The sequence below is a fragment of the Pipistrellus kuhlii genome, unplaced genomic scaffold (assembly GCF_014108245.1).
Source record: "Pipistrellus kuhlii isolate mPipKuh1 unplaced genomic scaffold, mPipKuh1.p scaffold_m20_p_14, whole genome shotgun sequence".
Taxonomy (NCBI): Eukaryota; Metazoa; Chordata; class Mammalia; order Chiroptera; family Vespertilionidae; genus Pipistrellus; species Pipistrellus kuhlii.
Window position 1 is genome coordinate 36,713,077 of NW_023425449.1, and position 144,179 is coordinate 36,857,255.

A 144,179-nucleotide genomic window follows, 5' to 3' on the forward strand; every position below is an offset into this window, starting at 1 on the left:
GGTCATTCCCAGCCACATCCTGCTGGACATTGGAATGTGGCCCTATCTTGCAAAAGCGATAATACAGAAGCAGAGCTCAGTGGTTAGTCTCTAAAGGTTATCTACAGTTTCTACCCCTGAAGCTACTGAGTCAGTGGGATTCAATCTCCTCTAGTTCTAGTCCTAGGCACAGGAAAATTGCGTTAGCCTCCAGGTCTCCACCTGGAAGCTGAGGTAACCATCCTGTGTTTTAATCAGGTGCAGGAATCAGGCTAGAAGGGTTAAAATTCAAACAGCAGTTTTTACCAAAGTATGGTTGCTACTATATTTCAGTTACCTCATAATAAACCTCAAGCCTAGGGTGAAGGACAACATTTGAGACCTCGAAAAGATTCGAAGCTGTGTCTCAGACAGCAGGATGAAGGAGAGTTTTAGAGCCTTAAAGAGTCTAAACCTGTTTGGCTCAGTGGATAAAGCCTACACCTGCTGACTGAAAGATCCCAGGTTTGATTCTAGTCAAGGGCATGTACATTGGTTGCTGTCACATCCCCAGTAGTAGGTGAGCAAGAGGCAGCTGATCAATGTTTCTCTCCCATCTATGTTTCTAACTCTCTATCCCTCTCTCTTCCTCTCTGTAAAAAATAAAATGTTTAAAAACACACACACAAAAAACCTTAAAGATGTCCACAGCACCCTCAATCACAAGGTTTTTAAGAGAATTGTATTAGAGAATCACTGCCAGAATGGATTAAAAGTGTTGAGATAATTTTAAAAGAAAAAGAAAAAGGCTTATTCTGTGAAAAGGAATAAATCAGGTTGCAAAGGCTACTCAGTTACAAATATGGGCCATTTTTTTAAAATGAAAATAAGGAGGACACAGAGAGTAGACCCAAGATGACTGAGCAAAAACTACAGAACCAAAGAGATAAAACTGGGCCCCGAGCAAAGAGCTTGTGAGACAGGAAACAGCGGTGGTTTTAACAAGTTCTGTGGAGATTTTTTATGGTAGCAATAGAAAACTCATGTGCTCTGTTCTCCAGAGTCTGTTATCTGCTCCTGGCTTATTTTGGACACCATTTATGCATCCCTTCAGAACCTGTTGGCCTTATCTGTCTTTTATTTCATCCGCTAATGTAGCGACCACTTCTGCAAAGGCTCTGATAGAATTATCTTGACATTCTGCAGATCCACGCCATCATACTGGTTCATGGTATTGATGATATTATTTGAATTGGACCAGGGGGGCAAAATTGGACCATTGGGGAGTATGTGTGACGCCCTAGTAAATAAACCACCAGGCATGTGTGAAGGATGGGATATTAAACCTCAGGACAAAAGCAAGTGAACTTTTTAAGAGTTTAAAGGTGGTAGGCATCCATCCTGCCACATCCCCTTCCTCTTTGTTTTTTTTTTTCCTTTGTTTTTTTTTCTTTCAATGTCTTTAGCAATTCACAGTTGCCAGAAGGAGGCTCAGTGTTTGGTGGATTTCTGTGCGTGTTTTAACATTTCTTTATTGATTAAGGTATTATATATGAGTCCTCATCCCTCCATTAATTCCCCAACCCCCTCCCCCCTTTCACTCACGTCCTCACCCCCTTGGTGTTCGTGTCCATGGGTTAGGCTATATGCATGCATACAAGTCCATTTTGAAGACAACTTGTACTTCCCTTGGAACTACTAATCCAACCCATTTGTTATGTGACAAGAAAGCTGAAAATAGAGTTGTCAGTTTCAAATATCGCTCAAGCTAAAAGGAAGTCTTCCGGGCCTCCTGGGCTTCCTGATCAAGCCCAGGAGGCTTGATGTGTCGGAGTACCTGTATTAGGGCAGAGTGGCATATGTCAAGCTTCGTGACAGCATTGAAGTACGGACTGGGTTCCATCACAAGAATACTCCCTTCTGTAGTAAATGATACCTACATTACTAACCCTTATCCATTACCTTTTTGCAGAGATGGAATTTGGCCAATATCTGAACTCACCCTTGATAAACTGACTTGTTCTATGTAAATGTTCCATTCATAAAAAATAAAACACTTTCCCCACTAGCCTTATCGACTAATGATATTTAGTAATGGTTGCTCAGTAATTATTTTCTAATTCTAATTCCTTAATTCCTACTTAATGTATTACTTAGCATCCTAATGTAGGGAAACATTTTTTAATCTATCTATCTACCCTGTTTCCCCAAAAATAAGACAGTGTCTTATATTAATTTTTTCTCCCAAAGTTGCGCTAGGTCTTATTTTCAGGGGATGTCTTATCTTTCCAGGCGCTAGGTCTTATTTTCGGAGGATGTCTTATTTTCCGGGAAACACGGTATCTATCAATCATATATTTAATTACATCAGTACGTCCTCATGGATTCCCATTTTATTCAATGAATTATAATTCAGTAATATTAAGTATTTTAATGTTCAAATTATCCCAGATTTTGTAAGTGGGAGCCTCTTTAAGCTGACTTCTGTGTCTTTTTTTTTTTTTGTCATGTCTCATAATTTGTATTGCACTTCTTAAATTCTTGACACAACAAAATATTCCAAGATTATGTTGTACTTTTCCTAACTAAGGCTTGTTCACAAGAATTGCCACTTCCAGGATTTTCGTCAATCATCACGTTTAGGATTTGCACCGGCGTACTCCACTGTTCCAAGGGAGAAAGTTATACTTTTCCCACTGCAGATCCCTCACAGTTCTTCAAAACTAACGTGTGCTAAGTATATGTTATTCAGATTTTAAAATGTACATGCATTCAAATTCATACTGTTGAGGGAGTTGTTCATGCGTTTTGACTAAAGCATGTACTTAAACAATACAGTTTCATCCCTCCTTCTATTCAAACTCTGCTTTTACTCTTAAACCTGGCAACCTGTTCTGTCTTCTTATAATTTTGCAGTTTTTGTAATGTCCTATAAGAGGATCAGTAAAATTGGAGCCTTTTACCAGTTTTTAACACTTATCCTAAAATGTCTGTGATTCATTCACATTGTGCCTGCTTTAATAGTCAGTCCCTTTTCGTTGCTGAGTAATATTCCTTTATATGAATGCACCACATTTGGTTTTTTTGTTCCCCACCTGAGAGACATTTAGGTTGTTTTCGGTTTTGTGCTATTACAATAAAGCTGCTGTGAGCATGCACAGGAAGGCTTTATTTTGTAGCCATTCTATTACGTAAACATTTTTGGACTTGATCTGCAGTTTTATAAAGACATGATATAGTAGCATAATTTCAGGCAAAGAAACTCTCCCTGGGAATTATTCTGACCTGGTAACTTGACTGAGCTCTGAAACCTCAGCCTCCCCCTGATTATGTGGAGTGTTTAATAGTTCTGTTGATTCTGATCCGACTGCTTCCTACGGTAGTTCTCATGTTAGAAATTATTGGCCCCTCAAATCATCAAGAAAGGAGTAAAACTGGGTGAAAAAAATATATATGCTTAGAAGTAGAATAAAAGGGATTGCAAAAATTAAACTACTCTGACTTCATGTATTCACTCAAGTAAAAAGTGGGGTCATGTGTTCAAAATGAAGTGTTCCAGGATTTTACGACAACAGAAAGATTTTGTTTTATTATGGAAGCCCCAATAAATTCTTTGCCTTTTTTTTTTTTTTTAAGTGGGTAACAGTACAAACTAACATCAGAAAGAACTATTGTACAACCAATTTAAATCTTTAGTGCAATGTCATAATTCCAGGTTGCTTGCCCATCCACCCATACTGGTAGAGGCAAGCCAGTTTCAGTTCACAGCTTTTAAGTGGAAATTCACCAGTGAAGCATCTTTGAATGGCTTTGGCATTGGCACTGAACCTGCTGGCTAATCTAAGAAAAATACCTCTTAGGGAAACCTCAGAGGTATTTTTCTTAGATTCATACAATAGATCTAATGTGGCCAAGATTTTGAGGGACAAGGATGATCTCAGCAGCCTGTGTGATTTCTATTGGAGTGGTGAAGTATGGCCAAAGAGTTTGTTACCCAGGAGCAGAAAGTTCCAGAAGCACTTTATTCTTTGACTACATCTTTACATCCAGGAAAACAATAAAAAGAGTACACACTGGAAAGAATTACCAGTGGTCTGTACAGGCTTGCTGGAATGACTAATGGTTTTCAATAAGGGTCAATATTGTCTGTGTAGATGCTGGCTTTCCAGTTAATTTTAGTAATAGAATACCTTTGCATTGCAGTGCCTGGTTTCTCTCTCAAACAACTTGACCATTCTCATCAGACCTGATAGCCACAGTAGTTCTGTTTCTTTAGGAAAGCCAATTTTTAAATCCTTGTTCATTTCTTCTTCTTCTCATTTAAAAAAAGCACACACACACCTTTTTATTGATTTCAGAGAGGTAGGGAGAGGAAGAGAGAAAGATATAAACATCAATGATGAGAGAGAATCATTAATTGGTTGCCTCCTATATGCCCCACATTGTGGGTTGAGCACACAAGTATTGAACTCTGATCTCCCGGTTCATAGTTCAAAGCTCAACCACTGAGCAACAACAGCCAAGCTGTGGTTAAGTAAATACAACTGGTAATAACTTAACCACATAGATAGAGCTTTTGTTTCACTAGAAGGCAAATATTGCTAACATTTTAATATTCTTGTGTTAAATATAGTTTTTCTTAAATGATGTGCTAATTTTATAAAAATAAATAAAACCAGAAGTCTAATTAACATTTTACACCAAACAAATATAAGTCAGAAGAAAAAAAAAAAAAAAAAAAAAGGAATCACACCAGAGGAAGGTCAAACTCTGGGAAAGATACATTTAGTTTTATTGTCATGGATTTTTTTCATATTAAGAATCATGGAAGAATAGGGATTGGGCCAAGAATTGCTTCTTTTCTCCAAAAGTTATGCAAATTGCATAAATATAAATGGCAGCTGTGTGTATTGATTGACTAAAATATCCCTTTTAAGTATGCTCCAGTTTTTTTCCATTTACACAAAGGCTTATGGGGAAATTCACATAATATTAATGAAGTGAAACCATTCCTCAAGATATGAACCTTAAATGAAGGAGAAGGATGTTAGATAGGAACCCGGCATTTCCTGATTCAATAAGTACTTCTTAATTATGAATTATAAACCCAGCACCATGTTTATTTCTTTATCATTTCAAGCTCTGTCACTATCATACTTCCTGTCCAGGTTAATTCCTACACACACATTCTTTTTTTAAAAATTACTTATAAAGTGCTGTCATTATTTTGTCATGTGTAGTACTCCAGAAAGATTCAATGTCTAGAAAGTTTCATAAATCAACTTTCAACCGTGTCCCTTTTAAAAAGTTTGCAACATCTCAACTTTACACATAATTTTATAATGTGCAAATGATATACCTCCTTCTTTCTTATTTCAACATTAACATGATTAGTATTGATTATAGTGCTGTACTTGTCTTGCAAGTTTTGCTTTTCACCTATGCCAGCTGATTGTAAGAAGAATCATTTCTTAATGGAAGCCCAAAACTCAGTTTGTCAAAAAATGTCTTCCAGAGAACAGTAAATATAAATGCACTCTCATATGTGTTATTTTAAAATATTTTATATGCTATACCTAAATGAGCTATAGCAAAGTGATGCCTTTTGCTACTAAATTTAATATGGGATGCTGACCCTCAATAGTGGGAGACTACCTCTTCTGATGTATTATGCAATTACATTGATGGATGGTTAATTGAGTCACCGTGGCAGACCATATGTTTACTTATGACCTGAATGTCATTGGTCAGGTTATGGATTCACATTGAGGGCCTACAAATGGATACTGACTTGGAAAATATCTGTTTTAAATGTAAACTTCTGGTTTACAATGCCCATAGTAAAATAAATCATCAACTTTATTATCAGAAATTTGCACATAATTGCTTTTGTCATAAAGATGACACAATTTGTTGCACAGTTTGAAACCACCATTAAATGTAATAGGACTTTTACGTAAATGATGAAATCATTGACTCAGTTGAGGTGTTGTCTGATATTAACTGAAGCTTCACTTAAACTTATATTGTATATAGAGATGCAGCTATCTAGATAATACTTAGGGATTTTTTTGGTGTGTTTGTTTGTTTATTGGGAAAGAATGCTAACGAATATCAATCCAGGACTAACCCTTACCAAAATTTTATAGTTAATGAAGTTGATCTTTGTTGTTTGTTTGTTTTTTTCAAATTATTGCTGTTTTTGAGCAACATAACTTCTTTGTGTTCAATAGTGTAAGAGATTTCTCCTTTATATAATGTTCTCTGATTACCTGTCCCATTCAACCATTTTTAGTTTCTCTGATAATCAGGAAGTAAGCAGCTATCTATGCTTGAGGGTAGTTTAGTTACTTGCTGTGAATGGGCTCTTGTGGCTTTTAGTATAGCAGACGGGAATGCCCAGCAAGGGTAGGCCTGGGCTGGTGTCTTCATTCTGACTCCAAACAGTTCTGGGGTTTCTGAATGTCTTATAACAACCTTAGTTAGTTTCCTTACCTACACAATGGAGATAATATCTATGTCATTAAACGTTGTAAGGATCAGTTAAAATCCTTCATATAACATGGGTGTACCTTGAGAGTATTATGCTAAATGAAATGTCAGACATAAAATGTTAAGAACATATATTTCACTCATAGATGTGTGGAATATAAAACTGAAAGCAGCACATGAACAAACAAGAAAACCAACAAACAAAAACTGATAGACACAGACAACAATATGGTGGTTATCAGAGGGAAAAGGGTGGAGGTAGTAAAAAGTCAAATATAAGGTGACAGAAGAAGACTTAACTTTGGGTGGTGGGCACACAATGCAATGTGAAGGTCATGTATCAGAGAAATGTATACTTGCTACCTATATAATTTTATTAACCAATGTCACCCCATTATATTTAATTTTTTAAAAAGTTCATATATTGCACCCAACTATAGTTTACAGCAGGTATTCAATCAATATTAATAATTATTGATATTCTTGAACTTCTCACAGAAAGTCTTGGGTAATAATAAGAACAATGACAATAATAATACAAGCCCAGCCACCGGATGGTGGAACAACCAGAATAAGCAGAATATGTAGCTATGACATGCATCACAATAGCCAATGAGCCTGATCTGGCTTGATCAGCTGCCCCCCTCCTACCTCCCTGCCCCCAACGGGCCCCAAACACCCTGATTGGGCTGGCTAGCCAACCACACACGGCTCCTCCCTCCTGCCAGCCAGGCCCAATGGCCCCTATCAGGGTGGGTTGGCCAGACACCACCCATGCACAAATTTGTGTACTGGGCCTCTAGTAATAATAATGACTGCTGTTCATTTAGCACTTGGCTGTATGGAAGAACAAGACATGCTTTGTCCCAATTATCTTCATAGCAATTGACTGACATACTATTATCATTTCCATTTTACAGATAACAAAACTGAATATCAAAGAGTACGGGGTATATTAGCTTGTTCAGGATCACAAAGCTAATAAGTGACAGAGCATAAAATCAAATTCATGTTGTGTTACTCTAAAATTAATACATTGATGCTCATGACTTTTCCTAACTTGGTAATGAAAAAGCATTAACTTTCATATTCAACTCTTTTCTTGGCATGTCTATATTTTTATAGCCTGCTCAAAACCCTACCAATATAGAAAAAAAATTTTGGGGGGAAAACAGCTGAGTAAGAATTCTTGACTATAGAGCTTCTATAAACTACTTGAGTCATCCTTTATTGCCATTTGATTCTGGGTTATGATTATGATTTTCTAATATTGGCAATTTTGAAAAGGAAGAGAAGGCTTTAAGCACTTCCTGCCCATTAAATAAATACTGTGTGAACACTAATAATTTCCAACATCAATGGACTTTATCTTCTATTTTGGGAAGAAGTTACCAACTGATTTTTAAAATCAATTTCTTAGACTGTACTTATTATGTACAATCCATCTTGGGTCCATAAATAACAAACAAACAAATACCCCTTTTTCATAGAATAAACACATACATTTCTATAATGGAAGGATTCTAAGATAACCCCTAAAATATATACCCACTGAAATATATTCACCCTAGGACTGTGAATATGATGGATGGAATTTTCTCTCGTAATTAGATTAATGTACTTGCCACTGTTGAATGTAATAAAGGGAGATTGCCTGGGGTGGGTCTCACCTCAGCAGTGAGCCCTTACAATGGACTAGACTTTTCCTCTCATCACATATGCAGGGCATCAGAGGGCTTCCCCAAGAGAAAGCTTTCCCATCACTGGCTTTGAAGGTAGAAGGGGCCATGAGAGCAGAAACTCAGGCATCCTGTAGAGCAGAGTGGACCCCTTAAGGAAATATGTACTTCAGTACTATGATCACAGGGTATTAAATTCTTCCAATAACCCGAATGAACTTGAAAGTATTCTTACCTCCAGATGACAACTCAGTTTAGCCAGCATCTTGATTTGGGCCTTAGAATGGGTGAATTCCAACCAGTACCAGAAATCCTAAGCATATCATGCTGTGCGTGGACTCACTAAACAATGGGGGCTGTTTTAAGTCACTCAATTTGTGATAAGTAGTCACAAAACAATCGAAAACTAACATACACAACTTAGAATATAGCTTATTTGTAAGTAAGGGATTTTTTTTTTTTAGGGACTAATGAAAGTATAAAAGGACTAGTGGCCTGATGCATGACATTTGTGTACTGGAGGGTGGGTGTCTCTCAGCCCAGCCTGTGCCTTCTCACAGTCCAGGATGTTCAACTGCCAACTTAGCTGGGGAGCAGGCCTAAGCCATCAGTCGGACATCCCCTGAGGGATCCTTAGTGTTACTGTGGAGGCTCCTGCCACTGCTGCTGCATTCGCCAGCCATGAGCCTGGCTTCTGGCTGAGCGGTGCTCCCCTGTGGGAACTCGCTGACCACCAGGGTACAGCTCCTGTGTTGAGTGTCTGCTCTCTTGTGGTCAGTGTGCATCATAGTAACCAGACATTCCAATGTTTGGTCAATTTGCATATTAAGGTTTTATTATATAGGATGTGCCTACTTATGAAATAAAATACTCAAAGGTTCTAGCAACATTCAAGATGACTAGAAAGTGTGGTATTTTAGTCAAGAACTTCCTCTAACTTGTGATTGCTATGTTTAACCATTTGGATTTTGAGAGTCAGAATAACCATTTCTATTTATTTATCAAAATGACATAAAATGCCTTCTATTTTTATATAAGCTGTTGTGCCTAATTTCTCTCCGAACCAATAATTTTTAAAGCTATTTAAATCTCCCAAATGTTTTAAGGTAAATACTATAACTTTTTGACATCCATGTGATAGAACATGAATCTTAGCAATGATGCTCAATCTCTGACATGTCTTTGATGATTCGTCTACTTTGACAAGTAACTGCTTTTAAGCTCTGTAGTTTGCATCAACACTAAGATGAAGTAAGACTTGAACAATACATACCATTAAATCAAAATAACATACAAGCATTGCATTGTTAGAAAAATAAAGCTTGGTAATAGACAAAAATAGCTAATGGAGCAGTATCTTTGATTCAAACATTGATTTTTCTAAAAAAAATATCCAGAATTAACTTAAATATCCTTTGTTCAATGACTGTAATCTATAATAAAAAAGAGGGCTCATCTCTGCTTTATAATTTTTAGGGCTACATTGAGAAAGATTATGATAATGGACATATAATAAAATTGTCGACAGTGATTGAGTCCTGTAATTGTACTAAATTCAAGGAGGCTGCCTTGAAGATGAGAACTAACAGTGTTTTCATTTTGATTAGCTTACCTTTTCAAGTGTTCTGCTTGGAACCTCTATCATTCAAACAGAGGCAAGAACTTTATTATCATCACTATAGCAACTGCAGGGAAATTTATTTCAAAAACAGTTGGCTACCTGATATTTTTTTCAGGAGGGAAGGGAGAGCAGATAATATGTAACGTTTTTATTTTAAAAAAAATTGTTCTGTGATCTAAACTCGTGTACTTTCTTTTAAAAGAACAAGACAGACCAGTTGCTTTGTCATGTTTTTTTTTTAATTTAAGCAATAGAAGATCATATATATATATGTGTATATGCATAAGTTAATGTCAATTTTTTATGGATTAGTTTAGTGTCCAATATCTCCTGCATTTTTTAAAGCAGCTTATGAAACTCCTTTATGAGTAATATTTTTATATGGGTCATTTGAAATTTGAGTGTATAACAAACCAATACCATATCTACGAATTATAATATTTAAATAAAGTAATATTATACCAACTATTAATATACAGGACCAATTGGAAAATAATAGTATCTTCTTTGACTTGCACACAAACGATTACATTTTTAAAGCTCATGTACAGAACACTGCAAGAAAATGCTCTTGTTCTTTCTACCATATCTTTTCATTTCTCTACACTTTATCATGAACATGCATGGTTCAAAAGTGCTGACAATCTGCATTTAAAATAAGATGATCCTGGAGTAAGGCTGCCTAGGCAATTTTTAACCTTTATGTCTTCGCTGGAGCCAGAGTTCTGAGAACTTCATTTTTAATAGCCTTTTAAAAATGCCTTTCTGGACTGATAGGACTTACTTTTTAAGTACCCTCTCATACTGTAAGTGAAAAAGACATGACAAGATTTCAAGATTTCCTGAAATACGTTCCTATGCAAGAATTATGCACAGTCGTAGGATGACAAGGCTGTGTTTAGGCTTCTCCCATAAAGCATCCTACTGACAACCACAGGGACCAGTCTCCTGCAAAATTTAGAGATTTGGGTGTCTTACAAGACAATTGTGATATGCAGCCATTGTCTCAGCTTTCCTAATCTTTGTCTGAATGCTGATCTTGGAGTTAAATATTGTAAGTGTGTAAAATTAAACGTAAAATAACAATAAAAGAATAAGAATATGTTTGTAGCAAACCATTAAAATGATACATGGATTATTTTTGAAAGAGCTTATTGGAGTTTTAAAAACAAAAATTAATTTTACGTGTACATTACTTTCTTTTATTGTAGAATCACTCAAATAAAACATGGTTATGGCATTACAGGTATAAGTTCAATATTAAGTTTTAACTGTTTAAAAATAATAATTACATATTTGTAAATAATATGTTTTTAAAGCTTTTCCTCAACAAGTTTGATTAAGCAAATTAATTATATAACTAACTGTGGAAGAATTTTATTGTGCTTTTCCTGATTTTATCACGAAATCAGTTTTTAATAAAATTCTCAGAACTATGTACAATTTCCATCAATATTCTTTGGAAGTACATATTAAATTAAGGTAGGAAATAAATTGGTGGCCTAATGATATGTACAAATAAGCAATATTTTCAACTCTGAAAACATTTTGTTTATTTAAAAAAAAAACTTTACCTTTCAAATTAGCAACAACATTGGTATAAAAACTATTTGAGAATTATATTATTTATATTACTCTATAAAATGTTTTCCTATAGTGGTAATAACATGTAGTGGGTATGCAGAATATACCTCAACTTTTAAACATGTTAACATAGATATTTATTTCAAAATATAGATACTTCATAAAAGTATATATATATAATATATATATATATATTTAAAAATATATTTTATTGATTTTGTACAGAGAGGAAGGGAGAGAGATAGAGAATTAGAAACATCGATGAGAGAGAGTCATCGATCAGCTGCCTCTTGCACACCCCCCACTGGGGATATGCCCACAACCAAGGTACATGCCCTTGACTGGAATTGAACCCGGGTCCCTTCAATCCCCAAGCTGACGCTCTATCCATTGAGCCAAACCGGTTTCTGCCATAAAAGTATATATCTTATTTTAAATTTATTAAGCATAAATTATTGCCTTTGAAAGTTTACAAAAATGTGGAGGCTGCCAGTAGATGGCATTCTGGTTTCTGTAAGAGATGATTATGTAGAGATGGGCTCTCTTCTTTGGAAAAAAGAAATAGACACTGTGACAATAGGATTCAGATTGGAAAGGTCATTAGACCTTCTTGAGAAGACTGTAGTCATTCTAAAAACAATTAAGTCTCAGATCATGTTTCTTATGTTAATTTAGTTTACCAAGTCCTGCCATTTTGTTGACTCTCAAAGTTGTGATTTGGATAAAATTAATGTAATTTTATTCAATACAAATTGTTAAAATGTAATGTTAGACTGATTCTACATAAACCAGTGAAAATATTGTTTTAGCATTTTCAAAAGCAATCTAATCAATAATCAACATATGCCAAGAACTATTTTATTGCATACTGGCCTAAATTCATATATATTCACCTCATTTAGTCATGAATGACCAAATTATCTAATTTTCTTTTTGTTAAAATTTTTTTAGGCCTGGCCAGTGGTTAGAGTATCACCCTGCACACCAAAGGATTGTATGTCCAATTCCCAGTCAAGAGCACACTAGTATATCTGGGGTTTTGGGATCCCTCCCCAATCCTGGTCAGGGAGCATATGGGAGGCAACCCACACCTCTCTCTCTCTCTCTCTCTCTCTCTCTCTCTCTCTCTCTCTCTCTCTGTCTCTCTCTCTCTTTCTCTCTCTCTCTTTCTCTCTCTCTCCTTCTTCTCCTTCTTCTTCTCCTTCTCCCCTTCTCCTCCTCCTTCTCCTCCTTCTTCTTCTCCTTCTCCTCCTTCTCCTCCTCCTTCTCCTCCTTCTTCTTCTCCTTCTCCTCCTTCTCCTCCTCCTTCTCCTCCTTCTTCTTCTTCTTCTTCCCTCCTTCCTCTCTGAAAGGCAATGGAAAAAATATTCTAGGTTGAGAATTAACAAAAAAACTATTTGATCTCAAATGAACTTTTCCCATAATAAACATAATAAACATAATCTAATATTGTCTTCTATAAAGATACATGATTATTAGTATTTGTTAAATGAATAAATGAGAAAGTATATCCATAACTCACTGGGATACTATTTCTGAATTTATTTGTAAAAATACATATCTTGAAGGACTTCAAGAAACTCTTCATAAGAAATCAAATTTCCAACATGGAGATTGGACCACTGCTACTTCCTAAGAAGGCTTTCCTTAATTCTTATATGTCTTAGGAGATAATTAAGCTTATCCTATATAGACAGCTCCTTCTTATAACATCCTCCTTGGTAATTACGTGACTTAGTTCTGAGGAATAGGTTTACTTCATGATCACTAAATAAAAAATCAATTATTTATTTCCAACATGCTTACAAATACCTAATAAACCAAACATATTTAAAGCCCTTAAGGTAACCTTTCACATACCATGACAAAGTAATAAGAAATAATTTTCTCAACAAATTACATATGCTCACAAGATCAGAGTAAATGATCATTTAATTTCCAAATATTGTTTTCTTCACTGCTTTAGATTTCTAAATAAGTAATTAATGTAATAATTGCAGAAGTCATATACTTATTAAAGCAGTCCTCCTTAGGAATATGCAATAATTACTTTGATAGTTTATTTACATACTGAGACATTGAAAACGAATTAAACTCTTTTAAAAAAATTAGACTTTAATTAATTCTGAAACCTTTTCCTTTATTGGTCTAATAGAGTAAGCTCTAATAGAATAACACTGTAATGAATCACAAATGCTATTCCATATTAACAGAAAAAAAAACCTAATTAATCTCAATATCTTAGAATTTCCTATTTCTGGCACTGGTATAGAGTTTCCAAAGCTTTTGATTTTTCCAGGTCGCTTTTAGACTCTACCATTGCAGAAAGTTGAGAAGCATGGATGTTTCTGGCTCTTTGTACGATTCAAAATGGCAGGTACCTTGCTATCCTAAGCAATAATTTATTTAGAACATGATTATTGTAATCCACATAGTGTCAGTAAGTTTATCCATTCTTGGTGGTCTTGCTTAAAAGCCACCACCTCCAAAAATTCCTCCCTGATATCCTAAGTCTGGAGTTACATTTCTTCGTTCTCAATGTTCATAATATTTTATACCAATTTTGATATAGTTTTATTACTTAAAAATCTGTGCATTACATTCATGGATGTGTTTCCTATATCTTTGCAGTAAGTTCTTTAGAGGAATGTTCATGATTGTATCCCTCACAATGGCTACTACCCTGCCTTTTCTGTTCTGGACCTCAATAATTATTTTCATGTTTACAATAAAAACCACTACAATTAGTACCATAAGCCTCTTTTGAATGAGGAGTATGAAATCCACAGTATGAATCAGATGAATAAAAGAACACATAAATAAGGGATTGGGATTGCCTGTAAGGGAGCAACAAAGGCTAAACTTATTTCCAGGGAATGGTACGTTATAAATGATAAATTCATGCTTTGTTTTGTTTGGGGAGGTTCATCAGTTATTTTCCCAGTGGACCCTGCTTCATTTCAGATCAGACTCTCAACTGTGAATGCCCATTTAGAATCACCGGGAGCTTCAAAAATCAATACTGGTCCCTGGGATCCAACCTTAGAATATCTAATTTAATTTGTTTCACTTGAGCCTCTTCCATCAGGACTATTCAAAATTCCGCCCTATATGATTAAAATATTGAGTTGAACTGCAGCACCATGGATAGGAAAGAATTCCAGACCAACATCATTATTGGATCTAATTCTGTAGCTTCTTCCTCTAAATAGAGAACATGTTGAGGAGGATTTTGCAGAAGAATTACTTTACTATAAATGTTCATGTAATTTGCTATTTAAAAAAATCATCCACATGCTTCACAAGAGATGTTTGAACAGTAATATAGTCTCTGGAGGAAATATTGCTTGAGGTAGGTATCTCCTCCTGGAGAGAAATATAAGGTTTAGCAAACTTGATTTAGAAGTCCAAGTCGATATGGGGCCAAGATTGTTACTTTGGACCAGAGCACAATTCCTCATTCATTAAAAGAGGGTTATCATCTCTCTCTCAAGAATCTCTCTCTCAAAAGAGGGTTATCATCCAACCATTTCTCATGGGATAATTATGAGGTTTATGTTACAAGAAATTGTTTATCTAGTGATTAGTGTGCAAATAAGCCTTCTATTATAATTAGGCCCATCGGCATGTTGGCATGATAGTCATCGTTGTACCTTGAGTCCTTATGCCTGGGTCCTGCTATTTTAATTATTTTGGATCTTATTTAAACTTTATATCTCACCTTCAAAGATTCTTTCTTGAAAATGTCTTGAATTATTCCCCAATAAAATTAGAATTCTCTGACCTGTTGTTGTCTCTCTTTCAACATTCTTAGAATAGACGAGAGGCCTGGTACACAGATTCGTGCACCAGTGGGGTCCCACAGCCTGGCCTGCTGGGATTGGCTGAAACCCCGAAGTGGCAGGGTAGGAGCCCGAGCCCAGGCCAGGACCCGGCTGCTTCCACTCATCCTGGCCCCACCGTGCCTGTCACTGTCACTGCTCAGTAAGCTCGCGGCTGCTTGTTTGTGGTCTCCGTGTGCCCATCCTTGTGCAATACTGGTAAGCCCAAGATCAAAAAGTGGCCATGGATTTGCGCCCAGTCAATCTTGGTGCCAGTCTCAATCTCAGTCCCAATGCATATGGGGGAGTGTTGCACAGGGGGATTGTCTGCAGGAGAGGCTTGCACTGCTGCTGCCACTGTAGCTGTGCTCACCGGCCATGAGCCCCATATCTGGCGCCTGTTGGTCAGCTGAGCAGTGTTCCCACTGTGGGAGCACACTGACCACCAGGGGCAGCTTCTGCATTGAGTGTCTCCCCCTAGTGGTCAGTGTATGTTATAGTTACCAGTCAACCAGTCAATGAATTGAGTGGTCAAGCAGAATAGGTCACATATATATATATATAGATGGCTTGCAAAAGTAGTCAGTCCAGTTCCCTGCCCTTGACTGTATCCACTTACTTGATAGAAATTTGCTCCACTTGTGGGCGAAGGATACTCTCTGAATTTTTGTTGAATTTTTGACTTGCTTTGATCAACATCATGTGTGGCAGATGTGTGTGCCCTTTCCCAGCCAAGGATTTTAGAACTTTTAGAGCTTCTGATTGCTCTCTAGAAATTTCTTCTCCCTGTGATAAAGGGCCTGCACATGTGGGCATTGAAAACCCAATTGATACAGCAAAAAGTATAGGCAGGCAGACTTGGACACTCCTGGAATTATGAATGCACTTCTCGAATTGTTAAAACATGAGATAAAAAAGTCCTCAAAGCCAACAGAAATGTGTACACTAGTTCAGAGATATGAACAAGTAATTCATAGATGCATATTATTTTAAACCTATGAAAAGATGTTCATTCACACTTATTATTGGCAAAATGCAAATTAAAACTAGACACAGATACCATTTCTTACTTATCATATTAATGAAAAATTTTTAAAAAGAACAACACATTGTCCTGGTGAAGCTGTAGGAAAACTGGTACTCTCATTTACTTCTGGGAGGGAAGCAAACTGGTATAACCCTTTAAGAAGGAAAAATTGCAAATATCTAACAAAACTCTGTAAGCACTTACTTTTTGGCAAAGTAATTCTACTTTCTGTAAATTATCCTGAAGGTACATCCCCAAAATGTGAAATTCATATGCCAAGGTTAGTCATTGTATTGTTTGTAATTTCAAAATATTGGGGAATAATACTAATATAAAATAAAGCAGTTGAATAAATTGTGGGTATATTGTTCAACTGAGAGGAAAAGACAAAGATTTTATGAACAGATATGGGGTGATTTTCAGGATATATTGTTAAACAATGGAAGGAAAAGTGCACATAGTATCTATAATATGCTAGCTTTCCATAAAAGGTTATGAGGAAGCTGATCCCTATCAAATAGTAAGCATATTATAAAGCCTCTATAACTAAAACACAAACTGCTGGTATAAGACTAAACAACCATATAATGTTCAGAAACAGAATAATTATACATGGGTTTTAATAAATAAAAAAATTGTCATGTCAAAGATAAATTAAAAAAAAACATATTTTATTGATTTTAGAGAAGAAGGAAGAGGGAGAGAGAGACAGAAACATTAATGATGAGAGAGAATCATTGATTGGCTGCCTCCTGCCCACCTCCTACTGGGGACTGGGCCCACAAACCAGGCATGTGCCCTTGACTGGAATCAAACCTGGGACTCTTCAGTCTGCAAGCTAATGCTCTATCCATTGAGCCAAACCATCTATGGTTCAAAGATAAAATTTTTAATAAATTGTCCAGGGACGTAGATTCTGCTCATTTGTATAGATCTAAAAAATATTGAGATTGCTTTCCTACATGAGCAGTAGAAATAGGGTAGAAAAGGTGGATAGAAATGGATCAAAAATAATGAGGGAAATGATACTTTTCACAGTATATATTTTTATAAAGTTGAGACTTTTAGAACATGTCATTGTTTTACACATTTAAAATAATAGAAACATAAAATAATAAAAAAAAAATGGAAGGTAAAGAAGGAAACAAAACAGTATGGAATATACATGGAAACAAATAAACCTAACTGTATTTCAAGTGAGTATCACCATAAAAGTGAGAAAAGGTGGTTCTCCAGAAGAACTTACCTCAGTAACTTTGGGACATCGTGCTCTAATTATATAGCTGAAGACTAAAGACAGAGTAGTAAATATTGTACTCTAATTAGTAGGCATTTATCACAGAGTATGAGTTAGAAATTCTGAAACTACCTTGTGCATTCAATGACTGAGAAAATTAATGAATAAATTTGGATAGTGAGAAGCAGGTTTCTCTGTTGCAAAAGAAGTTGACAATAAGAACAGGAGAAGGGGAGAAATGAGACCTTTGTTGGTGCAAGTATCAATAAGAACCGGCGAGTTTTAATAAATATATACAATACATATAGAAATAAACATTAAAACATGTCTTAAGCCTTTACTTAAGTTTGGTTACAAGTGATGATGTTAAAGTCCACATGTACATGAATGATATTCGTGATAAAGCCCTCCTAGAATCTCACCAATCAGAAAATTGAACTAACATCATGAGATGGATAATCACTTTGTCCAAAAGGAGATCTACTGGGTTCTGCATGTCACATGAAAACCAGAGCCTCTCAAATGTGTTTTCTAGGACTTTGCCACCCACAGTGTACATGGATTTGCAGCATCATTTTCACCTTAAGCTCACCTTGAGTTAGCAATGCAGAATCATGGGTCCCACCCTAGAACTTCTAAATCACAACTTCCATTCTATTATAATAAGATGCCTAAGCAATTCAGTTCATGTGCACAGTAAACATTATGAGGTACTAGTGGCCATGTGCACAGATCCGTGCACACTGAAAGGAAATTAATTAGAAGAAATATTTTAATATTGCTATTTTCCCTTTCTCTATAATAGAAGTGTCAGAGGTGAAGAAAATTAGTACAATGTACATGAAAATAATACATAAATTGATTAATAAATAAACAATAACATCATGATATAACAACAACAAAGACATGATATGAAAACAATAAAAACATGATATAAAAACAACAAAAAGATGATATAAAAACAACAAAAGCATGATATGAAAACAACATTGATGTAAACAATGACTAATAAATTGATTAAACTTATTCTAATATCTCCCTGTATACCACATTAATAGCAAAAACACTTTCAAAGTGCTTGACTAATTTCCCTTGTGATGAAGTATTTACCATTTTAACATCACATGCTCGTTGAACTCGAGAGAAAGCAAGATATAACTGACCATGTCCAAAACCGGATTCAGATAGGAATATTCTTACTCTGTCTAGAGTTTGTCCTTGTGATTTATTAATAGTCATTGCAAATACTGGCATCATGGGAAACTGTCTTTGAATCAATTTTAATGAGAGGCCAGTGTCAGATGGGGACAAATCAATTCATTAATCATTAAATTTTAAAATATACCAGGTATTCTGGAAAATTGACATCATTTGGAGAAACTTTGCCTTTGCTACAACATTGAGTAAATTTCCCATCAGATGGTTTTTCATTGGAGAAACTTAGGGATAGGCAAAACTGACGTGTAACAGTCGTTCCACCACAACTGTGTTTGATAATTGCATCCTCATTTACCTAATTTCACTATGAACGCAGTTCCTACCAGTATTGGTTGTATTTGTCAATTCCTGTTTTTAAGACATAGTCTGCCGATAGTGTCACTCTCTTTCAGCTTCAGAGGTACACTGTGCCAATCGCTGGTCTTTAGATACATTCTGTTGACCAGCTTCTTTCTGCTTCAGAGGTACATTATGGCAATAGTTGGTTTTCAGACATATTCTGTCCACAAATTCGGCTTCAGAATATCAACAAAAACTTGATGTCATTACCTGGTGCCCACAGCCACCGTTTCTGGGCTGGGCTGGGCTGTGGGCCGCATTTTGTGCCATGGGGTCTTGGCATTGTCAGCTTTTGGTGGGCTGTTAACCCAGGGTGGTGGCAGGGCCTGTGTCCCACTTGGTGGAAGCCGAGTGTTGTTTTGTGGAGGCCAGGTTTGTGGTGCCATTTCTCTGTGTGCGTCATGGCACCTCTTATATTCAGTGAGCTTCTTCCCCCTGGTGGTCAGTGTGCATCATAATGACTGATCAGACAGTCAGACACTTAGTATAGTAGCCTTTTATATATATATAGATTGCTCCAATACCAATGAAGACAAAATCCACAGAAATGTTTCTTTGTGGACTTAAACAGTATTGGATATCTTTTAACTATTGACCAGAAAAACATAGCATGTGATTTATAAACACACACACACACACACACAAACACACACGTTTAGCCATAGGTAGACATTCTTCCGAGATCAGCCGAGATCGGGCGCGTTCAGGGTGGTATGGTCGTAGACCATAGGTAGACATTCTGAGAGCAACCTGAATTCATCACATTTTAGCAAGTCAACAGCATTTTCTTAGCAACTATACTGCTAATGAACAAAAACTGACTTTGTGTCTTGAAAATCAGTATAAATACACAATCTTCTGTTCTCCTGTCTAGATGAACTAGCTAAATTGTGAATACAAATTTTATCTATGGTAAAATGTTTTAAAAATACATTTCTTTAAAAATATGATACAAGTTCTTTGAAACAGTGAATTTTAATTTATATTATCTTTGTGAATGTTTTTGTTTTGTTTGTTTTTTGCTAAGAAGGAATAAGTGGACAAAATATACACCAATTTAAGGATTTTTATAGAAAGAGAGAGCTCCTGAGGTCTGTTGGCATTGTGGTAAAGGTTAGGTTGGATGTAGCTTTTGATTCTAAACCAGATGTCATTCTTCACATTTTCCATCTGAAGTTGTGGTCCCATACTGATCAGCTGGTAATTGGGCCTAAAAAGGTTTACATTAGTCATTTCATATAATGAGCTATGCTGAAAAGCCCCTGCTACCAACTGTTTTCCTTGTAACTAGCTCTTCAAAGCAATAAACCAATTAGTTGAGTCTGTAGTGTGGGGTTAGAGCTTACTCTTTTAAATACGAATTGGTGACACAAATCTCTTCACATATTTGAAAAGTCAGCATTTGAGTGGATTATTATAGAAACAAATGCACTCTCCATAAGAAAAGTAAATTTACATTTACATTTTACATAAAGGAAGAGTACATTTCTTGTAAAATAAAAAGTGTTACTGTTTTTTAATTTGTATAAATGATTCTGGTAATTGATAAGTTTTATGACTGGTGTAATTTTTAAAGGAACTCACAGATGATATTTGCTTCTACTTTCCTCTTTTTCTAATCCTATTAAAATCATTGTTTGTCATTAGATAGTTTTGCAAATTCAAGATTAAATAACCTTTTAATGCCTTAATTTCTACTTAAAATGGATGTCCTGGACACTCATATCTAGAACTCAGTTTGCTTTCTTAAATCTCCAGGCACCTACCCTTCAACGGCTATGAGTTAAAAGAGAACACAAATATCCATTATGTTATTTGATTTTCATAGATTTACATGAGCATATCTGCTGTGTGAGGGGTTATCAAAGGCCTTTTCTATCAAATGCCGCCTGTGGCTAACCTATGAAAAATTCCATTAGCGTGTTGGAAAGTAGGGAAAAAGAGTCGTAATGTTAAATAAAATCTTTTTCAAGATATTCTAGTGCTTAAGGAAAAGCAAGTTTGTACAAGCATGCTTTTTTTAAAAATAAAAAAGTACTTTAAATGCTAAATTTTTCAATTTAGTAGTGCTTATGTGTGTCATGAATGCACTGAAATTTTCACTGGGTTTTGAATATGCATCAAGTCTCAATAGTGTTGTAATTTTGCCCAGACATGTTTCCCAGACCCAGTGAAAATCAGAAAAGGTATTAGACCCACAGTAGATGAAGCATACGTTTTGTGGTATGTGAAGGACATCAGGCCCTACCTTTTTTGGTTTTACACTCCAGGATAGTTTGCTACTTAATGTGCATTAAGCCTATAGACTCTTGTGCTATCACCTAGGACTTCTTCGTAATGAGAATTTCCAGTCATGTAATGTAGATACAGATATGAGAAAAGCAATTAAGCATCCCTCATTTAAAAGACTAAAAGTAGAACATACCTGCTTAGAAAAACAAACGCAAAGGATATACAAGACAAAGAAAGATCCTCAGATTCCTTGCCAATACAATGTGGATATTATCAGATGTAATATTCAAAATTTGAATTATTACATGTGAACCATTGAGACATATGGTCACAGGAGGCCAGTAGTTGTCTGGCTTTGGGATATAGCAAAAGGAGATGTGAATATTTTGGGAAGGTAGCAGAATGTCAGAAGAAATGGCAATAGGTTGGGGAGAAAAGTTTTGAAACAACAGCTATTTAGTCACACAACCACTAAGCAGGGGTCTTCAAACTTCTCTCATGAGAATCACCTGGTGGAGGTGTTAAAACACAGATTCCTGATAGCACTTCTTATAGTTGGGATCTGGGAATCTGTGTTTTAACAACTCCACCAGGTGATTCTCATAATGAGAGAAGTTTGAAGACCCCTGCACTAAGGAATTTAAAAAATATATATATTTATATTGGTGAGTAAGAGGCTAAAAGCACTTTTTCTGATGATTTTACATGGGGGTAATGCATATACAAAAGTTCATAGAGATGGATTGGTTACCAATATTAAAATTAATGAATCAAAATAGATGTATTATTGTTAACAAAAGCTGTTATTTCAGATTCCCTTGGTTTTCATCTGAATCTTTTTGCCTGTTCAATTGCATTTAGTTATCATGTCTCCTCAGACAACTCTTGTCTGTGATAGTTTCTCAGACATTTCTTGTTTCAAAGCACCTGCCAGTTTAGAGAGCATTGGGAAGGTGTTTTATGGAATATCCTCCCATTAGGATTTGCCTGATATTTCCTCATAATTAGGCTAAGGTTATGTGTTCTGGGAAGAGAGACCACAAAAGTAAAATGTCATTTTCATCACTTCAACGTACCTACACACGTCATATCAAGGAATATACTCTCCACCTGACATCATTCAGGATTTAGCCTTGACCACCTGGCCCAGGCATTATTTGTCAGATTTCTCCACTGTGAGATTTCTATCCTTTTCCTTTTTCCTACTGCTCTCTTTGGAAGGAAATCACTGTGCCCAGCCACATGGACGCCATGGAGTTATGATTCATCTTTAGAGAAGAATATGTGATACAGTACTGGGAATTCTGCATGTGAGATTGGCTATTCCCCCTCATTTACTCATTTACGGTATTCAATCACAAATTTATGTAAGTATAGACTCAGGTATTTCTTTTATACTTCGACAAAGAACGGTCTTTTGAGGCAACCAGGTCTGCATTAGACACTGGCCTCAGAACGTATATGCAATACATCTCTGGATAAACAAGCTTTGTTATAATGCAACACCATTTCATTGTGTTGCCATTCAGACTGCTGGGGTTTGGGCGGTTGAGATCTCTTTCAGCTGGCTTCGATTTTCTTTGACATATTCCCATCACGTGTGCCTGCGCGTGTGGAACTCCTGGTTTTCTGACACTGCAAATGCCGCAGGCTCGTCTTGTACATTCCCTGCCCACTTTCAGAACTCCCCCAAGGAGCCTGGCTTCCTCTAGTTGGAAAATAGTAATGGAAACAATATCTGGGTGCTGGGTGTACTCATTGTGAGGTGTGCTCACTACTACGTGTGTTACTATTATCTAGAGTCCTTGCTTCTAGCCAGTCTTAGCCGATAGTGCAAGGAAATACATGTGTATACCAGCTAAGGCATATGCACCTATCAATACATATGTGTATCTGTATCCATTCTATTCAGATTAAGCAGAATAGGAGTTCATTCTGAAGGCAACAGCTCGAATCTATGGATTATTCTAGCTTGCAGCACTTGCTTAATTGTAACCTCCTAACCCAGTGGTCGGCAAACTCATTATAATATCAAATGTACAACGATTGGAATTTCTTTTGAAAGCCACATTTTTTAAACTTAATCTTCTTCTAACGCCACTTCTTCAAAATGGACTCTCCCAGGCCATAGTATTTTGTGGAAGAGCCACACTCAAGGGGCCAAAGAGCCGCATGTGGCTCTCGAGCCACAGTTTGCTGACCCCTGTCCTAATCCAAGGGTGGGAAGTCTGACTCTCATCATTAACATGGGCTTCTTGTTCAATTCTGATATAATAGCCCCCCCTTATCTGCAGTTTCACTTGTGACAACTTCAGTTACCCCGGTCAGCCAGGTCAGACAATAATAAGTGGAAAATTCCAGAAAGAAGCAATTATTAGGTTTTAAATCGGGTGCTCTTGTGACTAGCTGGTGAAATCTCGCAGGGTCTCTTCCTCCCGCGGGAGTGCGGGACCTCCCTTCCGCCAGCTAGCGCCAGTTCTGTCAGGTGGGCCTGAGTGCCACGTGGTTTGTCATCAAGTCACCCTTCTTTTGCTTCAGAGGGACCCCAAAGCTCCAGGGCAGTGACGCTGGCCATTGGGGTAGCCTAAGTCTGGCAAACGCATTAGTCCACAGACCAAATACCAACAGGACAACGATTGGAATTCCTTTTGAGAGCCACATTTTTTTAAACTTAAACTTCTTCTAACGCCACTTCTTCAAAATAGACTCGCCCAGGCCGTGGTATTTTGTGGAAGAGCCACACTCAAGGGGCCAAAGAGCCGCCTGTAGCTCCAGAGCAGCAGTTTGCCCACCAAGGGAGAAGTGGGGAAGTGCTTCCCAGAAGTGAAAAGGGAAGGAAGTCTGAACTCGGCGAAACGGAAAGCAGCCTGTGCTGCGGATGCTGAGATGCACGAAAGAAAGAACGCATGGAACCTTCTCTGGGAAAAGTGGCGAAGGAAAAGGAACCACCCAACCCCCGTGCAGGTTTGGGGTCCCCCCCCTCAAGTCGCAGGCCTTCCAGCCGCACGGGGTGACAGCGGTTAGTGAACTCGGGAAAGGCGCTAGGCTTGAGGTGGGAGACATGAACAGACACCTGTTCCTGCTGGCCGCAGGGTGAGGAGCCCCAGCGTGCACCCCGCGAGGACCTCAGCCGGGGAGCCCCGGACACCAGTGACACCCCCATCCCCAGGGAGTAACTGCAAGTAAGGGAGGGCTCCCCAGCTCCAGGAACGGCGGTGCCACTTGACCATCTTCCGTCATCACCGGAAGAAGATGGGTGAGTAGACCAGGAGGAAATATTTTGAGAGAGACACCACATCCACACAACTTTTATTACAGCATATTGTAATCATTGTTCTATTTTGTTAGCATTTTTTTTTTACTGTGCCTAATTCATACATTAAACTTCATCATAGACATACATTGAGTGGCCAGATTATTATGCATTCAGAGATCATCATCATCTGGCCACTCAGTGTATATTTATGGGGAAAAGCATGGTATATGTAGGAGTTTGAAGTGATAAAACTAATGCATATGCACATATGTATAAGAGTTTGGAACCACCGTTGATTTCGGGCATCCCCTGGCTTGGGAACATACTTCCCTCACGTGAGAGGGGGCCGCTGAGTAATAATATCTAAGCTCTTTACATGTCAAAGTTAAAACCAGAAGTAGAACATTTTGTTTTTCAAATATAGGTACAAGTGAAACATTAGGCCACCGTTTACTAAATGTGGTAATAAGTGATGGCCGGAGGAAGTGAGAATGTAATCATCATCAAAACTGTAGAAAAGAAGAAATCATACTATGGCTTTTTTTTCTCAATTGTCATGACACAATGAGATGGGAAATAAGTTATAGAATAGCTCCCTCTGTGCCATCTCATCTTTTCGTAAGCCTTCTCTTCTCCTCCTGTAAGGAAAGACTCGAGAAAAGAAATGTCAGTCAAGACTGCATAAAGCAATTCCTCCAGCCAAAGGAATTCTACAAAATATGAAACATTTGTATATTGTCTGTGAATAATAAAAAGCAATTCTCCCTCTGAAATGTAGACTTTTGTAAAGGATAAAAGTGAGAAGGACTAAGGACAGAGTCTTAAGAGACATGGTGAGTTTGGCCTGCTGATTTTAATCATGGAGTGAAGATTAGGTTTTCCAGTCCCGTCAGATACTGTTCACCAAAATCTGACACTTTGGATCTTCTTGCCCTGAGTTCTTGACTGTGTATCTTCTAAGTCCTTGTGACTAATCATTTCCCCATAACTACCAAATGTTGAAAATTCCTATTATAATTGTGTATTTATCTATGTGCTTCTAATTTTTAAAACTAATTAAATGCATACATGTTTGGGATTATTGCATTATTTTGGTAAACAGATTTTTGTATCATTATGACATGACCCCAGTTATCCATGAGTAACAGTCCTTGTTCTGAGGGCTACATTTTTTATATTCATAACAGCTACTTAATCTTATGATTTTTTTTTACAAGGAGTACATTTTCCATCCTTTGATTTTAAACTACCTGTGTCTTTTTATTTAAAGTATTTTGTGTGTGTGTGTGTGTATGTGTGTGTGGACAATATACTGCAGAGTCTTTCTTTTTTTATCTAGCCTAACAATATCATGAATTTACGTATGTAGACTATTTGTATTAATGTAATCATCAATTTGTTTAGGGTGTTTTTTGTAAATCTATCTTTATGCTGCTTGCCCTTAATTTTTTTCTTCATAATGTGACTTTCACATAACCAAATTAATCATTAAAGAGAACAATTCAGGCAGGGGATTTAATATATTCACAACACTGTACAACCATTATGTATGTCTAGTTTCAAAACATTTTATCACCCCGAAAGGAAATTTCATACCCGCTAAGCATTTGCTCCCCATCTTGCAAACTCCTTCCCCAGCCCTTGTCTGTCACCAATCTGTGTTCTGTCTCAGTGCATTTACTTATTCTGAATAGTCTAAACAAATGAACTCATATACTATATGACATCTCTGATGTACCATAATGTTTAAAGGTTCATCAACTTTGTAGCATCAATTCATACTTTATTCCTTTTTATGTTGGAATAATCTGTTGTATATACATACCACAGTTTTAGTCATTCATCCATTGATTGACATTTGTGCCATTTCAACCTTATGGCTATTGCAAATAGCGTGATGCCAATTTGCATGTACATGCACTTGTTCGAGAACCTAGTTTCAGTTCTTTGGAGAATATACACATAGGATTGGAGTTGTTGTGTACTCTTATGGTAATTCTGTATTTAACTTTTTGATGAACTTCCCATTACCCACAGTGGCTGAACAATTTTACCTTCCCATTAGCTATATATAAGGGTTCCAATTTCTCCACATCCTCATCCACCCTTTACCATTTTTAAAAAAAATAGCCATCCCAGTGGTTATAAAGTATCGATATTATCTCATTGGGGTTTTATTCTAATTTCCCTAAGAACTAAATATGTTGAGCATCTTTTCATGTGTATGTTTGTTGTTGGTGTTTGTTTTGTTTTGTTTTTGGCTATTTGTGTATCTTCTTTGGATAAATGTCTATCCATCTTTGCCCATTTTTTATTGAGTGCTTTTCTTTTTATTGAGTTGTGGGAATACTTTATATATTCTGGATGTTAGGCTCTTATCAAATATGACTTGAAAATATTGTCTGTTATTCTGTGGATTGTCTTTTCCCCCACTTTTTTGATAATGTTCTTTGATGTCCCAAAGTTTTGAAGTTTGATGAAGTCCAATTTATCTATTATTTTATTGTGTTGTTCATGCTATTTATCGCATACCTAAGAATCCTTTGCCAAATTGAAGATCCTTAAGATTTATCCCTATGTTTTCTTCTAAGTGTTTTATGGTTTTAGCTTTTATATTTATTTACTAATCCATTTTGAGTAAATTTTACATATGGTGAGATTTAAGGAGTTCAACTTTATTTATTTTGGACAGCCAGTTATCTCACATCATTTGCTGAAAAGTCTATTCTTTTCCTCATTGAATAGTCTTAGCCCCCTTGTTGGAACTCAATTGAACACATATGTATGGATTTATTTTTGGAATCTTATACGTATTCTATCGGTCTCTATGTTTATCCATACCTTTTTGGTGACTGTAGTATTTGTAATGAGTTTTGAAAAGTGGGAGTGTGAGTCTCCAGATTTGTTGTTTTCATATATTGATTTGGCTATTGGGTGTGGGGTGTGGCTACAGTGTTTTGGACAGGTACAAGCCTCGGATTCATGAGAGGGCACAGTCCTCTCATGGCCACGTGCAAGTCCCAGCTTGGAGAGGAAAGCCCTCCCGGCACAATGACAGCCAACAGCTGAAGTTGTAAGCTCGAACCTGTGGTCTGAACACGTGGCCCCACGTGCCTGCTTGATGTAGGCTTCATAGAGTTCACGTGCAAGTAGTTGAGTAGGATTGAAACCCATGAGAATGTTGTAAACATCTTGATCATGCCCTCACTCTACCTTGTGGCATCTGCTATAAAATAAAGACACAGCTTGTGGGTGGTGCTCACTATCTCTCAGGAAGCAGGGTCCCACCGAGACCCAGCTTTCGTTTTCTTGTCTGATCATTTAGGGTAGCATTATCACTTTAATATTAAGGTTCTAATTCATGAACATAGGATGTATTTCCATTTATTTAGGTTTGCTCAAAGTTTTTTTTTTTATTTATTCCATGTACTCTTTGTTCTTCTTTTCCTCTATACCATTGAAATTATTATACTTTTGTTTAGCATTTTTATTTAATCACTCATTTTGGATTGTTAGCTATATCTCTGCTTATTTTTATTTTTGGTAGTTGTTCAATAGGTTACAATAAATATCTGGTTTATCCCAGTTAAGTTTCAAATAATATTATATCACTTCTATATACTGCAGAAATATTATAACAGGATCTTTTAATCTCCCTTGCATTTTCTTTAATCTCCTTGCTTCACATGGATGTTTTTTGGCATTCAGCGATCATTGGGAAGGTCCAAGTTTCTATCTATAATCATAAAAGTGTAACTTACTAATTAGACTGGCTGTCATTCTGGATGAAGCCACAGCATCAGGGGCCCAGCCCCTTGCTCGAATTTCAGGCGTCGAGCCTCTAGTCTACTATAGTTTTCCCCTCAACAAGAAGGACTTCCTTTAACATTTCTTGTAGTGTACATCTGTTAGCAATAGGACAAACTTTTAGTACATTATTCATAGAACAAACCTTTAGTACACATGTGTCAAACACAAGGCCCGCGGGCCAAATCCGTCCCGCCAGGCCTTGCAATGTGGCCCGCACGGCGCTGTCATCACTGCACTCCGCTGCGTTTCCATCACAATGACAGTGTATGACTGTTCAGTAAACCATTCGGCCCGCGATTTAGGCTGGATTTTAGATTTTGGCCCCTTCTCTGATTGAGTTCGACACCCCTACTTTAGTATATCAACTTTTGCATATATTTCTTTGTTCTAGTTATAGATTTCTAAATTACCAAATTTTATTTGGACTCTTTACAGATGAGGTTCTTTGTTTTTATTTGTTTGCTTGTTTGCATAGTTTCTGAAAAGTATTATGAATTTCTGATCTTAGTACACTTGCTTACTTTTTATGGTTTTGTTTTAAAGATTATTTTTTATTTGTTTTCAACAAATAATTTACTTTGTCCTATTAAAGTAACTTAGACATCTTGGAATTTAGGAAAACTTCCACTGTAAATTCTTCTAAATATGTATTTCCTAAATCTCTCTCTGGAACTCTAGTTGCTCATGCAATTAGACCATTACTGTTACTTTAACTACATTTAAAATAAATTTCTATTATGATGTCTTTAAGTTCACTGGTCTTTTCTTTTGTAGTGTTTTATCCACTGTTAATTGGAAAATGTGAAAATTTTATTTCTGAAATTTTATCTCCAGAATCCCATTTGATTCTCTTTTATATATTCTGTCTCTCTCCTAATTATGTTCATATTTTTCTTTAAGTCATGGGACATATTTAAAATACTTGTTTTAATATATGCTAATTCTATCATCTGCTGTTGTTCTACCTGTTACTAATGACTGTTCATTGTAGAGATTCTTTACATTTTTTCTGCTTTAGCACATGTCGAGTAAAAATTTTAATAGATGCTAGATGTTGTACATTTTATAATGTTAAGTACTGGATTATATTATATTACTTTAAAGATGCTCTTGGGCCTATCAACCTTTGCTGCACAGGTTTCTGTCTTATTTACTTGGCTCTTAGTTATGGACTTCATGTCTGCAATGTGACAGCCATCTTACAACCATGAGATAACAAGCATTAGGCAATGCCTACATTCCACCAGTAAAGATGAAGAAAGGTTTTCCATTGACCCTGGGTCGTTGAGCCTTTGTGTTTCTCACAAAGTACATCTTTCTAAATCACTAGTCAATATCTACAGTAAATGATTTTCATAACTTCTGGTTACATAGTTACTGCCTATCTTATTCAAGTTTTAGTATCTTAAAATGATTTGATAAAATATTGCTCTTTTACTTACCTACCTTCTTAATGTGAAGTTAACAAATTTAGGAAGAAGATACATTTTTCTAAATTTGTTCAGCATGAATACTGTGAAGGAATTGATAAACTACCATTTTTATTTCATCACTTAGACTTAGAGACTGTTAAGAAGCCTGGCTCTCTCATATCATCTAAGATTTGAGTACAGGTTCTGTCTGATATTTTACCATTTATGTGATTTAGGTAAGTGACTAAATTTCACAAAAACTGGATTTATTGTTGTTTGAAATGCGCATAAAGTATATTTAGGTTGTTGTAATAATTAGGTGAAGCAATATGTGCTTATGCTTAGTTCTGTGCCTGGAACAAATTGGATCTTAATACATAATAGCTATTGTTACTTTTTTAAAAAATATATTTTATTGATTTTGTACAGAGAGGAATGGAGAGAGATAGAGAGTTAGAAACATCAATGAGAGAGAGTCATCGATCAGCTGCCTCTTGCACACCCCCCACTGGGGATATGCCCGCAACCAAGGCACATGCCCTTGACCGGAATCGAACCCAGGACCCTCCAGTCCCCAAGCCGACGCTCTATCCAATGAGCCAAACCAGTCTCGGCAGCTATTGTTACTTTTAATGTTAATTATTATTCAGGAAGTCAGATTATGGCATACCGTTAATTAAAATTGCTTTCTAATTTTGTGTTAGGCATCACAATCAAGTTGGACAAAATTGCATTAACCCACAAAAACCCATCTATGTAAACAAGCTACATTTGTTTAGCACAATGTAAAGTGAATACTCATTAATTTCCATTTAATCATATTGGAAATGAATGATCAAAATCATATCCAAATCATTGGATATCAATATACATACAGGATTTGGAACATACATATAACTTCCATTTACCTGACTCAGTTTGTATATACTTCATTCCATAAACTTGCTAAGAATTTAGTTCTCATGCACTGAGAGACTGGACTTGGAATTTGGCCATATGAGTTGTCTGACATAGAATCCTATTATCAGCCTGTCATTAAATCTTCAGAGCTAGATGCATTAAAAAGAGGCTGAACTTTCCACACCTCAGGGTTTCATGTTGTGCTGGGTATTCGTCTGCTAGGGCTGTCGTAACAAAATACTACAGACTGGCTGGCTTAACAAAAATTCATTTTCTCCACAATCTTTGAAACTCAAAGTCCAAGATCAAGGCATGGGCAGGCAGGTTTGGTGTTTTTCTGAGGCCTCTCTCGTGGCTTTTGAATTTTGGCCATTTTCTCTGTGTCTTCACATGGTCCTCCCTCTGTACATTTCTGCATACTAATCTCTTCTTATAAGGACATCAGTCATATTGGATTAGGGTTTACCCTAATGATTGCATTTTACTAGCATTACCTCTTTAAAGATCTTATCTCCAAATGCAGTCACATTCTGAGAGAATAGAGGTGGATTTTGTGGGGGAACACAATTCAACCCATAACCTATGGGTGTTAGATTGAGAAATAGTGGACATAGAATGCAGCATTCCCTAGTTTTATATGTTCAGAGCTTTGATCCATAAAATAAATTTTAGTTATATACTAATTCTAACAGCTTTCTTACAAGACAGTGGTACTATAATAATTGATGGATTTCTTTTGAAAGTATCTAATAACTTATATTAAAATCATCTGTAGAGGTTTTTTTTTAATAATTAAAAAAAAAATTTTCCCCAAATTTCAGAGAGGAAAGGAGAGAGAGAAAGAAAAATATCAATGATGAGAGAGAATCCTTGATTGGCTGCCTTCTTCATGCTTCACTCTGGGGATCGAGCCCACAACCTGGGATTCGAACCAGGACCTCCTGATTCATAAGTCTATGTGCAACCGCTGAGACATACCAGCTGGGTCAGAGTTTAACTTTTAAATGTATTACTTTAATGCTATGAGAATATTCCATTTTCTCAAAACCAGATAGTTAGAAGCACTTACTTGAAATTTACAAAAACTAAGAACATTTGAATACATTGTCAAGGTATTTATAGAACTTAATTGAATCTATCACTTATTCTTTTGGTGATTAAAGGTTAATTTTAAAAAACACAACAACACTAAATCTCTAGTCATAAGCTTTCTGCTGTTATATAGCTTGCCTATTTTCCTCTTTTCATTCCATCTCTGAAAATAGGATTTTGTTAAATTCCTATTTATCATAACTATATATTATCGTGTGAGTACTAGCAGAGTTATTTTTAGCAGATGATAGTGTTTATAATAATTGACTGTGTGCCAGTTTATATATACATAGCATATGAGGAAGCCATTGAAAGCATAATATTTATTTTCCTTGTCTAATGTGCCATAGTGTTTTAACAATTGCAGTGCTGGGGGTGGGGGGAAGGGTAACGTTGGATGGGGCACAGGGGCCTGTTCCCCAGAGACTGGCACGGAATGGCGTGTGATAACTTCCAGGGAAGCATTTGAATAGCAGTGAGATTTTTCTTTAATGTCTGCACAGCTGTAATACAGATTAGGTAAAAGTAACAAAATGCATGGCTGTATTCCAGAGTCATCGCATGCATTTTTTCCTAGTAGTATGTGTGTGTTGTTTTTTTTCTTTTTTCTTTCTGAAAGTCACTTTCCTCTAGTTGATATTCATGATTCATCATTAGGTATATGCTAGGATGTTTGTTGCGCAAGTATCGTTACGTTTGGCTTTACAAGTGTTCCCATTAGTTGGCTATGTAACAGCATGCAATTCTGTCCTTTGATAAGAGTTTCCAGGGGCTTATGTTGTTTTCATTAGATAAATTAGAAAATTGGTAACTGCAATTGGAACGGGAATGGTCGGATCCATTCTAAGAACCTGCCTTTTGGCGTTTACTTCAAAGCCTGCTCCTGTGTGCTTGCCTGATTTACACGGAGCAGCATCTAAGTGCAAATAGCAATCATACACCAATGTAAATGGGACTGGATGCAACTGCTTCCTCCATTTCCTCCATTGCAGCTGCAGTCCCATAGATCCCAATCTTGACAGGTAGCATAATTAGAAAATTCTCTTTGTCTTATTAAATGTGACTCTTCTCAATAGAATTCACCTCATTGCCGGCAGAGAACAGAAAATATACTTCAAATCTAAAATGGGAAATCAAGGGGGATTGTTTTATTTTTTATCTGTCTTTGTGCAAGCGACATTATTATCAAAGGATATTGTAATGCTGAAAATGTACTTTGGGGATTTAAATCACGCATTAGCCTGGAAAGCGAAAAGGGCTGTAGGGCCTGTGCAATATATTTTCTCATTAATCTGATTGAAAGATTATCCTTCCTATAGCTATGGAAAGTCCAATGCTCATATATCCATCTTCTCTGCTAGTAAAATTCAGCTTTGTGCAAAGTCATTGTCTGCTGTGGTGGGGGTCCCACGCCGCGCTCGGCATAAGCCCATCTGTATTAAAATAAATTCAGAGCAGGCCGCCATTTCGTGCGCACATTTTGATTATTTCATAAGCTGCTGTGGAAAATGGGAGTCTCAGCAAGCCATGCGCTTTCCCGGTAATGTAATGCTGTCATTATCTCAGTGGTCACGTGAAAAAGTTTAGCTCCGCTGTCTGACAATCGTTCGGCGGGTCCAAACAGTTCATTTCAATGAAATGCAGATAAGAACGAGCCATTATTGCAATCACAACTCCGGTTCGAAATTGTCTTGTAGGGATGTACACACTCTCTTGGAACCTGACGTTTGTAAGGCATTGCGGGCTGGCCATTTGCTCTCTGTCCACTTACCCACCTCTTTCCTCCACATCTCTTCCCACCTCCCCTCCCCCCCAAAAAATCATAATGAAGGACAGTATTGTGATCAGAGGCTGCCTGCAGTAGCAATTGAAAATATTCCTGATGATTTCACACAAGCAAAGAGGCACATTATTGGTGATGGAAATTAAGCAAAGAAACAAAGCAGGTTTCTATGTTGCCTGGCTGTGGTCAGTGCCCCTGCAAAAGATTTGCCCATCTACACAAACACGCCCAACCCACAAAGAATCAAACAACAACAGCAACAACAACAACAACAACAACAAACCCAAAACAAAAAAACACACACAAAAGCCCAACCACTGATAGTCTTTCTTATCTAAGAGATTTTGTATGACCTTACTGTACACATAACAGGCAGCATTTGGTGATTTTAAGTTTTAATGAAACTACAGAAAAGGTCTTCAACAGAATGATTTCTATTCAGAGCACTTTGAGTGCTGACACTATGCACAGTATAGATGGCTCCAGCCATTACTGTCACTCAGATAATATTCTTTTATGCCTGGAGACACCAAGATGGTGCTGCAGATAACCAGAAGAAATAAGCTGCCACCATCAGTAATCTGCAGCTCTGAAACACTATAGTTTTTGCATGGTGAAGAGAAGGTGAAGTCACCTACAGCAGAAGAGAGCAGATGTTTTAAAAGGGAACAGGACCTGGAAGAATTAAGGCTTTCGTATTTATTTGTAATCCATATGTACCCTGGATCAAATTGTCCATATCCTATTTTATGTGCTTATGTATGACAATTGGAAATGCAAAATGAGCTGGGGACTTCCCATTCCCCCAGGACATTCTTGCTAATGCAGTAAAATGAAAACCTGAGGAGTATTTGGCCTTAGTGTTCCCTTCAGAGGTTAACTTCAGAGATCTAAAGTGTGTTCTTATGGCTGGATTTGTAATGTGTGCAGCACATTAGAGTCTATTATGATATTCAGATGCACCACATTCAGAACAGTATAAAAAATGCTGTCTGTATTTTTCTCACCCAGCAAATATTGCTTGAAGGCTTTTTACATGGATAAAATTGAATTTTACATTCCCGTTGCATAATGTGACTTATCAACTACTTTCTGTATGTGTGAGCCTGGGGTTTGGTGAACACAAATCATAACCAAAGTTTGATGAACATCTTCTATAAAGCTAGGATACTAGATCCATAAAAAGAACATAATTACTTTTATGTCTGGAAGTACATTTTGGGGTGAAATACATCATTTTATATCACAATGGAATGCATCTTTGCTGGCAAGAAAAATAGTATTTCTTCCTGCTTGTTCACAAGGAAAAAAAAATACATATATATGATCAAAATAAATTTTGAAATACCAAAGATACTTATTCTTACTTAATTTAAATGGTTGTTTTTCATATTCAGTTTGGAAACCTCAAATCAGAAATCCTTCATTTGAGAACATATGCTGACATTCAAGACTGAGAAAAACAGAAAAAAAATAATGATAAACCAAATATCATGAGAATTGGACTCTGCAATAAAACCATTTTCTCATTATTTGCTCTAAGAATGTGATAGCTTTCCAGGGAAAAGAAAAATTCTGCTTGAAAATGTAAAGCAATATACACAATTTTTTTAATCGAACCCAAGAACCATCAATACTAATCTGCTAATTTGTGCCAAAAAATGCAATCATATTGTTGCAACAAAAACACAATGCATTCAGGAAGCTATTAAATACACAGCAGTATTTGAAATCGAACCATGGTGACTTGTTGTTAGGGCATGCTGACATTATTGGTTCTTGTGTATATAGTTACATAATGATCTCTGAAGCCAGCTTGAAAAACTGTTCTGAAAAACCAGTTAGCAGATGTCAAAATTTGACTACAGAGTTATCCCAAGACACTTACCTTTAACATTACATTTAAGAACGTCTTTTCCAAGTAGAAAAATAAAAACCCCAAAATAAACTTACAATATTTTCTCTTTCTAAAGGGATTCTGTGGCATGGCTGACTCTTCTACCTTTTATTTCCAGTTATTATGGATATGATTATCCAATGGTCATTGACCTAAAAAAACATGCACCACTAAAATTATGTCCCTGTAAGTCAGAAAAAGCACATTAAATTACGATCTTTTCTAGTCACATTACTGATGTAGCATACACTTTTTATTCAGTGTAAAAATTTATATTTTGCATCATTTTGAAAAGGCTATAATCAGAAATCAGTTTATTCATAAGATTATCCTACCTGTATAGTCCTATCTTGTAATCTAATAAGATCATCTGTGGATGTCATCTCACATATAAAAGAATACAGCAGTGATGGCATTACAGTGCCCACTAGGATTATGGAAATTTATTTTGGATTACTTTCTAACTCAGAGGAAACTGGCCTCAAAAGAGACAGCTACAAAGTGGACATGCAATTATACTGAAAATAATGCAACACTCTTATTTCAAGTTTTTATATGAAACAACTCAAAAATTTGTATACACCAAAAAAAAAAAAATTATTTTTTTTTCAATGCTGTTGCATATTTCTCAGAGAAAGAAGATGGCATCTGGAAAATGGAATTGGCATAGGCTGGCCACATGGTGTCCTGTGAAAGCCCTCGTTTCTGTAATTGTAAATGAAGCCGCCTCATCTGGTTTATATGCTGCTGCTCCTGCTCCTGCAGCTCAGGGCAATACAAATGATTAGTTGCCTGATTCCGGATTCATATAGGCTCCTCTATGAGAACTAGACTCCAGCGTTTAAATGACTGAACTGATGTGAGAACATAAACCATTCCAGACCATTTATACAAACGAAATCGCCCAGGCTTTTTATCATATCTCCTTACAGGGAATGGGTCCTGTATCACCTCCATGTAATTTATTTTTTACTCTCACAGAATATGGAGATGAACTTTATATTAATTTTTATTTTTTAAAAATAATTTAAACATAAATACCCCTCACATGGCATTTTCAGACCACAATCTCAGGTGGTCAGAGCTCCATGTTTCACTCAGTTGCACTTCGGTGAGAAGGTCTTCCTAAGAAGTGTTTCCCTCAGAGGAAACCATCTTTTCCTGTAAATTAAGTTTTCAGGGAGTTTCCCCGGAATGCAAAAGGGTGGGTTGCAGTGGAGCTCAAAAGATAGAATTTGCATATAAAAATCAATCATTCTATTTTTGGGCTGAATATCAATATTACCTGCTTAAGCTTTCACATTTGTAATTTCATATTCCTAAAGAGTTTGAAATGTCAGTGAATACTCGCCAAATCCTCATTTCTGCCTTTCACCAGAAGGTCTAGAATGTCAGTTTGAAAAATTACAGGAACTGTATGAAGTTTTGCAAAAAATTTCAACACATAATTTAAACAGCCTGTTAAATTAGCACAATTGAAATTTCAACTTGAATACCATGGTGTATGGTCCTGAGCTTTTGCCTCCCTGAAGTAGTAAATGGAAAAGTAACTGAGAAGTAATGTATGTGAAAAGGTTTAGAAAGAAATAACATTGAGTTTTGTAAGCCACCCAAGAGGTCAGTCTGTTTACGTATAAAAATAAACACTATACACAACATGAATAAGAATGAACAATCAAACAGCAATAACAATAAAATTGAGATAACTACTTTTTTTGCAGGCTCATTTAAAAAATTTAGAATGAGACCTAATTTTATTAGCTCAGGTGATAAACACTTCCATTTTTTGTAAGACTTAGTATTTGTTTTTTTCTCACAGTAGCTTTCAGTTCACAGCAAAATTAAACAGAAGGTACAGGGATTTCCCATGGACCCACTGCATCCATACATGCATAGCCTCCCCCATTATCAACCACCCCTACCCCCAACCAAAGTGGTATATTTGTTAAAATTATTGAGCCTACCTTGACACATCATATGGGTTTGGACAAATGTATAATGCCACATATCTATTATAGTATCATACAGAGTATTTTCAATTGCCCTATCAATCCTCTGTGATCAACAATTCCATTTTTATACCTACATTTCTCAGATAGTCATTCTAATAATAATAATCATTTCCCTTTGTGAAGATCAAGCCTACCAATATTGTGTGACATCAAAAATTCAAGTGTGTTGTGGAAATAAACTCAGGATGGCAGAAATTCAACCAGTATTTTCTCATTGCCAAGAGCAGATTTTAATTGATAGCATATTCATCTTATCATGCTAATAGGACTCAATTTGTTTTTCAGTTCCATACTTCTGATTCTGCCTTTATGACTGTTTCCATGGCATAATCTCTTGCACTGGTATTCTCATTCCTAGCTTTTAAAAATAACTGGTTGTGACGTGCAGTTTACAGGGGATGGGATAGATAGCACTGTCCTTTGGTAGTTCAAAATTTGGTAGAAGGGAGATTCTTGTAGGCAAACTTGTTTACCTCATCGATAAGGAATGATAAGGCACAGAGATAATCAGTAGGGAGTGACTTTCTCTAGGTGATGGTGGTAGCTTGGAATGGAAAAGAACTGGTAAGAAAAGATCACTTAGAGAGGAAAATGTGTGAGTAGATTTTGGAAATAGAAGTCTAAGTTTACCAAGCAAACAATGGTGATAAGGCAATCCGTATAGAACAAAGAGCAAATGTGATGTCATGAAGAACACATAGCAGTTTATTAGGGAGATAAAGAATAGAAAGGAGGACATTAAATGAGATTGGGAGATGATCAAAGATCTGGCCAAAAAGGAACCTTATGCCATATTAGGGGCCTTTGATTTTATTATTTAGGCTACTTGGAATAGGGGTTGTTAAAGAAGGCTTTCAGTATGAAAAATGGATGATAGGTTTGAGAACATTTGTGCTAGTGTCAGGTAAGGAATAGATCTAAGGGGTATGTGTGTTGAGGAGGGGGGACTGTGGGTGACAAGCTAGAGTGAAGGAAAAGAGAAGGCTACTCTTTGAAATGCTTCCTGGCACCTTTTCTGAAGTTTGACACTTCTCTTCTGTGCTTCCGTAGCGTCAGCTACTGCCACTCTCACGGAAAGCATCACATTTCGAGTACTGGTGTACTTGTCTCTGCCATAGCTCACCATTCTCCCTACCTCTAAATCCACCTACTAGACAATAAACTCATTGCATGTGAAGTTTATGCTCTTTCTCGCCATCTTATGCAAACTGTGGTGTGGTACACAGCAAGGCTCAATAAATGTTTGAATATACCAATAAGAATTTTATTGAAAATTAAGAGTTCACTGTGTAACATTAATCCTTGTTTCTAGCTACTGATATAATCTGAAATCAGCTTCATTTTATTACTACCGTAGATACCTACTAAACTTGTGTAAATTGTATAAGATTAACATTTTTATATTTAGTTCCCAAGATATGTCTCATATATAAATGTTTATAAACTTTATCTTGTATATAATGAATATCTAAAAGTTGACTTATAAAACAAAAGAGCAACTAAATTTGATTAATACACCCTGATTCTCAAGACAATGAAAAGCAGGCATTGGGTTTATGAGAATTATTTGGGGACTATTTATTAGGGGGTTATAGTCAGAGGTCCAGAAATGCCTGAATTACCTCTTTTTGCAATAGAGTTCCTAGTGGAGCAGTATGAAATTTAAAAGTTGTTAAAATAAAATTACAAACTGATAATAAAGAAATGATTTTAACACTGAACTGTCCAGAGTTGTCAGCAAATAAAATGACTGCTGTTTACACCATTAATACAGGGCAGTCTATAATTACTATTGTATACTTTGATAAAGCATGTTCCTGCTATTTAGGTTTGAGGAAGGGGGTCCCCCTTAACTTATTGCAGAAATGCATTCTAGACCCACAATTGAGCTGAGATCGCTTTTAATTGTCTGGGGAGCTTCCCAGATGGTTCAAGTCTAAATAAACGAAATTTTGTGACTTACTTTTTCCAACGAGTCCAGATCGTATTCCATTCCTTTGTCAGAGAAATAAGACTTGATCAACATTGAAGCATACTCTACAGACCCAGTTTCCAGCAAAGGTTTTAAACTAATAATCCTGAATCTTTTTTTTTTTTAAGCCTGTTTCCAAGTGAGTACCCTGTCAAACCCAGAAAAAGTTATATTTCTGAAGATTTTGGTTCACAATATGTATACACATGTATGATAATTTTCTTTTCCCACACTCTGCCAAAGGACAGGTACTTTTAAAACAGTTGATCTGAATTCAAGCATTTAGCTGCTGTATGAATTTGGCTCTTCCCAAGATGCTTTTACATAAATGACAATATAGCAGGTATGAGTGTTATGGTATGTCCGGGTGATTATTATTGTCATCAGTGTGTCCTTGTGAAATGTAAAGTATTAAGCCTAATTGTTGAGAAAGACTACACATCAATTACTTCAAACCTAAAAATGTTTGAAATAAAGAAGATTTGGAAGTCTTGAGTACTCAAACATTTACATGTTGGTCAATGCAATTCATATTTCTGATTGTGAAATATGCTGCAAGTTAACATTATTAAAAGGGAGCAAGAACCATGCCAATTAATAATTCATTAACATTCTTTCACTTTCCTTTAAAATAAGCTATTACCTGCATTATGGGAAAAAGATAATAGGCTAATTTATCACTTTTTCAGAAATGATCCTCTATTTTAAATCCTTGTTTTAATTATCTTGCCCGATATTTTGATAACCAATATTATAACATCAAGAGGTTCAGAAGATACTGTGGGAGAGATATTTTGACATATTTAGTCTACATTTCTTGATTTCATAGGGAGATTGTAATGAGGAATTCCCATTAACTCTTGAGCTCAGCATTTAGATAATTGAATAATAAACCACAATCAATGAGGAACTCTAAAGATTGTCACTCTATGTTCAGACTGAACTTATAAGAAAAAACATAGCTTGCAAACATTTTTGGCTCAACCCCATTTGATATTCAGAATGTAAATGAGATTTGTTATCAGGCAGGAAACCTGAAACTGATTTAAAGTAGATATTAATCTTCATATGAAGGACATATTTACATTTCTTGCATAGCACAGTAGGTTAGCACTAAAGAGGATCTGCATTTAATTTTTTAAAGATGGCTTAACACAATTGATAGGCAGTGCATATTTCTCATTTAACTATTTTGTTTATTTTGTAGTCTTTTATTTTCCCATGGTCCTGTTAAGGTTTGCTGGATAGAAAATATACTGCAAATAGAAGCCAAACCACAGTAAAATGACTCTGCCTAACCCTAAGAGTTCTAGCCATTTCCTTTTATATTTTATAATAAGGTATGACAGCTCAATTTAAAGAAAATGCACAATAGTTGCTGACTGCAGAGAAAAGTTTATATTAAAATAATGTGTTGCTGTGGGGAGGTGGATAATTGAGCATATAGTAGGTAATTTCTGGCAAAGCTCCTGAAATAAGCAAAAGTAATATTTGTTAACAGAGGATAAATGCATATAATGTTACTCAAGTCAGTAATTAGAAATTTACAGATCCCTGTTTAAATGCTGATGCAAGAGAAAATTAAGAAGGCTGCATTTAGTCATTAAAGTTGAGCTAATCCAAAGTTTTTCAATAAGACTTGACCTTTGATTGAGCCCCATTTCTACTGCTATGTTACTCTACTGGTTTTATTCAGCTGCATTTTAATGAAGATGAGCACATTTGAGAAGTTCAAACAAAACTTAAATGAAACAGTTAATTTCAAGAAGTTACTAGGGGGTTGGGATTTGAAGCCCTAAAGCAGTGGTTCTCAACCTTCCTAATGCCTCGACCCTTTAATACAGTTTCTCATGTTGTGGTGACCCCAAACCATAAAATTATTTTCATTGCTACTTCATAACTGTAATTTTGCTAGTTATGAATCATAATGTAAATATCTGTGCTTTCTGATGGTCTTAGGCTCTGCAGCAGCGGTTCTCAACCCGTGGGGTCGTGACTCACAGGTTGAGAACCACCAGCAGGGTCGCCTAAGACCATTGGATATTTACATTACGATTCATAACAATAGCCACATTACAGTTATGAAGTAGCAACGAAAATAATTTTATGGTTGGGGTCACCACAACGTGGGGAACTGTATTAAAGGGTTGAGGCGTTAGAAAGGTTGAGAACCACTGCCCTTAGGTATTTTGTGATCCTCAGCAATCTTACTTAATTCTAGGAAATATATCTTTAACTCTTTGACATAATCAAGGAAGGGAGGGAGATGCTGACTAGGTATCAATCTTCTCAAGGAGATGATTCTTAGAAAATTGCAATTGACTACTTTCTTCTTTCCTTCAAGAAAATGTACAAAATCAACATAGGCACAGTCTTTGTGAACTGCTGCATTCACCAGAACAGCAATAACTTGAATGACCACATTAATGTTAAGGATAGGAAAGCAGGTATTTTTCCTGTAAGAACATTACAAAGTGACAGTATTCATGCACTGACTACTGACTTACAAACAAAAATCTAAAAGCCAAACTCACTCCCAAAATTATAGGCCAAATATCTCCTTCCTGCTTTCATCTTTCCCTGAAAATGGTGATGAGGTGTTAGCAATGGTCAGCCTCCATGCATTACAGTTTTGTTTGGGGCTAATCAAAGGAATCTAGACATGATTAATATGGATCGCCATATTGCACTGCAAAACAGAAGAATTGGGGACTTTGGATTTTCATCACTTACTGTACTATGATTAATTTCTCCCACAATGTTTCCTTGCTATTTGGCCCAGTGAGGAGGTTTTTGCAAGTCTAAGTAGGATGGATTAGAGCAGGGAGAGAATAGAATTAAGGAAGCAATTAGTAAAGTATTTTAAAAGGTATTGGGGTGAAAGTCTTTGTTATAATTTACCAGTATTCCTTTAGCTAGGACTTGTAGACAAGTTTCTAATCAAGCATCTTTGCAAATGATAGACACTTAAAGCTCTATAATCATAATCTTCTCCATAGGTGTGGAAGCTGTTCATCCCATTCCCACTAAATCCCTTTTATCCATTTGATCAAGTGTCCTGTCAGCCTGAGGTCAACTGGATGTTACCTGAGGTCATCTGGGATGAGTATTGACTGCTTTCTTCCATTACTAGTCTGTGCTTACCTCTGGGTACCATCTTCGGATTTTTTCTCTGAGGTTAATTACCATGGAGCTGCTATTTCACTTTATCAGAAGGACCTCCTCGACCTAACACTAAGTTATATCTCTGTTATAGAGTTCCACAGGACTTCATATTACACTAACTTGTTTTTATTAATTAATTAATTTATTAATTAATTTATTTATTTAAATATATTTTATTGATTTTTTACAGAGAGGAAGAGAGAGGGATAGAGAGTTAGAAACATCAATGAGAGAGAATCATTAATCAGCTGCCTCTTGCACATCCCCTCCTGGTTATGTGCCCACAACCAAGGTACATGCCCTTGACCGGAATCGAACCTGGGACCTTTCAGTCCGCAGGCCGACATTCTATCTACTGAGCCAACCTGGTTTTGGCTTGTTGTTGTTTTTTTAATATAATTATTTGGCAAATACTTGTGGAGTGGTTATTCTGTTCTAGGTACATCAGTTAACAAAAGATGTAAAAATCCCAGGCCTTACAGAGATGACATACAATAATCACATGCTACTTAATACCTTCATATCTCCAGTAATGGAAAAGCACTTTGAAAGCAAGAAACACAATTATCTTCTTCATCACTGTTCCCCCAGATCCTCGCAGAGTACTTGGAATATTGAAAATTTGAAATGAATATTTATTAAATTCTCCAAAAAATAAAAAGTGTTGCAATTATTCAGAAGCAGGTGTTTTATTTGCTCAAGAGCAAAGTCCAGTTGCAAGAACTAACAGTGAAAGTATGCATAAAAAATGACTAATTGAAATATTAAACTGAGATGCACTGGTACATGGGCACTAGCAGTATGAATGCATGACTTAAAAATGAATAATTTCCTACAGAAATATTTGGATTTATTCTAATATTTTGTCTTTTCAACAGATACCAAGGCATTATTTAAAAATTTCCTAACACTCAGTTTAAGAAGATGTAGTACATTAAGATTCATTATTCCTTCATATTAAACTGGCACTAAGGACCTAATCATAGAATTCTAACAATAAAGTATGTAACATAAGATTAAGACACAGACTGTTTTTCACCTGGTAGTAAAACACACATACACAGAAACACACACACACACACACACACACACACACACACACACATTCTTACAAAACGCTTTGAATGAACATTGAATTAAAGTATTTCTATTGTTAATAGGGTATTTAAAAGTCCAGAGTCCTTTGGACTCTCATAATGAGGACAGGGAATTCCTAATGATGAAAATGCTAAAGATCTATGCCTGCATAAAGACAAGACTTGCCTACAGTTGTTTTATTTTTTTGTTTCCATTTTTGTTTGTAGTCAATGTTAGATTATGGAGAAAGGCAAATAGGGGCACGATATATAACCAACTTCCAAATTAAAGGAGAAGGGATAGAAATTATAAATCAAGTTTACAATTGAAATGACTCAGAGAAAGCTAGATGTGAGTGAATTTGTGTGGAAATAATTAGATTAACTTTGATGACATCAGGTGGATCAGACTTGGAAAGAGGATAAGTAGTTATAGAAAAATAAACTTGAATTTGCTTAAAATGTATATTAAATCTGTGTAATCTCCTCCTTTCCCCCCTGAAATGCTCATAAATTGTATATGGTATTAGGAGTGAGGAAACTTTCCTGGAAAAATTAGTTTTCTCATTTGTAAATCAGAGCAGTAGACTAGACAATAGCTAATGCTCCTTCCAGTTCAAATCAGGCCAAACCACCATTTAAGAATGGAGAGAGATCAATATACTAGGAGATTCATGGGTGAGACAATGGGATGACCAAATGCAAAGAAGCTTTAGAGGAAGTGGTTGTAAACAAGAAAAGAACTGCAAGGGAGGAGAAAATGGCTAGTGATTAGGGGAAAGAGAAAACATCTGGTCAGGTTTTAGGGCCCACAGATCCAGACACTGAGAACAGTTAGATCTGAGCCATTCAGTAAGTCCTCCTGTATTTTCCAATAGAGATGTTGGTGCCAGATGTTGGCTCATCAGCACATTCAGGAAGCTTACAAGAAAAGTCCAATCTCAGGGCCCTTTTTAATGTTTCACCTGGAATGTTCTATTGATTCTTCCCATTCTATCAAATACTGAGCATATCAGTACCACTAGACAGTTCTTTTCTTACCTTCTTTATGACAGTATTTTCTCTTTAAACATCCCTATGTCAATTGATCAAAGATAGTTACCAGTTATTGTCCAAAATTATCAGTTATTTCACTTCTGGGGTTTCCACAAGGGAACACTGACTGCCTGTTCCAGGACACCTTTCTCAGCTCCCAGATACCTTTCTCGGCCATCTGGACACCAGTCAGCAGGCTCTGACCTATTAGTTCCTGGTTGCATGTGACATGTCCTAACCAAGCACTTTAGATGCTTTTACAAAATTGATTTCACTTGCTGACTAGATTCTCTAAAATGACAACAATTTCACAACTTAAAGAGTAATTTACTTACTCAAATTACCACTAAAAAAGTATCAACTAGAGGAACAGAGATACAAAAACAACAACAAAAACACACACACAGAGCAGTATTACCAACATGCTGGCAAACTTTGAAAAAGGACAAAGGGTTGAAGTATAGGGAAAGGTATAGGTTCCAGTATGTTATGTTGATGTAAGACCACAAACCTGGAAGAAAAGACACAGATTGATTTGTTTCAAAAACCTGGAAGCCAAGATTATTATTTTCCATTTGCCTTTCCAGGAATCTTTACGATAAACAACTATCAATCTCTTTTCCATAACAGACTCCAATTAGTCACCAATTGTTCTTTTGGCTCTGTTCCCAAAATTTGTTAATATTTTCTGACACAGGAAAAAACATCAATGAAGAAAAATTTAGCTGAAGATATCCTTAGTCCATTTAAAAAACAAAAACGTATCAATAGTCTTTTTAAAAATCTTAACCAGTATACAAACCACCACAGTTTTTATTCAGAGTTTAGACTCTGGGTTTACCTGAATTCCATAGTTGGTTGATTAATACTGGATGATTAACTTTCTTGTGACTCAGTTTTCTCATAAAGATAATAAGAACACCTACCTGTTTTTATTTAATGACCGAATGAGATAATATACATAAAGTGTTTTAAAACAGCAGCTGGAATACTTGCTCGATGCATATGAGCTATTAACTATTAAGTCCTTATTCTTTTTGGGAACTACTTTATGGCCACTGGTAAGCCCTAACCTGAGTGTTCTGGTTTATTCACATTGTATAGCTATGTGAAGCCACACTATATTTGTCATTTAAGTGAAGTGAAGTTTTCAAATGATAATGATTAAAGATGATTCTGAAGTTTTCCCACCTGGATCACCACTCTAGGTGAATTACCCTGTTTCCCAGAAAATAAGACAGTGCCTTATATTAATTTTTGCTCCCAAAGATGCGCTAGGTCTTATTTTCAGGAGATGTCTTATTTTTCCATGAAGAAGAATACAGTACACATTTATTGTTAAATGAAAATAAAGGAAATTTATTACCTGTATATGGTACGGTAGTACAGTAGTTGTCAACACAAACCAGACAAACTGTGAATCCTACAGTATCAAGAATTTACTCATTTATTCAATGACAATCATGTCATCATCTTCTGGAACATCATCATAACAATCCAATTCCTGAATTTCCTGGTGAATTTCTTGTGACTCAATTTCTTTCAGAATCAGTGGACCAAATCACTCATGTGTAGCAATAGTATTCTGAGACAGAGCCTAGGGGGGCCTTATTTTTTTGGGGATGCCTTATATTTCACAAGGAAACCTGTAAGTAAGTCTTATTTTCAGAGAATGTCTTATTTTCGCGGAAACACGGTAGTAAAAGAAAGGATTATATAGCCTTGGTTATGTTGCTAGCATAGCATTTAATTTGGTAAATTTTTTAATCATCACGAACTATTTAAACAAGTCAGCACATATAAGCATATTGTTGAGTAATTGTATAAAATGCTTACTATTCACTGAGTCTTGACTATCAAACGAGGCATTATGTTTAGACATAAGCCAGGCAAAGACAAACCTCATAAATTCCTGCCTTTGTGAAATTCAAAGTCTCTGGGTGACCCACATCAGGTACAAGAAAACAAGTGAGCCTGAGGAAATGGGTGTTGCATCATACAATAATAGGTAAAGGAAAAGGTACAATGGAAGGGTGTTTCCTAAGAATGCCTGCCACCCATTGCATAGGGCAAAGTTCTGTTTATTTTTAAATGACATTCACGAATTCATAATAAATGTGACATGTTTGAATGTACAAAGTTTTAAAAGCTTCAGCTTTTGTTTTTATATTAGTGTTTTTAAAGCCAAAAGTCTCAGGCCTGCCACAAGGATCACATACTATGTCCCTCATTTCCTAGAGAAACGGACTGCTTCGGTTACTAAACAAGTCAGGCAGCGCTTAAACACCTCTCCCAATACCTCCTTTCCTCTAAGGACTGGAGGTGGTCGCGGTGTCAGCCAGGCTCTGTCACTGCTTCAGACAGTTTTCCTGCTTTATTGAGAGGTCACCCCCAGAGCCTGGGCAGGCTAAGGCAGAGTTCACCTTTGCCTCCTTCCCTGGCTGTGTCACGTACCTGCACAAGTGCAATCCCCAGTTAGAGTGATCCCCGAGGCCAAGAAGTTCTATTAAACTGTACCAAGAATTGGTCAACTGTGTGCTCCTGGGAAAAATCCCGGCACTGTGACTAATAAGTATTTCAAAAGAAATAAATGAGCGTGTCATTCATCCTATGATTACAGGATGAGCTGCAAGGGAGTTGCTGGCCAGCAGGCCTCCTTCAGAACCCCAGTTACTGAGTTTTTTCACTGAAGAGGGCAGATGGACCCAGGATGGCATTAAGCCCTTTCCCAACCACTGCCATGGTGAATCTGGTGGAGGATCAGAATAGACTAGGATGGTAAGATGAAGGAAAGGCTAGCTGCATGAAATAAAAGGAAAGATGGCATTTGTGCCACTGATTTGAGTCAATAGCAAAATTAGTTATAATTTGTTATATTTTAACTAATAGCCCAGCACACAAATCCGTACACCAGTAGGTTTCCATCTGCTGCCCTGCCCTTCTGTAGCTCCCCCTGCCTCCCCTCATAGCTTGCTGCCCTGCCCCCTCATGTAGCTCTCTGCTGCCTGCTTGTAGCCAGTAGGTCACTGCCACCCTCTGTAGCTCCCCTTGCCCCCAATAGCTTGTTGCCCTGTCCCCTCCTATAGCTCTCTGGTGCCCTCTTGTACTTCGTTGGCCCACCCTCTTGCTGATCTACGATCCGGCTGTGACGCAGTTGGTTGTTACTCTGAGGGCACAATGGATAGTTAGCATATTCCTCTCTTATTATATAGGCTTATGTAAAAAACTAGAGGCCCAGTGCATGAAATTTGTACATGGGTAGAGTCCCTAGGCCTGGCTGGCAATCAGGGCCAGTCAGGCCTTCCTTCTGGCTACAGGCTGGGGCCTCCCTTCTCCAGTGGTCAGCATACATTATAGTGAGTGTTTAAACTCCTGGTCTCCTAGTAGAACTCCCGAGGGGACAGTTTGCACATGAGGCTTTTATAGATAGATAGATAGATAGATAGATAGATAGATAGATAGATAGATAGATATAGATATAGATATAGATATAGATATAGATATAGATATAGATATAGATATAGATAGAATTAAAAGTCAAGGACAACACATGTAATGACCATTATTCCCAAAATATTAACTACATACATTGTGCCATGTTTTCTATAAAGTGGATATAAAGCCACTATTTACCACCATTCAAACTCTACCTCATTTCTATCATTTCAAAACAACAGAATGTAACAATGGATATAAATAGCAGTATTGCTTTATCCTTATCTATATGTTTGCCTTTCTATATACTATCTCTTCTTCAAGGTTTAGAATTGCTATGGCACCATCTTTGAAGCCTTCCTTGCAAGGCTTCCTCTGCCTTTTTTAAATATATCCCTTGTGATATAAATTACATTTATCTCTGACTCTGAATTTTATGAACTTATGTGTCTCTAATGAATAAAAATTAAATATCTTTAAAATGAGATTTGTGTTTAATTCAGTATAAATGACTTCATTATCATGTTAGCTGTTCAGTAAATATACTTCAACCAATACAGAAAATGTGAAAGTTCCAAGAATGGACTTTTCATTCTGTTTTCCAGTTGTGTTTTTAAAATAAGCCCTACATTTTTAAAAACAATTTTTCATACCTTTAATTTCTCCTATTTCTTCTATTTATGTTCCATTATATTGTTCAAAAAATACACAAATGAATGCCCCCCCTCCAAAAAAAAAAAAAAAAGACACAATGAGTGCCTACTTTGTGATTTTATATATATATTAAGTTTAAAACCAGGCAATGTTTCAATCAAAACTGAAACAATGGCTGCCTATAATAGAGGAGAATGATTGTAAAAAGGGCATGAGTGACCTACTAGGCATAATGAAAATGTTCTATATCTTGATGAAGGTCTTTGTTATTTGTGTGTGTACATTTGTGAAAGTTCATTGAACTGCACCCTTAAAAGCTGAGCACTTAACCTGCGAATTTTATTTTTTTAGAAAGCAAGATGAAAACAACCCTAGAACCTGAAGAGAAATCTAAGCAAACTCTTGGCACCTAACATTTCCACTTTAAGGCTCCATGTATAATCAGTTAGCTTTTCATTTGAGGAATTTATTCTTCAGCTAATTTTAGTGACTGGGTGTTGACAAAGGAAGATAGTTTTCTTACAAAGTTATTAATGCAGCTCAAAAAAATATTTTTCCTAGTAATTTCCACCCAGTAATTTGTTAACTGCAGAATAGCTTCATTTCAGCACCTGTTAGTCCACTGATTTTACATAGTTCCACATCATGACATGTTCACCACAGTCCCAAATCATGGCTTAACTGATCTGCAGGAAGTGATTATGCAGTTTTGCCCATTTGAACACTGAAGGATGTCAGCCAAAAACAATTATTTGATTTTTTGGCCTACATGATGTTGAACAGTTCATTAAGGCAGCAATTTAAAGAGCAATTTCCATTGTTTTTGGAACTCATTCAAAATTCAATAATATGATAGTATCTGCTGAAGAAAGATGCTTCTATTCTCAATTTCTATGACATGTATATACACAGTGTATATAAAAGCTAAAATGTTTTGATCTGGAAAATAAAACATTAAGATGATTGATTTATACCATTTGGATAATGAATTTATTCTGTCAACATAATTTAATAAAACATTATGATAATTTTTATATATTTCTTTCTTCCTGAAAAGAGTTGACTACAACATTTACATATTAGGTAAGAAAACAGTGTTTTGAGGTTTTATTGTTTTATAAGAACAACATACACACACACAAAAAATCTTGCCTGAATGGCATTTTTATATATATTTACATTTTCTGCAGCAATCATGAAAATAAAACTAGGGTTCAAATTAGGCAAAAGACCTATGTAGTCTTGCTTTTAGTAAGGACCCTATGCTTTATTTTATTTTTAAATTAATTGGGGTGACATTGGTTAATAAGATCATATAGATTTCAAGTGTATATTTCTATGATACAGCATTTGTATATTGCATTGTGTGCCCACGGCCAGAGTCAAATCTCAATGCTTTTAAGAGCATATTCTTTCCACACAGTAGCAATAACTATCTCTGGATATTTTAAAGTGCACATTATATGTTTAATCTTAGAGCATTTCTCATTTTCCAAGTAAAGTAGTCATCTTGGGCATGACCCTGCAGCCTTTACTCTAACTACGTCCCCCAGAAGCCCTTAATGACTTCAATAAGAGCTTTAGAATCCAGCCCCACAAGGAGTGCTTCCATCTTTGTGCTGAGCTCAAGCAGAGGTTAGTTATGAAGCCAAAAGAAATGTCCATGAAACAGCAAGCTGACAGTAGTTGCTCTTCAAATTAGAAGTTGCACTTATTTTAGGATTATTTTTACCCATAAATCTGAACTTTACTTATATGTAACAGGAGTAATCACACACTGAATACCTAGTAAGTGGCTAAGCTGTAACACATCAAAACTTCAAAGCATTTTGCATTTCTTTCCTATGCTGTGAAATTAGTTTCTAAGTGCTGTGACTACACTGGGGATAAGACAAAGTCCTTATCCTCACGGGACTTTTATTCTAGTAAAATAGAAGGGAAAACAAAACAAAAGAAGACAAAAAAGGAAATGCATAATCTAGGGATTAAAGTCCTTTTCCTAAGTTGGTATTTGTGGAGAGTTCTAAATCACATGATCTCACTCATGTGTGGAATCTAATAAACAACATAAATTGATGAACAGAAAAGAAAAGAAAAAAAAAAAAGATCCAGAGACAAAGAAGCATGGAACAGATTGTGGGATCTCAGAGGAAAGGCAGAGGGGGGTTGGTGAGTGGAAAGAGATCAGTCAATGAACTTAAATGCCTATATGCATGACCCATGGGCATCCACAGTAGGGTGGTGAAGGCCTGGGGTTGGAGGCAGGGGCTGGAAAAGGTCAATGAGGGAAGAAAGGGGACATATGTAGTATTTTCAACAATAAAAAATAAAAAAGAAAGCAAAGGAAGATCTGAAAGTAGAGTTCCCCAGGAAGAGAAAATAAAGAGTATAAATATCTTGAGATGAAAAGGTTGGTATATTAGAAAAGTGGTGAATATATCAGAGTGGTTGGAGTGGGGAAAACAAGGTGAGTGGAAGGAGATGTGATCATAGAGGGAGGCAATGTTCAGACCATGGATGGGCTCATAAATTGTTGTAAAGGATACAGAATTAATCCTATATAATGAAAGGCTACTATGCAAATAGACTAAATGGCAGAAAAACTGAACTGGTTGCTATGATGTGTGCTGACCACTAGGGGGTATGTGTGGAACATGGCAGGCATCCGCTGTGTTGGACAGTGGAGCAGGTGAGTGGGGGTGCCAGGCCAAGCTGGTTGCTGTCATTGGGGTGCTTGCAACTGCTACTGGCGCCAGCCCCACTCAGCCACTGACAGTGCTGGCCCCACTTGTACCCATAGCTGGTGCCAGAGTTGCCTCTTGCACCTGCTGCCAGTGCCTGACACCAGTCCCAATCACTTGGCACCATCAGTGGGTATGAGCAGCGGCTGCTGGCTCTGATCACTCCTGAGGGCTTCTCCACCTCCCCTTGCTCTTGAGGGGCATTGGGGCAGCAGCTGTGGCTCACACCCGCTGATGGTGCCGGCCCCACTTGCACGAGCTGCTGGTATCAGCCCCAGTTGCTCCTCCACACTGTCAATGGGTGCGAGCAGGGCTGTAGGCAGATGGGACTGGGAACCGTGAAGGGAGGGGCCAGGTGGGGGCACAGAGAATGGGCCCTTTGCCTACTGCAGCCTCACCGCCTACAGTTACTTTCAAGGTGGATGAATTTGTGCACTGAGCCCCTAGTTTTAAATAAGATGAGAGGTGATGAGAGGATGTAAGCTGGGGAATGAAATGGCTCCTTCATTTTGGCAATTATAAAGAAATGACTCTAATGGGTAAGAGTAAGAAGAGACATTCCAATTAAGAAAAAAAATGGTTCTAGGTATTTTAAGCATGAAGGTAGTTATAGATTCCATGGAATCAAAACAGAAGTGGCCTATTGCCTGGCTTCTACAATGCAAGAATCAGAAAACTTGATCAAGATGTTATTTGTTATCATTCATCATGCTACAACTACCTCTACCTGTTAATACTCAGGGAAGTGGAAAATGGATCTTAGAATGCTGCTGCAGAAAAGTTTCAATTTCTATAATGTTGCTGGATATTATAGTTGGATTAATATCTACCATATTTGTTATTGTGTTACTGTTCTGTATTTGTTATCCTTGTTCTTTGTTCCTATATTTGTCTTTTTTTTTTTTTTTACTTTTTGTGATTTTAATTGAGCATTTTCTATGTCTCCATTTCCTTTACCTTCTTAACATGTCAGTATACTTTTTTACTTCTTTTTCAGTGATTGCCCTAGAATTTGCAATATGCAATTACAAGTAGTTCAACTCTACTTTCATATAACACAGTAGCACTTTACAGGTAGTATGAGCATTTTATATTAACAACATAATTCTAATTCTTTCCTTAGTCACTTATATCATTGCTATGTCTGTCACCCATTTTACTTATATACTAGAGACCTGGTGCACAAAATTAATGCATGGAGGGGAGGGGTCCTTCAACTCAGCCTGCACCCTCCCTAATTTGGGACCCCTTGGGAGATGTCCAACTGCTGATTTAGGCCACCAGTTGGACATCCCTCTTGAATTCTGGGACCACTGGCTTCTAACTGCTCACCTGCCTGCCTGCCTGCCTGATTGCCCCTAAATGCCTCTGCCTGGCAGCCTGATCAACCCTAACTGTTTCCCCTGCCGACCTGATCTTGCCCCCAGTGGCCCTCCCTTGCTAGCCTGATCTTGCCCCCAACTGCCCTTCTCTGCTGACTAACTTGGTTCTGATTGGTTGGTTTCTATGCCAGCATAAAGCCTCCACCTCCTAGGCAGCCAATGGCTCCCCACAGCACTCATATTTGGTTCTGATTGGTTGGTTTCTATGCCAGTCAGCATCAGAAGCTCTGCCTCCTAGGAAGCCATGGGCTCCTTACAGCACCCACATTTGGTCCTGATTGGTTGGTTCCTATGCTAGTCAGCATCAAAAGCTCTGCCTCCTAGGCAGTCATTTGCTCCCCATTTTATGCTGGCTTTTATAAGAAAAATAAATAAATAAAAGTAGAGATACAAAGACATTGACAATGATTCAGTGAATTACAACATTGAATATTACTTTAATATACAGGGTGGAGCTAAAGTAGTTTTACAGATGTGAGTACATGAAATAGAGTTTCTTCTTATATTATTACTAGTGGCCTGGTGCACAAAATTCGTGCATGGAGGAGTGGGTATTCCCTCAGCTCAGCCTGCACCCTCTTCAATCAGGGGCCTCTTGTGAGGCCCAAACTGGTGGTTGGACATCTCTCTTGCAATATGGGACTGCTGGCTCCTAACCATTCACCTGCCTGCCTGCTTGATCTCTCCTAACCTCTCTTCCTGCCTTCCTGATCGCCTCTAACTGCCTCTGCCTGCCTGCTTGATTGCCCCTAACTGCCCTCCACTGCCTTCCTGATCTTGCCCCCAACTGCCCTCCCCTGATGCCCTGTTTGCCCCCAACAGCCTACCCCTGCTGGCCTGATCTCACCCCCAACTGCTGTCAATTGCTGGCCTGATTGCCCCTAACTGCCCTACCCTGCTAATCTGGTTGCACTCAACTACCCTCCTCTCCTGGCCTGATTGCCCCTAATGGCCTCTGCTTTGGCCCCAACCACCATGGCATTGTCTGAAGGAAGTCAGACATCCAGAAGATGGCTGGTCGACCTGGTCTAATTAGCATATTACCCTTTTAGTAGCATAGATAGATTATATAGGATAGGATTGTTTAAATGGGGGAAAAGCCTTTTTCATCAGGAGGAGATGCTCTTGGGCAGACAAAATTACATAATCCCTATATCTGGTGTGATAGCCAGCCATATACACTATACTGTCAAACTGGACATTAAAAAATTGAACAGCTTTCTTATACCTTACACCAGTGTTTCCCAAAGTATGGTACGCGTACCCCCAGGGGTACGGGAAGAGTTTGGTGGGGGTATGCGTTGCACCGGAGTTTGGTGGGAATATGCACTGCACCGTGCTTAGCTGTGCCTAATTCTGCGTTCTCATGAGTACAAGGGGTACTCAGCGTTAAGAAAATTATAGAAGGAGTACACATATGTCAGAAGTTTGGGAAACACTGCCTTGCACCAAACAGCTGTTGCCCTTAAAACGCTTCCTCAGCCCACACCTTAGGTTCTGCCTTTGCAGTTCACCCAGATTATGTTCTATGCCAGTCAGCATCAAAAGCTCCGCCTCCTAGGCAGCCATTGGCTTCTCACACTTCAGATTTGGTTATGATTGGTTGGTTTCTATGCCAGTCAGCATCTCTGGGCCTATCAATGGGCCTGATCTGAGAGAGGCAGGGCTGATCAACAGCCCCAGCGGAGGCCTGAGAGAAAAAGAGGCATGGCTGCTGTCCAAGCCCAGAGCAAAAGAGAGAGGCAAGTGCTGATCAACCGCTGTCATGAAGGCTATGGGTCAGACCCTACTTCTCTCTCCTAAGGCCTCTCTTCAGGCCTAATCCATACCCCCCTGGACAGTCAATGCTGGATTGGGGTGTGTGCATCGCTGGCAATCAGTGCTGGGTTGCCACGGCAAACCAGCACTGACTTTGGTTGTGTTGGATGTTATGGACTGAGACTTTATATATTAGGATTTTTAAACTAGAGGCTTGGTGCATGAATTTGTGCATGGGTGAGGTTCCTCAGGGTGGCCTGTGGAAATCAGGCCCCAGTTCGTGCCCCCAGCCTCTCAGCCCCAGCTCACGCCTCTAGCCCTTAAGCTCCGCAGCCCTGCCTGGCACCCCACCATGACCTGTCAGTGCCCCCTCACCTGCTCCACCATCCTGCCTGCATGGTGATTGATCAGGGCCAGGCCCCTACCCAGCTCCCTCAGCACCTAGGAGCCAGGCAGTGGCCCCACCTCCCACCGCCTCCTCTGATTGCTATCTGCGGGGTGATCCAGCCCCCATTTGCACATGGCTCTTGGCCTGGTGCTGCTCGCTTATCTGCTCCACTATCCTTCTGTGGTCCCACTCTCATTGGGGCCCATCAGGGCTGGCAGCACCTCCACTACCACCCACTGCCAGTGCCAAATCATGACACTTGCCATGCTTCATGTCACCCCCAGATGGTTAGCGCACATCATAGCAAGTGGTCAAAATCCCGGTCTCCCAGTGGAACTCTCGGTCGAACAACCGCCTGAGGGGACAATTTGCATATTAGGCTTTTATTAAATAGGAGCTTTTATTATATAGGATTATTGTATTTTCCATATGTACAGCTGTAAATCTACTTTTGCCACACTCTGAATACATAGTGAATATCTGTTATGTGTAAGGCATGGTGCTACTCATGCTTTTGTCAAATGCTGTTATCCCCAAAAAAGCCTTCACCAAGTGAATCTGTTAGTAAAACAGGGAAATCTTATTTTCTTGATACTGACAACCTGACGGAGTCTTCCTAGATTCTTGGAAGAGAGAATGTGAATTTATGGTATTTATGAGGCTTTAGAGCACATGTGTCAAACACAAGGCCCGCGGGCCAAATCCGTCCTGCCAGGCCTTGCAATGTGGCCCGCACCGCGCTGTCATCACTGCACTCCGCTGCGTTTCCATCACAATGACAGTTTATGACTGTTCAGTAAACCATTCGGCCCGCGATTTAGGCTGGATTTTAGATTTTGGCCCCTTCTCTGATTGAGTTCGACACCCCTACTTTAGAGTCTTATTTATGGGGGATCTTCAATAAAGGGTGGTTGGGTAAGAATAACTAGAATTGAAAAAGAATCCATATATAATAACAAAAGAATAATATACAAATTAGACTGAACAACTGAACGATCTTCTGGACATCATTTTGGATGTCCTTCCGAATGACCTTCCAGATGAAATTGCTGCAGTGGGAGCTGAGGCAGTAGTGGTTTGGGGCAATCAGGCAGGCAGGCAGGCAAGCAGTTGGGAGCCAGTAGTCCTGGATTGTGAGAGTGATGCCTGATTGCCAGTTTAGGCCGGAACCCTGCAGTCCGATATCATCCAAGGGTTCCAGGATTGTGAGAGGGTGTAAGCCTGGTTGAGAGGCCCCTCCCTCCCATGCATGAATTTCATGCACTGGGCCTCTAGTTATAATGTAGTAGTTTATATTGATAGACATACCTATGGGAAGGTTTTGAAGTGAGAGTTTACAAAGTCTCTTAAAGGCTAAATCATCAGAAGATACTATCTATTGAAAAGTCTAATAGTTTGATGTTCATTTAAATGGTTTTTCCAGTAAGTTCCTAAGTGAACAATAAAGTTACTTGCAAATTATCTTCCTGGGCAAGAGTTTCCTGGAATAGTAAACTTATGTTGATGAAGACAGTGGAATAGTAAAGTGACATTGGTAAAGACAGCCTAATGGTAGAGTTGAGTTATATTAATGTAGAAAATGAGCTGTGTTGTAGATGGATTCACCTTTTATTTTAGTGACTCAAGCTGAATAGGACATAGTCACTATTCTAAAAGTCTATACAAAAAAACGTCATTGGAGACTACATTAAATCTTTATATTGCTTTGGGAAATATGGACATTTAAATAATGTTTTTCTCCCAAACCATGAACATAAAGTACCTTTCCATTTGTTTGTGTCTTTTCCAGTCTCCTAACGTTTTGTAGTTTTCAGTATACATGTCCATAATATCTTTTGCCAAGTGTATTCCTATGTATTTTATTATTTGTAATGCAATCACAAAAGGAATTGTGTTTTTTTCATATTTTTTTAAAATTTTATTGTTGGAATATAAGAATACAATGGGTTTTTGTGCATTGATTTTATATCCTGAAACTTTAACTGTATTTTTTTTTATTGTTTCTATTTGTGTGTGTGTGTGTGTGTGTGTGTATGTAATCTTTAGGGTTTTCTGTATAAAAAGTCATGTCATCTTCAAAAAGTGACAATTTTACTAATTCAAATTTGGATGATGTGTTGTATTTCTATCTCTTGCCTAATTGTTCTGGTTAAGACTTAGAGGACTATATGGAATAACAGTGTTGAGAGTGGCCATCCTTGTGTTGCTCCTGATCTTAGAGGAAAGACTTTCAGTTTTATACCCTTGAGTATGATTTTAGCTAAGGGTTTGTCATATGTGATCTTATTATGTTGAAGTACTTTCCTTTTATAGCTATTTTATGGAGTTTTTTAAGCATAAGTGGAAGTTGTATCTTATCAAATGTCTCTGTGTCTATTGTTAAGATCATGTGATTTTGATTCTTTATTTTGCTAACATAATATATTGATTGATTTACATACATTGAACCATCCTGTGCTACTGGAATGAAGCCCACTCGATCATGATTACTTTCCATAAAATCTTATTAAATACGTTGGTTAATAAAATTACACAGGTTTCAGGTATATAATTCTACAATACATCATCTGCATACTCTATTGCCACTGAGTACCCCAAGTCAGGTCTCCTTCCATTGCCATTTATCCCATCTTTACCTTCTCCTACCTAAAGCCTGATCTTTACCTCTTAAGGAAAATTTTATATTTATTCTATATATCATTATTTTAACAACAAATAATTACCAGATAATACCAAAGTTCTGAGTAGAATTGATTATCTAGGTCTATGCCACAGATTTTACTATGCTTAAGGTACTTTAATTTATAAAGTGTTAAAATAATTACAAGATCATCTTGAATTCTGGAGAGAAAAAAATAAGTTAGTAAAAAATGAAATCAAACTTTAAATATTATGTTTTAAAATTGCATTCTATACAAAAATCTGGGAATAAGGAAAAAGGGAAGTAAAGACATTTAAATTAATGGGATAATAGAATACAGTTAGATTTATAAGGGATAACAAAAAGATGTTAGTATTTGAGAAGATCAATTAACCGCATTGGAAGGAGTTAGAGGGAGGATCCACCTAAATGGTCCTTTGATTTTTATCTAAGATAACTCAAAAAGGAACTGGAGTCATAGCATGGAAACAAAACATAGTGAAAATGTATGTTGGTATTATTACTATCAAACCCTGTCAGCAAAATGCAAAAACCCAAGAAAAGCCATCTTGTAGGGAGAAAGATCCAACTATAAATTTACTAATATACATTTAGTAAGATACATTTTTTTTACATTTACAACATTTAAGATCCAAAACTGACGAGGAAATTTCTTAAGAGGCAAGTGGGGGATTCTTAGAGTGCAGTTTTGCAGATACCCAAATGCCCTGAGAGTGAAAACAAGGGCTTGTCTTTTTCCCCAAAAGAATATAAAGTACAAAGAACTCAAAAAAATGAGACAGCCAGGAAATTATAGATAATTTTAAGACCCTTCTGAAATTAGAGCAACACGTCAGAAAGAAACAGATAGATAGATTGCCAAAGTCATAGATTTCATTTTTCACAAGACTGACTGTAGCTGCTATCCTTGGAGTCACATTCCACACTTAATTCAGCATTCAAATACAAAAGGAAATAGTATAGGAAGACCTATGAGTTATTTACTACCCACTGCAAGTTTGTGCCCTTAAATAGCATCAATCTTACCCTCTCACCAACCATCCTGGTAACCACCATTTTACTGTCTGTTTTTATGAGTTTGACTTCCTTATTTTATTTTAATTATTTTTTGGGGGGGATCATTTTCTTCATTTTTATTTGTCTTCATTGTTAACAGTGTTACAGATATTCACCATTTTTCCCCCATTGCCCCCCTCCACCTGGATCCCTCCCAGCTGCAGGCCTTCACCACTCTATTATATGTGTCCATGGGACAATGTATATAAGTTATTTGGTTAATCTCTTTCTCACCCCCCTCCTCCACTCGTTTCTTCTGAGATTTCTTAGTCCGTTCCATGTTTCCATGCCTCTGATTTATTTTATTCATCAGTTTATTGTGCTTATTATATTCCACATATGAATGAGGTCATGTGATATTTGCTGACTTTTTTTTTTAGATTCCATATACAAATGATATCAGGCATTATTTGTTTTTCTCTGCCTCCTTACTTATCTCAGCAGAGTGTGCTCAAGGTACACTCATGTGGTAGCTAATGTGAGGATATATTTCTCGTGATTTAATAATATTGCATTGTGTAAATACCACATATTTTTTCTCCATTCATTTGTTGATGGGATATTAGGTCATTTTCATATCTTGGCAATTGCGAATCAAATAATGCTACAATAAACATGGAGTGCATTTAAAAAAAGTATAGGAGGAGCCCTAGCCAGTTTGACTCAGAAGATAGAGTATCAACCTGCAGACTGAATGGTCCTGGGTTCAATTCCAGTCAGGGCACATGTCCGTGTTGCAGGCTTGATCCCAAGCAATAGGCAAGCAGGAGACAGCCAATGATTCTCTCTGATCATTGATGTTTCTGTCTCTCTCTCCCTCTAGCTTCCTCTCTGAAATCAGTAAAATAATATATATTTTAAAAGTATAGGAGGAAGTGAATAGAACCACAAACATATAGCAATAGGATAGAAATCAAGAGGTGATAAAATCTGCCAAGAAAGAGAATTTGTAAAGCTCTTGGTTTTGTTTTGACATGAGCAGTTTAGAATCTAGGCTCGGGGGTGGGGTGGGGTGGGGAATCGGTTTGCAGAATGGTGGATTTGTCCCAGAGGAACAGAATCCCTTCCAAATAGGACACCACTGACTACAACTGAGCTCAAAGGATTATCTTCCCCAATGATGTTGTAAAGCAAGTAATACATGCTTGAAAACTTTCATGAATGAACCCAAACCCCAAAGAACCTGAGACTGCCTTTCCTTCCCTCACCTACCACTTTCTTTACTTTGCCCTCCATCCGAACACTTTGGATGTTTGGGGAAAACTGTTTTTTTCTGTTTGTCAGCTTAAATTAGAAAGTCAAAAGAGGACAAGATATTAAATCCTAGGCATTAGTTTATTTTATCTAAAATAACTCGATTATCATTAAACTGTAGGCCTTTAGCATAAGAAGAGAAGTGAACTTTGGTTTAAAAAAATAGGAGGTTAGGGAAATGTACTCCTATATAAAATTTAAACATTTTCCAATAACATTAGTATAATTTTTGGTCACTTATTAAAATAAATAGTTTTTCTTGTGTCTTGTACTGTATTCTAGGTAAAAAAATATATTTCAAAATAGTTTGTGGAACACAGTGAAATAAAGTTAAAGTTAATGTAAATAATTAAAAGTAACATATTCATGATGTGAGATTGATAATTACAGGACCCTATCTGATAATAGAGAAATTAATAAATAGAAATACTCCAGGATACAACAAATATAAAATGAAGGATAGAGAATTCTAATCTGGTGAAAGAGAGGCATATAATGAACATGGATAAAGCCAGAGGTACAGAATAATTTACTGCTGCTTGAGCATTCATAAATGTGCCAAAACTTCAAGTGAATAAAAAAGTAAGATGTTAAAAGAGATGGTTGTGATAATTAGTATTATATGAATTATGACCAAGATCAAAATTATGATTTGTGGTGGAAGCAAGAGATGGAAATAAAAGGGATGATTTAGAATAATCTGTGAAAGGAAAAAAATAAAACAACTAAGAATTAAGTGACAAAGGCTAAACAGGGCACAAAGAGAATTTATTATAATGAGAAATGATTGGAATTGATTTAAGAAAGTAGAAAGTAAAGAAATAATGTATGACCACAGAGTTGAGTTAATGCATCTATTGCTATTACCTTGACATTATTTTAGATTAGTTTAAAACAAAAGTAAACCAAATAATACTTGTTTTGAGGTATTGATACTGAACAGAATAGGAAAAATAATAGAATAATAGAATTTAATCTTTTCCTGCAATGATTTAAAAATATACTTTTGCATTACAAATGTATATTGCTTTATCACTCTTCTTTTTAGAAATAAAGTCCTAAAATGTGCCTCAGCCTAGGTTTAAAAAAGAATTGAGACTTAGATTTTCAGAAGAATAAATGAGTTGAGTTTTATTTTCTGGTTTATCAGTAAAATTATTTTAGCTCTACTATTTTCCAATAGTTCAAGGCAGAGTGCCAACATTTATGTGTAAACAAAACTTTTCACAAATGGCCCATGGTTTCTGAGTTGATTAAGCTTTTACAATATATTATTTTGTTTCACTTTTATGAGCTTGTTAGTTTATAAATTATGTTATTATTCATTAGTAATATTCTAGGAAATAGAATGAACTTTTTGAATTATTATCTAACTTAAATTAGTGCTTTTGTGACTCTATACAAATCATAGAATATTCTAATTCTATTTATCCCTACTGGATTTATGTGACACTGTTGAGTACTTATTCTGTATATAGCTTAAACCTCCCAAAATATTAGTATCATTATTTCATGAAGTCCATATTTATTTACTAACTCACATCCTATGCTTTTTATTTCTTCTTTTGTCTCCAAGATTCATGTGGGATTATTATTCATTCGATGGAAGCATATTTTTTATTATTTTTCTTAGCACAGGTCTGCTGGTAATGAATGAAAACTTGTGTTATTAAGTGTGTGATGTCTTTAATTTCCCTTTAGTAATTTGAATATATAGTCCTGGATATATCACCTGAAGTTTTCCGTTGTTTTCTGACTTCCTTATTTCTGTTAGTCAATTGACAGTCTTATTTTTGTTTATTTGAAAGTATTATACTTTTTATCTATTTATTTATTTATTTATTTTTGAGCAGCTTTAGTATGATGGGCTTTTATGTTTGTTATGTTTCTGTTTTGGGTTCATAAAACTTCTTGAATTCATTGCTTAGTTCTTTCATGGATTCTGCCCATTTGTGTTCCCTCTGGAATTTCCATTACATGTATATTAGGTGTTTTTTTTCACTGTGTTCAATATACAATATCTCTCGCTTTTTCATATTCCCATTCTTTTGGTTTGTTTGTGTTTCAGTCTAGATATTTTCCCTGACCTATTTTGCAGTTTACCAGTTCTCATTTCTCCTAAGTCTCATGTGCAGTTAATCCTACTCATTAAGTTCTTACATTTAGATGTCTATTTTTCTTTTTAAGAAATTTCAATTTGGTTTATTTTCATAGTTTCCTCTTCTCTTTACAAATTCTCATTTTTGTCTTTAATCTCTTAAACATATTAATCACATCTACTTTATAATCCATGCCAGATAACTCCATTGTTTAGATCCATTGTTGTTCTGATGTTTCCATTATCTGTTGTGCTTTGCTTGAGTCTTATCTTCTTACATGCCTAAAATATTTTTATGAGTTTTGGTTCTTGTGTATAAAATATTGTAGAGTAAGTGTATGGCTCTGCATGATCTTATCTTCTCCTAGAAATAATATACTTTTGATTTTGTCAGATAGGGACATATGTCCTAAAGCAATTAGTGACTGAAATGATTCCAAGTTGTTTTTTGTCCTTGTTAGTCTCTTTACCACTTTTCCTTCCTCATAAATTACAGCTTTCTGGAGTTTGTCCCCAAAGCATTGATGCTTCTCAGGGCACTCTTCTTGACAGGATCTGGACTCCAAGTTTTGTTTATTGTAGCATATTTCAGGTTGCTAAATATTCGCTCAGGTTCTCAACCCCTTTACCATGACTTTCACTTTTACTTTAAAGATGAAAAAACTGTTTACCTGTCACAACTTCCCTTTCCCCCCAAATCTTAGTTCATCAATTAAAAAAAAAAGTTTTATTGATTTTAGAGAGGGAGGAAGGAAGAGGGCTAAAGAGATAGACTCATCGATGAGAGAGAAACATCAATTGGCTGCCTCCTGCACACAACCCTACTGAGGATCGAGCCTGCACCCCCTGCATGTGCCTGTCCAGAATGGAACCCATGACCTCTTGGTTCATGGGTCAATGCTCAACCATTGAACCACACTAGCTGGACAGTTCCCCAGATTTTTAATTCACAGGGACATTTTATAATTTCGCAGATTTACCAGGTGTTCAACTAGATAATTCGTTGAAAACCATTTAGTCTGCCATTTCTAGAAAAGAATCTCCTTGCCCCTGTGTTCTTGTAACTCCTGGCAACAGTCTATTAAAGATTTAAACTCAACTCATTGTTGAGACTCTCCATTACATTTGCTGTAAGAGTCATAATGTCATTGTGAAAAGAGCATTGTAACTCTTCAGAATCACTCCAAAAAATGTCAGGCTGTGGATTACAGAATATAGAGAGACGGATACTTTTAATGCATGATAAATTTTAAAAAATTAAAGAAAATATATTCAGTGCTTAGAGATAAGTTTGTAGACATAATATTTAGGCTTAGCTACTTAGGTTTCATGGCAGTATCCTCACAGGACAATGCTAGTTACAAGTATCACTTCCATTCCAACTAGTCTTCAGTGCATATCAAAATAGGAGCAACAAATATTTTGCAAAGGAAATATTGGATGGTGTTATTTTCAAAATCATTCTTCCTTTAAACCACTCAAACTACTGAGGAATAGAATTAGAATATATCAATATTCACGAAGATACAATTGCACACTCCAAATTATTTTTAGTGGGGAAATATCAAAGTCCATGCCTTCTATTCTTAAGATTTGGGAACTGTGATTTTTAGTGAGCTTTCTTTTTTTTGGGCAATCTTTCCAACTCTTTTTTCTTTATTATTTATCCTATTGCACTTAATTTTAGCCCTGTAGTAGTACTTAGCACATTGTTTGTAATATTTCTGTCACAACATGTGCCCACCCTGCAGACAGTAAACTCCTGAAGCAAAGTGAATGATTTTTAAAAAATTATAATACTTTGAAGCCATGAAAATGTCATTTATGAAGAAGGCTTATAATGCATATTTATTGAATGAAATGGATTAATATTTTATGAATGAATAAATAAATGAAAGATTGAATAATGGATGTAAATTGATAATAATATGTCCTCGATGTTTATGTTATCTTGGGTTAGACTATTTGCATGTTTCTGAAATTATTTATGCTAACATTAGGCAAAATATTTAATTCACAAGGTTTTCCAATAGTAATGGGCAAAATGCAAAGCATTTATCTTTTTATTTGTGTTGTAATCATTGATCTAGTAAGAGGTTTCTTCTCATTGATGTTAATTGGAAAGTATGGCTAGAGGATACATTTTCTCATATGAAGAACATGAGAAATGGTTTTCAGTTATATGCCATTGAAGTTCTAATAATCCTGGAATATTACCCATAAAGCGTTCATCACTGTTCATGAATGTAACTGAAGTGATATTTAGGATTTTGACTTTCCTTTTTAAGTTTGCCTTTATTGTATTTCCCCTTAATTTTAGCTGTTTGCCACTTTTTGTCCACAAAAGTGAAGACATTCAGGCAGTTAATTTAGATCATCCTATGCCTCCATAATAAGTAAATTTTCAGGCTGCACCTATGTAACTCATAATTGATCTTTCTCTTTGTCAAAATATCTGATTGATCAAGTGTGTAGGAATTCTTTCTCTCCTTTTTTAGTAAAGTGTGCATTCATAATTTCATAAGAGTTTAGCATTTTAACAAGCATTTCCTGGTTCTTATATTTCTACTTCTGTCCCTATCTGAAGAAAGCTTTCAGATCACATTTTCTTGTTCTCTCACTGCACTGTGTGTCTTTGGAAGAACATTTTGCCTTTCATTTGCAGTGATTTTTATAAATACATAATAATAAATGCCTCTTATTTAAAAATGTCTCCATATTCTCCCAATACACACTTTTCTTTTAAAAAGCAGACATCTGTTTAATTTGTTTTAAGGATATTTACATATCTCATGGTATCAAAAGAAATAAGGTAAATTTGTCACATTTTACATTAATGAGATAAAATGGATTTGAAGAGAATTCAGCTTTTAGTGTAATTTGCTCTATATCAATGAGAGAGAGTACTACATAGAAATAGGAAATAAGAGATTGATAATCATAAGGCTTTTTTAAATCAAATTCATGAACAAAATGCTAGAAAGAGATATAATCTTTCTTTTTTATATAACATATGAGCAACTAGATAAGTTTCTAATCCAATAAGGTCTATGTAAAGATTCATAGTAAGAATTGTCCGGCTATTATTTTTTGATTAAAAATACCAAGCTTATGCAGCAAACATACAGAAACTACTACTCGGAATTTTAACTTTCTTTATTTAGTTATCCATATAGCATCCATGTCAGAGTTATCAAGAATTTCAGTAGTACTATAGTTGCTTGATAATGCTTTATGCTAACTTAAATGGTACCAAAAAGGTTCCACTTGGGTTAAATTGACTTCCAATCACTGCATCTTGCCTTTTATTTCGAAATTCCTACCATAAAATTCATCATGAATATATTGGGCACTTTTTAATGCTTTGATCATGTAGACGTCATTGTGCTGACATGGAAAGATCTTTAGGATATACTATTAACTAAAAAAGCCTGTAGTAAAAAAACAAGCCATTTGCATGTATATGCTGTATATTTATGCTGTATATTATGTGCACCATGTAGATACAATGTACATGCATGCACACTATAAAAAAATCTAGGATTAGAAGCAGTGATCTCACTTCTAGGAATATATCCTAAGAAACACCAGTCAGAAGATATATGCAACCCTATGTTCATAGAAGCATTATTTATAATAACTAAGATTTAGAAACAGCCCAAGTGCCCCCCAGTAGATCTGTGGATTAAAACCTGTGGTACATTTACACAATGGAATACTAAGCAGCTATAAAAAAGGAAGGATTTTTTTTACCCTTGGAGACACTATGGAGGGACCTGGAGAGGTTTATGCTAAGTGAAATAAGCCAGTCAGAGAAAGGCAAGTATCACATGATATCATTTATACGTGGAATCTAATGAACCAAATAAACTGATGAACAAAAAAGATCCAGAGACATTGAAGCATACACAGACTGACATCATTCAGAGGGAAGACTGAGGGGTGGGGATGGGAAGAGATTAACCAGTGAATTTATATGCATACTAGAGGCCCGGTGCATGAAATTTGTGCATGGGGGAACGGATGGGAGTGTTCCTCAGCCAGGCCTGTACCCTCTCCGATCTGGGACCCCTTTGGGGATGTCCAACGGCCAGTTTAGGCCCAATCCCACAGTTGGACATCCCTCTTACAACCCAGGACTACTGGCTCCTAACCATTCTCCTGCCTGCCTGCCTAATGCCCCAACAGCCCTCCCCTGCCTGCCTGGTCTTGCCCCCAAATGCCCTTCCCTGATGGCCTGGTTGCTCCCAATGGCCCACCCCTGCTGGAATAATTGCCCCCAATTGCCCTCCCTTGCCAGCCAGACCTCGCCCCTAACCCTCTGTCAGCCTGATCTTGACCCTAACTACTCTCCCCTGCCAGCCTAATCTTGCCCCTAATGCTTCTACCTCAGCCCCCAGCACCATGGCTTTGTCTGGGAGGGAGTTGGATGTCCAGGAGATGGCCAGTTGACCTGGTTGATTAGCATATTACCCTTTTATTAGTATAAATATATTATATAGGATAGGATTGCTTAAATGGGGGGAAAAGCCTTTTTCAGCAGGAGGAGATGCTTTTGGTAGATAAAAATACATAGCCCCTATATTTGGACTGATAGCCAACCATATGCACTCTACTCTCAAACCAGTTATTAAAATTGAACCACTTTCTCACACCTTACACCAAACAGCTGTTACCCTTAAAAACCCCCACCTTAGGTTCTGCCTTCACAGTTCACCCAGATTAGGTTCTGATTAGTCGGTTTCTGTGCCAGTCAGCGTCAAAAGCTCTGGCTCCCTGCAGCCATGAGCTCTTCTGAAATCCAGAATTGTGCCACTGACAGTTGGCTCTCTCTCTGGGACTATCTCCAGTCCTGATCCACAGCAGCTGTGGCATCTGTTGATCAGGCTCCTCCTCTCTCTATGGGCCTCTCTCTATCTCTGGGCCTGATCCACAGCCTCCAAAGCAGCTGTGGATCAGGCCCTGACTTTCACTGCACCCGCCTCACCCCGCCCACCTGCCTGCCACCACACCCATCCTCTGGCCACCAGCCTTGCTGTGATAGGAGCCTTTGGGCAGCAGGGAAGGGACTGAGAGGTGATTCATGCACTACCTGGTGACTGTTCGTTTGGTTGGTTTGGTTGTTAAGGCCATTGGTCTTTTTTATTATATAGATATGCATAGCCCATGGACAGACAATGGTGAGGGGAATGTCTGGGGAGGGGAAGGGAGCTGGGTGGAGAAGGTAAATGGGGGAGGGTATGAGGAGGAGACATCTGTAATACTTTCAACAATAAAGGTAAATTAAAAAAAAAAGTCTAGGATAGTTCTACCGAGATTAGTAGGGCAGGGGTATTTGAATGAGGATGCCCTGACTTATACTTTATATGTGCCTGCCTTGTTTGGATTTTCCCTCATGAGTATATATTATTTTCATTCCAAAAATTAAAAACAGAACCTGTTTAAGAACTAACCTTCAGCTTAAGTGCTACAAGGTAACAGAAAGGACACCTTTTAATAGTGATGTTGAATTTAGGGCATAGGAATTCCTGAGTGTCTTCAACTAGTCAAACCAGTGTTTCATAAATTTCAGCAAAAGAGCTTTATTACTTGAGAGAAGACAATTGACACAATTTTTCAGACAATTTCAGCACAGGAAAAGGCCGTTCTAAATTATCTAGGCAATAAGCCTATTTTCTACTTCCTCAGGCAGTGGGCAGAAGGATATGTTGAAATTTAAATCTCTTTAATATAGTCATGAAGGTTCTGCACCACATATTCCATCCTTAATAGGAACTCCTTCTGCCTAAGTAATGACTTATCTCCAGGTGATAGGCTCACATGTCCTTTGGTTATACCATTTCTGCCATCACACTCTCAAGAAGCTTTCCTTCCATAAAGTCAAAATAGACAAAATGCAATTACCGTATTTTTCGGACCATAAGACGCACTTTTTCCCCCCCAGAAGTGTGTGTGTGGGGGGGAAGTCCCTGCGTCTTATGGTCCAAATATAGCCTACACATATACTTTTAAAAAAAGTTTTTTTACTTGCCTGGCTCTGTGTGGTCTCTGTGTGCTTGCCCGGCTCTAAAATGGTTCTAAATGCTGCTGTTTACTTTACAGGGTTGATTACATGTGTTTATGACTGTGATGTTGGGTTTTAATGCACATAAAATATTTTAGGACACTATTTGTTTCAGAATCTTTTTTTCTTCATTTTCCTTCTCTAAAAACTGGTGCGTCTTATGGTCCGGAGCGTCTTATGGTCCGAAAAATAGGGTAATCTGTTAATTGGTCAGCATTATCGAATGGGAGCTATAATGTAGGAAGCAAATGAGAGTCAAAATCCAGGAACCTTTCTGAATATAGCAGATGGCTTTCCTCATTATGAGAGGACCTGCATAAGAGTTAATCTTGTTTCTTTAATGGAAGTTAAGTAATCCAGATGGTATGTCTGTTCTCTAACTTTAGAGTGACCAACAATGTGTGTCAACGTGGTTAAAGATTTTTTAAATGATTACATTTGATTTCCAGTGATTTCATGCAATCATTTGTAAGTTTAAACTGTCTTTATGAGTGTATTTTAAGTTCAGGGATAGTTTCTCTTATTGTTAGTGAAAAGCCAAGTTTTAAAGATTTTCTCTTCACCAAAAAGACTTAAGTCAGAATAATTTATATATTCAGAAATTAAACAAATGCTTATGAAGTCAAATCTATTGGGTAATCTACTTTATGTTGAAAGGGACACCAAAGAACAGCCACAAAACATGCCACTGAAAGCTATGTAGGAAGAACCCTAAAGATTTAGATGTGAACATGATAGAGCTTGCTTCCTCCCGCCTCCCCCCTCCAGTTCTTTCTATTATATTCTTCAGTTAATTTTATTTTTTTGGTGAATTTGTAACTACTGCTAAAAAGAGGCCTCGGTAAACATTTCCTCTCTAGAGCAGCTATTACTACAATAGAAGTGGATTGAGATGGAAATTATTAATCTGATAACCAAGTGAACAAGGGGAGATTGTGTGCCTTATCCTGCCTGCCACGCTGTTATAATATCTAATAATTATGGTACACTTAATCACATTTTAGATACTTTCTAAAGTAGTTGGTAAGTATTAACTCTTTTAAAATACAGAATAACTCTTTGTAGGTATTATTAGCACCCCCTTTCAAAGGAAGACATTGAGGCACAGAGGAGTTAAATAATTTGCTCTAAGCTGAAACTGGTTTGGCTCAGTGGATAGAGCGTCGGTCTGAGGAATGAAAGGTCCCAGGTTCAATTCCGGTCAAGGGCATGTACTTTGGTTATGGGCACATCCCCAATAGGGGTTGTGCAGGAGGCAGCTGGTCAATGTTTCTCTCATCATCGATGTTTCTAGCTCTCTATCCCTCTCCCTTCCTCTCTGTAAAAAATCAATAAAATATATTAATAATAATAATAATAATAATAATAATTTGCTCTAAGTTACACAGTTAATAAATGATATTCAACCCTGGGCAAGTCTTATTTGAGTACAGTATCTTAATTCCAATACTCCACTGCAAATGCTATCTCTTTAAAAGAGACTAAGTAATTCAGCTTTTGTTTTACTTTTTCTAGACATTTGGAGAAATCACTTCATCAATCTTAAGACTCAGTTGTAAACTCCTAAAATCAACACAGGTGCTTTGAATTACTTTATAGTTATTCATGTAGTATATTCATCAAATATAAAAGAAATTAACATTTGATTTCTTATGCTGGCAATTAGGAAAAAAGTTCTTATTTTGGAGTCTTCATTTCTCACTGGGAATTAATGAGAGCTACAGAAAATGTGGAAACTTGCATGTATCATTCTCACCATTATTTTAACTTCACTCATCTACTAAAAAAATGCTTGGACACTAAAGAAGCCACTACAAAATCCAGGGTCATTTAGCTTTAATGAGTTAAAATTATCTCCATCCAGGAGCAAGTTAAAGTCAAGTAGAATAGAACATTCAGATCTTCTCTGAGATCATGGAATTTACTTCTTAAGGCAGTAGACCCAAGGGTCAGGGTCCTTTTTGCCTCTCTGAAGGCTGCTCTTGGAAAGATCTGCCCCTTCTTCAGCTCCACTCTACTCAACTCTAGGTCTCCATTTGTCAACAATGAATTCCTTTCTTATTTGGCATTTTTAAAAATAAGACTGATGATATTTGCAAAGTTTGTTGTATTTCATTCAGTATATTGCTTTGCTATATTGTACTCAGTATGAAACTTTCTATACCACAGTCTTCTACCAATTATTAATGATATCCATGCATACCCACCATCCTTAACATAAATTAGTGAGCAAGACCACCCGTAGTCCTGCATGGTGCTGACAAAAAATAAAATAAAGCATCGTATTCTAAATATCTACTGTATACCTTAGGAAAATGAGATTGAGGTATTGTTCTAAAATTATTCAATGATTGTCAAACTTGAGTCAAACTTCAGTCTTTTCTAAATATATATTATTTTTTAGAAAGTTATTTATTGAGGCTATTTATGTTCACAATTTAAGACAACACTGTATAAATTCAGTAAATATTACTTAAGGACATGCTGTTGAACGAGCGTTAACGTTAGTTAGGTCTCAGGGATTAACTGTTTGACTTAAAAATGAAGACATAAAATTGACACTTTCTAAGATATAGCACAAAGGCACATCAAATCAAAACAAGTGCATTTAGGGTATTCAAAAGCTGTATTCAAATTGTCTCTTTTTAGTTTTCTTTAAATAAAAATTTCATGACAGTAGAAAGAGCCCTGCGAATTCAAAGTTGAAGACTATTATTTGCCTTCTTCTTACAGTGGCTTGCCAAGGTATTTAGAAAGCCTGGTGAGCGTGTTATCCAAACACTTTGTAGTCCCTGCTCAGCAGGCATCTACCCCCTCTGTGCCAGGTTGCCCTGCCTCTCCTGTGGTTACACTGTTTTTCGACTGTCATTTTTATTGAAAAATAAAAGCTAAATTGGAGTTTCAGAATACCTTCCATTTAACTCCTTTAATAAAATGGGAAAGATAAAAGGAACCTAGTCACAAGAGAAGTGTTTTTGAAAGCTAGGCCGTGGATATCAGAGACGCGGGAATAAAAGGCTGCTTCAAAAATAGAGCGCGCTGGCCTAGCCCTGGCCCTCTGCGGCTCTTCTCCTGCGCTAGTCCTGCTTTTAGCTTTAATTTTTTTTATTCAAGAAGTTAAATGGGAGACATGAAATAGTTTGGATCAAATATCACAGCAAATGAAAAATGGGCAGCAGATGATTCTTTTAAATTTATTATTCTTATGTACCTGGGCCAGACAACTCAGCCAGGCAATTCTGCTAATGTCTGTTGAGAAACAATGGATATTACGTGTGTCTTTATTCAGAGAGCCCTTCTACCCACTAATCCCTTGGAAGGATGAACATTTCCCAAAATGGGTCCCACTTAATGTGCTCATTAATGTAATAAAAGTTCTGAGAGAGTCTACAGTCAAACAAACAAAAATCGTTTCATTTTGTATTTGCTTAACATACTTGCCCATGGGTCCTTTAAAATTCACATTTATTAATATCCCAGTACACTAGGCTTGTGTGTCCTGACCATGGCCTTTGCAAGGGAAGGGAACCCCTTAGCTTGGGGATGATAGGTCTACTTCATATGTCTATATTGATCAATGAGTTAACACCTACCATCAATCAATAATTCTTTGATTATCTGATTATTCAATAATAGTATCTAAATGCGAGTTGTGAGATATTAGTATTCAAGACAACACAGTTCAAGGGTGTCTGAATGTGGTGTTAATGTATTGCTACATGACAGATGCAACTAAAAGGGAACGTGGAAGAGAATGCAGTAGGATTTGGCAAAGGAAAGGATTGATACAGTTCTTTAATTCTGAAGAAACATTTGAATTCACTAAATAGTCTAGATCTACGTGGCCTAATAAGCTAATGCTCTGCTCTACTGTCCCTGGAATGTTCAGCTAATAATTTAATGATGGTGACTCAAATATTCAGCTAATAATTTAATGATGGTGACTCCCCTACCTGTAGAAGCATGGAGCAGACTGTTGAATCTCAGAGGGAAGGCAGGGGAGGGGGTGGGTAGGTGGGAAGAAATCAACCAAAGAACTTGTATACATATGTGCATAACCCATGGACACAGACAATAGGGTGGTGAAGGCCTGAGATGGGACCAGGGTGAGCTAGAGGAGGTCAGTGGGAGGAAAAATGGATCATAGGTAATATTTCCAACAATAAATATTTTAGAAATATACCCTATTGTATGTTGCTAGATTAATAAAAGAAAGACATAATTTGGCATTGTAATATGGTCTCTGGCCCTTCTACATTGACATCTATATATAGAATTTATGTATATAAATGTACTATATAAATATATATGATGTATATTAATATTTAAAAAGCTTGTTAATATTAATATTAAAAGATACTATTATAACCGATCAAAGAGAAATGGGGACATGGTTGTGAAGGGACAACCACTCTGCTGAATGCCCGTGGCTGAGGGTTGTGCTAAAAGCACTCCAGTGGCCTTCAGTCAGAGCTGTCTCATTACCGGGAGCACAGCATTATTTAAAATTAGCTTTTTATATTTAATTAAATAACACCTCGTCTGCAAAGTACCTCTTATTGTTCATGCCACCGCTTTGTATGACTATCTTCAAAGTAAGTTTCATAGAACAGGCAAAGACTAAACAGAGAGCAATTACTTGTGCTTTAGGGGAGAAAACGAGAAGGGCACGTAGATAAATTTGGCAGGCCATCTTTTCGCCCTGTGAAACAATCTCTTTTTAAAAAAAGCGTCATTCATTATACTTAATAATTACATAATTTTCCCTAGTCCCCAATGAAAAGCCAAGAAGAATGCTCCGGCAATGCTAAAATGTAAGTAACATTACCATTGTCTTATGGTCTTCAATCGGGTGTAACTGATCTGACCCAAATCGTGATTCTTGCCCAAATAATTTTTCCCATTGAGGGGCTCTCTTGCTTGCTTTAATTATCTTTGGCATGTACCCTAGTCAGAGAGAAAAGGATAATTTTCAAGGCACTGAATACCATATTGTTTTTCAAGTATTCATAGAAAAGTTTCTTTTGTACAATAACATTGCTTTTGGAAATGTAAAGGAGATAAGTATATAATTATGACAATTCTAATCTAGGGTGGCTTAATTTGACATAAAATTTTAAAATGTGGGCTAATGTCTTTTTTTTTTTTTTTTTTTTTTAAAGAGGATATTTAAATCCAGCTGTCATCGCATGTATTATTTTCAGGATTTGCTAAAATGAAATTTGATCATTGCATAGTATGGAAGTTTTATTGTGTCATAATTTGGTTAAGATATTTCTAAAATCACTGGCAATATTTTATTTTCCCTAAACTTTAATACAATGACTTTTTTATGCCTCTACTAAATAAGCACTGCATATTCAAAATCTATTTTATTAATTGAACAGGCAAGCACATATTTCGTGAAAGTATATGCATATTGTTGTTATTTTGAAAACATTTTTCTCACTGAAAAGGTAAGAGGAAAATGTGTGTGAGCTAATTGTAGGTTGGTGCTACAAATTGGTTATGTTTTTATCTGATTGCTAGATATGTTTGGTGAGAATTAAACTCTTCAGCAGAGAACACACTTACACATGATAATTAGACAGGATTTGCTTTTGGCACATGTCCATGTTAAATGACACTAGGCATGGCTCATGATGAAAATCTCACTGTAAAAAAAAAAATGCTGCCAATATACTGGCTATATAAGGAGAAAAGCAAATGTAGAAGTCATTTTGTATCGACATTTTCTATATTTTCTATTTTCTAAAATCTAAATAAAATAAATTTTAGGCTTTTTTCAGATGTTGATAAGACCAAGATGCATATATTAAAATGATAATAATTATTGTTTGATGTTTAAATTAAAGGTTTTATTTTGAGATTATTTTTTACGTTACATGCAGTTGTAAAAAGTAATTCAGAGAGGTCCCATGCAATCTTTATATTTTTTCCTCCAATGGCAACATTTTGCAAAACCACAGTACAACACTTATAGTCAGGATATAGAATATTTCCATCACTCCGGCATATCTTACATTGCTTTTTCATAGCCATACATACTTTCCTCCCAACCCCACCCCTTCAAACCTCCTGGCAACTACAACTCTGTTATCCATTCTGTAATTTCTTCAATCATGTTTTATGAATGAAATCATACAGTATATATATGTCATGATGGTATTGGCTTTCTTTTTTTTTTCTTTTCTCATAACTCCTCTGTAAATTCACCCAGGTTATTCATGCACAAAAGTTCATCCTTTTTTATTGCTGAGTAGTAGTCTCTGGTATAGATATACCATGTTATATTAAACAGTCACCTGGTGAAGGACATCTGGCTAATTCCTGTTCTTTGGCTATATGAATGAAGCTGCTATAAACATTTTTTTCAGGTTTCTTTTGTGAATATAAATTTTTATTTCTCTGGAATAAAAGACCCAGAGTGGAATTGTTGATTGTCATGGTAGCTACATATTTAGTTATTGTTTTTCAAATTATAATTGATATTTTTAATTTTGGTGTCCATGTGACAATTATAATGTACATAGAAATACATTTAATGTGTAAGATTATCTTGTATCCTGTGTCTTTGCTGAACTCATATGTCCTTTTTGAGTTTTCTCATTGATTCCTTAGGACTTTCTACATAGAAGTAATTTCTTATTTCCCAGCCTGTATTTGTTTGGTTTGTTTTTCTTGTATTTGGCAACAGTCATGAATAAAAATTTTGAGAGTAGACACCCTTGTATTGTTTCCAGTCTTAGAGGAAAAATATTCAGTCTTTCACCCATGGTATAATGTTAGCTGTAGCTTTTAATTTTTAATTGTTCCCCTCTGCTATTCTTCTGAGGATTTTTGGCATGAATAGCGTTAACTCGGTCATTGCTTATTTCTACATAGATTGATATAAATATGTGATTTTCTTCTTTAGATAGTGAATATAATTGATTACATTGATTTTGAACAATGAGCCAACCTTTTCTCACTGAAATAAACCCCATTTGGCAGACTAGTTAATTCTATTTGATACTGTTTTAAGAATTTTGCATCTATATTCATAAGAGATATTGATCTGCAGTTTTCTCTTTTGTACCATCCTTGGTTTTTATATCAAGTTAATAGGATTTTCAGTAAATGAATTGAAAAAGGTTCTCTTGTAGTTTATAGAAGAGATTATAGAATTAGTGTTAATTCTTTCAACATTTGGTAAAAAATTTCAGGTAACTCATTAGAGACTGGGTATTTGTTATTGAGAAGATTTTTAAACTATGAATTTAATTTAAGAGTTTTAAGTTTTTGAGATTTTATTATTTTTATTTTATTTTAAATCAATCTTTATTGTTCATATTATTACAAAAGTTCCTCATTTCCCCCCCCCCCCCCCCAGGTTCCCAACCCACCCTCTGCCCTTTCCCCAAGCCCCATTGTCCTCATCCATAGGTGCACAGTTTATGTTCAGTCTCTTCCCACACCCACCACTCCCCTTGTCAGTCCACTCCCCTCTCATATCTCTGATTCTATTATAATCAACAGTTAATATTGTTCACCAGGTTTTTTAATTTCCTTGGGTTTTTTTAATTAATAAACTTTTATATTTTTAAGAATAAATTTTAAAATCTAATAATTTTAAACCTTGTTTTTTCTGCCCTGGGAACTGGGAAGCAAACTTGTTTACATGTAAACTTGCCCTTGGGCTATCAAAAGGCATAGCCATTCAAATGTAAATGGACACATTGTTTAAAGATAGCTGCTGGTTGGAATTGGATTACCTGTTCTGTGTGGGAAGGGCTTGTCCTCCCCTTTCTCCATTAAAATTAAGGTGTTAGCTTTAAAACCTCTTTTTGGCAAGAGACCTTAAACTTTCAGAACTTTAAATTTTTCAGGTAGCAAATCAATTAGTTAGCATTTTCTCAAATCAATAATACCTCCACATGCCCAAGGATACACTTCAAACAAAAGACACATCCAAATAGATCAACCAACCTCATCCAGACCCCACACAAGGCACTCATAGATCAACACCCCAGTGCTCCAACAACTCAACACATCCAGATCTAAGCCTTCATCACCTGATTCAGCAGACCCTCAAGTTCCCCCAAAAGTTTCCAGCCATGTCTGAGAAGCAGCCCTGGGGCATGGGCAGGCAAGGAGCAAGCTGTTTTCTGCCCGGCTGCTCCGGGCCTGGCCTCTGTTACTCCGGGCCAGGCTGCTGCCTCTCCTGGCCTGGATGCTGCTGCTCTGGGCCCGGCTGCTCTGGGCCCGGCTGCTGCTGCTTCGGGCCCGGCTGCCACTGCCCCGGGCCTGGCCGCTCTGGGCCTGGCCACCGCCGCTCTAACATTCTGTCTTATTTTTTTTATTTATTTTTTTAAACGCATTTATGTTGCAATGTTGGCTGATGAGTTGAGTTCTGTCTTAATCTTTGATTTTTCAAGATCTTCTTTGTATTCTTTCACAAGTAATTTTACTATCTTTTAACTATAACTTGACTTTTTCACATTGAAAACTTCTTCGGTTTCTTCCTCCTCATCTTGGAAGCTCAGCAGGCTGGCCTGCGGCGCCCCTTTGTTCTCCGCGGCCTCCTGCTTGGCTTCAGCCTGTTGCTGGGTTCGGCTCCGTGGCCCACTGTCAGCGGTAGCGGGCCCAGAGGCACCTCCCCCCGGGGGGCCCTGTTGCCCGGCTCCTTGCCAGCACCCGGTGGCGGCAGCTGCGGTGGCGGCTCCCGCTCCTCATCATGCTCTTCACAGTTCCTGAGGTTCAGCGTGCCTTCTCTCTCCTTCCCAGATGGCAGAGCCTCCTCTTAGCCAGCCATCTGGCGCCTCAGGGGCGTTGTTTCCCCTGTTTTCCAGTTCTAAATTCAAGTTTGTTGTGGTAGGCTGCATTCAAGTGTCTACCCTATGCCACCATCTTGGTTTCCCCAAGTTTTTGAGATTTTCTATTTCTTCTTTAGTCTGTCTTAATAGCTTATCTTTGTAGAGGTATTGGACTATGTGAATCACACTTTCAAATTTATATGTATAGAGTTGTTTGTACTATTCCTTAATTATCCTTTTGATGTCTGCAGGGAAATATATTCCAGATTTATGTCTTCTCTTTGTTTTTTAATTAGTCTTGCTGGAATTTTGACAATTTCATTCATCTCATCAAAGAACTAGCTATTTGTTTTATTTATTAAACGATTTTAGAGAAAGAAAGAAATATCGATTTGTTATTCCGCTTATTTATGCAATCATTGGTGTGTTTTTAAAAATATTTTTTATTGATTTTTAGAGAGAGAGGAAAGGAGAGGAATAGAAAGTTAGAAACATCGATGAGAGAAGACCATCATTGATCGGCTGCTCCCTGCACAGCATCTACTGGGGCTGAGCTGTAACCCTGGCATGAGCCCTGACTGGGAATAACACCAACTCCCTCTTTGTTCCTGGACTGACACTTAACTGCTAAGTCATGCTAGCGGGGCATTAGTTATGTTTTGTCAAAGCTTTTACCAGGTTATATGATAAAGAACTAAGAGCTTAAAACAGGAGCCAGTGCTATTTCAAATACAAAAAGATACTTATACCAATCAATTTAAGGAGATAATTGATCATTATTTTACATTTTTAATATATTTTATTGCTTGTTTAAAGAAAGGAAGGGAGGGGGATAGAGAGTTAAAAAACATTGATGAGAGAGAAACATCAATCAGCTGCCTCCTGCACACCTTCTACTGGGGATGTGCCTGCAACCAAGGTACATACATGCCCTTGACCAGAATCGAACCTGGGACCTTTCAGTCTGCAGGCTGAGGCTCTATCCACTGTGCCAAACTGGTTAGGGCAAAATTTATTATTTTAAAAGAGAAAACAGAAGCAGATGAACTATAATTTGACTTCAAAGAAAGAATGTAAATTCTATAATTTACAAAGAAAGAATGTAAATTTCTAATCAAATTACACCCTATCAGTTACAAAGATAAACTGTATTAACTAGCCAAATATTTACTTAAAGCTTAAATACAAAGAATGAAGGTAATATCAAGTTTGTGAATGTCATCCTAAATTCATAAAAGTATTATTGACTAATGCATGTAGAATGTACTTTAAAATGGGAATTTATCATTTGACAAAGATTGAAAACCTTAATAATCACACATAGAAATCTTGTTTTCCTCCATGCTCACAGGTGGAAAATGACGCAACCTTTCATCTTTCTAGCTATTAGTTCATCCCATATGATCTACTGTAGCTATGCCCCTCAAGTGCATCCACCCTGGGTCAGGACGGCATTTCTGATTTGCTGTGGTACACCAGTTAGTGTCTTCTTTATGTTGACTCAGAAAATAGCAAATGCACCCCCTCCATGGTCTCCTGGGAAGTCTGATTACTGATGACTCAGCAAAGGCACCTAAAAGGGCCTATGGATTATACTGAGTTGAATCACTCAGAACACACTTACTACGGCTTTTCCTATTTATATATATATATATATATATATACTAGAGGCTCAATGCCCAAAATTTGTACAAGAGGCTCAGCTCTTGCAGCCCCACCTTCATCTGGAAGGTTACCCAGACAGTCGTCTGAAAGGTCATCCAGAAGGTCACCCGGAAGATTATCTGAAAGGTTGTTCTGCTGTTCAGTCTAATTAGCCTATTATCTCTTTATTATATAGGATGGCTATGAATTAGGTAGGTTATAATCTAAAGTATCTGATTTCTCTTTCTTTTTTTTTTAGTTTTAGTCTCAATTAAGTATCTTCATAATTATGTTGAGTAATGAGTTGGGACAAAATATACCAGGCATACCGGTTAATGCGGATTTTTTTCAATAGATAGAGTTACACATATGTTGATAAATATGCGATTTGATATGTATGCTATTTTGTTGTATTGAGAGCAAGCTTTAAAATTTCATATGCCACATTTTCTGAAGGTGTTAACATCATAGATATGTTTATGCTTAAAAATGTCGAATTTAGTGCCTAAAAAAGAGCATTTGCAGGAAGTTTTAATTCATTACTTTGAAGAAAAGTGCTGCTGAACGTTATCATATACTTTGGGAAGCTTATGGGGAACATGGTCCATCTCAAGATACTTGTGAATGCTGGTTTAACTGCTTTAAAAGTGATGATTTCGATGTGAAAGACAAAAAAGGCCAGGTCAACTGAAAAAGTTTGAAGACCAACAATTATAAGCCTTATTGGATGAAGATGCATATCAAACACAAAAACAATTTGCAGAAAGATTAAACATTGCTCAGCAAACAATTTCCAATGATTTGCAAGCAATGAGAAAGATTTTAAAGGGAGGAAAATGGGTGCCACATCAACTGAAGGAAAGACAAATGGAAAACCAAAAAGTCATCAGTAAAATGTTGCTTCAACAGCATGGAAGAAAGTCTATTTTTGCATGGAATTGTGACTGGTCATGAAAAGTGGATTTATTTTGAAAATCCCAAATGCACAAAATCATAGGTTGATTCAGGTCAACCATCAACATCGACTGACTGCAAGGCCAAATCACTTCAGAAAGAAGACAATGCTCTGCCTTTGGTGGGATCAGGAGGGTGTGGTGTATAATGAGCTTGTAAAACCAGGTGAAACCATTAACACTGAATGCTACCAACAACAAATAATTAATATGAACCACGCTTTGATTGTGAATTGATCAGAATATGCTAGAAGACACAGCAAAGTAATTTTGCTTCATGATGATGCACCATCACACACTTCAAAACCAGTTAAAGACACCTTAAAAGATCTTGCCTGGGAAGTATTAACCCTCCCTCCATTTTCACCAGACCTTGCTCCTTCAGATTACCACTTGTTCTGAAAGCACACATACTTTCTGAGCAGCATTTCAAAACGTACGAAGAAGTGGAAAATTGGGTCTCTGAATGGTTTGCCTCAAAACAAGAAAAGTTCCATTGGGATAGTATCCACAAATTACCTGAAAAATGGGGGAAATGTGTAGCTAGTGATGAACATTACTTTGAATAAAGCACTTCTGATGTTTCTCTTGAAATTATCGTGTTTTCTTTGATTCCAGTTGTGATGAGCTGTGGATTGGAAACAATTAATCTTCCTCCATATAGTGAATGAAGCCCTACATACTACCCAGTGATCCTATTTCTACAAAGATCCTTATTCTTTGGTCCAACGGTCACCAACTGGTGGCCCAAAGACCACTGGTTGTCCATGAGGTCCCAAAAGGTTGGCAACTGCTGCTTTAGTCCATAGTTTTTGTACATAATTTTTTTCAGTTATGATCTGTTTGAGTAAATATATATTTAAAATAAACTTTCTGTATTTTTGAATTTTACAATTTTATAATATGGGTAAAAGCACAGAAAAAAATAAGGATTTTTATGTTCTTTGTTGAATTCTTGGTCTTCATTATTCCCTCTCACCCTCAAGTGGTGGTGAAAATGTAAAAGCAGTTTAAGTGTTTTATTTCTGTTAGTGATGAAATATTTCAGTTCTTAGAGAGTTACCCATTTGAGAGATAGATCTAGTTCTATCATAAAAAGATTATAGCCATTTGCAATTCTCCTTGGAATTTAAGTAATAGTTTAAAGGAAACCTGTGGAATACATAAAGCAGTAGCATCAGAAGTACTGTCAACAATATAAATCAATTTTCATATCTAGGTGAAATTGAGCTGGACCCCCAAAAAGATAAAAAATGAAAGGATTGGAGAAATTTTATTGTTGTACTAATTACTATTTTTATAATTATCTGTGGTTTAGAGAAAAAGTTAAAAACAAAATAAACACCAGTGTAATGCTGCAACTATTATATCTAATGAATCATCAATATTTATAGAGAAAAGATTTACTAATAATACTAAAGAATTAAATGCTCATTAAGAGAGAATCTGGAACAAAACATATGCTATATTGACCAAACAAATAACCATCAAAGGCATATAGGAATCCTTCTTTCAGAGTGAGAAATCTTCCTTCTTGGAGTCTACTAAAACAAAATAGAGTTAGAAAATAAAATTAAGTAATTGTGCTGTGTTTAGGCTATGGGGAAGAAATAAATAAAAAGCTAATTGGACAGAAAAGTAGCAAGAAATCAGGGAAACCAGGTTTCTTTGTTGCTTGTGGTGTTTTGCTTCAATAAATTAGAAAGGTATAAATTACACTGCAAATTGAAATTCAATCTACTGCCATAAATAGAAAAAAACTGAGTATATCTACCTTTGCATTTTCATCTATGGAACATTTAGAACTGTGACAAAGGGATAACCTGACATCAAAGCTTCTTCTTCTTTTTTTTTCTTTTTTTTCCCCCCCTTCAAATTGCTGTTTAAAAAAATGTTGAAGAAGGTGAGACTCATCAAAGGATTTGGCAAAGAATTAAGAGGGCAACTACAATGTATTATATACCATGTGCCTTGAAGCTCAGACAAAAGTGAGAAAAATTAGAAATATTGGAGTATGATTATATCAGCATTGATATTATACTACAATATATCTAAACCAAAATTTATTTACATTTTAAACCCATATGATTCAAAAATTTTTCCAAAATCTGAACCTGTTCTCACAGTTAAAACCAAAAGCTTGGTCTATATCGCTAAGATTACTTTTAGCTTAAATGTTCTATGATTTAAACATGTATGTGAAGTGAAATGACATTTAATAAAGAACCAGAAGTTCTCATTTAAAACATAGGGTGAATTTAAGGAGTGGGCTTGGTTATCTTTCTTTAACAAGTTATCTAATTTCCACTTCATTCTAGATCCATAATTTAGTGAATGGATATATATATTTTTAATGAAAATAATGTCATGAATATATCTTCCAAATTATTGTGAAATCTATGCTTATGCAAATTGAAATAAAATATATCCTTTTATATCAAGTGACTGAAACGCATTGGAGAGAAGGGTAAATCCCAGTGTTGGTGGAGGTATGGAGACTCAGGTCTTCTTGTGTGCTGCTGATAGGAGTATAGACTGGGAGGGTGTGTTCATGTCCCAAAGGAAAAAGATGTAAGCCCAACCTGCACAATATGTTTATGAAAATGTCATTTGCAGTGCCAGAAAATGGAAGCAATCTCTGTGTCAGTATGAGAAGAGGTAAAATGTCATGACTACACACTGCTGATTAAGGCAATGAAGACTATTTTACAATGAAGAGAGACCTTAAAATATATATTGTATTGTACAAAAGTAAGAAACAGAATGTCATATACCAGGTAGAAAAATTAAAAATATATGCAAAGAAAACAATGGAAAATCATTTTTTAGCATATAAAAAATACACAAATAAACACAATAAAATGGTTGTCTATGACACAGGAGAAGAGAATTGAAGTATAGAGATAAACAAGAATAAATGTCAATCATCTGAGAGATGCAAATCAAAACCTCAATGAGGTACCATCTCACACCTGTCAGAATGCCTATCATCAACAAATCAAAAAATGACAAGTGCTGGTGATGATGTGGAAAAAAAGGAACCCTCTTGCACTGCTGGTGGGAATGCAGACTGGTGAGCCACTGTGGAAAACAGTATGGAGTTTCCTCAAAAAATTTAAAAAAAGAAACTTCCATTTGACCCAGTAATCCCACTTCTAGGAATATAGCCCAAGAAAACAGAAACACCAATGTTAATAGCAGCACAATTTACTATAGCTAAGATTTAGAAACAGCCTAAGTGCCCATCAGCAGATGAGTGGATTAAAAAACTGGTACATCTATCTACACAGTGGACTACTACTCTCTAAAAAAGAAGGAATTCTTACCATTTGCAGCAGCATGGATGGAACTGGAGAGCATTATACTAAGTGAACTAAGCCAGTGAGAGAAAGATAAATATCACATGATCTCACTCATTTGTGGAATATAGTGAACAACATAAACTGATTAACAAAAGTAGAACCAGACACATAGAAACATTGAACAGACTGTCCAGCCTATTCATTAAGGGAGTCGTTAGGGGGTGATCAGGCTGGCAGGCAGAAATGTTTAGGGGCAATCAGTAAGGCAGGCAGGCGAGCAGTTGGGAATCAGCAATTCTGGATTGTGAGAGGGATGTCTGACTGCCTATTTAGGCCCAATCCCAGTAGGAACGGGCCTAAACAGACAACCAGACATCCCTTGAGGGGTCCCAGATTGGACAGGGTGCAGGCTGGGCTGAGGGACACCCTTCTCCCACCCCATGAATGAATTTTGTGCACTGGGCTTCTAGTTCTATCTAATAAAAGAGTAACATGCAAATTAACCATCACTTCCTGATAAAAATGGCTTCACCCACAGCCGAGAAGGAGGGAATATGCAGATTGATGGGCCAAAATGGTGACACTGGCCTGAGCCATGGAGCCTGTGGAGACCAGTGGAAGGCTTGGTGTCCTCAGTCACCACAGCAAACAAGGACGCCAAGCCTGATGAGAGAGCAGATCTGGAGAGTGGGGGGAAGGCTTGGCGTCCTTGATCCCCAGCTCAGAGTGGGAGATGGGCTGGAAGGGTTGGCCTCCTGGGTCACCCCAGTGACCTGGAGAGTGGGGGGAAGGCTTGGCATCCTGTATTGCCCCAGAGCAGAGCAGGAGATGGGCGGGAAGGTTTGGTGTCCTGGGTCACTGGGGAGGGCAGTTGGAGGCAACAGGCCTGAGGAGAGGGCAGTTGAGAGGGACCAGGCCTGCAGGGGAGGGCATTTTAGGGGAAATTGGGCCAGCAGGGGAGCAGTTAGGCATCAATTAGGCTGGCAGGGGAGTGGTTAGAGGTGATCAGGCTGGCAGGCAGAAGTGGTGAGGGGCAATCATGCAGGCAGACAGACAGGCGAGCAGTTGGGAGCCAGCAGTCCTGGATTGTGAGAGGAATCAGGCCTAAACAGGCAGTCGGACATCCCTTGAAGGGTTCCAGATTGGAGAAGGTGCAGGTTGGGCTTAGGGACACACCTCCACTTCCTGTGCATGAATTTCATGCACCAGGCCTCTAGTAATAAATAAACAGACAAGTAATTAAAATGAAAAATAATACCATGTCATAATCTGGGGATTACAATTAACTCATGCTATATACCAAGAGTCTAGAAGAACTAATATAAAGAAAATTTAATGAATATATTATTTGAAATGAAATAAAATAAATACCAAAAACAATTCCTCAAATTGAAAACAAAACAAAACAAAAACCTCCATAAGATTTGTAAGATGTGTACATGCTGAGCACTATATACCCACCAAATGCAGGTTTATGCTATTTACTCTTTTAAAAATATCTATGTATTTTTATTGATTTCAGATAGGAAGAGAGAGATAGAAACATCAATGATGAGAGATAATCACTGATCTGCTGCCTTCTGCATGCTCCACACTGGGGATTGATCCTGCAACCTGTGCATGTACCCTGGTGGGGAATTGAACCATGACCTCCTGATTCATAGGTCAGTGCCCAACTACTGTGCCATTCTGGCTGGGCCCATTTACTCTTAATGTATCATCTCTTTTCACCCTCACAGTAACCCACAAAATAGACATTCTCATTCTCAATTACATTTGGGGAAATTGATCCCTAAGCTACCCAAAGGTAGACAACATTTTTTTTATAGAAACTATATTCCAACCTACATTTCTTAACAATGAAGCTCACCTACTAAACCTCTATAAAATGCATACTTAGGCTCTCATACTAGTCCACAATTATTATGTCTTATTCCTATCCCATCCACCTCACTGCTTGTTTAATTACTTTTAATTCCCACTGTTCCCTGGCAAGCATTCTCTGATGTTCCAGGAGGTCTCATCATCACCAAATGCACTATCTCTTTTCTGCTAGAGTTGATGATGCTGATCATGCTCTTGAGACTACTGACTCCTGTTCCTCACCCCCGTGGTAGTAACTTATCTTTTCATACAACTCTGACTTCTTTGTCCAGCTTTCTAAACGTTGGCATTTCTCAGGGTTTTAATTTTGGTGATTTCAGGCACTGTTAATCCTTCTGTGTGTTTACTTGTGATATTCTCAGGCAATCATAGTCTATAGATTGATGATTTCTAAATCCATTCTCTTCTACAGATATAGAAATCGGATTTAATTTGCTTCCCTTTTCCTCTGCTTTCCATAATCAATCAATGGACAATTCTCAAAGATTTTAATTCCTAAAATTTTTCTAACCCATACTATGATTTTATTTATTTTTTCATTATTAAAAAAAAGATGTTTTTATTGATTTCAGAGAGAAAGGGAGGAGATAGAAACATCAATAATGAGAGAGAATCATTTATTGTGTGCCTCCTACAGGCCCACATTGGGGATTAAGATTGAAACCCAGGCATATCCCCTGACCAGGAATTCATCCAGGACCCCCTGGTTCATAGGGCAATGCCCAACCTCTGAGCCACACCAGCCAGCATAATCCTACTCTGATTTTAAACCATATTAAAACTACCTTGGTTCACAGCTGAATTTTTTCTTGGCCACCTGATGGATTTTCTTTTTTCTGCTTTTGTTTTTCTTAACTGAAATCATCTGAATCCAGCTAACCTACCAATGTTGAAAAGTACTTTTTCAACTCTTCAATCACTTTTAATTATCTACAGTGTTATCAAATTAGTCATTATTCAAAGATGAAATCATATTAAGAATTAGAAAATATTTTGAACTAAAGGATAAGAACTCATAAAAACAAAACAAAACTGTAAGATGTTAATCAAGTAGTCTTGTGAAGGAGATAGCTTCTTATGCTTATACTAGAGGCCCACTGTACAAAATTTGTGCATGGCAGGGTGTTGGAGTGTCCCTCAGCCCAGCCTGCACCCTCTCCAATCAGGGACCCCTCAAGAGATGTCCGACTGCCTGTTTAGGCCCGATCCAGGACTGTTGGCTCCCAACTACTCTCCTGCCTGCCTTCTTGATTGCTCTAACTACTTCTGCCTGCCAACCTGATCACCCTGTAACTACTCCTCTGCCAGCCTGATTGATGGCTAACTGCTTCCCTGCCAGCCTGATTGCCCCTAACTGCCATCCCCTGCAGGCCTGGTCACCCCCAACTTTCCTGCTCTGCTGGCATGGTCACCTTAACTGCCCTCCCCTGCAGGCTTGATCACCCAAGACTGCCCTCCCTTGCAGGCCTGGTCCCTCCAAACTGCCCTCCCCTGCTGGCCTGATCAGCCACAACTGCTCTCCCCTGCTGGCCTGATCCTTCCCCTGCTAGCCATTTTGTGGTGGCCATCTTGTATCCACATGGGGGTAGATATCTTGTGTGTTGGTGTGATGTTCAACTTGCATATTACTCTCTTATTAGATAGGATTAGAAAAGAAAAAACATACATGTAAATTAAAGTGAATGTTCTAAGTGTTCATCTAAATAAACTAGGAAAGAGAGTGAATTAAACCCAAAACAAGTAGAAGAAAGAAATTAAAGGATAAAAGCAGCATTCATTAGTAGAACATGCACAAATGAGATGAGAAATAAATAAGAACAAAAGCTAGTTATTTTATTTTATTTTTTTATTTATTTATTTTTAATATATTTTATTTATTTTTTACAGAGAGGAAGGGAGAGAGATAGAGAGCTAGAAACCTCGATGAGAGAGAAACATCGACCAGCTGCCTCTTGCACACCCCCTACTGGGGATGTGCTCGCAACCAACGTACATGCCCTTGATTGGAATCGAACCTGGGACCTTTCAGTCTGCAGACCGATGCTCTACCACTGAGCCAAACCGGCTTCGGCAAAAGCTTGTTATTTAAAAAAAATAAACTATCCTAGAGAGCTTTGGACATTAGAAGTAACACTTAAAAATTATGATAATCTTCATACCAATAATTTCTACAATTTAGATGAAATAAACACTTTAATAGGCAGAAATTATTAGTACTGAAATTATTATGTTACTGAATCATACAAAACAGTTTTTGCAACTTTTTCTTTTCTAATCTTTTTTTCTTTTCTAATCTGATTCCAAAAGAAATAGAAAAGCATAATTCAGCAAGAGGAAAAAAATAGGGAAATTATATACAGTATATTTAGTACATTTTCAGTGTTTGTATGAGTCTATTTGGGCTGTTCTACCAAATAATTATCATATATCGTATATCATATATTTGTAAACAGTAATCTATTATCGCAGTTCTGCAAACTGGACGTCCTAGTTCAGAGCACCTGCAGGTTCTTGGTCTGTTCAGAACCCGCTTCCTCGTTCATAGAAGGCCCACATCTTGTTGTATTCTCACATGGTAGAAGGGGTCAGGCAGCTCTCTGAGGCCCCTTTTATAAGGGCACTAATACCATGCAGGAGGGCTCCACCCTCATGACCTAATCACCTCACAAAGGTCCACCTTCTAATGCCATCACATTGAGAATTAGGTTTCAACACAAGAATTTTGGGAGATACATTCAGAATATCCTGGGATGCGGTTGACTGGGAAGGGACATGAGAGAATTTGAGGAGGTAATTGAAATTTTTTATCCTGTTTCGGGGGGTAATCAGTCTATATTTTTGTCAGATCTCATCAAACTGAACATTTATTTCATGTAAATTGTACCTCAGTAGAATTTATTTTAAAGTTGCAAAAACTGTTTTGTATGATTCAGTAACATAATAATTACAGCCGTCTGACCATTAGGAATAATTCTTACGAAGTTACAAAGGAGAATTTAATAAATGTCAGTCCCCAAACATTCTTTGAGAATTTAAGTGAAATACATTTGAATTCTAATTTTAATGTGTTTAATTGAAGGGGGGAAATGGAAAAGTAATATTCACTGATAAAATAACTATCTTGTGAATTTTTTTCATATTTTCTCTCATCAAACCCTTTACCACTTTACACATGAAAAATTGGAGACACAGAAATATTAAGAAAATTGACCAAAATCTCCATCTTTTAAAGTGATAGAGTTAGCAGTAAAGCTAGGTCTATCTAATTCCACAAAGTGATTCCGCAAACTGCATGCGGAATTCACTTATGGGCACTTATGAGTCCTTATGAATGTTGTCTGTACTATGTGTGATGTTTTGGGTTCCTAGAATTTCCATCAGACAAGTGGGCAATAACCACAGCTTTAGAAATTTTTAATGTAAAGATTTTTTCTACTCTTCTTTGGAGCTTTTCTCCCCTTTGCCCAGAATTTCTGAATCATCCTAAATTTCAATATCAAATCTCACTAAGTTGGATGCAAAAGATAACAGTTCACATAAATGATAGGATGCAAATGATAAGATGTTCTTGAAGAAATACAGCTTCGTCACTTTCAGGGAGAGCGTGTAACTTGAACTGTCCTAATGAAGGCCAGCTCATGGAAGTGCTGGGGTTGAACAGATTAGAATCATTTCCAATTAGCATACCAAAGCACTCTTCAGAATCCTGCTGATTGAAGCTTGTATTGCGCCTTCCTTTCAAGTGAAACACACTAAAATGTTTTAATAGTTTTCATTCCTAACTTGATAAATATTTTCGTCTTATACCTGAGTCTTCTAGAAAATCCTTTGTTGGAGATTGAATAAAATTAAATAAAAATAAACCTCTCTCAGAAATGCATCACAAATGTGACATTGGGGAAAGCAGAAATAGAGAGGCTTAGCTGCAAGCAAAGTTATTAAAATGTCTAAAAATCTAGAGTGGTACCAAAAGGCAGCTGTAAAAGTTAGTCCCTTGGAGTTGAAAGAGAATTCATATGTATCACAAGTTCCAAGGATTCCTCTTGCAAGAGAAAATATTTGCAGTAGGGGACAGAGGAAAGTCTCTTTTTTTTTTTTTTTTTTTTTTTTTTTTTTTAATATATATTAATTTCTTGAGCTGCTTGCAGTCAGAGCCATCCCCTCTGCTGTTCCCTGGCACCTCTGGAGGTCTTTGAGCCAAGGCCCAAGCTGCATGCCTGTCCCAACAGCGCTGTTTTCTCTTCAAAGAACGGTTGCCACAGCCTCTCAGTTCTGTGCAGGAATTGAAAAGCCTTTGAAATCGGTGCAGCCTCACTGCACAGCTAGTAATAAGCATTAGAGGAAAACACGCAGCTCATTTGTTTAAAAGTTCATTCACTTCAGTGTGATTTAGACAGATGTGAGGTGGGTTTTGCTTAGTGCTGTTCGGCCCCATGGCAGAGTAGAGCTAGGTCTCCTTTCAAAGAGCTCTTCCGTCCTGCCCATTGCTGAGCTTCTGCAACAATGGTGCTTTGAAAGGGGACCAAAAAAAAAAAAAAAAAAAAAAAAAAAAAAAAAAAAAAAAGAAAGAAAAGAAAGAGAAAAAGAGAGATGACACTAGGGGGAGAGGCTGACAGCTCAGTCCAAACTCAAACAGCCCTTCTAGTGGCCAGGACAGAGGGGCACATCAAGGTGCGCTGAGGTCTGGGTTCAGAACAGCCCAAAGAATTAATTTAAAAGAATCTCCCCGCCCAGTCCCCATAAAGGCAGCAGCAACAGCTCTGGTAAAATAAGTTCCCAGATCACAGGGCACTTAGCCATGTAGATTCTGCAGTATTCCCTGAGAAAACTAGATTTTCTGGGCAACAAATCCAAGCAACGGTGGACTCCGAGGTGACTTCCCACCAGGCACAAATAACACGTGAAAACCACTGATGCTTTTCCTTGAATAGGGGACCTGAACCATCAGCACACATTACTAGGGACAAGGTATTTCCTCCAGAACAATGCTCTTTGCAAAGAGGCCTGTGTTCATTAGTCATGATGCATGCAAACTAACCGTCACTTTGAGATGTGAGGATTCATGGCAATGTTTTCCCTAACCTGCACAGACATATTGATAGTGCTGAGGTATGATGCTAATTCCACAAACAAATGGATCTTGCTGAAAGCTCAGAGATTGCTTTTATATTTAAAACCTTATTTTGAGAGCTGTCAGGCTACAGATACCACAAATCCAGTCACTCAAGTGTACCAGAGATTTTTCAAGGAAATCTGAACAGTACAAATGATAAAATATAATTATCATTTGGGTTTGATGTATTTAAAAGCACATGTCTAGGTCATCTTTTTTTTTAAACCACACTAAATTCCTAGGCAGAATTAGAGCAACTTTCCAATCCAGCTGCTTGGGAGCTAAATAAAGCTTGAAAGAAATGAAAAGGCCAAGGAAAAACGATGCTATTGAAAGACAAGAGTTTAATTATATGCCTATCCAGGTAGTTCTCGGGTTACGTCGGAGATCTGTCTTGCTGGCATGACATAACGCGATTTTTGCAGGAAGTCGGAGCCCACCTACATAACTACCTACATCACTCACATGGAGCACATACACAGCAGTAATGGCACATATGTATGTACATCGAAGTGATGGAACTCCCTTTTTTTTTTTTAATAAATACTATAAATGGAAGATGGAGACGTAACCACGAAATGACGTTAAGTAGGGTCCAACGTAACCCGAGGACTGCCTGTAATTAGGCAATCATGTGGTAACTTGAGTGTGGCTACTTCCAGTGATAATTTAGTCCTCCACTGAAATGCTTTATCAATGGATAGAATTTGAACAAATTTAAAGATTCAGTGAAATGGAGTTGAGCTCTGCAGGATGAGAAGGTGGTGAGTGTAGTGAAGAGAGAACTGGCTTGGAGCTGTGCAAATGTGAGCTAGAATCCTGACCTGATTACCTCCAAGCAGCATCACCTTGGCCAGTAAGTAACTGGCTATAGGATGGGTTGCTGAGAAAAAAAGAGTATAAGACTGATCTTTATGAAGTGATGCCTTTGGAACCAGCACTTGAGGGGAAGAGGGGAAGGAGGCTGGAGTGAGCAGAAGGGAAAAGTTGAGTTGAGATGCCTATCTAAATGAAGGCCCAAAAGATTCTGCCCCCATGTGGACACAAGATGGCCACCACAAGATGGCCGTCAGGGGAGGGACCAGGTCTACAAGGGAGGGAAGTTGTGGGCCATCAGGTCATCAGGGGAGAGCAGTTGGGAGGGACCAGGCCTGCAAGGAGGGTAGTTGGGGGCGAGCAAGCCTGCAGGGGAGGGCAGTTAGGGGTGACCAGGGTAGCAGAGGAAGGAAGTTGGAGGCAACTGGGCCTGCAGAGAAAGGAAGTTGGGAGGGACCCAGGCCTGCAGGGGAGAGCAGTTAGGGGCAATAGGGCTGGCAGGCAGCAGTTAGGCATCAATAAAGCTGGTAGGAGAGTGGTTAGGGGGTGATCAGACTGGTAGGCAGAAGTAGTTAAGGGCAATCAGGAAGGCAGGCAGGCGAGCAGTTGGGAGCCAGCAGTCCTGGATTGTGAGAGGGATGTCAATCTGGGACACCTCGAGGGATGTCTGACTGCCCATTTAGGGGCCCAAACGGGCAGTCGGACATCCCTTGTGGGGTCCCAGATTGAAGAGGGTGCACGTTGGGCTAAGGGCCCTTCCCCATGCATGAATTTCATGCACCAGGCCTCTAGTTATAAAATATTTGAGAATATTACAGAGACACGTGCAAAAAAAGAATCTATAAGAATGAGATTAGAATGAAAGATCAATGGCGCTGTTTTAAAATGAAAGTACTATTATTATTCAGAAATGGTGAAGGCAACAGATCAGGAGATGACGGGCACTAAAAAGATAGTGTTGCCTTGGATGGTGTGGCTCAGGTGGTTGAACGTCATCCCATGCACTGAGAGGTTGCCAGTTCAATTCCCTCTTAGAGCAAATGCCCAGGTTTGCAGGCTCTATTCCCAGAAGGGGAACATGCAGGAGGCAGCCAATTAATGTTTCTCTCTCTCTCCTTCCCTCTTCCTTCCTTTCTCTGATGTGTAGCCCAGGGGTGATTGGGGCTGGAAAAGAGAGACCCAAAGTATAGAGCCCAGTGTAGGAGGTGGGTGGTAAGCTCAGGATAGGAACATATGCTCCCAGGCATGTTATTTACTATCTCTAGGAACTGGTTAGCCCTAGGAGGGCAGTCACTTTAGAGTCAGCAGTAAAAGCATATTTAACTTTTTAAAATATAAATAAATAAATAAATAAATAAATAAATAAATAAAAAAAATATAGTGCATGCCTTACAGTTCTCAGTAGAAAGGGGCATACCATGTCAGGCAGGGCCACGTGGGGAAACAGTAGCATCAGCCAGGAGGCAAGGCTATGGAAATAGTCCTGCACTAGACTTTGTTGTATTTTCTGCAGAAATGAAGTGGTGACACAAGCTTAGATATTGGCTAGTTTAAATAATGTTAGCAGGTTTGGGGGTACAGGTTGTCTCTAGTTGCCTGGTGTCTGGCCCAGGGGTGATTAGGCCTGGAAAAGAGAGACCCAAAGTATAGAGCCCAGTGTAGGAGGTGGGTGTTAGGCTCAGGATAGGAAACGTATGTCCCAGGCATGTTATTTACTATCTCTAGGAACCAGAGGGCACTCATTGCAGAGTCAGCAAGGCCCCAGATGTCAAAACATCTGGATCAGAAACACATGGTGAATAGAGGAGCAGAGTAGAAGGTCTAGAAAAAGACCCAAGATCCCTAAGTATTTAGTGTAGGATTAAGAGAAGATTTAAAGTTGGCAGGAGCAGGCCTTTGAAAAATGTAGGATTTACATTTACATGTAAACCTGTATTTACATATAACATTCTAGCTACTGATAGGAAAAAAACATAGTCAGGTCCTGATCTCATTTATACTCACACACAAATAAGTTGTATTTTTTTTCTTCTAATTCTCATTTGTATTAGAAAATACAGTTGAATTTGTATTAGAAAATACAGTTGAATACACTTTATAAAATCTATTTCTGATAAGGAGTTGAGAAATAGATTTTATAAAATGTAAACTATGTATATTCTAGAAAGTATACCATTATTTTTAGATTCTGACATTTGCTTCCTCAGTAATCAGAATAAATTTACAATTTGCCCAACCGAGTGGCTCAGTGGTTGCACATAAACCTATGAACCAGGAGGTCACAGTTTGATTCCAGGTCAAGGACATGGAGGGTTGTAGGCTCCATCTATGGTGAGGGGCATGCAGGAGGCAGCTAATCAATGATTCTCTTTCATTGTTGATGTTTCTATCTCTTTTCATCTCCCTTCCTTTCTGAAATCAATAAAAATATATTTACAAATAGGGGATATCCTTTTAAACTAACAACAACAAAAAAACTTCGAAGATTTCTTCTGTCTATAAAATATTTTGCTGATACTGACAGATGACTGTGTATAGCTAGTGTTCATTTATCATACTTTCTAGTATATATGTTATTCAGATCCTACTTTAATCTTGATAATCAGTGTTTAAATCAGTGTTATATTTGTGGTTATAACACAGAACTTTAATATATAACTGATATTTATTATCACAAAAAACAAAAGATTCTAACAGGCAGTACTAACCTCTTAAGTAAATTATGTAAGAGTGACCTACAATAAATGTATGATAAACTCATTTCTCATAGTCACAAGGACTCTGTTAACATCTTTATGTTTTATTTATTCATTTTATTTTTTAAAATTGATTTCAGAGAGAGGAAAAGAAGGGGGGCATGATATAGAAACATCAATAATTAGAATCATTGATCAGCTGTCTCTTGCACACCCCACACTTGGGATCATGCCCACAACCCTTCTTTACTTTAGTTCTACTAAAGAAGTTTACTGTTGACCTAAATAAAATGGCAATTAAGTGTGAATTCCTACATATAGTAGCACATGTATATGCATGACAACTTTTTGTAAGAGCAAATAGGTTATCATTTCAACCTAGAAGGAAATTCCATGGTCTGCAAAATATGGACAAGAAAAGTTTTGAAATTTTGTGTGTGAAAAGTATCCTTATCAATAGTACTTGATTTCCAACTACTCAAGGATCGAGAGCTATCTTTCCCAGATCATTCAATTAACTCAATATCACTTTGCCTTTGACTAACACAACTGTGAAGTCTAGATTGCTTCCAGAGGGTAAAAATAATCTAATGGGTTCTATTTATAGAGATTCTCATATAGTATATTCTCTTAAGGTATCCAGTCCAATATAATAAAAGCCTAATATGCTAAGAATCTACTAGTCTGGTCATCTGTTCAACCAGTCAAAGTGTAATATGCTAATGCTGACATGCATTGGTCACAGAGGGCAGAGAGTAGATTGGTCAACCAGGAACCCTCACCCGCTGGCTAATCTCCCACATCCCAATCTCCTGGCTCCAATCATGCACCAGTGGGGTCCCTCTGCCTGGCCTGCACCTTCTCAAAATCCAGGACCCCTTGGGGGATGTTGGAGAGCTGGTTTTGGCTTGATCCCTCAGGCCAGGCTAAGGGACCCTATTTGTGCATGAATTCATGCACAAGGCTTCTAATTGTGAGATAAAATCCCCACATCTTTGAATTTCTTTCCATGACATTAAGTAACTTTCTCTCATCCTAGGAAGAATTACAATTTCTGAATAATGTGAGAGCTTTGGTATAGAAACTACTGGTATCTTTTATGCATTGTTCATTGGTCATAACTTTCACACTATGAATATTATTTTCATAGGAACCTGCTCCCAGATTCCTGAGACATTTTCCTGGGCATCTTAAAATGTCAGATTTGGTCTCATGGAAGAGTCCCAATGTTTCCTATGATAAACCCTGCAAGATAATGCCTATTATGAGTTGACAGAAATTTATCCCCATTAATGTGTATTGTAATAATATAATTTCTTTAAGAATTTAATGCTTTCACCAATGGTACTTATTTCGGATTAAAGGAGAAGTCTAAAACTTATCATTTATTTTTTTAGGCAATAAACAAAGCAGGTTTCTCTTTAGAGTTTCACTCCTTAATTTTGGTAGTAAATTTTCAGAGTCTACCTTGAAATTGAAAATCTCTAGAAGGATTTTTTACATCAGAAACCCTTAAAAAAAATTCTGAAACACCACTAATTAAGAAATTGACTTTTTAGATAGGCTATTTTTTTAAACATTTTTTTCATTGCACATGATGATTCTCATTAGCTCACAAGTGTTATAAAACAAGTGTTTCATAAAATTCAGTATCTTAATAGCAATTAGGGCAGATTGCACCCTAAATAGAATCTTTTCAAGGTATTAAATTAAGAGCAGCACCTCTGCTTCAGAATAAAGTAGATGATGAGATTCCTGCAGCCCCACAAGACTTTGTACACTACTAAATATGTAAAGCGAGACTGGGAGAGTTTGTGCTTTGGATCTGTAGGCAGAGCAATTCAGGAACATTTAGCACTAATGAAGAACATCAGATAAGGTCAAGTTCATTAGCACTTACCTTCCTTCTCCACAGAGTCCTTCTCTCCTGCTTCATTCCACATTAAAATCTACCTGTGTACTTTTCAAAATAAAAGTACCTATCCATGAGAAAGATTGGCAGCTAAACACCCAACTATCCACATTCATTTGTCAACATCATCAGTAAGTTCCCTTTGTGGTAGCCAACTTTATTTTTTCCTGTTTAAAGAGATATTTCCTTATTTTAAACATAATATTTATGTGTGATAATATTTAATTCATAAAACCAAACAATTAAAATATTAAAGTACCAATCAGTGAAATAGAAGACAGTCTTTTAACTTTTCATATGTCTTCCTTGATTAACTTTTTAGATTATTATGAGTGAAAATAGTGTTTTTTAAGATCACAGTTCATATAATTAAATGGCTACATTTATGATTTATTTTTATGATTTAAAGTGTCCTTTGTGGTATGCAGTATATTTAGCATTTCCCAAAAGGAGAAAATCATTTCCACTTGAGTGGGAGAGGTTGGAATAAAAAATGTTTGTGTACTCAAATACTTTTTTAATTTTAAACATCTTTTTTATGCCTGTTTGAATCAAATACTTTCATGAGATTATTTTGTTGTTTGGATCCCATGTAATGTCCCATTTTCCAGAACTTCTTGTACTTTTATTCATACAAGGAACTGAGATTCCTAGAAACCCAATCAAGATAGGGCTACATTAAGTGGATGGTTTGATTTGTCAATTACTTCATTTCTTCACTCTTTCCATACTGCCCTATTCACTATGCAATGTAAGAAATTATCTCCTTTGCAGCATGTAAGTCAAACCAAAGTGTTAGCTTTTCAGAAATTTTGTAATTTTGCTTTTAGTTGTATTCTGTTTTGGAGGAATTCTTTTCTCAATTCCTTTACTTACTAGATGTGTGACTTTGAATGAGTGAATACACTTAGCCTGTTTTCTTACAGAATCTCTGTGAAGATTTAAGAGATGATGCCTATGGAAGTGCTATTAAAATTTAAACCTAACATGGACATAATATTATACTATTATTAGATTATTATACCCAAAGATATCAGCATTACTATTGTTATCCCTGTTAATGTCCACATGATATGTCCAAAGGCTCTGTGAAAGTGTTAATTAGAAACAATACCAGATAAGTGTTAGGAGAAAAGAGAAAGGATGGCAGGAGAGTTGTGGTAATGATCAGTTCTCCAAGACGTGGTACTGTGTTGTTAATTTCTACAATAAAAACACTGATGCAATATGCACACTATCTTAAAGCAAAGAGAAGTATAATTTACATTTTACAGTCTAAGTAACTTATTTCACATTATTTTAAAAAATTCTTTATTGATTAAAGTATTACATATGTCTCCTTTTCCCCACATTGACCTCTCCTGGCCACTCCTACCCCCAGCACATGCCCTCACCCCCCTAATGTCTGTGTCCATTGGTAATGTTTCATGTTCGATAGCCTTCCCAAGAACTACAAAACACTTTCCTCTGGGAATTACATTATATCAGAGCACTGTTCAATACTAAGGACAATACTGAACATAATTTGAAGGAGTTGAGGTATCACTACTGAATTCAGACCTATTGGTCTCCTATTGTTAAAAATGCCAAATGATATACTGAAAGTTTAGACCAGTGGTCAGTGAACTCATTAGTCAACAGAGCCAAATATCAACAGTACAATGATTGAAATTTCTTTTGAGAGCCAAATTTTTTAAACTTCTGATGCCACTTCTTCAAAATAGACTCTCCCAGGCCAAAGAGCTGCATGTGGCTCACAAGCCGCAATTTGCCAACCACGGGTCTAAACAACAGTAGTACTTGTGGGTATAAGGAAGGACATCAAGCTTTTTCTGAAATGCAAGTTTTATTTTGTTAAATGCATTAATATGATTTTGTCCTTCAATTTTTTTAATGTAAAAAAAATCTATTTTTTCTTAACCAGAGATGTCATTTAAACCTCTTATATACTTGAGTTGAGTAGGTTGAAATGATCTGTTCTAAACCCACTTTAAAATATGTGTTATTGTCTAGGCCAGAGAATTTTCCCCTCATTATCACCTCATAAAACAACTACTAGAGGAGACTAGACTTCTTACCCTAATGCAGTTGTAATGAAGTGAAAGTTTTCTGGTTTGCTTTGGATTCTTCTTCATAGGATTTTGCAACCCAAGCCAGAACATACCTTGGCTCATGTATTAGTGCATTTTTTTTTCTTCCCTAAAAATTAGAGGTTGGAGACTGGAGAGCTTAAATCAAAACAAGGAATTCTTAAACATTTTGTAGTTAGTCATTTACTATGAAATTGTAGTTAGTCATTTACTATGAAACTCACTAAAAGAAAAATCACCAAGTTTCACGAAATCATCCTAATACTGAGAGCTTTTAACAAGTTTAATATAAACATTTAGAGGGCACTAATGGAAGCCCCATTATCCCCAGAGAGTAGCAGTCTCAAACACAGAGAATCTAATTGTGGCCTCAAATATATGTACAAGTCGGTAACATTTTAAGGAACTAGAAAATACTGAAAAGGGAGATTGGATATTTGTGTTGTAAAATCTACATCTACTTATTCGGAAAGACACTAATTAAAAAGCATTATTGGTTTAAACCCCATTAAATAATTGTAATAGGCAATAATGAAATTTTCATTGGTACCATTCTCTAATTTTACATCAACCATCTAAAAAGTCAGATGTAGTAATCACAATCTTTATCAGGTGTTTAGAAAGAGGAAAGTAAGTCTTCAGAAGAGTCACGTTCCTCTACTCCACACACCAGGCAGCTTCTGTAGCACAGGTTTTGTAAACATGCCCCTTCACCACTCATGGAAAAATTCTGCTTTCTTAGTAACAACCACATCATGAGCTGCTGAAGTCTTTTTCAAGAAACCACACTACCACACACTAATGTAGCATATAAACCGTGATTTTCAGAGTTAGTGAATACTACATAAGCTTTTATTAATTTGTGAAATTTTAAGACTTGTCTGACTACACAAAATTAAGAAACAGGTTAGTCTTTATGTTATCATTCACTTATCAACATTTGGGAGAGAAATAGAAAAAGCAAAATAGAGCAATAATTAAGAAAGATGGGGTATTAAACTTTACATATTCTTGCTTTCATTGGGGAAAATGCTATAGGTTAATTTTCTTTTTTTACTTCATGAATAGATGCCACTTTATTTTAGAAGGACCCTTAGAAGCTGTAAATGAACCTATGTTGTCTATTTTCCTAACTTAAGTTTTAAAGTGCATTAACTATTTATTGTACTTCACTGATAAATATGGTATTTATTGAATTAAGGCAATTTAAATATTCTGTGAAAACTTCTGAGGACTGTATATATATATATATATGTATATATATATATATATATATATGTGTGTGTGTGTGTGTGTGTGTGTGTGTGTATTAAAATTATTATATATGTATAAAATGCAATACAATTTCTAAATAAATTATAGGTTTAATATTGTATCAAAATATTCTGCCTAATTTGGAAGGATTAAAGAATATAAAGAATTCTTTCCCCTGGCACTATAAAGCTTCAGAAAGGAAAAGGACACCATAAATTGATAGAATTGTTCAGAAACTCTACCATAGAGTGTTTGTTACATAATATTTGTGAGTGCTGGAGAATCTATCTAAATGTTCTGGGGAATTGCAGCTGTCCAAGACTGGGGACCTGCCATACATTCAAATATATTCAACTAGAGGCCTGGTGCACAAAATTCATGCATTGGGGAGTCCCCTCAGCCCAGCCTGCATCCTGGCTCCTAATTGCTCAGTTGCCTGCCTGCCTGGTTGCCCCTAACTGCACCCCTTTCCCCACTGGCCTGAACGCCCCTTACTACCCTCCCCCTCTGCCAACCTGGTTGACCCCAACTGTTTCCCTTGCCAGCCTAGTCACCCCACACATCCTGCTGTTCAGTCATTTGGTCATCCCTCACTAAACCCCCTGCCGGCCTGGTTGCCCCATGCAGCCTACTTGTTCAGCTGTTTGGTTGTCCCTCACTAATTCTCCTACTGGCCTAGTTATACGCAGCCATCTTGTGAGGGTTAATTTGCATATTACCGCTTTATTATATAGGATTATGTTTGAAGGGCTTACCATGGAAACCTGCTGGAGAACTAAAATATATAAAATAGATAATTAAATATGGAAAAGAGTCATTTTTTTGTAAATATGGTTGAATATTGGTAATTTCTTTTGATTTAGCCTTATGTCTAAAATTGAGGACAAAACATTGCATAGAAGATATCTCTTCATTAAATAAAATGAAAACCAGAGGGAGGACAGCTTATAGTACATTTCAATTTGTGTTAAAAGCTAAGGGTGAAAAGTCTGAGGGGGAGAAATTAGCTCCATTATGATGATGTATTTAAGAAAGAGAAAGGTATGAAGCAACACTGACTTATGAACCCAGTTGTATGGAAGATGTTCACGTACTTTAGTGAGGCAGTGGGAGCAGACCATGACAAAAATAATTATGAGCTAATTTCTGTAGTTTATGAGATGATTAATTGTTTCCATGGTTATTCATATAGCCAATTATTATTTCTTTCACTCAACAAATATTTACTGAGGTTCCACTATATACTAGGAATAGTGAGAGGTGCTAGAGATATACTTGGAAAAAGAACAATTTTTAGAATCATATTCTAGATGATAAATAAGGAGATAAAAGTTATAGTAGGGGGACAATTATAATATATTAAACTCTCTTTCTTCCTCCCTCCTTCTCTGCTTGATTTCTAATAAGCTCAAAACTGTTCCACTTGCAATAAAAAGGAAATAGATGAATCCCTCTTGTGCTTTTCATTCAGTTTTCAACTTCAGTTCTCTCTTTTCCCAAATTTTCTTGCCTCTTTATTTTGGCTGTTCTATTATTTTGGAACGAGAGAGAAAACAAATAAATACATTGAAAATAGCCATGCTGATAAATAGATGTTATTATACTCTGAAAATCTGTTTTCTACTCCAAAAGAAATTGTTATCTTGACTGATAACCATGCAAAGAAGGAAAATTAAAAGACTGAAGTCAGTGGGCCTGAGTCACATTTTTGAAGCGTCACAAATCATGTATCCTTTCTGGAGACAGCAACAGTGAGAATTGTTACCGGGATGAGATGTCGCTGGCACTTGGAAGACCCTCAGTAAATGTTGGTTCCGTCTAACTCTATGAATTCTAGGTTGAGATTGTGATGGGAGGCCCTTGAGATTTTCTCTCATTAGAATTTCCACTTGGTGGCCCCTTCCACTTACTTAAATGATGACATATATCCCTGTTTCACTTGCTAACTTGGTTTCTAGCCATCAAATAGATAGTACTCCTCAATCTTCAATGAAAGATTCATTGCAAGCACTCAGGACTTGTGACAGATAAGTGAATAATTTTGGACCCTGGCATAAGAAGCCATCATCCACCTTTCTGTTAGGAATTGACACTCACCAGACCTCCCCAGCCCTGTTTTACATGACCCTATGGAAAGCCCAAGCCTCCTCTTGAAATCTGATCTGAACATCAGCTCTCAGCCTCCTAGAATTTTCTTCTCCAGTCAATTAACATTGCCATATTTTAAACTTCATCTTGATTTAAGATTTAAGCATCCATGATTTAAGATCAATGCTCCTCAAATGAAACCAACTTTTGCTGCTGCAGGCTGGGTACCTCATGTTCTGAGAGTGGAGTAGGTTTATGTTCTGCTCCCTAGAGCTCCTTGAATGCTCTCTAGTCTTCCAGCAAAAACTCCTTTGAAGCTCATTGACTCCAGATGTTGCATCCTCTCTCCCTCCTCATTGTTGGTCACTCATCAAAAACTTTTGGTTCAAAAATCTTCCTTTTGCAGCTCTCCTACCAATGTTCTGGCCACTCATCCACTTTCCACAAGTAAGATGGACTAGAGAAAGCTGAAAAATGAGTATGAATAGTCACATAGCATATATGAGTCCTAAGTACTATAGGTGTACTCTATAAAGACATAAAGCTAAACTTAAATTACCAAAATTTGATTTACTGCCTCGTGCTGGAACGCATTGTCAAAAAACTCAATGTTAGATTAGTATACAAGTAGTTCCACCACTCCCTGACTGCTAGTCATACATGTCCTTTGCTTTTCCCCTCACACTGCCCCGTGTTCCATTCCATAGAGTATAACTCCACCTCTGCCTATATATTCATTAAGCAGCAGCATCATTCATAATCATCTTATTAGTAGCTGAGCCATTTCTTTGGTGATGCTAGATCTTGCCTGCAGAGGCTCTTCATTGTCAGAAGCTTTACCCTGACTGGGTTCCCATTAAGAACATTTGAAAGCCAATTTGTAAAGCCAACAAATATATAATGAGTTGTAAAAGTTTCCCTTTTATCTTGCTTTTGTGAATGCTTTATAAAGAAAGAAATTTTGGAGTCTAATGAACATGAATACTTAATGGTTCCTGGCAAGGGTTTAAGACTCCCAGCAGGGTTTTTTGTTTGTTTGTTTTAATTATGATGACATTGGACATATTAACAGAGACTTCTAATCTCATATTCTTTTCATTTCATCAACTGTGAAGATTTCAAAATATATATGAAAGGCACACCTGACACACTAAAGCAGGCGTCTTCAAACTACGGCCCGCGGGCCACATGCGGCCCGCAGAGGAGTCTGATCCGGCCCGCCAGGTTTTTTGGGCAGTGAGCGCAGCCGAGGGTTACAGTAGGAATTAGTAGTTCATATAGTCCGGCCCTCCAGCTCTCTGAGGGACCGTGATCTGGCCCCCACTTTAAAAAGTTTGAGGACCCCTGCAAGTATACCTTCTCATCCAGTGGCTTTTTCCTCCATTTTAACACCCTCACTTCCCACTGAAGAAAACCCTTAGTCTGACATTGCTGATTTCTGAAATCTCTGATGCTAAACTTCTGCCTTCCAATCAAAACCTATTTTTTGTAAGTGCTTCTTCCATAAAAATATTTTATCTTTATGGAAAATCGATTTACCTGACTGTATTCTCTGATTCCTCAATGTACTTTATTCTTTATTTTTCCCTTTCCCCAGCTAAAGTTGTACCCAACTTCATTGTAATATTCCCTTGCAAGCATCCTCAGTTTTTAATCTTCTTCAACTGCATTTACCAATAAAAATTCTTACTCTGGATGAAAAATTAGAAAATACCTTACTTGTCCTCACTCACAGATAAGCCACTTCCTTCTGCTCCATCAGATAGAAATGGGGATTGGGTTGGCTACCATTGTAAAGACTGGAACACTTCTTTTACTACTGAACCTGCTTCCTGTTTCTCTTATTCCATCCATATCCCTTAGTGTCTGTCCCTTCTGTTAAACTTGTAAATTCTGCTCTTCAAGTGGTAAAGTGTCATGCTCAAGGTGGTTTCTTTTTTGTTGTTTTTTTGTTCCAATCTGGCTTTAGCATCTGTTCCTACTTAATATGCTATCTTTCCTTTTTTTTCAAGCAACTTTGGGAAGAGTTCAGACTACTTTGATTTCTGGCAGGATTAACAAAAAATATCATTTGCATGCTTGGCATATTTTCCATTTTCTTCTTCTTCTTATGGGACAACATTAGATTCTGTGTAGCATTTTCCCTACTACATACTAGTATATGTATAGTTTTTAAAGGAATTTCTGATATATTTCTAAGTTAGCTTTCTAACATTCAAGTTTTACTGAAAATAAAATTTTGTCAGAAATTCATTATAAATGTAAAATTATGTAATTTCCCTTACAAATGTGTGAAACATTTACCACAGAATTAAATCCTAAATTTCTTAAATATCTATTATTTAATTTGCTTTGTTATTATGATGATGATTTTGAAACTATTGACTTTATTCATTCACACAGGTTAGCATTCCTTCTTCTTGTCTCACATTTCATATTCCATGAGTTTTTCTGCCATGTTTTTATATCTTCACACAGTGTTGGGTAAATTAAAATCCACATATATATATATATATATATATATATATATATACTGACTCATAAGCATTTCTGGGGGAAGAGGAGAAGCACTTATCTCTATATATAAACAGGGAATATGCTAATTAGCTGGTCATAAAGACCACTCAGGAGGAGCTGTGGGAGGGGACTGTGTGCTGCCCCCATCCCCAGAGGCCATGGGGGTCTGGGGAGTGGAAAGGAGCAGAGACACAACGCACAGGAGTGCCTGTGCTTACCCTGGTGGACACAACGCTGTGGCTGGTGCTTTGGGGGGTCAGGCACAGGTCCTGGCCCCCAGTGGGGTGCCTCCTCCCATGGTGGGAGGCAAGGTGCTTCCTCTGGAGATTTCAGTCGCGCACTGACCTCTAGTAATGGTTATATTCTAAATGCATGCTAGCCACATCTTATTTGGATTCCAAAAGCTATAATGCAATATTTTACTTCCATTTTGTACATCCGCAATTCCAAGCATCTTGCCTCAAGCCCTCAAGCATATATCCAATCACAAATATCTGAGTAGATGCCTTTTAATTCTGTTGTGTTGAAAATGTGGGTGAGAATTAACCTCAACTCTTTTCTATATTGCTCAAATTCTTCTGGTGTATAATCACCATTTTTTTCTTTCTTCTCTTTTCCCTCCAAATCAGAGGAAGAAAAACCCACTTACTTTTAAGACAATTCCTTCTATTTGTGATAATTGATATCATGCTGTTCTCTGGACTCCTTCTTCAACAATTATCTCCCCTGTTTTATCATATGTATTCACTCCACCTAACTCTTTTCCATAAATCTGCAATCATTTCAACTTTTCCTTCTGCTAATGCTTTCTATATCATGATCCCTCCTCAATCTATTGCTCATTATCTAATTTTCTGAATTTCTGTCAGCATCATGTGACGTGATCACTTTTCAAAGACTTTTTTCTTCCCTTCTGCAAATCTCCACTCTCTTGATAATCTTCCTAACTCTAAAATCTTGTTCTTTCACTCTTTTGCCCAATTGTTCATCAATTATTCTATCTCCTTACATACTTTAGTTTGGTGTGTTCAAACACATGCCATTATTTCAAACTTCACTTCCATGAAAAAAGAATATGAAAACATTGTCTGTAGGTGTGTCCTGTTCCCCAGTCCTCTGACCTTTGTTTTTTCACTACATTTTGAAATGCTTGGCAGGGAGGGGAGATCTGGAAACTCTTCAAGCTCTGTGTGTCTCTCCTTCAGAACTGTTCTTGGTCCTGGTTTCCCAGTTTTTCATGCAAGATGACTGCAGTCTCTTTGTACAATGAATTCCTTGAAACCATCAGTTTACCTTTACAGTATCTTTGCATCCATCTCTCAGTTCTTCAGTAGCATGGATTAAGTCCCTTAATCTCCTGTAAATACATTAGACCTATTCCTCAGCTGAGAACTTTAAATGATATGCTAAAAACAAAGGAAACAAGATTAAAAAGGGTAGGAGGTAAAAAATAATTAAGCAAAAAGTCACCATTTCCATTGGAAATGTTTTACTTCATCTCGAATCTTCAAATTCCTATCACTATCATTACTTCAGAAAAACTTAAAAACAACCTAGTTACAAATAAAGTGACATATTATTTTCCCATAGAAAACAGGCTAATTACCTAAGTACAGTGATAATAACATTTTTGTAAATGGCAGATGAGGCAAAGTAAAATTCCCCATTGTTTATTGCCCAAAATTGAGTCTTAAAATTTTCTAAGACTCAATTTTCTCTAAATATGTGACAAAAGGTGTCCTAGCTCTTCCTCTCTTTCTCTTTCTCTTCCCCTTCACTCAGAGATAAAAGGAAGCATATATTTTTAGTAAATGGCACTTATACTGAGAGTGAAAAGATTGAAATTTTGAGAGCAGACGCATGGAATGCTTTCTGGAGACAGCAAGATAGAAAAGAGGAATTCTCAAAACTCCTCTAAACTCTCAACTTTCACATCTGTGTCCCACTACAGTTCTCTGACTGAGTGCACCCAAAATAGGGAACTTTCAGAGGAGGAGAATTGACTGTAGTTCACCTGCTCAGGAGGCTAAGAACTCTAAACTGAGAGGTAGAAGTAGAGTAAGAGGCAGTGAGAGTGAAGTAATCATCTCACATTGAAAAGATGTCTCACACATGTCCTAGCATAAGTACAGAGGAAAGAGCCCATATAAATGAAGAACCACCACAGTGACTGAATTCCTCCTGAGAGGTCATATGCCAGAGGATTTATGAGTGTGAACAACAGTAAAGATTTAGAGACCAAGTTCTTTTTTCATCAGGTTTTTTTTGGGGGGTGGGGAGGGGCAGGAAGGAAGCTAGATATGATAATGTTCATTAATGGAGGGATTTCATTCTAATGAGTCTTTCTTTGGAAACTTCTTTCATCAAGAATTCAAACATGGAAAGCATCCCATCAACAGAATTGTTCCAAAATAATAGTTAATGTCCCTCCTTTTTGTAATAAGAATTTTTTTTTTACAGTTTTTTACATCTGGTGGTGCTGTGGTTTGTCAGGCTTCCACTGTGGGAAGACCAAATAATTTGTGTCTCAAATTAGTGATTTATTTGTATATATTTTCCCTCCCTCAAAAGAGGAGAATGACTTAACTTGTTTACTCTTGTATGTATATCACCCAAGACGTCTGCCACCATGTCTTATATAATAAATGTTGCTCATATAGAACTATTATTTGATATTTTCAAAATTAAATAAGGAATTTATTCATAGCAATTGCTACAAAAATTAAATTCAAAATACAAATTCTTTAAAAATTGCAAATATCTTTGAAATCTCAGTTTCTATCTCATTGTATATTTTCATGTCACTGTATATTTTCATGTTGAATCTTTAGAAGGAAGAGTTGGTGCTGAGTTACTGAATTTTATTTGTAACTTTTTGCTGAAAACAGATGATGATATTGATCTACTTTGGCATGTCCAATAAATTATTTAAAATGTGTAAATTAGCCTGGCTGGTGTTGTTCAGTGCTCGAGCATTGACCTATAAACCAGGAGGTCACAGTTTGATTTCTGGTCAGGCATATGTCCGGGTTGCAGCTCAATCTCCAGTGTGGGATGTGCAGAAGATAGCCAATCAGTGATTCTCTCTCATCATTGATGTTTCTATCTCTCTCCCTTCCTCACTGAAATAAATAAAAATACATAAAAATGTATAAATTAGAGAATTCACAAAATAAGGCAAACTCAGATAAATATAGCTCCTCATTATTTAGTTTGCAAAGTATAAGCCATTGATTGGTAGAGTATATAAAGTCTACTAAACACTGAGTAAACATAACTGGAGTGAATTTCTATTAGCCTCACATTTAATTTAGACTGCATTGTGTGTTTTTATTGTATGTAAATCCATTATCTTTCAAAAAAAAATCTAGATGTTTCAGTTTTCCTAAATTTGGATTTGATGGTGTTATTTCAGTGAGTATGTTTCTTATAGATACTATTATAGTATTTTGGCTTCATTACTCTTGGATTTATTCATTCTTATTCAAAGCATAGATACCAATTGCATTTATAGGCCACATCATGAGTATATTATGAAATCTACAAAGTTGAAAAATATATATGTCTGCCCTTACAGGTTAGAGTTTAGATGGAAGCAAGACATCCAAACAATTACAGTATAATGTGTCAACTGCTCTAATGGAGGATGGTGGGATGCCCTGAGCAAGTGGATTCCTGTGCCAGGCTACCTAAGGCTGGGAGTGTATCTGAGAGAAATCCACACTTAAATTGAGTCTCACCAATGGATAGAATTTTGACAAGCTTACTTCAGGAAAGGTATCACACAGAAGAGTTATCCAAGCGAAGTTCTACAAAATGTCTCCCAGCCAAGGGGTTTGGAAAAATATCATGGTGGCCAGGTCTTATTGACCAATACCATGCTGCCATTATGTTATTTAGTGACTGTAGTACATGCTGAGCTAAAAACAACTTGGTGTAATTCTTTATGCAGGATGACTTAGTCACAGATACTGTTACCTAGTAAAGTACCTCAGAAGCCACTACCTTAAAGTAGATGGGGTCCAGCAGCCCTGGTTGTGTCCATCTGGGCAGCTTTGCACTCTCTCCTCCTGGAACCAGCAGGCTGCCCCGAGCATAGGCCTCTTAGTGCAATGGCAGAGGCGAGACAGCAAGCAGAAACATGTGACACCTCTGGGGCCCAGGCATGAAACTGGCATCACTGTGTCTGTTGTTCATTGGATAAAATAAGTTACATGTTTGAGCTCGATGTCAAGGGACAGGAAGTATACTCCACAGATAATGAGGTCAGGGCAAAACGGTTGATGAAGGAGGAGTGGAACATTGGGCCCAGTAATGCAACTTGCTACACACAGCAAGGTAAACCCCCATCCCCCATTCCTTCTCCACCAATTTCTCATACAAGGTTTTAGGAACCATCTTGGGAGTTACTCATTCTATCTCTCTAGAGAACAGAGAGAACAGACATGCACAGGTTTTTTTTTGTTTTGTTTTGTTTTGTTTCAGTGGTATTTATCTCCACTAGTACCTTTGAACTAAACCTATGTGATTTCCTATCTGTGGCAGGGAGAAACAATGTAGAATGATTAAAGATAATGAGCTTTGCAATTAGAAAGACCTGGAGCACAGACCCAACCGCACCACTTTTTCTGTGTTAACTTTGCAGATCTAAAATGTAAATTAAGGCCAAGTTGGGTCTTTTGTAACTAGCAAATTAGTTAAATATGCATTCGCTAGAAACCAAAGTGCAGCTGTAAATAACTCTCATTAAACTACAAAGTAATTTTCCTCCGTTGCTCTTAACCTATAGGTTTCTAAAACATTGTGTAGACCATATAGATAAACACACTATTTGTTTTTTTGCTGAAGGGATAGTGATTTACATTGGAAATGATGAAAATGTTAAGTTACAATAAAAGGCCACTTTCAACTTTGCCATTTAGAAGCTCACTTATTGTTCATAATTCATAATTGAAGCCTTATTACATTATCCTGCTGCACAGCGTGATTTCCTGTTATTTGTCTAATGTTTTTTAAAGAACATAATTTAATAACTATAGTGATACTCATCCTTGGCCCCTAACAAATGTACTGTTTCATGAAGCCTGTTTATAAAATACTGCCGTAGTCGATGTACGTTCCATGCTTGCCATTAGGTGACTTGAAAACAATGCAAAACAGAAAAATAATACCAAGGCCTCGTGATGTTACTTTCGCAAAGAAAGGAATTTTAACTTTTTGAGCACTACACTTTCATTTCTCTTGAAAGCACTTTCCGTTTATATTTGCTCCTGAGAAGACTGATTTTACTCCTTTCTCATAGAAAATTATGAGCCATGCATTTCAGTGACAGGGAAACATTGTTGAATTTTATTTTCTACGCCATGCATAAATATCCTAGAACTACATTGTCCAACCAAAAGCTCTAAAACTATAAATAACATTTATTATTTTGTTTTATATTATTAATAATATAGGTGAAGTATAATTTTTGAAGGAAATTTTGAAATAACCTTTTATTTCAGATTTTGGAGTAAAATTGATGCATTTCAATAATTGTTTAACTTTGTAAGGAATGGATAAGGAGAAGAGACACAGAATAGCTATTTTATATATACTATTTCTTTATATATATACTAGAGGCCTGGCACATGAAATTCATCCACAGGCCTGGCCTGCGATCAGGACCATCTTCCCTGGCTGCCCGTTGCCAGCCCTGCTTCCCAATGCCCCCACCCCCAGCTTCCCTTTTGCCATTGGGCGATTGGAGTCTGCTGGCTGGGGGGAGGAACTGAAAGGTTGGCTGTTCCACCTGCTCCCCAGCCCCACTCCCTGCCACCCTCATTGGGCCATCAGAGCCCAATGACTGCAGGGAGGGACCTAGAGGTAGGCCGTTCCCACCTGCTTGCCAGCCCACCCTCGATGTGGGTGGTTCTCTGTGTGGGGAGTGATTGGCAGGGTAGGGGCCTTGGACTGGTGCCACCTGCACCCCCCACCACCCACCCCCAGTTCCCCGATCACCATTGGGTGATCGGAGCCTGCCAGCCAGGGAAAGGGACCAAAAGTGGTCAGTGTGCCTCATAGTGACTGGTCAAGTGATCCTTCTGGTCATTCTTCCCTTAGGGTAAATGTGCATATTATCCTTTTATTACATAGGGTAGAGGCCCAGTGAATGGCCTGATGAGGGCCCCCAATTGGGGTGGGGGTGTCCCCCATGGGGGGCGGTGCCAGCAGGAATGTGGAACTTCAGGGGTTTGCAGGCCAGCCAAGTACCTGATTAGGGTGGGGGATTCCTGCTGGGGGCGGGGTGGGGTTGGCAGGGGCGAGGGGCCACGGTTATTCTGGTCTCTGGTCATTCTGGTTTGTTCCGCCATTTTGCTCTCTGGGCTTTTCTTATATAGCATATGCCATATCTGAAGCTGATAGATAGCTAAGATAACTAGATATCAGGAACCTAGATCTGATATCTACAGACTTTTTAAATGTTCTTTTTAATCTTAGGAAGCAAAAGATCAAATGTAGGAAGTGTTGTATCTCTTAATAGTAATATTCTTCAGTGAGGCTCATACTGAAATCACTTTTTTTTTTAAGCATGAGACTTTGCTGTCCCCAAGGCCCTGTCTTTTAACTTTACACCTATTCTGCTTTGTCATTATGGAAACAAATAATCTGTTATTAAAATGCCTTTGTTTAGTAGTCAAAATATGATCTAGAGATGTCAGTGGAAAGAGGTTGCTAGGCCAGTGACACCATGCTGTGATGATAAGATGGAATCTTCCTGAGAATTAAATCAAATGAGATTTCTGTTTATCACACTTTCGGTATATATTTTACTTTTATATGTTTTTTATAATCTAGAATAGCTCTTGCCCATTATTTTAGGCAGAAAGTACATCTGGACTGTTGTAAACACATTGAATAAGTTTCTTAATACCATGTAGTTGCTTTGAAAAAATTTAAAAGCAACAGAAACTTTGTTGAAATGGATTGTCTGTCTTTAAAACCAAAGAAAAATCATATCTTTAAACTCTACCAGAATTTCTTTCTGATATGCTTAGAATTCGACTTTAATTTGTTACACTATTTTATTTTGGAATTTTTAATTACCATACCAATTAACTGAATCTTAGTTTTAGTGAGTTTCAGGACAGAATGCTTGACTTGTAGTGAACCAAGTTAGTTTTGTTGTGTGTTTGTTTGTTTTTTTAAATTCACATCTGGGTCTAGTGTCTTTCAGGTGGGAGCCATTTTATTTTGTGGAATTCCAGTGTGGCAGCTGCAACTTCAAATCTTTCAGGCATTTTTTTTTTTTTTAACATTTGTAGGCTAAAGCCTTTTGTTGGTTCTGTTTAGTGTTTGAGAAACATGTTTGCAAACCATTTAGTTCCATGATTCTGTCACATGAATGCATGTAACAGGAGAGCGAGGGAATACTCCTAGGGGTCACTGCTGTGAACACAGACAGCACACCCATGTGTCTGTCGCTGCATGTTCTCTCACTTCTGAATGAACACTTGTTCTGGGTTCACCTTTGAAATGACAGCATTCTCAGTAGTGCTGGTTTCTGCGGCCTTCACTTGCTAGTAGTGACCAACAGCACAACCAAAATCAATCTCTGTCAGGCTTGTAATTGAGCACTTCCCTAATTTATGAGACAGTTTTCCCATTAACAACAAAAATCTCGAGAATTAAATAAAAACAGACCTTCACAAGTGCCGCTGCATAGGTGAATGCGGGATAAACGTTGATAAATGCAGGGGCCTTGTGCAAGCCTGACTTTGAAAAATTCCATGTCAGAGTTTTAGGTCACATTTTGACAACAATTAGGAACACTGGAATAAATAGTTGGCAATTCTTCTTTGTTATGACAGGGGATGGAAAGCCATCTTTACCAAGAAAAAAAACCCTCTATTTTATGAATACGAATTGCATGACCATTGTGCTCAGCCACCTTGCTCTGATTGAGAATCTGTAGGCACTCCTATTATAAAGTAGAATAGAATGCTTTTGAAGATTTAAAAAATTTGGTTAAGCTGTTTTCACCTCATTATTTCTAAAATTCCTTTGCCACTGCAATTCTATGCTTCATATGGAAGCCACAGAATGTTTTTAAAAAATTAAATGTCCAGTTAAACTTTATTTTTAGTATGAAAAAAGTCTAACTGCAATATTTTGTGGCATGTTCTGAGAAATCTAAATGACTCAAAGAGTGCTGGCTGAAATGCTAAGTTTTTTATAATTTTAGCTTATTTAAGAACTTTAAAGATTTGCCTGTTGGTAGCATAATTATGAGTTAATTTCTTTGATTATATGCATCTGTGTATTTATATTGATCTCAAGACTATATATTGATCCCAAGAGAGAGTGATAGTTTATGGGTTGGGCTTAATCTGTATGCATACAAAACTACTAGCTCATCTTTTAAAAAATTTAATATTTTTATTGATTTCAGAGAGGAATTGAGAGGGAGAGAGAGATAGAAACAACAATGATGAGAGAGAATCATTTATCAGCTACCTCCTGCATGCCCCCTATTTGTGGTCGAGTATGCAATAGAGTATGTGCCCTGACTGGGAGTCAAAACTGTAACCTCCTGTTTCATAGGTCAGCACTCAACCACTGAATCACACCCACCAGACTCATTCTATATAATAAAAGGCTAATATATGTAAATCGCCCAAACAGTGGAACAACCAGTCACTATGATGCGCACTGACCACCAGGGGGCAGATACTCAAAGCAGAAGCTGCCTCCTGGTGGTCAGTGTGCTCCCACAGGAGGAATGCTGCTCAGTCAGAAGCCAGGCTCAAGGCTGGAAAGCACAGAGGCGGTGGTGGGAGCCTCTCCTGCCTCTGCAGCAGCACCAAGGGGAGCAGCCCTAAGTTGGTAGTCATTGGACATCACCTAAGGGCTCCCAAACTGCAAGAGGGCTCAGGCTGGGCGAGGGACCACCCCTGAGAGTGCATGAATTCCATGCACTGGGCCTCTAGTTTTGTCAGAAATTTGAACAAATTCTTTCTGAAGCTGCCAATTAATTACATGAACAGAGTTTGACAATTCAATTAAAAATTGATTAGTAACCCTACAACCTATACAGTCATTGCATCTGCCTTATTCAGGATTCTCTAGAGGAAACCAATCAAAGCAAAAAAAAAAAAAAATCTAATTAATAAAACAAACTTTCAACATATATTTATGAATAAGGGTGAAAGTATTGACAATTCTGGATATTGAAATGTGATATACATATCCTGCAAAGGTAGAACTTACAATAAGTGTGTATGAATGTGTGTGAACACACACACACACACACACACACATATATATATATATATATATTTTTTTGTTGTTGTTGTTTTTTTTCATATATACTAAGACACACAGGACATAGCGCACTACTTTCGGTTGTCTGGGTTATACTCATTTCACACATTATAGGGTGTTCCTGCTTGGTGAAGAAACAAGCTCAGGGGAATGTCTCTTCTCGACATGGTGATTTAGGACCTTTGAGCACCTTCCATTGTGTGGCTCTACCACCCAGTAGGGCCATGTTATTCAGCCCAAAGAATAGCAAAGAGAATTCATGATTGTATTCTCACTTGTTAAAGTCCATTCCTGAGAAATGGCACTAATCCTTTCCTCTCACATCCTGTTGCCCAGAAGGCAGTCACATGGCTACAGATAACCACAACTCTAGCTATGGTATCAACTGGGAAGGAGAGGAAAACACAGATTGGTTCTGCTATCTATAATGATAAAAGCGTAATATGCTAATTAGACTAGACAGCTGAATGACCTTTCAGACGTCTTTTTGGATGAAGCCGAGCTGGTGCGGGCTGAAGCATAGGTGATTAGGGGTGATCAGGCAGGCAGGCGAGTGGTTAGGGGCAATTGGACAGGCAGGTAGTGGCGGTTAGGGGTGATCAGGCAGGGAGGCAAGCAGGTTAGGAGCCAGCGGTCCTGCATTGTGAGAGGGATGTCTGACTGCTGATTTAGGCCCAATCCCTATGGGCCTAAACTAGCAGTCAGACATCCCCTGAGTGTTCCTGGATTGCAAGAGGGTGCAGGCCAGGCTGAGGGGAGCCCCGCTTCCATGCACGAATTTCATGCACTGAGCCTCTACTACTTACAAAAATACTAGAAATTCTCATTTATATTTCTACCTTATCTACTCTGAACTAAACTATTTATCAACCTCCCATTGGAATGCAGCAGTAATTAAGCAAAGAGATCTCAGAGCATTTAAAATAGATATTATAAAGTACATGAATTAAAGTACCTGCACTTTAAATGTAACAAAGCCAGATTCTAATTAATTTTTGCTTCCTGTGTAGTCCTGATGTATTAGTTGGCCTTTTATTCTACAATAAATTAAAAAAAATAAATGAGAATGGGAAAAAATAGATATTTCCATAAACAGGTACACAGAAAACAGCCTCCTATGTAAGGAAGACAGGTAAATAAATACATAAACAAATCAATTGATCGATCATGGTAGTTTGAAGCTGTTTAGTATATGGTCAAATTACCTACTTGTTTTTCAAATACAGTGTCTTTCTTAAAACTTTCTTCATTGCCCTTTGTCAGAATTATCACCCTCTCCTCTGGGCTTTCAATCTCAATTATTTTTACTTACCTACCTCCTCTGTGGCATTTATAACATTTCCCCTTTTTCTAAATTCTAAGTTTTTTGTAGACTAGAATTTTGTTTTTAGAATCTTTCCTCACTCTTCTGACATAAAAATAGTTGAAATGAATGAATTAAATCACATTTGATAAGAGCAGATGAAATCTTGTATTTTAACGGAGGGGAGAATATAATATACAATACAATTTTAAAGTGAATGTTCAGATTATAACATTTTCCTTATAGAAGTTAATTTTGAGTTATCAGAAAAGCTTATCCACCTACACACACACACACACACACACACACACACACACACACACATATATATATATATATATATATATATATATATATATATATATATAAATTAAAATGTAGGTGTAATATTACACACCTGATCAATTTCTTATACTGTTGTTAAATATGAAAAATAGAAATGAGTTCAGTGCCGATGTGGCTATTATATGAATTGCATTTTAACATAGCTTAATTAGAGCTTGCATAGCATAAATACAGACATGGACAATTTAGATATCATGAGTTAATTATTCCACACAGTTCATTTGTGTCTTTAGCATAATCTTTCACCACTTCTATAAATGATGAGAGACAACACATATAATCCAGCGGGGGATTTCTGTATATTCTGGAATTCATATTGCGCTTGAAGGTCCTAGGGTGCAGTGTGAAATATCCATTACAGGTCACTACCACGTAACACATCCATGTACATCCCCAAATGCACATTCATGAACTGAGTGTGTCCTCTCTGTCCACCTAACTCCCAATTAACCACGTTTTTCTGAGACAAGATAATTTTATATTTTTCAAATCCACAAAAATAAGAAGCCTAGGACAGACTGTCAAAGTATAGTGGGAAGGCAGGGGAGGGCTGGTGGGGGTAAGAGATCAATTGAAGGACTTGTATGCATGCATAGAAGCATAACCAATGAACACAGACATGGGGGTGAGGGATGAGGGCACGTGCTAGGGGGTAGGAAAGGCCATGTGGAGGTCAATGGTGGGGGGGGGGGAAGAGACATATGTATAACTATTTGTAATTCTTTATACAATAAAAAACAAATATAATAGTACAAACTGAACTTCTATTTATTAGATATTTAAAGTCTTCAGTATGCCTTAAATTTTGCAAAGTGAATAGCATTGTTTTAACTGGCTACATCTCTTTCTTTACGTATTGTGCTATCATATTTAGAAAGCGTTCTCTTGTGGATATTTCAGTGAAAGGTCACCTGGATGGTAAATTTTCTATTTCAAAAATATTGTTTCAGTCCAATTTCTGCTTGGTGGATAAACATACTTAATGGCTAGGAGTCATTTGTAGATAAAAAAAACAATCATATATGCACTTCATAAAAATGGTTAGTGTATAAAAACAGCCTACTATCGATACCACAACTGAACTACGTGTCAAATTAGTTGCTAAGTCTAAGATCCCAAAAGAACAGAAAATACCATTTCTTTTCCTGAAAAATGTCAAAAGTGTGGCAAGGATAGAGACTTCAGTTTTATTCACTTTTAAGGGCAGAAATATTTGAATCTGGGAGGACACAAAGCCAAATGTGTTTACCCCTTTAAATAAATTAAAACTACTACTCAGATATAAACTCCCTGAAAAAAATGGGGTTTATAATAGAAATAGAAACTGACCCTAACTATAGCGGCGCTACCGGATGCCGTTATAATAAGCTTCCCTAGATGCCACGGTGTAAATGTATTAGCTGTATTAAGAGACCTACTCCTGCTATAATTATGTTAGGAACCAATAAGACAACTCAGAAATCAATATGCTAAGACAGATAGAGTAAAGGACCATGGCCAGCCCACTGGGAATAGATTAGTCTGGCAGGTCCCTAGCTGAGCCATGAAGAAGGAGATATCTTTGCTGTTGTAGAAAGCCATTAATTGTAAATTTTCCTGAACAAGGAACTTGAAGCAAAAGCTTAGACTGCCTTGTTCATACCACTCGATGAAAACTGCAGCCCTTATTGATTAAGAGTTAAGAATTTTTATTCTTATTTCAAAATCCAACAGTGTGAAATGCTGAATGTTCTCGAGGATTTTTGAAGCTTTCCCCAAGTAAATCTGAAACTTCTCCCCCATTATTAATTTGTTTAAATATTTTAAAAACTAGAGTAGATCAATAAAATCAGATTTTGACAATACCCTCCACGCTGACAAGTTTACTGGTGTGACATCAATTATCTAATCAGTTAATTTTCACATCTCATGTAGTGTGTTCAGAGTAGAGGGACATTCTCTGCAATATGTTTTCACAAGTTGGCAATCACTTGACCATTAAATACTACTGAGTTTACTATTCATAAAGGGGAAGAACTGCTGCAAATTATTTTAACTGTATCTAATTGAGTTTCCTTAATACTGTTAGCTGACCTGAGCGATTTGCTTAATAAAGCAATGTAATTTAGTAGTTGTGCAAAGTAAGAGAAGAAAAGGAAAAAGAGGGAAGAAGGAAGCATGGAACAAAGAAATGAAGGAAGGAAGAAAGGAAGGAAGGAAAAAGAAATGAGAAAAAAAGAAGAGGCCGACCTTTTGTGGTTACAGTTCGGCACATCTGCTCAAGTCCAATCAAGCTTTCAAACACGGAGCAGTAAACAAAAGCAGCGATCAGGCAAGAACAAAGTCACAGATGTAAGTGGCTTGAATGAATGTGCAATTTCTGCCCATATGACCATCCTGACACAATTGCTCTAATTTTCTTTTCAGAAATGACTGATAAAAGATTTAAGTAATTGCTATGGAGACAGACTTCCTTCCATCACTAGGTATCTTGAATAAGACAGCCACAGGGTCATAAGATGGAGTGTCAGTTTCTGCAGAGTCCTAAATTAATACTTGTCCCTGCTCCAGCTACACTTCCTGTACATCTAATGAAGTGAATGTAATTTATTTTGACAATGTATTGAAAATCACTTGATCAAATGATTATTCTGTAATGAACACAAAAGGCAATATAGGCTTGGAAACTATAACCTCCAAAATAACATAAATACACATCAGTTTCTCAAAGCATATTTTTTCTACAAACTATGTATTTAATCAGAATAAATATGAAACAAACTCTAAAAGCATAGTAATTCATGCAAATGTAAAAAAAGATATGTTCTTTTTCTCTCATGCCTGAGATTGACCTGTCTTTATTCAGCACATGACCTTGTCCCCTCTAATCAAACTTAATTAATCTGGCTGATTTTGCATCTCTATTAAGGAGGTTGAAGAAAGAAGAGCAGAGAGCTATGAACAAGCTAGTACTTAGAAGGAAATTCCAGAAATATTGCTTATCAGCCCTGCCAAATATTTTATATTTATACATGAACAGTCAATTTACAGGAGAGTCTTAAACACGTCTACTAAAACTTATAACATCAGACAGACTACAGTGCAGAGTCTTCAGAATGTTTTGACATACTCAATAGTTAATGGCCTCAGTTGTATGCTAATGAAACTCCCTGTATTACATCATAAATGATTAGAAGATTGCATAATTTGTTCAAAGATACCCTTGCAAGATTAATGTAAGAGAGAATCTCTTATCAACATGAAAAACTTTCTTAGGTCTTGTGATGAGGTGTTTATTTTTTTCCCTAACGGAAAATATTAACTAAGATTTGAAAGAAATTCAAACACTTGAATTAAGCGTATGTTAAATTGTACGAGAAATGGCTGCATCATTTTCTTTCTTCAGAAAACCAGCAGATTGCCTAGACAGTGTATAGGGGTAGTAGTATATTTAGCTTGCACTAAAAGGATATACACTTGGTACCATCTTGACCAAAGCAAGGGAAGAGTTCGTACAGTGGCACTGTGAAAGTACAATGTTTAAATACAGCCAGGCAGAAGCCAGTGGATAATGCTCAGTAATGGGTTAATCAATACTTATTATGGTTTTATTGGTTCACTAAAGAGAGAACAGAACCTAGTGAGCACAGAGTTGAAAAAAAAAAAATCACTGCATCTGATCTAGATAACATCTACTCTCCCTAAGGGATTTCCCTATTCAAGAATCCAATTTACCATGCCTGATTGACAAGGATTGGATCCCAGGGAACCACATAACTCTTTTTAGGACCCAATAAAATCCTAATAGATTTGTCTGACTGGCCAGGGGACTTCTAGTTTTACTAAACTGAGGTGGTTTGTTGCAATTAGCCTTTATTCTACTTGCAATTGAAAAACTAGGCTATTAGGAATCACCCCTCTCTTTAAGTGCTGGATGCGTGGCTGGGAGGAGGTTCTGTGCTGTATAAAAGAAGACCTTTATGATAAATTGTAAACATTCGAAAGCTCCTGAAAAATGGTAATCCAAACAGTATTCAAACGAAAGGGGGTCAAGTCCAACTACCCTGCATGCAGGTACGGGAACAGAAATAAAACTCTCTGTTTGAAAGCAGTTTTGATGTGTACGTTTTGCTATCTGAGTTTCCCCTTTAATAATATGAAGTTTGAAAAAAATCATTTTGCCACAGCAAAAACCTTGTCGATAATTGTTCCTGTACCTGCTCTTTTCCCCTACAGATAATGTTTTTATGCTAAGCAGTTAACTTGTTCAGCACACTGTGTGTTTTTTATTACTATCTTTTGTAAGCCTTACCTGAGGGCATTGTTTTCCATTGCTTTGTAGTGTGGAAGGGAGAGAGGAAAGTGGTAGGGGGTGGGGGGGAGGGGGGGAGAGAAAGAGAGAGAGAAAGAGAAGAGGAGAGAGGGTGAGAGAGAAAGAGGAGGTGAGAGAGACATTAATTGGTTGCCTCCAGCACCATCCTGCTAACCTGCAACCCAGGTACATGACATGACTGACAATTGAACCCATGACCCTTAGGTTGGCAGGCTGATGCTCTAAAACTGCCGAGAAACACAGGCCAGGGCCACGCAGGTTTTTGGTCATGGCCTACGATCTTGGTGGCTCCTAAGAAGTCGGAAAACAGTGGAATGTGATAATGACTTGAAGTCAGGGCTGAAATAGAACTTTTAAATATTATACATTGTGTTTTGGAGCAAACATTCCTTTAATATAAAAATCACTGGCATAACCCATTTCTCTATAGATTTGTGTCTGCTCTTTCATAAGGTTATAAATGATAACTTGTGTTTAAATTGAATGGATTTCATAATCAGAAATACATTCGCTTATGAAATGTCTTTGAATAGTCATCATGATTTACTCTCTTTCTTCCGTCTTGGCGGGACGTCAGTGATATTTAGAGAACGCACATTACCAATATCCAGATCATGGTTTCCAACTCAAAAATCACCAGCTAAAAAGACTATACTATCAATAATTCAGTGCAAAAATCCGCCAATAAGAGATGTCTGACTAGTATCTGTGGTGGTAGATATTTTAAATATATGAAACAAACATATGAACCTTGTATTACCACATTTAAATATATTACTACATTTAAATATATTAATTTTTTTATTTTATTGATATTTTACAGAGAGGAAGAGAGAGGGATAGAGAGTTAGAAACATCAATGAGAGAGAAATATCTATCTGTTGCCTCCTGCACACCCCCCAACCGGGGATGTGCCCGCAAGCACAGTACATGCCCTTAACTGGAATCGAACCCGGGGCCTTTCAGTCCTCAGGCCAACGCTCTATCCACTGAGCCAAACCGGTTACCACTAAATATATTAATTTTTAATCATAACATTTAGTGACTGTTATAAAGATAGAAAAAAATGTAAAAACAAAAGAAGGGAGGGAGGGAGGTAGAAGAAAAACAAGAAAGCAAATGAATAGAAGACTATTGACAAAATGTTGCATAGTTATGTAAGTAAAAATATAACTGATTTTAATGTTTTTATTTTGTTTTGCTCTACTTTTTAAATGAAGACACATTAGTGTGGAATAAGAAAAATGTTAATTTTATTAAAAGTTATGTGATGTGGTTAAGTAGGATGATGCAGAAATTATATTTATAAACATTATAATTCTAAGGAGAATTTGGATAGCCTTGAAAATGTCAGAGTGAGCCTAAACCATTTTGGCTCAGTGGCTAGAGCATCAGCCCACGGACTGAAATGTCCCCGGTTCAGTTCCTGTCAGGGGCATGTACCTTGGTTGCTGCAGGCACATCCCCAGTAGGGGGTGTACAGGAGGCAGCTGATAGATGTTTCTCTCTCATCGATGTTTCTAACTATCTCTCTCCCTTCCTCTCTGTAAAAAAACAATAAAATATATATTTTTTAAATTTCAGAGAGTAGAAGATGAGTGTAGGTGATTTTTAAGATCTTAGTGTATAATATCATTTTATTAACATCTTGTTAAAATTTGTAGCATAAGTTCCAAGTAATTCTGACACTCTTAAAATGCAATATCTTACCTAAAGCTAAAATATTTACTTCACCTTAGCAAACGTTGAACTGTTTCTAAAGACCAACATATCAACTTAAAGAAGTCTATAGTAGTTACTGGGTTAGTTTTAATCAGAATATGGAAGTGATATTATTGAAATATTATTAGAATATGGAGATGATTGTTTAGTAGATGATTGAAATGTCTCTAATTGGGATTTTTTAACATTTGTTTATAATTATGATTCCTTTTTGTTGCTCTAGGACTTTAATAATTTATTACTGTTGGTTAAGAGTTTACTAAGTATTTTCTAAATATTTTAGATTGTATCAATTGTTTTTCCATATATAACATGCTAATTAATATAATTTCATTTTATTGCTGATAATTTTGATTAATAGCACAACTAGCAGTATTTTATCCATACATTACTATATGTAATTTTCACTTTTAATATAAAATTTCAATTTTAAAAGGCAACTCAATTCAAGGGATTTTTATTCAAATCAATATAGCTGCTTAGAGAAAAAAAATGAAAAAGATTCCAGTTTCAATAATGATCATAGTCATGTATTTGTCTATCTTTTCTCATAAAACTCAAATATAATGTCAGCTAAGGGATGACTAAGTATATGTACACATAAAATCAAATAAGAATTAGATATAAATGAGAGAATAAAATATTGAACAAAATTTGGAAACAGAAAATAAATGAAAGCATGTCAATGAATGAAGCAGAGTTGAGACAGTTGTACTAGTATTTTCCAAAAGTGATTGCAGCAGTATTTTCAATTCCATAGGCCATTCTAGAACTTTGCTATTCTCCAATGAAATGGTGGAATTTCTTTCCCCTGCCTTGATATTGTGTGGACCTATTTCACAGCATAAATATCTACACTATTGCAGATATGATGCTCTGTAACCTGTGAGATTAAATAAAAAAAGGTGACATGCCTTTGGCTATCTTCTTTGGATGCTTTTCCATAGAACCTAGGCCCCCGTATTGTGAGGAAGCTCAGATGAAATGGAGAGGTCATGTGTAGGTGTTCCAGTCACACTCCCACCCAAGGTCTCAGCTGACATCCAACATCAACTGGCCGACATGTTTTCAGACAAATCCAGTTCTTAATCTTTGCCCCAGCTGTTGGCAAATGGAAAATAAATGCGATATTTCTGTTATGCCTTCACCAATTTGGAAAATCATGATCAAAGTTAATGTTATTTTAGTTGTAAGTCACCAAGTTTTGGGGTAGTTTTAGGTGGCAATAAATAACCAGACCAATTTCATTAACTAGATATAGGGTGCTATCATAAAATAAAATACATGTTGTTAGGGGGGCCATGTAGCCGAATGAAGACTGGAAGGACTTTGAGGAAGGTGTTAGGAAAAGATTAAAGAGCCTTGAGATTATTAAAACATATATTTGATGGCACTCAGGGAAACTGTTAATGATGGCTTAAATAGTAGGAGGAAAATACTATTGGAAGCTGGAAGAAAGGGAACTCTTCTTATGTAGTGGCAAATGTATAACCAGACTTTGCCTTTATTAATGTGGAAGATAAAAAATCTACCTATTGAACTGTACCATCTAGCTAAGGAGATTTCTAGGTAGACTACGGAAATTGCCACCTGGTTTCTTCTTTCTGGTTTTGATAAAATGATAGAGAAAAGTGAGTTTAAAAGTTACCATTTAGTTTTCAAGTAAAATTAAAAGGAAATATAATCTTCCTGGTCTTGCTGAGTTCAGAAATAAAAAATATTCCATATTCTTCACCTCCCCAAGATCTCAATGAGAATGATGTCACAGCAAATATGAAATACAAGGTGGGAATCTGGAATTCACTCAGTCTGATAAAGTCCTCCAATGTGTTACTGGTACAGCTCACAGATAACCATTAAACAATAAGTCTAAAATTTTGAAGGACAATGTATTTCAGAAGTCTTATAAGAAACCAAAGATGAAGGAGGACTTTCCAAAAGATTTTGGGGTATGACTTTGGCTAGATAAACAGCAACTCCAATTCATTTTCAAGGGACTTGTGTGGTTGGAAATACTGATGCCTTAGACTAAAATGGACAGAGAGTGCAAAATGAAAGTGACCTTTAGGTCCTTGAAGCACTGTGAGATAAAGCAAGCTGATAAAATCACTCAATGGTAAATAGTAGCCATTGTTTATGGGGGAAAATATTCCAAGAGCCTAAAAGTTGGAATAAAAACCTATGGATATATGAGTTCTCTTGGTGTAGTTAGGTCTTGAATTCCTTCCAATATTTTTGGAACCATTCTTTGAATACAAATTGGACAGCCACCATACTCATCCTGTTTACCTTTAATTTCATACTCACTTGGTTTTATTTATTTTTTGCCTGTTTTTTTTTTCTCCTTAGATTTAACTGAGTGATAAAAGATAATTCCTTAGATCACCAGCATTCAAATAACTTCACATTAACAAAAATCTGTACCAACAAATAAAGAATAACTCTGTTGGTCTTTCTAGAATAAATGACCCCATTCCTATATATTTATTTATTTATATTTATATTTATTTATTTATTATTTTTTTACATTTTTAAATTAAATTATTATCTGTGTACATATTTTAACATTGCCCCCCCCATACATACCCTCCCTCCCCAGAGTTTTGTGTCCATTGGTTGTACTTATATGCATGTATACAAGTCCTTCGGATAATCTATTATCTCTCCCAGATCTATTTCTTGGTGAGCTTAAAACTAACAAGCTGTTCAATTCTTAGATTCTTACCTTAGGAGCATCTCAGGCCTAGAAAATGCTGTATTACTTGGTAAGATATTTATTCAAAATATATATTGTCCTTATTAAGTTGTTACCTATGCTCACCATTTGTTTTATCCTGGAAATTTCAGTATATTTTATATAACAAAAAACCAAAAATATGTCTTAATGGTTCTTAAGTGAGAAATATGTTCAGTGTTTCAGACATCACCTGAACATTTTCAAATGATCATTTACGTGAAAGCAACACTGTGTTCCATCTGTAAAATTTTAAACATAAAACGGAGTGAATAAATGGGGACTATGGGATATGTGCTGCCTAGAAACCATATCAGTCCCTGAAGGGTGCCTTCTGGAAAGATTTCCTCCCTTCCTCATTGCCCTTTCTAGAGCCCATTCTAGGTGCCTTTCTCAGCAATACGTACTCCTGAGGCAGACCTTTGGATGGCATGCCTAGAGACAGGAAAGGGATTAGTGGTTCTCTAGAACTAGCAGGGCCTGGCAGTCTGAGGGGTGACTGCTGAGGGGTGACTACTGAGGGGTGTGAAATTATGCTCTGCAGTGATGAAAATGTGATGAAATGGATTGCAGTGATAGTTGTACATCTCCAGATGCACTAGATGCCATTGAATTGTATACTTTAAATAAGTGAATTATATGGCATGTGAATTATATCTTAATAAAACTTTTTTTTAGAAGTGAGGGAAAAACCACGATGGAGAATCATTCCTAGGCAGTGGTACTAAGCCCTAATAAATGAACTGTAATATATGCTTGGATGGATTTCAGAATTGTTATGAAATAGTGACTACTGTGTGCTTCCCAAATCCCCCCGTTTTGGTGATATGGAACACAAATTGCCAGCTCTGTGAGTAAAGCCATCTTGGAAGAGGATCCTAGGTCACAGTTGACCCACTTCAGCTGACGCTATACACATCAGAAATTAGCCATCCATGCCAAACCCTGCCCAAAATGCTAATCACAAGCAAATGAGCGATAGTTGTTATTTTAAGCCACTAAATTTTTTTTGGCATGACTTTTTATCTATAACTAGAAGCCTAGTGCATGAAATTCAGCCCACCCTGCACCCTCTCATAATCCAGGATTGAGCGTAAACCAGCAGTCATGCATCCATCTTGCAATCTGGGACCACTGGCTCCTAACCACTCATATGTCTGCTTGCCTGATCACCCCAACCATTCTGCCTGCCTGCTTGATTGCTCCTAACCTGTCTGCCTGATTGCCCCTAACCACTCTGCCTGCCTGCCTGATTGCCCCTGCTTGCCTGCCTGTCTGATCACCCCTAACCACCTCTGCCTTGGCCCCCACCACCCCACCATGGCTTCACCTGGAAGGTCCTCCAGAAGGACATCCGGCAGGATGTCAAGAAGCTCGTTCGGCTGTTTGGTCTAATTAACATAGCCAAACAATTTTTTTGGATGTCCTTCAAGATGAAGCTGGGGCCCCAGGATCAAGGCAGTGAGTAGCCACAGCTGTGAGGGAGGGATCCAGGTAGCTTCTGTGGCTGTGAAGGCCTACTCTTGCATGAATTTTGTGCATCAGGCGTCTAGTAGATAATAAAAGCATAATATGCTAATTAGACCAATCATCCTTCTGGATGAAGCCGGAGCTGCTGGGGAAGCTGGGTTCCAGGTGCCAGAAGGAAGCTGGTGCTGGCAGCCAGGGGAAGGAATGCCTGCTCTTGCACAAATTTTGTGCATTGGGCCTCTAGCACATCAATAAATAACCAGAAGAGCAATTGGTAATATGATATACACACACACACACACACACACACACACACACACACACACACACATGAAAAATCAAAGTATTTACAAAGAAATAAGAATCAAACTGACTTTAGACTTCTCTTCAGCCTGCAGATTATAGGAGACATTAGACCAATGGCTTTCAAATTCTGAAAGTACTTTGAATTGACTAAATCTTTTAAATGCACAATTTGCCTATAAGTTCTTAATCTATTTAATTTTCATAATTACACTTTGAAAGGTTTTCAATGAATTCAATATTTAACTAAAAACCTTTATTAATATATTTCATGCATTTAATAGGTTCTCTTTAGGAGAGTGAATGATCTTAATATAAAATTATTCTTCTCTACCAATCAGATGAGGCAAGACTGAGCTAATGCAGGTGAAAAACACTGCACATTTTGGTGGCACATACTTATCTGAATGAGTTTCCATAACAGAAGCTAAGCAAGCAAATGAGAACACATAATTTGTTGCCATTTTACCATACTAAAGGTTTCTTTTCCTTCAGTTTCTTCCTAGTATAATAAGGCTATGGAATTTTCACAGCTATCCTGTGCCTTTCACAGAATTTTCCTTATAGGTCTCGGCGCTCTCTGATAACAAATGAATGCCATATATATAATTGACGAGGGGCGAAGTAAGAATGGTGATTAGAACTGGAGATGGGGTGGAATTCCCTCAGACTGAAATTATTCTCTTGCCTACTTGCCACGTTTTTGTTCGGCAAATGACATGAAGCACAGCATCTCTAACCGTGCTGCAGAAAGATAGCTCTCATTCTGAGCTTTACTTTTGGTTGAGCCAAAGTGCAGCTGCCTCCAATACATCTAATTACCACAGTAATTAAAGTTCTTACCTTACCTGTGTCGTCAAGGACACAAGGACTTCTAATGGGAACAAATCTAGATATAAAGCTTGCTGTCAATTAGCCCTGATGGTCTGAAAAAATAACGAAGGAGAATGAGGGTTGAGTTACAGCTCTGTACAATAACAAATATAGTAACCCGGCACCTCTTTCTTTTCCTGGATCCTACCCAAGAGTTTGGGAGAAGAAAGACAAGAATATTATCTGGGTAACATGATCTTAAAACTATCTGTGGATAATGGTATCCTCAGTCCACTTTGTGCTCCTGCTTACCTCTAACAAAAGAGGGGACTGCTACAAATACAAGCCCTTCAATCTGGGAACAACACAACTGTTCAGTTTCTTGTCACAGATTCTGTCAATAGAGTGAAGAGCAAAGAGGGAGAAAAGAAATGTGACTCTACCGTGGCCAGAGCTTTATGCTCACTTCCAGCAAAATCGCCTTTTTCTGATTAGCCTTTCACAGATTGGCAATATGTGGAAAATAGCTTTTTCTGGGGTTTTAAAAATCATTTGGGGAGGGGCTCCATTCTGATAACTGCAGTAAATTGTGGAAGAACTAAATTTATGCACTGGGAATTGTTAAGGTATTTCTGGAGGGGGGGGGGAAAGTCCTAGGAAACTTTTGATTCTTAGAATATTCTAAGATGGTTGTATACAAATCTGAAAAATAGATATTATATGTCTTATTTGGAATATCATTACATCTATAGTCTCTCAAACTTGTCACTTGATCCTGAAGGTAATCAACAGACCTGTCTTCTCTCCTAGATTATAAGGTCAATGAGACTAGTGTTATAGACAAATCCTAAATTTAGAGGCTCAATCTGTGTCTTGATCTGAACTGAACTAGAACTTCCAATTTCTTACTATAATTCCCATTCTATTCATTAAAATGAATGCTAAACATTCCTTTGGAAACAATCATTTCCTCTTTTTTTGTCCTATTATTTGTTTTTATTTTCCCACTTTTATCATATAGAAGAAAATGCAGTAGTATATAATGATGGTTAGTATTATGCATCAATTTGGCTAAGCTATCATACCAAATTTTTTAAATCAAACACTAAGCTAGATGAAGATATTTTGTAGATGTGGTTGAGATTTGCAGATAATTAACTTAATTAAAAGAGATTGTCCTTGATGGAGCAATTGATGCTGTTTTCTTTTGGTGCAACTGCTATGAGAAACACTATGAAAATCCTTTAAAAATAAAATTTGGACTACCATATGACCCAGCAAGTCCACTGCTGGGTATATATCCGAAATTATTGAAAACAGGGTCTCAAAAAGACATTTGTGCACATCTGTTCATGGAAGTACTATTTACAGTGGCCAAAAATTGAATGCAACCCTGAAGTCCATCAACAGATGAAAGGATAAACAAAATGTGGCAAATACTTTTAATGGATTATTCTTCACTCTGACAAAAAAGAGGAAATCCTGTCTTTTCCTACACTGTGGATGAATGTTGATGATTATGCTAAGTGAAATAAGCCAGGCACAAAAAAGACAAGTACTGTATGATTCCATTTACATGACTTACATGAAGTAGTGAAAATCATAGAAACAGAAAGTAGAATAGTAGTTATGAGGCAGGGGGAGTGGTGTAGAGAGAAAAGAGAAGTTGTGGTTTAACGGGAATAGTTTCAGATCGGCAAGATGAAAAAATTCACAACAATGTTAATTTACTTAAACTTAGTAAACTGTACAGTTAAAAATGGTTATGAAAGCAAATTTCATGTTGTGTAGTTCTTCTTTTTTTTTTCCTTTTCCTAGAGGCCCAGTGCACAGATTCACGCACCAGTGGGGTACCTCAGCCTGGCCTGCACCCTCTCACAATTCAGAACCCCTTAGGGGATGTTCAGCTCCCAGTTTTGGCCATATCCCCTGGAATTGCAGGGTTTAAATAGACAATTAGATATTGCCCAAGCGTAGGGGTGTCGAACTCAATCAGAGAAGGGGCCAAAATCTAAAATCCAGCCTAAATCGCGGGCCGAATGGTTTACTGAACAGTCATAAACTGTCATTGTGATGGAAACGCAGCGGAGTGCAGTGATGACAGCGCGGTGCGGGCCACATTGCAAGGCCTGGCGGGACGGATTTGGCCCGCGGGCCTTGTGTTTGACACATGTGGCCCAAGGGATGTAATAGTGAATGAAGCAGCAGGAGGCTGGGGAGGAGCCTGAGCCTGGGCCAGGCACTGCACCACTCCTCCTCATCCTGGCCTCACTGCACCTGCTGCCACTGCTGCACAGTAACACTGCAGTAGAGGCAGGAGAGGCTCACGCAGCCACAGCTGTGCTTGACAGCCATGAGCCCAGCTTGAGTGGTGCTGACGCTGTCGGAGCACACTGACCACCAGGGGAGACAGCTCCTGCATTGATTGCGTCTTTTCCCTGGTGGTCAGTGTTCCTCATAGTGACCGTTCTACCTATTGTTCAGTTGTCTGATCATTTGGTTGCTTAGGATTTTATATAGAGAGATTATCTAAAGTTTTACATATGTCTTCTTTTATACTAATTGACAATCCCCCCCAAAATTCGGTCATTCTCACCCTGGGCAAGCCCCCACCGCCCCTGTGTCTGGGTCCATTGGTTATGCTAATATGCATGCATACTAATCCTTTGGTTGCTCTCTAACCTCCCCTCCCCTACCATTTGTCTGTGAATCTATTCTTAATTATCATTATGTTGATCATTATATCCCACATATGAGTGAGATCATGTGATATTTATCTTTCTCCAACTAGCTTATTTCACTTAGCATAATGCTCTCTAGTTCCATCCATGCTGTTGTAAATGGTAAAAGTTCCTTCTTTTTTTATAGCAGCATAGTATTTCATTGTGTTGATGTACCACAGTATTTTAATCCACTCATCTGCTGATGGGCACTTAGGCTGTTACCAAATCTTAGCTATTGTAAATTGTGCTGCTATGAACATAGGCTGCATATATCCTTTCTGATTGATGTTTCAGGTTTCTTGGGATATAGTCCTAGAAGTGGAATTACTGGGTCAAATATGAGTTCCATTTTTAACTTAAAAAAATATTATATTGATTTTTTAACAGAGAGAAAGGGAGAGGGAGAGAGAATTAGAAACATTAATCAGGTGCCTCTTGCAAACCCCCTCTGGGGATGTGCCTTCAACCAAGGTACATGCCCTTGACCAGAATCAAACCCAGGACCCTTGAGTCCTCAGGCCGACACTCTATCCATTGAGCCAAATGAACAAGGGCCATTTTTAACTATTTGAGGAAGATACATACTGTCTTCCACAATGGCTGCACCAGTCTGCATTTCCACCAGCAGTGCAGGAGGGTTCCTTTTTCTCCACATCTTTGCCAGCACTTGTCATTTGTTGATTTATTGATGTTAGCAATTCTGACAGGTATGAGATGGCATCTTGTTGTTTTGATTTGCATCTCTTGAATGATTAGTGGCTTTGAGCATGTTTTCATATGTCTCTGGGCCATCTGTATGTCCTTTTTCAAAAAGTGTCTATTTAGATCCTTTGCCCATTTTTTGGTTGGGTCATTTATGTTCCTTTTGTTATTTGCAAAAGTGATCCTTCCAACTTTGTTCTTCTTTCTCAGGATTGCTGTGGCTATTATGGATCTTTTTTTTTATTTTAGATGAATTTTTGGTGAGTTTGTTCTAGATCTTTGAACTATGCCATTGGTTTTTTAATGGGGATTTTATTGAATCTGTAGATTGCTTTGGGTAGTATGGACATTTTAATGATGTTGATTCTACCAATCCATGAACATGGTATGTTTTTCCATTTGTTTATATCTTCCTCTATCTCTTTTTTCAGTGTCCATAGTTTTCCAAGTACAGGTCCTTTACATCCTTAGTTAAGTTTATTCCTAGGTATTGTAATTTTTTTGGTGCAATGGTAAATGATTTTTTTTTTCATTTCTCTTTCTGTGAGTTCATTATTGGTGTATAAAAAGGCTATAGATTTCTGAGTATTAATTTTGTGTCCTTCTACATTGCCAGATTTATTAAGTCTAGTAGTGTGGTGTGGGGTTTTTTTTTGTGTTTTTTTTTTTTCATGGAGTCTTTGGGGTTTTCTACATATATTATCATGTCATCTGCTAGTAAGGACAGTTTTTCTTTTTCAATTTGGATGCCTTTCATTTATTCTTGTCAATCGCTATGGCTAGCACTTACAGTACTATATTGAACAGGAGTGGTGAAAGTGGGCATCTCTGTCTTGTTCCTATTCTTAGGGGAAATGAGTAGTTTTTGTCCATCAAGTATGATGTTGGCTAAAGGTTTTTATAGAAGGCTTTTATTATGTTGAGGTATGATCCCTCTCTTCCCACTTTGCTGAGAGTTTTTATTAAGAAAGGCGTTGGATTTTCTTAAATGTTTTTTTTTTTTCTGCATCACTTAATATGATTATGTGATTTTTGTCTTTCAATTTGTTTATGTGGTGTATCATATTTATTGATTTATGGATAGTCTACCATCTTTGCATCCCCAGAATAAATCTCAATTGGTCATGAAGTATGATCTTTCTAATGTAATGTAAATCTGATTTGCTAGAATTTTGTTGAGGATTTTAGCATCTATGTTTCTCAAAGATATTGTCCTGTATTTCTCTTTTTTTTTGTGGTGTGTTTATCTGGTTTTGGGACTAGGGTAATACTAGCTTTATGGAAAGAGCTTGGAAGTGTGCCTTCCTTTTGAATATTTTTGGAATAATCTGAGGAAGATAGGTTTTAGTTCTTCTTTGAATGTTTGATAGAACTCCCCTGTAAAGCCTTCCAAACCAGGACTTTTGCCTGCTGGAAGATTTCTGATTGCTATTTCAATTCCTTTGATAGTTATTGGCCTATTCAGGTTTTTTGATTCTTGGTGACTAAGTTTTGAGAGCTTGTATTTTTCTAAGAATATGTCCATTTCATCTAGGTTGTCCATTTTGTTGGAATAGAGCTGTTTATAGTATTTTTTCATAATTGTTTGTATTTCTGTGTGATTGGTTGTCACTTCACCTTTTTCATATCTGATTTTATTTACTTGGGTCCTCTCTTTTTGCTTCTTGGTGAGCTTGGCTAGAAGTTCATCAATCTTCTTTATCTTTTCAAAGAACCATGGTTTTGTTGATCTATTGTATTTTTTTGTTTTGTTTTGTTTTGTTTTTGTTTTGACTCTATATTGTTTATCTCAGCTCTGATCTTTATTATTTCCTTCCTTCTGCTTATGCTGGGCTTTTCCTATTGCTCTCTTTCTAATTCTTTGAGTTTTAGGGTTAGATAATTTATTACCATTGTTTCTTGATTTTTGAGGTAGGCCTGTAGAGCTATGAACTTCCCTCTCAAGACTGCTTTCACTGTGCCCAATAGATTTTGGATTGTTGTGTTTTCATTGTCGTTTGTTGCCATGATATTTTTTATTTCTTCTTTGATCTCTCTGGTAACCCAGTCATTGTTAAATAGCATGCTATTTAGCCCTCAGTTGTTTTAATTTTTTTATTGTAGTTGATTTCTAGTTTTATGCCATTGTGATCTGAGATCATGTTTGATATGATTTCTTTCTTCTTGAATTTGAAGAGACTTTGCCTGTGGTCTGTTTTTGAAAATGACCCATGTGCACTTGAGAAGAATGTGTATTCTGTGGCTTTGGGGTGAAATGTTTTGAAGATGTTAATTAATTCCATCTGATCTAGTGATGCATTTAGGATTGATGTTTCTTTGCTGATTTTTCATTCAGAAGATTTGTTCTGAGGTGTTAGTGGGGGTATTAAAGTCCCTTATTATGACTATATTGCTGTCAATTTCTCCCTTGATGTCCTCCAGAAGTTTTTTTGTTTTTGTTTGTTTGTTTGTTTGTTTTTTTAATGCATTTGGGTGCTCCTGTAGTGGGTGCATAAATGTTTACCAGCGTTATATCTTCTTGTTGAATAGCTCCCTTTAGTATTATGAAGTGGCCTTCCTTATCACTTGTTATGGCCTTCACTTTGAGGTCTAATTTGTCAGATATAATTTGTCGCAACCCACAGGTTGAGAGCCGCTGCTATAGAGCCTAAGACCATCGGAAAACACAGATATTTACATTACGATTCATAACAGTAGCAAAATTACAGTTATGAAGTAGCAACGAAAATAATTTTATGGTTAGGGATCATCACAACACGGGGACCTATATTAAAGGGTCGCTGCATTAGAAAGGTTGAGAACCACTGCTCTAGGACCTAGAGTCTAGGTGATAACTGACCTTCCTGTCCCTGGATTGCCTCACCAGCTATGCTTAATTCCCCAGTTCTGGGTCGATGTTATTAGGTTCAGCTATTCCTTCTATCTGCTCTGTGAGAAGGCACAGGGCCCATCCACATATTCGGTGCTGCTTTGACTCCCCCTGGACAGCCCATGGTCAGGGAGGTTGGAATACCAGTTAAGGGTTCGCAGACGAGGCTGCTGGTCCCTGGGCATTGTGGTTGTAAGGTCCCGGGAGGAATCCAAGGTCTCCCTGGCTGAAGACTTCTAATCACAGCTGGTCTCCCAATCACAGCCAGTCTCCCCTCTAAGATGGCATGGTCTCTGCGGCAGAGCGGCCTGCTTCGGAAGCTATTTCAGCAGCAGTAGAGGCTGCCCAGCCAGAGGAGTTTGGTCCTAGTCCCCAACAGCCCCTTGGACTATAGCTGCCCTTCACTCACAAATACAGACATTTCTCTCACGTCCACACATTCTCCTTTCGTTCTCTCACTCTCACACTATCTTACAGTCTGCTGTTCCATTGGCAACCATCTTGGATCCCCCACCCAGATGTATACATATTGTGTTATTTTTTTTATCACAATAAAAAGTATTTATATGAGTCCTAACTCTGTATAGGCTAAAAGCTAACATTATAAAATAACTTAGGTTTGATGGCATTATATTTTTAATCATGTTCTGAACCTTGAATTTTGCACTTTTTGGGATTTCACATTGGCTCTGTCTAGTTACAGTTACTGCTAATTCCAACTTGCAGCTTTGGTTACAATGTCACCTCAGTTTTTATTTTTTGTATCAAGAGTATGACTCTAATTTTCTGCTTAAACTTGTCTCTACCACTTTGACTCTTTCGGGTTGGTGTGCCTGCTGTTGTCTCAAGTTCTGCAGAATGGAAGTTCTTTTCTAGACCATAAAGAGATCCTATGTCTCTTTTTCTGCAACTGTCTACCTGATGACCTGCTGTCTTTTGATCTTAAGTCACATGTTCTTGGTTTAGTGCAACTTCACTTTCATACTTGTCTGTATATAAGATCTTATTGCTTGGATTCATGACTTGAACTTTGAAATAGTAGTCACCTACTATTTCTTTGATTTTATTGGCAGAAAATGCTGAAAAAATGCAGGTAGTCTTACTTCTCTTCGAGATGACGTTGCTTTAGTAATTAATATTTATTTGGTAAGGTCATTAAACCAGCAATAAGTCTACCATTATTATACAGTTCATGTAGTTCCATCTTGTACAAAAGAATAATGAAAATACCTTGTTAATCCAGATAGGCGATTTCTATATCAGTCTTTTAGAATACCAACCTGGTCATTATGTCAAAAGTAGGGAATGAAGACAGTCTACCATACCTTACTCTTGGCGAATATATGCTGACTGCTGCTAATCATGACCTTTTTCAGTCCTCAAAAACCATCCATCCATTTAGTGTTCCCTTCAAATATTTTACTGAGCATAAATGTCAAGATCCCTGGTCTCTAGTTTTAAGACACTGCCTAACCTTTTCAGAAACTTGGGACATTTGCCTTTCTTTACTCTCATGGCAGCTCCCCTATTATCAATAACTCATCAAAGATTACTGACATTGATCTTATCTTTAAAATGACTCAGTGCCCGAAAAGTTAGATATTTTCTGAGCCAGGAAAGTGAATTCATTTGAAGAATTTCTCCATTTTTTCTCTATCTTTTTAACCATTTTGAATTTTAATTTCTTTTCACCATTTTAGTTTTACCTTTCCAAAATGATTATTCTTTTGACAGAATAGGTGGAAACAAATTGAAGATAAGAAGGTAATATTTTTACTCTTTTATTATCATAGTATTTGGATTAAGGAGAATAACTTTTATAAGCTGGCTCACAGTATAACTAAAAGTTTTGTTTCCTTTAGCAGGTTTGAAAATGTTAACGCACTTTGAGAATCAGACTTCCTATTTATGTTCTGAAACACACCTGCTAATGTTTTTATCATCCTCTCTAATTTTCCTTCTGTGTCTATTTGATATATTTTAATTTTCAATCTGTGCTCATTAAAGAACATCATAGAATGCACTTTGATTTTTATGGACAACTCCCATGTTTTTATGTTTGTTTGATTTTCACCAAAGTCATTCATGAGTGTATGGCCAAAGCACCAGCTGGATAAACTCATAGAATAATCTACCCAGCTTCATTTATTTACTTACAATAGGTTCTGAGATTATTGCTTTGAACAGCACATATAACCACACATGTAATGCATAACAAGTTACAGTGGTGCCTCGCATAAAGAACGCCTTGCACAGCGAACGCTGCACACAACGAACTTCATTTCATGATTCATACAACGAACTTCGTTTCACACAACGAAGTCGCCCGAGCTTCCACGACCGCTTTGCCCGAGCTTCCACGACCGCTTTGCCCGAGCTTCCACGACTGCTTCGCCCGAGCTTCCACGATCGCTGCCGATGTATTGCATCCTTCCGCGCAGGCACTGCAGGCAGTCGTTAGTCACTGCACTTAACTTAAGCACGTATCGCGGCAATCGTTCTTCATTACAAATTAAATCACGCACGTATCACGGCAGTCGTCCTTTTAAGTTAAACTCAATATTTTTTTTATATCATAGCTTCTAAAAAAAGCAGGAAGGTGATTTCTGTTGAAATGAAACAGGAAATAATTAGAAGGAGTGAATGTGGGGTAAAACAGTGTGACCTCGTCAAAGAGTTTGGCCTCAGCAAGACCACCATTTTCACCATTTTGACAAATAAGGATGCAATCAAATCAGCCAAAGTAGCCAAAGGAGTATCAAAACTATTTCATGAAAAACATAGGTCTTCAATCCACGAGGAAATGGAGAGCCTATTAGTGATTTGGATTAAGGACAGGCAGGTGAAAGGTGATGAAACAACCCAAGATATTATCTGTCACAAAGCCAAGAGAATTTATGACGATCTAAAGAAAAACGTCCCTGGAAGTAGCAGCAATCAAGATAATGAAGAAGAATTCAAAGCCAGCAGGGGGTGGTTTTTTAGATTTAAGAAAAGGTGTGGAATCCACAGCGTTACTATGCATGGTGAGGCTGGCAGTGCTGACAAGAAAGAAGCAGAAAAGTTCTCTATTAACTTTCAAAAATGTATTAAGGATGAAGGATACTGCCCACAACAAGTGTTCAATGCCAATGAAACGGGTCTTTTCTGGAAAAGAATGCCGAGCAGAACCTTCATTACAAAAGAGGAGAAGAAATTGCCAGGACACAAAGCCATGAAGGACAGACTTACCCTTATGTTTTCGTCTAATGCCAGCGGAGGCCTCAAGATCAAACCTCTATTGGTTTATCACTCTGAAAATCCAAGAATTTTCAAGAAAAATAACGTTATTAAGTCCAAACTGCCCGTCCATTGGAAGTCCAATCAAAAAGCCTGGGTGACCCAAGTTATCTTCAACGAATGGATTCTGGAAACCTTTGCTCCTGCCGTGAAGAAATTCTTGCTGGAAAAAGAACTGCCGCTTAAAGCCCTTCTGATACTACTTGACAATGCCCCTTCTCACCCAAAAGACCTAGAGGAAATATTGCAGGAAAATTATCCTTTTATCAAGGTGCAGTATTTGCCACCAAACACCACATCCATTCTTCAGCCAATGGATCAGCAAGTTATTGCGAACTTAAAAAAACTCTACACTAGAGCCCTCTTTAATAAGGTGTTTGAAGAATGCGAGTTTGGTGGAGACAATATGACTGTCCGAAAGTTTTGGAAGGAGAAATTTGATGTCCTTATGGCAATACGACTTATACAGAAGGCCTGGGAAGAAGTGTCACAAAGGACCCTCATTTCTGCTTGGAAGATGCTTGTGCCTTCGTGGACCCAGGAAGAAGCAGTAGTTGATGACACAGAAGTGGTGAAGGACATCATCACAGTGGCCCAAAGGTTGGAATTAGAGGTAGAGGAAGAGGATGTAGAGGAGCTTATTGAGGAACACGAAGAAGAGCTGACAACTGAAGAGCTCCAAGCACTTCTGGTCCAGCAACAGGACAATGCTCAAAGGGAAGTGTCATCTGATAACGAGGAGCAACAATCAAACAATCAACCAATCCCAACTGCTGACATCAAGAACATCCTGGTCAAATGGAAAGCAGTTCAGGAGTTTACCAATGCCCACTATCCGGATTCAGCTGAAGCAAACAGGATCAACGATCTTTACTCCGATACTCTTGTCCGTTATTTCCGGCAGATGTTGGAGAAAAGAGAAAAACAAACGACTTTGGACAGGTTTTTCATGAAACCATCGGCCAAAAAGCAGAAAATGGATGAAGATGTGCAAGATTTGGTAGACTCTACTTAGTCTGTCTTAAAATTAAAAAAATGTGTGTTTTTTTTTTTTTAAATTTGTTTTTAGATGTATCTAAATAAAAATAATAACAAAAAATTTATCTTTTTTTATGTCATCTTAGCATATTTTATGCTACAGAACGAATTATTTTTTTTAACATGTATTGTTATGGGAAAACACGTCTCACATAACGAACTTTTCGCATAACAAACTTGCTCCTGGAACGAATTAAGTTCGTTGTGTGAGGCACCACTGTATATTTCTTCTCAGAATGCTTACAGTCATTCCTAGCTCCTATTTGTGGATCTAATGTTATCAATTCATCATTAGCATCCATAAAGTAAAAAGTACCTTCTTTGAAAATATTTTTTAAAATTTTGTCCTTTATTCATATTCTTTCATATTCTGATCTTTTTTTTTAATTTTTTTTTATTTTTAAGATATCTTCTAAGAAATTACCTGTGGCTTTCTTCACTTATATGGCACTGCAAAAAATTGAATTTGCACCTGGCCATAGTATGGCTTAGTGGTTGAGGGTTGATCCATGAACTAGGAGGTCATGGTTTGATTCCCAGTCAGGGCATCAATTCCTAGTGTGGGGTGTGCAGGAGGCAGCCAATCAGTGATTCTCTCTCATCATTAATGTTTCTATCTCTCTTTCCCCTCTTCCTTTCTCTCTGAAATCAGTAAAAATATATTTTTAAAAATCTAAATTGTGACTTTAATTATAGTTTTCTTGATCTGTTTTTATCTTAAAGCTGTCTTATGTATATTAACAAATCTCCTGAGAATTATATTATTCCAGATCTGTGTTGCTGCTGTTGTTGTTGATAGGCAGCTGCAAGAAAATAAGCACAATCTTCTAATTTGGAAAATGAAAATGACCAGGAGAAGGGTGAAATACTCAAACCATTATTCCTACATATTCTATAAAATTAAAATAGCATTTTGAAGGCAAAAATCTAAAAAAAATTAAAATATTACTTATTAGTATAGCTCTCCTTTCCTTCCCTTGTGTCTCCATAGATATGTCTCTTCATGTGACCATAGATAATGCACATGAACTGTAGGTCATCCTTACATAGAAAATAACTTGTATCTTAAGTTATCCAGATGTAACTTATTCTATAAACTACCGTATTTACCCAAAAATAAGCCATCCTCCGTAAATAAGACCTAACGCATGGAAAGATAAGACATCCCTTGAAAATAAGACCTAGCACAACTTTGGGAGAAAAAATTAATATAAGACACTGTCTTATTTTCGGGGAAACAGCGTAGTAGACATTCCCTTCTTATATTTATCTTCTTCCCCAAACATTTTAATTTCACCCCCAAATTTTTGTTATCTGTTTAAATCTCTTATGTTGTCATTGTTTCTTAGGTTCTTTCAGCTATATTGCTTGAACCCTTTTTTTTTTTAGTAACATTTTGGAATATTTGGCAAATGTAAAATCGAAGGGGGAAGAAGTTTTGTCAATGCAGAGGTAGCTTATAACTCCCCCATCCCCGCCAAAAAAATCCCCACAATATACTTCAGCTCTACATGCGTGTTCACAGTCTACTCAAAAAAAATTTTTTTAAAAAAATTTATTCAGAATTTTGCATTTTTAGGAAGGGGGTAGGGAGTGCTACAATACACAAAAGAACACCTATCTGCTCAGAGCACACAGTCTAGATTAGGATTTCAACAGATGACAGGTATTAACACACAGTACAGTAAATTCCATTGGAAGAAAAGGCAAGGTGTGTAAGGATCCTAGGATGGTCATTGAAACTGTACCTGGAAGTCATACATGTCAGCTAGCATCAGCCTGAGGCCAATCACAAATTTCCTTAAAAACAAACAAACAAACAAACAAAAACAGTAAAGGCTCTTTTATTTCTCCTTGAAACAATGACTCACTGTGTAAAGTCACATAACTGTTTCTATCTTCTCTGTTTTCTTCTATTCAATTGCGAGCTTTATTATGCAGCCAGTTCACAACCTAGACCTTGATTTCTTACATTTTTTTGGTCCCTTTAACTTTACTTTTGATAGCACCATGATGGAAGTATTGAATTAAATACTGAGTTTAGCAGCCCACAATAATAAAAATACTTTATATCTCAAATAAATTTTACAGTCATCTTATGAGATTTGGATCCCTGTTGTTCACATAGGAAAATTGGGGCAGAGACAAGTGAAGTACTTTGTCCATAGTTCTGCAAACAGTAAGTGCTAGAAGCACAACAGCTCGAGTGTCTATGCTTTATCCACTATTCTCTGTAGTAGCTCAGATCTCACATGAGGAGAACATCAAACAGAAAAGTTATTGCTTTTGACTGAAGTGGCTTGAAACCAGACTAACAATAAAAATGTAAGTATCTGGATATACTTAATATAGAGAAGAGGCGGTTGAGTAGAAAAATGATAATCAGCATCAAATATGTAAGAAAGTGTCATGCAGATCAGAAATACTAATTATAGTTCAGATTTTAGGCCAAAAGATGGAAAAGAGTTGTCAATCTTATACATATTTTATTTGACATTTATAAATCTGTGTAATTTTTAGATATCTATGTGAATAAGTGTGAGTATGGGTCTATGAACATGTTAAAGTGAATGCCTTCACTAAGATACTAAGAAACAAAACTGCTAACAAGAAAAATACTGCTATTAACATATGGTGGTCTATGGTATGCTGATGTCTCATAATAGTATGAGTCAAGTAAGAAATTCCTAATTTTTCACTTTTTCCTACCAGAATTTATTCTCAAAGCTATAAAAGCCATGGTTAGTAATCCACAAAAGAAAGGAATTTTTAGGTTGTGTTCTATGATTCAGAACAATCATTTTATTAGTTTTTAAGTCATATTCTGAAAGAGTGCAGATTTGCTGGTTTTGAGGTTCCAAATATATAGCAGAATATACAATATTTTAAGCAGTGATAGACTCATGAGTTAATCTCTGTTAAGAAAAATAATATCATCCTATGTAATAAAAGACTAATATGCAAATTGTCCCCTCGGGAGTTTGACTGACCAGGAGTTCGAATGCTCCCTATGATGTGCACTGACCACCAGGGGGCAGCGCAGAATGAAGGAATGCCCTGGCCTGCAGCCAAAAAGAAAGCCCCAGCAGGCAGCCAAAAGGCCCTGATGGTCCTTGATCTCCTGCCAAACCTAGGGACCCTCCTATCCATGAATTTCATGCGCCAGGCCTCTAGTTATTATATATGTTTCTAACAAATTTGATATTTTAATTAGTTATTTGTGGTAATGATATATAGCATATATACACATATATGATACCTTCATGTAAGTACACTATCTTAACATATAGCTGTATTAGAAAGAATAATGTACAAGTATTCATGTGCATGGATGCACAATTGTGTATTTTTACCTGTGTATGTTGGATAATAGAAGTATATGCATAATATACTTAGTAGTAATAAAATATTCATTTTAGATTCTGCTAAAATAAAATCTTAAATCAGAGCCCTCAACCAAAAACTCTTTTTCTTACATGACAGAGTTCTTACACAAATCTGACATGTTCAAGTTTATTTGATCCCATACATAATTTTGTATTTTGAGAGGTGCTTTCTGAAAGCTGAAAGTTTCCTTTGAATTTATCACAATAGGGATCCGTACAGAGTAATTATAATGACCAAGCCTAAACCAAGAATAGTGCATACTATATTTTATTTAGCTTTTACAACAACCCTATTGGATAGGTTTTATTATCAGTCTCTGTTATACAGATGAAGGATCTTTGCTTTGAAAAAGCTTAGCAATTAGGTCTGTATCACACAGTTAATACAGATGGAATCTAGATTCAATCCAGGTCTGTCTTAATTCAAAATAGTAACCATTGTGCTGTAAGAGGCTGTCTGCATTGAAACCTGGATACATTCACATGTGCATGTGTATCTTGGCTAAAACCAGAAAATGAACATCTGCTGTAAATATAACTGCTTATCCTTACAAGGCATCAGATTTTTAGTATCATTTTTTTAATTTTTAAAATAAGGTATATAATTATTTGAATATAGCAACAGAGAATTATTCATGGTAATTGCACATTTAGAAATATATTATTAATTGAAAAGCAAAATATTATATTTCAAAGTTTGACATTCAAATTATGATAAGCATATCCCTATCAAAACTAATGCCTATTTTTTTCTTTTTAATCCTCACCAGAGGATATTTTCCCATTGATTTTTAGAGTGGAGAATAGAGGGAAAGACAGAGAGAAATATCCGTGTGAGAGAAACACATTGATTGGTTGCCTACTGCATGCCCCTGCCCAGGCCCGGGGCCAGGTAGGCATCTGCAGCTGTGATGCATGCCCTTGACCAGAATCGAACCTTGGACCCTTCAGTCTGCAGGCTGAACCACTAGGGCAAAACTGATAGCTACCTTGATACCAGTGCCCCTCACTTTTTAAAAGAATACTCATTTAACCCTCTCTTTTATTATTATATTTTTTAATTTTGAAAAGTCTTGCAGACTTAAGATATTTATTAATGCATTCCTGTAATGCTAAAGTAGCAAAGTCAGGAGATCTAAAAATCACATGAGCCGGAACCAGTTTGGCTCAGTGGATAGAGCGTAGGCCTGTGGACTGAAGGGTCCTGGGTTCGATTCCGGTCAAGGGCATGTACATTGGTTGCGGGCACATCCCCGGTGGGGTTGTAAGGAGGCAGCTGGTCGATGATTCTCTCTCATTGATGTTTCTAGCTCTCTATCCCTCTCTCTTCCTCTCTGAAAAAAATCAATAAAATATATATTTTTTAAAATGAATCAATAAAAATATATTTTTTAAAAAATTAAAAAATAAATAAAAATCACATGAAAAGATCTTAATTATGTTTATACCTATTTTGCTTCTACAAAAAATAAGTGTTTTTCCATTAGTTGATTACCGAAATATGTAGCTCCTTTGCCTATTGACAAAAATATTCATATTAAAAGCAAAAATGTTCTAATATGAAAGCATAATTTTCAGGTTCATACTAAAACTGATTTTTTTTCCTTCTGCAAGTTTGTCAGGAGTGTTTGCTGTTATTAATTTTGTGACATTTGTTCCTTCTGATGCTGACCTAATAAAATATTGTTCAATAGATATGTTCTGTCTTTTATAATTTAATGATAGATATTTAAATTAAACAAACTCTGAGAAAAGATCCATGAAGCTTCAACAATTAATATTCAAAACATGGATCTGAGCTTGGATTCTAATTTGCTTTTGATGCAATATTAAAACAAAATCTGTATAAAATATTAATGTTATATTAATTCTTATTTTACTTTTTATTGTAGAATAAAGCCTATCTACCTAGATTGTTTTATTTTGAAGAATATTTTTAAAGGGAAGGCATACTTCTTGATAACTTAAATAATAATTGTAGTAATTAAGTAACTAATATTCTTACATTGGGAAAATATGTTTAATGAAGTTCTGAGAAAGATCATTTTAATACAGACAAACACAATATTAAAAATGTTGATACAACCTTTTACTTATAAATATTTCTATGTATGTATAATATGTTGTTCTTTGCATATAAATCTTTATAAGGAATTTTTATAATATATACTCAAATTGTTTTTGACTCATATCACAAAATACAAAGTCTCTTATCAAAGCCTAAATGCAAAGTGCAAACAATAATGAAAAGCACCTAACATATTTTTAATGCAACAAAAGACATCAACCAGTTATTTTAATGGACCTGGATAGGGTGTTCAAGAGAAATGAAGGCTGGTTCCATGGTTTGGGAAAGAAAATTATGGAATGGAGTCTAACCATGGTCAAAAAATCTATACACATATATAGAAAAGCCTAAGCGACCATTTGACCATTTGGCCAGTATCTATGATGAGCACTGACCACTAATGGGCAGACTCTCCGATTGGTAGGTTAGCTTGCTACTGGGGTCTGGCCAATCAGGATTGGGCAAGACGGGCTGGATACACCCTAGGGCCCTACCCTGGTTTATTCCCAGCCCAGTAGTGCATTGGTGGGGTTGCTTGGCCTGGCCTTTATAATCTCATAATCCAAGAACCCTCTGGGGATATCAGACTGCTGGTTTCAATCCGATCCCAACAGGCCAAGCCAAGAGACCCCAACTGCTGGAGGGACCCCACTCACTCTGCAGATGCCCTTCCAGCCCCAGAGCTTCCCAGGTGCGGCCAGCTGGAGAGGGACCATGGGAGGTTGGCTCCAGGGTGTGTCCCATCTGTCCCTCCTAGTCTTGCCCCACCGGCCACCTTCTAATTAATTTACTTTCAACCTCACAGGCTACAGCAGTTATTCAGTTAACAAATGACTATTAACTAGATATTTTTCCTTACTTTTCCTATAACATTCTTGGGTTTATTAATAATAATGAGTAGAAATAAATTCTAGTCATAAACATTGATTGCCTCCTATTCCACTTTGTCTTTTTTTAAATTTTTTTTCCTGTAAAAGTCTGAGTTAATTAGAAATATACCAATTTTAATCTGGAAACAGGGAAAACCCAGTTTCTGAATTTAGCATTCTATTCTAGCACTTGATATTTAATTGTCACTTTGACAGGCTTTGATTCAGAATTAATTAGATCAGACTCTATAAAAGTTAATGATTAAATTTAACCTAAATGGGAGCTATTCCAAGATTTGAGATCTTTTTCCCTTTTAAAAGTAATGATGTAAACCTTGATAAGATATTATACTTTTCTTAGGAGAGCAAATTTACCTTTGAATGTATAAATTTCTTCTTATATGAAACTTAGTCATAGGATTTTAAATGTCCTTAAGTATTTGTGTTATCTGTCAATATTCCATAACCACATTATTTATGATAAAAATTAACTATATAAAAGAGAGAATGGGAATTTACAATATAGACTTAAAATTAAGATGAATAGGGAGCTATAGTTTACTAAAAACCCAGAACAACCTATATCTGAAAATAAGACAGGGAGAAAGACCACTGATTTATCCAAAGAACACTGCCTGCCAGACTGTCAGGTAGTTTGAACTGTGTAACATCCTGCTTTACTTGTGGATATACCAACACTTACAATAGTCCACTTTGCCCAGTTATCCAGTAAATTTAAGATATATACCAATCACTCTTTGTTATACATGAGTGCTATTTTTCTGGAGGATATGATGAGACATGGTAAATACTTTGCCCTTTTGAATCTGAGATATTGGTTACTAATGATCTAGAGATGAAAGGTTTTGAAACCCAATTATAGTTTCTTTTCCTATCCAAATCTTTTATACATAACTTTTATTATAATAAACCATATTTTTATGTATATTACAGAACCATGAAAGGAATATAAAATCAACAAGATACCTTTCCCAAACGGCATATATATATATTTTATGAGATTACTCATTGGTTTTGAGTGGATTTGTTATACATACGGTCTTTGGGCATTCTTAACCTCATAGCCTACGAGAGGAAATGACCTAAACATGAAAAGCGTATGAAAATAGTACTCTTTTAAAGGATCTGAGATTTGTGGCCAAGTTTTTACATCTCCCTCCTTTGATTCCATGAGACCAGAATTTCCAGTATCCTAAACAGGCGATATTATGTGATCAGAGTAGCTGCAGGAGTCTCATATGAAACATATTAAAGGAAGTCTGGTCAAAGGAAGTGTTTTACTACTACTGACGCTCTCACCACTCTTTAAAACTTGATCTCTGTTGCTAATATAATTTTTAAAGCACATGAAAAATTTATAGTCAATAAAAATTTTTCAAAACAAAAACATGCTCAGCATTACTGTTAATGGTTTCTCCTTTCCCTCAGTTTATAGAATATTATTTTATTGCTTAAAATAGAGCATTAATTCCATGTGTTCACTCGCAGAATTTTTTTTCTTTTGATAAAGGTTACTTTAAATATGGCCAACTATTTCTGGGTCCTCAAATTATGAAAAATTCAATATTATCATCTGTGTAATATGCTAAAAAGATATTTAAAGTGGTAGTATATGTAATATGTTCTTATAAGGTACATGTTCTGATAAAAGAGATTCCTTAAACAGGGTGGTGATTAGACTTTATGGGGGAGTATTTTAATATTTTAGCAGAAATCATTAAAATATCAGCATGTTTCTCATGCAA